General features: G+C 35.1%; 1 long non-coding RNA gene and 1 pseudogene across 1 annotated transcript; both read left to right on the forward strand.

Annotated features, from left to right (window-relative positions):
* The first annotated feature begins 4926 nt into the window (after window positions 1-4926).
* On the forward strand, window positions 4927-97847 carry LOC115512243. The gene is made up of 4 exons (XR_003968332.1): window positions 4927-5392; window positions 43065-43159; window positions 75482-75540; window positions 97541-97847. It is a non-coding gene; the product is annotated as an uncharacterized LOC115512243 (long non-coding RNA).
* Window positions 12130-13631, forward strand: LOC115512242 (annotated as a pseudogene).
* Window positions 97848-144179: the final 46332 nt, after the last annotated feature.

Consider the following 144179-nt stretch of genomic DNA (forward strand, 5'->3'; position numbering starts at 1 on the left):
AGGCTCTGAGCTGTCAGCACAGAGCCCAACTCAGGGCTCAAACCCACAAACTGTGAGATTATGACCTGAGGTGAAGCTGGACACTCAACCTAATGAGCTACTCAGGCATCCCTGAAATCAGGATTAAAAAAAAAAATGTTTATTTACTTATTGAGAGAGAGAGACAGAGAGAGAGAGAGAAAGAGAGCGAGCATATGCACATGAGCTGGCAGAGAGAGAAAGGGAGAGAAAGAATCCCAAACAGGCTCCATGAACTCCAATACGGGGCTCACCCCACAACTGTAAGATCATGACCTGAGCCAAAATCAAGAGTCGGCCATTCAACCAACTGAGCCACCCAGGTGCCCTGAAACCAGAATCTTGTGGAGATATCTACACACCCATGTTCCCTGCAGCTTTACTCATAGTAGTCAAGATATGGAAACAATCTAAGTGTCTGTCAATTGATGAATAGATAAAGAAAATGTGGTATATGTATTTATATTATGATATATAAAATACCATTAGCTATGAGAAAAAAGAAAATCCCACCAATGGGACAACTTGGATAGACTATGAGTGTATTAAGCTAAGTGACAAGTCAGACAGAAAAAGATAAATACTATATGATGGCACTTATATGTGGAATCTAAAGAAGACAAACTCAGAGAAAGAGAGCAGAGTTGTGGTTTCTGGGGTTGGAGGGTGAGAGAAATGGGGAGATATTAATCAAAGGTCAGGAACTTCCAGTTATAAGATTAATGAGGTTGGGGATCTAATGTATAGTAGGGCGTTTATACCTAATAATACTCTATCATATACTTGAATGTTGCTAAGAGAATAGATCTTAAAGATTCTCACCACCGAAAAAGAAATGATAACTATATGATGTGATGGAGGTGGTAGATAATACTACAGTACTCATTGTTTTGCAGTTTATAATTGTATGAAATCAACACGTTATACACTGTAACTTACACAAGGTTATGTGTCAATTATAATTATATTTCAATAAAGCTAAAAATAATAAAAAAATAAAACATGTGTAGAAAACAAACCAATGAAGAAAAATCACATGATCATTTCAATTTCAGAAAAAACCCTTCACTGATTCATTAATTTCAATATGTACTTTTCGGGTTGACTTTGTTTCGGTCGAAAAAGGTAATTCAGAAATTTTGAAAGGCATGTTGTGGAACATTGGTATAAATTGGAGAAAAAAATACTTGAGATGATTCAACAGTGAATGATTCATCAACAGATGGTTTCAATTAAACTTTTTCAAAACACATATTCAGCAAGGGTAAACCAGGTGTCTGGATTTTTACATATTCTTCTCTTTCTTTCTTTCTTTCTTTCTTTCTTCCTTTTTGTAACATAAATCAGTTCATTTGTTTCAGTATTTGTGCAGAATATTATAAAACATTGTTTTCCTTTCTGTGACATGTTTCAACCATACAGTAGGGAAGTAGGTGATTGTATTCAAGGGATTGGATATATAAAGCTGGTCACAGAGTAGGAATATTTAAGCCACATTTGCTTATAAAGAATTGAATATGTTTGTGAAAATCATGAGCTATCATAGAAACCCCTGGCTAAGATTCTGAATGCTTCGTTAAGGAGAGAAGAAAATGAATAAATAAGACAATGTAAATGTTTTTAAAGTTTATTTTTGAGAGAGAGAGAGAGAGAGAGCATGCTTGTGTATGCATGTGCATGCATGCAGGAGTGAGTGGGGAGGGGTAAAGAGGAAGACAGAGTTTTCTGAACTGGGCTCTTCACTGACAGCAGAGGGCCGGAGGTGGGGCCCAGGCTCACTCAGGAACCATGAGACCGTGATCTGAGCCGAAGTCTGATGTTTAACCAACTGAGACACCCAGGCATCGATAATACACATTTTTAGACAGCTAATCAGCAATATATTTAATTGTTTCTGTTTTCTTTTGATCACATATCCTTAAATAGTTTAAATTGTCTAATGTTAAGAATGACGGTAATATATTCTAACAAAACTGTTAACAGGAAGTGCCAAATATTTCCCAAGTTGATTTCATAACTCTTGTGTGTCACTCAGAGTTCACCAGAGCAACAGAACGGACAAGATATATGTATATTATGCGTAATTTAAGGACTAGGCTTGCATCACTGGGGGGACTGGCACTTTTGAAACCTTTAGGCAGGCTGGCAAACTAGACACTCAGGGTTTCCACGTCACAGCCTTACGGCGGAATTCCTATTTCTCTAAGAAACCTCAGTTTTTGCTTTTAAGGGCTTCAGCTGACTGGATGAGACCCACTCATACTATCCAGGGTAAGCTTGACTTAAAGCCAACTGGTTTTTGGTGGGAGCCGCATCTACCTAATGCCTGCACAACACCTAGAGTAGTTTGATTAAATAATTGGGTGCGATAACCTTGCTAAACTGGTGCGTAAACTAACCATCACGTCTGGTTATCTGGTTTTGTCGTTTGCTTATTAAAACAATTATTTATTTATTTTGAGAGAGAGAGAGAGGGAGAGAGAATGTGACGGGGAAAGCCAGAGAGAGGAGGAGAGAGAATCCTAAACAGACTCCGCCTCTGAGCTGAATGCACAGAGCCCAACACGGGGCTCGGTCACACAAACTGTGAGATCATGATCTGAGCCGAAATCAAGAGTCGGATGCCTGACTACCAGAGCCGCCCAGGTGTCCCTTGTTTTCTTTAAAGTGAAATATATTTTGTATATATTCGATGGATTTAATAGTCACTAATCCAACTATTAATATGAATGTTCAATATTAAAATTAATCACTATTCATTACTACAACCAATATATAAAATGTGTAATATTTTGTATTCACTGAGCTATTTTTCACTTAACGTTTACTAGATACTGGGCACTGTGCTTTGTTATGAGACACATACAATAAATATATTACTCCCAAACACTTAAGAAATTTAAATTTCAGTGAGATGAAATGTTAAGTCTTGACTTTGCAAACATACATATATCATCCCCAATTTTCAGCCTAAAAACAGCTCTAAAATATATTGTATTCATTAAATATTACCTAGTGACTATATGTGCAAGGCATTATAATATGTGCTCTGTAAATTTTAAAGGTTAAAAAAAAAGTGCCCTTCCCTCAAAGAGTTTATAATCTGCTGGGAATTAATCTGACTCTTAATTTTGTTACTATGTGATATGGGAAAATTACTGTAATTTGAGGTTCAGTTTCCTTATCTATGCAGTGGGAGTTATACCAGATAACATTTCAGTTAAACTTCTTTATGGTCTTAAAATGTTATCATTTTCAAGATTCTTTGTTTAGAAAATTATTCTCCAGTGGGTAAGAATAGGATACACTATTTATAATGATTTTTTTCCAAGTAGGAAATTAGTAATTGATGGCTTGCATACAAGTATTGAGATCTAGGCATATTTTCTCTTATTTATATCGACAGCTAAATTGCCTTCATAAAACAATGAAAGTTAACCTCAAAGACAGATGGAGAAAATTACCAATAAGTAGAAAATACAGTGGACGATAGCAAAATACGGGCTTTAACACGATGTCAACATTAAATAAAAATTACTATTTTGAGATAGCCAACTGGTTATGAACTATATCTAAAAAAGTGTTTAAAAAATTTAAAATTTGAGAATTTAAAAAGCTATATTTTGTGTTAAAGCTTATTATTTGGCAGTCATATTATATTTGGTCTGCAAGCTAAAACTTTTTTGCAAAATTTGTCTATTCAAGTTTAAAGGAGTTCCTGTATTATAAAGTACATGTTACAAGGATGTAAAGTTTTTAATTCTTGTAAGAAATGATCCACTTTAATTGTTGGTACTCCTTTCCATAAAAAACAATTGCATAGGGCAGTGATATTATCATGATGTTGTTAGTAATATGCGCACGTCTGATGCTTTATGAATCTGAAGGGAAAGGTGCACCATTTTACGTATCCTTTCTTCAGGAGGAAAAAGCAAACCTTCCACTCAGTAACGGAACTGCCTGCAATTCTCTGCACCCACCAAAACGTCATTCTTCATACTTGCTTTCTATTTTCATAGCAATGGGAATGGAATGTGCTCCTCAGTACTCAGCCATTATCCTGACCCCTGTGCCCATAGCCTTTGACTCAGGCCTGAGTTCACCATAACTTATTTTTACAACAATCCTGAGATGCAGCCAGACCACTTGGCGATAGTTTCACTCCTACTCAGCTTGTTTTCAAAATGGGGATTCTCACTGTTTCTCTTTTTAGAGCATTCCTAGTTTCAGCATGAAACCTTTTAAAATAAAAAACTGCTGTTATGCAAATGACTGAAGACAAAAGGCATTTTGTTCAACTCCCAGAGTCTGTCTTGATTATTAAGCTCCATAAAGCCCTCTACTTTCCAGGCTTATTCACGAAGCTATTACCCAATCTGGCAATATTTTCTCAAGAAATTTCTGGTTAGTGCACACTTTTTTCTGATGGCAAATTGGTTCCCTGTTTTCATAAGCTGCATCGTAGAGTAAATCCTCAACATGTGGATCCTGAATTCTTGCCTTGTTTGGTAGTAAATCACTGGAATTGTTTGTGATTAGCAGTGAGTCAAAGGGAACATTGCAAGGTTTGGGGTTGGGGTTCTTTCCTTTCTGACTTTTGCTATTCTCCCTTATAAGGTTTTGTTTTGCTGTTTATTATGTGCGGTTTAGCTCTTCTGTCCCCCCACACTGCTTGGTGGGTTTTTATAATAGTGTGAGTTGATGGGCTTTAAAATCGTAAGCTATCATTTTCTAGTTTTTTTCTTCTAAAAACAGTCCACCTCCCTTAAGCTTAGCTCTAGAGTTCTTTAAATAAAACTCGAATTGAAGAAATAGTCATATTTCTGACGAGCTGTGAGACTTACCAAGGTCACTTTTGTTTGCTGTATCACTTAAAATACAATTCCACTTACAATTGCCTGGCATGGATGAGTGCACTTTTTTAATGTACATAATACTTTTTGACATTTGGAAATGAGAAGCTATGAAAATAAGGCTGATAAACCAGTAAAGAAGTCTTTCCTTAAATGGTCACAATCTGCCAAGAGCTGATAAGGAAAAGGATCCTGTGGGGACAAGGACAAGAAACTTACAGCCATCAACCCCATGTCAGCACTGGGCGAGAAAACAAATAGAATTCCAGACAATTCAGAACAAATACTACAAATCAGAGATGACCCCCAAACCTCCTTTCAATCTGACCCTTTTGAAAGACAGCTAAGAAGCACAAAGGACATTGGACAACTCCACACGAATAGTTACACTGTGCCTTTTCTTTCGTCTTTCTTCTCTTGACCTCAAATTAAATTTGTTTTCAGTAAAAAGTTTTCTCTATGGAGTATATCATTTCATCTCCAACATAAAACACTCAAGAAGAGACTGAGGCAGAGCAAGGGTAAGTTAATTATTGCAATTATGTGTTAATTATGATGAATTATTTTAGAGCAATGAAGTAATGCTTAGTAGATTTCTGTTGTGTCTTCATATAATCTGTTCTAGAGGGTATTGAAGCTATACAGTATTATCGGAAATGATATTGTCAGATGAAGTTAACATGTGAATAATCATAGGTTTATAGATCACAGATATTGCAATATGGTTAATTATTCCTCACAAAAGTAAAGTATTTTTCACAAACTACTGTGTAAAGGTTATGTCTCAGATTTCTAATTTGTTTTATTTTGTACGGGTTGCATAACAGATTTTGATGCTACTTCTGACACAGGGTAGAAAAAATAAATGGCAGCAGGTAATGGATTAACCAGAGCTTGTGAAATATTGGATAATAGAGTTTAAAGTATTTTCAAAGTAGTTGTGCAGCAAAAGTAGATGAGGGATAAAAGCTGATAACACTAACATTCCGTAATCATTGGGAAGGTACGGGGTTCAAGACATTTTTGTAAATACATGAATTACATAATTTAGCCATCCATTTCCACCACAAAAAAGACACAATAATGAGGTATTACCAGTCACATTCAAGAGAATAACAGAAATGTTTCTTTGGCTCAGGTATATGACTTCCTGGGCTCTGAACTGCACAACAGATGGCATCCCATGAAGTCAGTGGGAACTTAGATTTAGGAAAGTCAAATAATTTGGGAAAACTCATGGAAGTACTAAATGCTGAAGCTAGAATTTGAACCCATTCTTATTCCCTGAATTTACATTAATGTAACTTTATACTAATGTTTTTAAGACCATTTATATGTCTAAACAAGTCCTCCCTTGTTGATAAAAATAACTCAGTTGGCATAAGTTTGCCAAGGTGACACTTACAAAGTCACAGAGAAGGTAAATTCTATTGAAACACTGGAGATATGAGGTAAACATATATCTTTATAGTACATTTGTACAATAGGGAAGAATTCCGCTTAATTTACATGCAAAATGGTAAAAAAAATGCAGCATTTTGTGTTATTGTATTTTTAAATGTTATATTTTTAAACTTTATTTTTGACAGAGAACGCATGCACATGTACACACACACACACACACACACACACACACAAACACACACACAAGTGGGGTAAGGGCAGATAGAGAGGGAGAAAGGGAATCTCAAGTAGGCCTTGCACTGTTAGCAGGGAACCCCACGCAAGGCCAATCCTATGAACTGTGAACTCACGACCTGAGCAGAAATCAAGAGTTGGACACTTAACTGACTGAGCCATCCAGGTGCCCCATTTTGTGGAATTTTAAATGAGTAGGAGATCCAGGGTAAAACAGTTCAGTGATAGTAATTTTTTTCTGAGTATCTGTGAAGAGGAAATAAAGACTCCCCAAAATAGAGTGATACTGATTTTTAATGTTTTTCTTTTTTTCTTATATTTTTTTCTTATTCCAAATTGTGAAGTAATATTTGCATTTATATTCTTCTAAACAATTGTCATCCTGAATTCACTCTTTAATGTGTCAACAGTAAAGTGAGTTTCTACAAAGACTTGGTCAAGGTAGTTGATGGTATGAGGATAAACCAATTTCTGGAGTGAAAAATGAGAGGCACGCTTCCTGAGGGGATGCTTCTCTCTTGGTGTTGCTATGGTGACTGAGCCCAGCTTTACTCACTGTTTTACAGAAACTTGGACCCAAATTGTCAGCCTCCAAATATCCTCTAGCCAAGATAGATTGAATTAAAGAAAGAATACTTAAAAGCATGTCTGCTTTTCTTTTAATTAATTGCAGTGACCCAGGGGAAGAAGAGAATACAGGTACAAATAATTTATTCAGAAAAGTAGTAGAAAAATAGAATGGCTTGAAAGTCCGAATGTTTGAATCAACTTAGAGCGTAGAACTAGCAGAAGGGGGAGATTGATTAAAATGACAATGACAATATAATAAAGATACATAATATCTTATTTTATATATATATAAAGATATATAATAAAATGTACTATGTTCCAGTAATGGCTAAGAAGTGGAAAAGTAAAATAAGTTGATGATAAAGCTAAACTTTCACAATAAAAATAATAGGGCAAAACAAACTGATACTAACTTAAAATCCTGTGAAAAAGAGAGTAGAGCTATAATTTCATTATCTTGACTATCACATAGTGTTGGTCAGAAGTTGGGGAAAATCTTCTAAGTCATGACGTTGCACAAAATATTTGATTCTAAGTGTAGCTGAATTAATAAATGCCTTATACTCTTTTATAATTGCAAAAAGTGGGATATTTTGTTAATACAGCAAATATTATAATCATCGCATAATTTTAAAAAGATATCTATATACAGCCAAATGAAAGCATGCAGGTGCAAATAGTTTCTTTTCAAATAAACAGTATTATTACTCACTATTTAATGTAATGCCCATAACTGATTACAACATTTCTTCCTTCCTTAACTGTCAGTTTGGTAGTAGTAATTTCCCTTTTAAAAAAGTAATGTTAGAATAAAAAACATTGACGTTGGTCTAAAGAGAGCTTTTATACATCTAAGAAGTAATAATAGTAATTTGGCTGCATCTCAGTTCAGGATTACTGACAGAAGCAAGGAAGAGTGAACAGACTATTTCATAACACAAAATTTATCTGCTGCATATACAAACCATTGAACAAATATGTAAGTAGTGTCTTAACATTATCTTAGAAATATAGGAAAGATAACATTTTTGATGTACTGAATAAAAATACAGATGCCAAATATGTAAGTAAAATATACTTTTTGATTCATTAATTCATCCAATTAATATATTTGTGGAATAGCTAATATGGTCTTTGTCTCATGGAGTTTATATTAATTGCATTTTCTTAGAGTATTTAGAGGTTTATTTATTTATTCATTCATTCATTCATTTCATTTTTTTTTTTTTTGAGAGAGAGAGAGAGCATGAGAGCAAGGGGGAGAGAATCTTAAGCAGGCTCTACACTGCACACAGAGCCTCATGTGGGGCCTGAACTCACGAACCTGGAGATCATGACCTGAGCTGAAATCAAGAGACAGACGCTTAACCGACATGAATATGTGCCCAAGAGGAAGTTTTTTACCTCCACTTTTAATACTGCAGAAAGCTTAAGGTATTTGTCAAACAGGGAAACTGTCATTAGAGCTGTTCCTGGAATTGCACAGGTGAAAATCAGGTAGTAGCGTACGTATTAGTGTGCATATTAATAGAATGTACATATTAATGGGAAATTGGGTGCAAAAATGAGGGGATGCCAGACAGTCTCTCAAAGGTCTTATTTCCACCTCTTGCTTAAGTGTGAACTTAAGCAAGGACTAAGTCAGGAGTGAATTCAGTGCATAAGTAGAAAGTAATTGTTTCTACCCTGTCAACATTGGTGGTGAGAAAAATCCCACTTTTTTTTTATTACGGTGAAATTCACATAACATAAAATTAACCTTCTGAGGTGCACAATTCAGTGGCATTGAGTACATTCACAATGTTGTGCGACAAAAAGCCTCACTTTTAATGATCATAGTTTTGAAACATTAAACCAAATAGCTTGAAGAAATCATATAGGAAAACTCTTCGACTCTAGAGAACATATGAGCAAAAGAAAGTAAATATGAAAATCTGAAATCAGCAAATCGGATGATTTCAATTTGCAGCAAACTGAATCATTCTAATCAGTATTGGAATGATTTCACTCTGCTGACTAATGGCTTTACATATGGTATAAGATGTATACCAAACTGCTATTCCAGCTAATCAAGGATTGTGGCGTAACCATGGTTTTCATGATAGTTTTATGTCTCCTTACAGTTTTGTGTGCATGATTTTCCAGTCCTTTCTTACCTTGGAGTTATAAATCTTATAGAGCATGTTAGGTCTTTTGTGGGCTTTTGTTGTTGTTGTTGCTTAATTTTTATGTTTATTTATTTCTGAGACAGAGACAGAGCATGAGTGGGGGAGGGGCAGAGAGAGAGGGAGACACAGCATCAGAAGCAGGTTCCAGGCTCTGAGCTGTCAACACAGAGCCCGACGCGGGGCTCGAACTCACAAACCATGAGATCATGACCTGAGCCGAGGTTGGTCACTCAACCGACTGAGCCACCCAGGCTCCCCATGGGCTTTTGTTTTTGTTTTTGTTTTCTCTAACAATGAGAGTGTCTTTTCTACAATATGCTATTGAAAAATCAACGTTTAAAAACTAATTTTTAAAAATAGAGTGGTAAATTGATTTTCCTAAGTCTATAATTAGAGAAATTATTCCTGGGAATTACATTTGATGAAACTGAAGTTCAGGAAAGAGTTTTGGTGTTTGGAGTGAAATGAGTGAGGAGATTAGGTCTCTGGTTGTTTGGGAAGTAACAACAGAGGCTAGTGAGAAATGTGCAAAAGAGAATAGGGGTCATGAGGATTAAGCACAGTAAAGGAGACACAGATGAGTCCAGCCGCCTACTGTCTTTAATAGGAAAAGTTAGTCGAGTGTTTATACTCCTTCCTTTTATTAAAAACACGATGTCCTAAGCTGACTCAGAGAATTTCCTATCTGCTACTAAGATGAGATTATATGTACAATAACACTCTAAAAAAATAATATCTAGTCAAACACAAAGGAATGAAAGGAAAGATTCAGGAGTACAGAGAATAATAAAAATTAACATGGTGTGTTGATGGCCCTATAGCCTATAGAGATTTTGACCGTATATTTAGGCTTTAGAGGCTGAAGCCTAACCTTCTAATCTACACAGGAAGACAAAAAAAATGGCCTCAGGCTGTGTAAAATACTGCTTGAGAATCTTTTCATAGATATTCTCCATCCATTAAAAGTGAACTAGAAAAACTCTATACACAAACAAAGATGTGGCCATAAAATTTCTGTTCTGTTTAGTCTTGAGTAAAAAGGAATAAAGGCAGCTAGGAAAAATCAAAGGCTTGGGGCCAAACAGGTCTAAACCCGGCTTTCAAATTGATAATATTCACCTACAATTTCCCCTAGAATACTGAAATCTATATAACCTTCTCAGAAACAAGGAAACTGAAAGAATATGATGAGATGTGAAAAAAAACGTTGATGAAAATTAACTCATAAAACTCACATTTTTTTAAAATTTTTTTTCAATGTTTATTTATTTTTGGGACAGAGAGAGACAGAGCATGAACGGGGGAGGGGCAGAGAGAGAGGGAGACACAGAATTGGAAACAGGCTCCAGGCTCTGAGCCATCAGCCCGGAGCCTGACGCGGGGCTCGAACTCACGGACCGCGAGATGGTGACCTGGCTAAAGTCGGACGCTTAACCGACTGCGCCACCCAGGCGCTCCCATAAAACTCAATTTTAAAACATGATAAGGGAGCCTCCATGAGGGTGTTAGTAGTTGCAAGAAACGGAAATTGAAGTTAAAAGCTAAAATAGGAGAATAATCAGGATACCATTAAATATACACTATCGAAGAGCTAATTGACTTAAAACAATCGAAGAGCTAATAAAGGAAGAAAAGAACAAATGTGAAAAAATAAAATAGGACTTGTGAATAGTACTTGTACAATAATGGAACTGAAAACTCAATGGAAAGACTAAAGAGATTAGTTGGAGCTAAACAGAGAATTTGTTAACTGGGAGATGAATCTAAGGAATTAGGTTAACATGCCACACAGAAAGCTAAGCAACTACAGATAGTGACTGGCAGGAAGCACCAAGGATTTTCTGGAATGTTTGGAATCTTTGACTTCTTAATCTGGAGGCTGGTTATAAGGACATGCTCACTTTGTGAAAATTCATTGAGTTGTACAATGAAGAGTGATCTATTTCTAGAAAGAGGTAAAAAGTGTCAGGTACACATACACAAAATTTGGAATACAAATAACAACCGAAATTGTAATGGGGAAAAGAAAATAGATAAATGTGTATCAGTTTTAAAGAAGTCAAAATAAAGTAAAAAGAACAAAGAAAACATGATGAGTAGATCTACAAAACAAAACAAATTGATTGAAATATGTCCAAATATAAATCTGCTTCTTTAAATACAGAGAATGTTAGGTCTGATAAAGTAACAAATTTTATTTAAAAGAATCATACCTGAAATATAATGACTAAGAAAGTTTAAAATTCAAGAAATGGGAAGGGATCAGCCAAGTATTACACATATAATAACGTTAATATACAATTAATATACTTTTATACTGATAAAGGGAGTCATTAATGGCAAAAAATAATTTATCAGGCAGACACTGTATACTTCTACCTGAATGTCTGTGATTCAGGACTGACTAGGAAATAAAAATATTTGCATACAAAAGCATAAGAGGCTTTAACACTGTTGAAGGAATTAGTAGAAGATGAATATCAACAAAAAAGACCGAAAGCTTAGAAGAAAAAAGGGGCATGCAAGAAACAAAACAAAACATAGAACTGAAAGCGTATGTAACATTCTCCATGTTATTAGTTAAAACTGAATTCAGAGAATAACTCACTGGAAATTATAAAATATTAATAACTGAATGGAGAGGATATCTATACTTGTGAGATGTAGCAAAAACCATAGAAATTTAAAATCTCAAGTGAATATTTTTAAAAATTGAGAAAAATCAGAATAAATGACATAAGTGTTTATTCTACATCAAACAGTGAAATAATATTCATAATAGTGCTCCCACAACGTCTAGAAATATGCAAATAAATACGATAAAATAAAAAAAAATAATAAATTATCACTTCTAGGAAACAAAGAAAAAACAAATAATATATATTTAAAAAAAAAAAGCCAGGTTTTTGCAAAGGCTAATAAAAGAGAAAAAAAATTCAGAAAGGACGGGCCAGCCAAGAAAGACAGGAGGCACAATTTTAAAATAATGGCAGGCCCAGAAGAAGAAATTTTGCTTGCGGAGGGCAGTTTCAGCCCATTCCAGAGAGTTCCAGGCTGTCTTTCCTGATAGCCTGACCTACAGATTCCATGCTTGCCCCCCCACCTTCCCCACCTCCAGAGTCACGTGAGCCTGTTTCTAACAGCTTGCAGATTGGTGAGGGGCTGTGGAGAGTGGAGGGACACCAGCAGCTACAGCAGGAAGGCCATAGAGAGCCCAGCTACTTCAGCAGACAGCAGAGCAGGATGGTCGTCTAACACGGGTCGTCATAAACAAGTCCAAGGAGGCATTGATATATATCATCCTTTGAAGGCACAGGAAGCTAAAGATCAGGAAAAATTCATTAATCTGGAAATGTTGGCCCCGAGCTAAGCTTTACCCTCTTGTCCTACCTGAATGCAACGGACTTCTGCCTAGGGTCATGCGTTTGGCAGGACCTTGCAAATGATGAACTTCTCTGGCGAGAGTTGTGTCAACCCACTTGGGGTCACTGTTCCATGTATAGTAAGAACCCTCCCCTAGGATTTGCTTTCAGAAAATTGTATATGCGGCTGGATGAAGGTAGCCTCACCTTTAAGGCCAACCCAGAGGAGGGAATAAACTACTTTATGTCCAAGGGTATCCTAGATGAGTCACCAAGGGAAATAGCAAAGTTTATCTTCTGTACAAGAATACTAAAAAAGGAGACTCTATCTTGATGAAAAAAAGAGATGTCTTGGATGACCTTGTAATGTTGCATAATTTTAGAAATCAATTCTTGCCCAATGCACAGAGAGAATTATTTCGTCATATCAACGCCTCTGAAGAGCATGAGGAGTATCTTGAAAGTCTCATAACAAAGTTCTCGCATAGATTCTGTGCTTGTAACCCCGATTTAATGCGAGAACTCGGCCTCAGTCCTGATGTTGTCTACATACTGTGCTGCTCATTGATTCTACTTTCCCTTGACCTCACTAGACCTCATGTAAAGAATAAAATGTCAAAAAGAATTTATTTGAAATATCTGTCGTGCTGCTCAACACATTAGTGAAGATTTTGTAGGGCACCTTTATGATAACATCTACCTTTTTGGCCATGTGGCTGCAGAAAAGCACAGTTTCTAGGACTTCAGCTATTAACTTCAAACTGAAACTACCCAAAGATTTATTTAGCAGGTATGAGGCTTACATCAGTGCTGGTCGTGCTAGCCTCTGTATACAAATCAAATACTAGAATGTACTCCTTTTTTTTTTTTTTCTTGTGCTATTTTCTTTTTAGGCAATTTCCTTGAGTAACTAAAGAATTTTGCAGAGTTTTTTCTTAATTTTGCTTATCATGTTTCGCACAAAGCAGAGCCATTGTCTCACACAGCTGTTTAAGAATGTTAAACTGGCATTTTACTCTAAAAGATGGCATGTTTGTGTATTAGATTTGCTTGGAAAACTATTCATTTCCATTCCATTTGTAATTATAATTATTTTATTGTAAAGATTTTGACTAAAGCCTTTCTTTTTTTCTCTAAATAGATAGATAGATAAATAAATAAATAAATAATAAAATAATGGACACAAAATTATAGGTGCAGTAAGATAAAAACAAAAAAAAAAAACAATGAAAGAGAGTTTTGCTTTTAATATTAAGAACTAGAAAAAACAGACATCTATTAACAGGGGAATTGATAAATAATCTGGCGTAACTTTCAATGGACTACTACACGGCAGAAATTGGTGAACATATATTTATATGGATAAATGTCAAATATAAGGCTACACACAAATTCAGTTTGAAGAATATATATTTTTACCAATTGAATGATGCTTCTAAACATACAAAATAATGTCAGCTTTAAATCTTATGTCATCAGAGGATTCTACCCATTTCCCTCTTTTTTGTTGTCATCTAAAACCCTAAAATCAGTTTCCAGTGTTAGTGTCATATTTGGACTTCCACATTTGCATCACTCTCTCTAATGTCACTATTGGCTTCATTTTTGATGATTTTAACATCCACAAAGATAATCCTTGCAATTCCCTGGCATCTCAGTTTCTTGAAGTTCTCTTATCCGATGATCTTCACATTCCATCTACCACTCTGCCATAGATAAGCACTCCATCCTGAGCGGTCCAGCCATCACTTCCTGTCTCCATGGCTAAATATCTCTGGTTCAGCTACAACTTTGATGTTGCTCTGACTTACTGTGTTAGTTCACCAGGGCTGCTATATAACAACATATCATGAACTGTGCGGTTTCAAACAACAGGCATTTATTCTGTCACAATTCTGGAGACCATAATCAAGAGTTAAGAAGTCCATAATCAAGGGTCAGCAGGGCCATGCAGAGGCATCCTTCCTTGCCTTTTTTTAGATTTGGTGGTTTCTAGGCTTCTTGGTGCTTTTTAGTTTGTGGCAGCATAATGCCATTCTCCACCTGTGTCTTCACATGGCTGTCTTACCTCTGTGCCTGTTTCAGATTTCTTTTTCTTATAAGGTCACCAGTTATTACATTAGGGACACCCTAATCTAGCATGACCGCATCTTAATTTGATTACATCTGCAGAGACTATTTCCAAATGTGGTCACATTCATGGATACCAGGGGTTAGGTCTTGAACGTATCTTTTGGGGGACACAGTTCAACCCAGAACACTTACAAAACATTGGTCCTAACATTTTCTCTGTACCTCACACCTAGCGTGACCTCATTCTCTTTTACTAGCTTATAATTCCAAACTTCTCAACCTTCTCTGATTTCATCATTATATTATGGAAAGACTTGCTAACCTTTTGTTATTCCACATATACACTTGTACACCACATGTGGCTAGAACACACACGCACCCATGCACCCCCCCACACCCCCACACCCATAGCCTGCTCTCAATTAAAATTCCTAATCATAAACCTTGATTATGTGCTTTCAAGTTGCTTGACAATGATATTACATTTCACTATTCCATTTATACTCAGAAGTTTCCCCACAAGTATTTCATCCCTTCTTTTCCCTCATATTTCCAGCCCACTCCCTACTACCTCAGTTAATGACCTTGCCACCTAGTTCACTGAGAAGATAGGGACAATCAGAAGAGACTTTCCACAAGCCCCCACCACTACTTCCAATAATCCACCTGCATCTGAACTTGTATATTGTCCTTCTCTGCCACACATCTTCACCCTCTCACCTTGTGAACTAGATCACATCATCTATCACAGACAATGTCTTTGCTCAGCAATTTTCCCTTTCTCTTGTCACCAAGTTTTCCCTCTCTACTGGAATCTTCCCTAAGTACATAGACATGAACTTCTTTCGTACAAACAAATAACAACAACGATAAAAACACCTTTCTTAACTTTACATCCCTTCCAGGACTGCTCCACTTATCTCCTTGTCTATACTCACTTTTTCCAATTTATCTTTTCCCATTCTCTACTGAACCTCCACCTACAGGCTTTTGTTGTCAACACTCAACCAAAATGGGCTCTTCTCAAGGTCACCAATGAATCCCAATAACAGATTTCCATGGTTATTTCTCTGTTTTATTTTATTTGATCTACTATCATCATTTGATGTATTTGTAGCTTTGAGGAAATTATACTCTCTGTTGTTTTTTTTTTTTTTTTCTTTCTAAAAATATAATTCTTTCATGCACCTTAACTGCTTCCTCTTTGACTCTCAGTCACACTGTTCGGGCTTACGGGGGATCAGTATCTGGATTTCTTTTCTTTTCTATTTATGCTAATTCCCTTGGTGACCTTTAAATGTCATTTATATGTTAATGCTTCCCAATTATATACCTGCAATCTTCTTTCCCCTGCAATCCAGCTTCATATAGACAGTTACCCCTTTGACATCTTCACCTAGAATGTCTTAACACACGTATCTAATTGACTATACTCAAAACCGAGCTTCTAATATGTTTATTCCACTGCCTCCACACATGGTCCATCTACAGATGTTTTAGAAAAATTCTAAAATTAGTGGGAACTCTTTTCTAACTGTTGAGGACTAAATCTTTGACCTGAGCCACCATTATTTTTCATCTGGATTATTGCAATAGTTTCCCAAGTGACTTTTCTGTTCTTCGTCCTTGTCTCTACCCGTATTGCAGTGTATTTTTAACATACCAGAATTTTCATGTCAAAAGTGTGATTCTGTTCATGCTTCATTTCTGTATAATAGACTACCAATAGGTTTCCATCTCACCAAGAGTTGAGAATCCCTACAATGGCTTGTGAAAGGACAAAGAACACCTCTCAGCTTCTCTCATAGTTTATGTATAAACTTGATTTTTTAGAAATCCTGACAATATCAAAGTATAAAAAATCAGTTCTGGGAGGATGAGTCAAGATGGTGAAGAAGTGGGGGGACTCTGGCCTTTCCTTGTCCCTCAACACAGCTGTATTGAGGTCAGATCACTTTGAAGACCCAAGAAATTTGTCTACAAATGGCAGAAAGTTCTCCACAGTTGGAAGGAGACAGCATGGCAGGTGTGAGGTGGGTGAATGTAAACTGGGGAGGGAGGGAACACCAGAGCCACTGAGAGGAGGGAACCCTTTCTGTGAAGAGAAAAAAAGGAGAGAAAGAGAAAGGGATTGAGGTAGTGTGGCATCAACTTAGCACAAGAGAGAAATCTTTCTGTACCATAGACTGGAGAGTAAAAAGTACTGAGTGTCCCAGTTCTTTTTTTGCAAACAGCTTTTTGAGCTGCAACTGAGGTTTTGGAAGCACGATACTTTCACCAGAGCAGAGCCATGGTGTGCACTCCTGGGGAGGTGGGAGTTGGCATTGGAGTGTGTACTGTGTGGTAGCGATCACCGGGGCACACTGGGAAAGAATAATCCCCTTCCTGGAGTACATTTGGAAGAAGGTTTATTGCCTCGTCAAGGACAAAAGACCCTGCAGGTGCCAGCCAAATGCCTTTCACCAGCAGGTTGGAGAAGGGGAGAAGATCCGTGCTGTGCTGTGTCTTTTAAGACTTCAGGTTTTGAATCCCTGCTGCGCACCAAAGAAAAAATGCAGAAGAGGTTTGGTGCAGTATGAGCTGACTCCCCCTGCTATTCTGTGAGGGCTGCCTGAACAGCAGGAGTTGTGATCCCTGGACCAGGGATGAGAGATTGGGGTGGTGCTATTTTCCCCACCACCACCACCATGGTGGGACTTCAGAGAGCAACATAGCAGCCCCTGGTGAAGGGGCTAACACTAAACCCTGCCCTCCCCCCTCTCACCCCCCTCCCCCATGCCTGCCACTGCTGGTTTACAGGGGCAAGACTGACTCTGAGCCCACACAGCCTGCCTCTATTCCAGAAGACCAGCACAACCAACACCCAGGAACCAATAGAAAACTCTCTTTTTCTTTTTTTCTCCTTTTTTTTTCTTTTGGAATTGAGCTCATTGTTCTCTTTTTTGTTTTATTTTGTTTTTCATTTCCTTTTCTCTCTCTCCTTTTTTTCTTGTTAAGACTTTTGTATTATTTTCTTTTTCCTTCTTTTTTCTTTTCCTGGCTTTTTTTTCCTATTTTTTTTTCCTTTCTTAATCGTTGAAATCAGCCTTATAGTTTTGGGTTTGTTTTTGTTTTTTTAATTCTCTTTTTATTTATTTTTCCCCTTTCCTTTTCCTCTTCTTTTGGGATCAGGCTTCACTCCCTCCTCTCTTCCCCCAGGGTTACCTCAAAAAACAAATCAAAGCACACCTAGTTAAAGGCTCAAACACTCCACCACTGCAACCAAGGAGGAGCTCTGCAGCAGACTGACCAGTGGGACAGAGCAAACAAAACACAACAGCAGATTGCGACAAAGCACACACAAGAAACACTCCCTGGAGTGCCAGGCCCTGGACAGTGTATGATCACTTTTTAATATAGCAGTACTCTCAGGTGCAGGAAACATAATAAGCTTTTAAAACATGCAAAAGACAGAAACTTAACCAAAATGATAAGATGGAGGAATTCTCCCCAAAAGGAAGGTCAAGAAGATTTCTTCTTGAAATCACAGGCAAGGACTTGTTCAAAGCAGATATAAGCAATATTATATATGAACAAGAATTTAGAACAATAGTCATAAGACTACCAGCTGGGCTTGAAAAAAGCACAGAAGACACCGGAGAAACCCTTGCTGCAGAGATCAAGCACTGAAGAACTAGTCAGGATGAATTAAAAAAATGCTATAGCTGAGATGCAAAATGGACTAGATACAATGACAGTGAAGACTGAATAATCAGCAGAAAGAATAGGTGAATTAGAAGATAAAATTATGGAAAATAATGAAACTGAAAAAAAAAGAGGGAAAGGGAATTGCTAAATCCTGAAGGGATGCTTAGAGAACTAAGTGCTTCTATGAAAAGAAACAATATCCATATCATAAGATTCCCAGAATAAGAAGAGCAAGAAAATGGGGCAGAAGTCTTATTTGAACAAATTATAGCTAAGAATTCCCTAATTTGGCAAAGAAAACAGTCATTCAAGTCCAAGAGTCACAGAGAATTCCTTGGGGAAAACAGCCACAACAACAACAACAACAACAACAACAACCAGACTGACACCATAATGTATCATAATGAAACTTGCAAAATAAAAGGATAAAGATAGAATTCTGAAAGCAGCTAGGGACAAAAGGTACTTAACCTACAAAGTAACAAGGTAGACACATAAGGTTAGTAGCAGATCTGTCCAGTGAATCCTGTCAGGCCAGAAGGGAGTGGCAGGGAATATTCAATGTGCTGAATAGGAAAAATATGCAGCCAAGAATCCTTAATCCAGCAAGGCTATATTCAGAATAGAAGGAGAGATAAAGGTTTTCCCAGAGGGGGAAAAACAACAACAGCAACAACAACAAAAACCTAATACAATTTGTGACCACTAAACCAGCCCTGTAAGAAATTTTAAGGGGGACTCTGTAGTGCAGGAAAAAAAAAAAAAAAAAAAGACTAAAGCAGCAGACCAGAGAACATCACCAGAATCACCAATGCACAGATAGCACAATGGCATCTTTCAATAATCACTCTCAATATAAATGGACTAAATGCAGGGCACCTGGGTGGCTCAGTCAGTTAAGCATCCGACTTCGGCTCAGGTCATGATCTCACGGTTCATGGGATGGAGTCCTGCATTGGGCTCTGTGCTGACAGCTCGGAGCCTGGAGCCTGCTTCAAATTCTGTGTCTCCCTTGCTCTCTGCCCCTCTCCTGCTCACGCTCTGTCTCTCTCTGTCTTTCAAAAATAAATAAATGTAAAAAAAAATTTTAATGGACTAAATGCCCCAATCAAAAGACATAAGGTATCAAAATGGATAACAAACAAATCTGTCTATATTCTGCCTACAAGAGACTCATTTTAAATGTCAGCACACCTGAAGATTGCAAGGGGATGGGGAACCATCTATCATGCTAATGGAGGTCAAAAGAAAGCCAGAGTAGCCATATTTATATCAGACAAACTAGATTTTAAAAGAAATACTGTAACAAGTGATGAAGAAGGGCATTATATCATAATTAAGGGATCTATCTCAAGAAAACCTAACAATTGTAATTATTTTTGCCCCCAACTTGGTACAAATAAATAAATCAATTAATTAATCACAAACATAAACTCATTGATAATAATACTACAATGATAGGAGACGTTATTACCCCAATTATAGTAATGGAAATATCATGTAAGCAGAAAATCAACAAGGAAACAACGACTTTGAATGACACAGTGGACCAGATGGACTTAACAGATATATTCAGAACACTTCATCATAAAGCAGCAGAATACACATTTTTCTATAGTGCACATGGAACATTCTCTAGAACAAATCATACACTGGGTCACAAATCAGCCCTCAACAGGTACAAAAAGATCAAGATTATACCATATATATTTTCAGAATATAATGTTATGAAACTTGAAGTCAACCACAAGAAAAAAAATTTGGAAAGCCCTCAAATTTATGGAGGTTAAAGAACATCCTATTAAAGAATGAATGGGTTATCCAGGAAATTAAGAAAAGTAATAAAACTATACATGGAAGCAAATGAAAATGAACATACGACAGTCCAAACCCTTTGGGATGCAACAATGGCGTCCTAAGAGGAAAGCACATTGAAATTCAGGCCTATCTTAAGAAGCAAGAATGATCCAAATACACAATCTAACCTTACTCCTAAAGGAGCTAGAAAAGCAGAAGCCCATAAAGTCTAAAGCCAGCAGAAAGGAAATAATAAAGATTAGAGCAGAAATAAGCAGTTTAGTAACAAACAAACGAACATACAAATAAGCAAAAAATAAACAGTAGAAGATCAATGAAACTAAATGCTAGTTTTTGAAAGAACAAAAAAATCGGTAAACCCTAGCCACATTTCTCATAAAAAAAGGAAAGAAGACCCAAATAGAAAAAAAAAAAAAAAAAAAAAAACAACAAAAAAAACAAAAAAAAACAAAAAAACTAAAAGAGGAGAAATTACAACCAACACCACAGAAATAGAAACAATTATAAGAATACTATAAAATATAATAAGCCAACAAACTGGAGAATCTGGAAGAAATGGGCAAATTCCTAGGCACTCACACACTACCAAAACTCAATGGGAAGAAACAGAAACTTTGAACAGGCCCAAAACCAGCAAAGAAATTGAATTACTAAAACAAAATCTCCCAGCAAATAAGAGTCCTGGGCCAGATGGCTTCCCAGGGAAATTCTACCAGACATTTAAAGAAGAGTTAATACCTATTCTTCTCAAATTATTCCAAAACAGAAATGGAAGAAAAGCTCCCAAACTCATTCAATAAAGCCAGCATTACCTGGATTCCAAAACCAGACAAATACCATACTAAAAAAGAGAATTACAGGCCAATAAACCTGATGAACATGGATGCAAAAATTCTCAACAAGATACTATCAAATTGAACTCAACAGTACATTAAAAGAATGTTTCACCATGATCAAGTGAGATTTATTCTGGGCTGCAGGGCTGGTTCAATATTTGCAAATCAACCATTGTGATATACCACATTAATAAAAGAAAGGCTAAGACCCATATGATCCTTTCAAAGACTCAGAAAAAGCATTTGACAAAATGCACCATCCTTTCTTGATAAAAACCCTCAAGAAAGTAGGGATAGAAGTAACATACCTCAACATCATAAAAAACATATATGAAAAGCTCAGATCTAGTATAATCCTCATTGGGGAAAAACAAAAGTTCATGTTCCTGACATTACCCCTAAGGTCAGGAACATGACAGGGATGTCCACTCTCACCAGTGTTGTTCATAGTACTGAAGTCCTGGCCTCAGCAATCAAATAACATTAAAAAATAAAAGGCATACGAATTGACAAAGAAGAATTCAAACTTTCACTCTTTGCAGATGACATGATACTCTATATGAAAAACCTGGAAAGATCCCTCTAAAAACCTGCTAGAACTGATACATGAATTCAACAAAGTCAAGGGATATAAAATCAACATAAAAAATAAGTTGTATTTCTATACATCAAAAATGAAGCAAAAGAGAGAGAAATCAAGAACTGATCCCATTTGCAATTGCACCAAAAACTATAAAATACCTAGGAATAAACCTATCCAAAGAGGTAAAAGATCTGTACCCTGAAAACTAGAGAAAGCTTATGAAAGAAATTGAAAAAGACATAATGAAATGGAAAAAACATCACATGCTCATGGATTGGAAGAACAAATATTGTCAAAATGTCTATATTACCGACAGCAATATACACATTCAATGCAATCCTTATCAAAATAACACAAGCATTCTTCACAGACCTAGAACAAACAATCCTAAAATTTGTATGGAACCAGAAAAGACCCTGAATAGCGAAAGTAATGTTGAAAAAGAAAAGCAAAGCTGGAGACATCACAATTCTGGACTTCAGGCTGAATTAAAAAGCTGTAATCAAGACACTATGGTACCGGCACAAAAACAGACATATAGATCAATGGAACAGGATAGAGGGCGCAGAAATAGACCCACCAGTGTATGGCCACTAATCTTCGACAAAGCAGGAAAAAGTATCCATTGGAAAAAGGATTGTCCATTCAGCAAATGGTGCTGGGAAACCTGGACAGTGACATGCAGAAGAATGAACCTGGACCACTTTCTTATACCACATACAAAAATAAATTTGTAATGGATGAAACAACTAAATGCAAGACAGGAGACCATCAAAATCCTAGAGGAGAAAACAAGCAGTAACCTCTTTGACATTGGTGAGAGCAACTTCTTACTAGATATGTCTCTGGAGGCTAGGGAAATAAAAGCAAAAGTGAGCTATTGGGACCTCATGAAAATAAAAAGCTTCTGCACAGTGTAGGACACAATCAACAAAACTAAAAGGCAACCAACGCAATGGGAGGAGATATTTGCAAATGACATATTGGATAAAGGGTTAGTATTCAAAATCTATAAAGAACTTATCAAACTCAACACCCAAAAAACAAATAATACAGTGAAGAAATGGGCAGAAAAAATGAATAGACACTATCCAAAGAAGACATCCAGTTGGCTAGAGACACATGAAAAGATATTCAGCATCATGTTGGTAAGATGTGGAGAAAGGGGAACTCTTTTGCACTGTTGGGGGAATGCAAACTGGTGCAGCCACTTTGGAAAACCACTTTTGAGGTTTCTCAAAAAGTTAAAAATAGAACTACCTTACAACCCAACAATGGTACCAATAGGTATTTACCCAAGGGATACAAAAATACAGATTCGAAGGGGCACATGCACCCCAATGTTTATAGCAGTGTTATCAACATTAACCAAATTATGGAAAGAGCCCAAATATCCACTGATTGATGAATGAATAAAGAAGAAGTGGTACACACACACACGCGCACACACACACACACACACACACACACATATACATACAATGGAATACTACTCAGTTATCAAAAAGAATGAAATTTTGCCATTTGCAACAACATGGTTGGAAATAAAGTGTATTATGCGAAGCAAAATAAGTCAGTCAGAGAAAGACAAATATATGATTGTGCTCATATGTGGAATTTAAGAAACAAAACAGATGAACATAGGGGAAGGCAAGAAAAAAATAAGATAAAAACAGAGAAGGAGACAAACTCTAAAAGACTCTTAAATACAGAGATCAAACTGAGGGTTGCTGGAGAGGAAATGAGTGGGGGATGGGATAAATGGGTGATGGGCATTACGGAGGGCACTTGTTGAAATGAGCACTGGGTGTTACATGTAAGTGATGAATCAATGGGTTCTTCTCCTGAAGCCAATACTACATTGTATGCTAACTAACTTGAATGTAAATAAATAAATAAAAATTTGGTTCTATTTAATGATGAACAAAAAATCAAGACCATAAGTGAAATATTAACACATTAAACTAATTGTATTCTTTCAAAATTTATTTCAGGATAAAAGAGAGTTAAACCTCAATACTAAACGATGATTTAGTATTCACTATATTAATAGATTAAAAAAGAGAGAACATATAGTACCCTTAAGTGAGATAAGAAAAAAATCATAATATTAAACCTTTATGATAAGAATGTAAAATTTGTAATTGAAAGATCTCCTTAATTTGCTAGAAGCTACTTGCGACCTCCAGCAAACCTTATAACTATTAATAAAATAATATCAGCATCTTAATTTTTTAATATAATTTATTGTCAAATAAATTTGCACAGTGTGTAAAATGTGCTTTTGTTTTTTGGGGTAGATTCCTGGGGTTCATCGTTTACATATAACACCCAGTGCTCATCCCAAGTGCCTTTCTCAATGCTCATCACCCATTTTCCCCTCTCCCCAACCCCCCCAACAACCCTCAGTTTGTTCTCCCTCCGTATTTAAGAGTCTCTTATGGTTTGCCTCCCTCCCTCTCTGTTTGTAACTTTTTTTTTTTCCGCCTTCCCTTCCCCCAAGGTTTTCTGTTAAGTTTCTCAAGATTATCAGTATCTTCTTTGAAAACAGGAGCAAAACAAGACTTTTTCTTCTTCTCTTTAAACTTCTGGGTGTTGAATGAGTGTAGAGACGATTACGTTGAATAGAAGTAGTAAAAGCAAATAAACATAGCCTTGGTTCTAATCTTAAGGTAAAAGCAAATATTCTTGCTTTGGTTCCATTCTTAAGGTGAAAGCATATTATCTTCAATATGAAGGTTAATGCCAACTATAGAATTTTTGTAGATAACTTTTATTTATTTATATTTCATTTTGCATACTGTCTAATTTTTGTCTTCAAATTGACATATCTTTTTGACTGCAACCTATGATATTCCATTAATCTCATTCAGTGTATATTTTTTTATTATTTATTTATTTATTTATTTATTGAGATTGTTTATTATATTTAGCGAGAGGGAGAAAGAGAGAGAGCACGCAAGCACATGCATGTGTGGAGGAGGGGCAGAGAGAGAGGGAGAGAGAGAGATCCCAAGCAGGCTCTGTACCATCAGCACAGAGCCCTACATGGGGCTCAAACTCATGAACTGCGAGATCATGACCTGAGCTGAAATCAAGAGTCGGGCGCTAAACAGACTGACCCACCCAGGCACCCCCTGTGTATATTTTCATCTCGGAAATTGTTTTTATCTCTAGAATTTGGGTTTATTTTCTTTTAACACATGTAATACAGTTATAATATAGCTTAATGTCCTTTTCCACAGATCATAACATTTGTGTCAAGCTCTGTCAGTTTGCGATAATTGTTTTTTCCCCTCATTAGAAGTCATATTTTCCTTTTTCTTATCATGCCTGGTTCTACGATTGGATGCCGAACATGTCAAATTTTATATTCAAATGGTACTATCTAGTTTTGATTTTCTGTAAACATTTTTGATCTTTGCTCCAGGAGGAAGTTTAGTTAGCTAGAATCAGTGAATCCATTTGGGTCTTGCTTTTGTGTGTGTGTGTGTGTGTTTTTTTTTTTTTTTAGGTGGTTCTAGAGCAGTGCTAAGTATTGGGCTAATTATTCCCCATTCCTGAGGCAAGACTCTCCGGAGTATTTTACTCATAATCACCTGAAGTTCACAGTTTCCATTTAGGTATCACTCCTCGTGTTGTACATTCTATGGATTTGGATGAATGTATAATGACATCTACCCATCATTATGTTTCCAGAGTACTTTCACTGCCTTAAAAAGATAGTTTTTCAGACACTGAACATTAAACAACAAAAGACAGTGAGTGAGACCTGAAAGAGGAGAAACAAACCAGAAGAGGTTGATCCCAGCTTATTGACTTGAGAAAACTTGTATTGTTTAGTGGAGGTATTGATAATGAGGGACACTATGTATGCGTCAGGGAGCAGGATGGATGAGAAATCTCTGTACTTTCTTTTCGGTTATGTTGTCAATCTAAAACTGCTCTAAAACATAAATTCTTAATTTAAAAAACAGAAGACACACTACCAGAAAAAATAAGTAAAAAAAGACAAAAGGAGGAAAATAAATGACAAAAATATGCATATTTTTCAACATTATTAATCAAGAAACATAAATTAAAGCAGTAAGTTCTTTCCATCAGATAAAACTTTATGAAAATGGCCAGAGGCTTTCTCACATATTTCTCACACATATTTTACTACTGGTAAAATATAATTTAATACACTGTTTCTAAAAAAAATGTAAAATACATTTTAAAATATGCTAAAACGTCTTTTTCTTTTCTTTCTTTCTTTCTTTCTTTCTTTCTTTCTTTCCTCCTCTCCCTCCCTCCCTCTTTTTCCTTTTTCTTTCTTTTTTTTCTTTCTTCCTTTTTTCTTTCTTTCTCTATGCTTTTTGGTTGTTTCAGATGGGATTATAACTCTGTCCCCTGTTATTACACCTTTACCACTGCTTGTAATTTTTTATCACCTATGATTTTTAAATATATTTACTCTTTATTTTCATTTACCTCTTAAAATGCTCTTTCCTCTCTCCCTTCTGTTTTTCTCATTTCTCAAATATTTTAATACAACCTCTTTTTCCATCTTCTGTTTGTTCCTTACTCTTTTTTTCTGTGACATCTCTTTGCCACCCCAGTATCTCTTTCCTAATACCTGACAGGTTTCGTTGTATACTATTGGTCACCCAGACATATATTTCTTCTTAAAAAAATATTTATTGTAGGTATGCACTCATTTTATTTCATCGTTTTTATTAATTTTTATTTTCCTAAGGTTTAATTTGCCTAATGATCCTTAGCCCTGATTACAATGAAGTACACTAAAATTTCTTTGAAATCAAAGAGGGCTAAATTTAATGCTATATTTCTAGTTTAGAAAGAGACACCCTTATTAAATAGCTTTTATAATAAATCTCCCAGTGGTCTTGACCAATATCTTCTTTGTTTATTTGTCTATTTATTCATTTTTGTCTTTGGACCCCTTTCACTCATTTCTTTCACCCCTTACCCCTGCCTCTGGCAACCAATAATCTGTTTTCTGTACCTATGAGGTTGGTGTTTTATTTGTCATTAGATTCCACATATAAGACAAATCTAAGAGAAAGACATCTGACTTATTGTAGTTAGTATAATGCCCTCGAGATCCATCCATGTTGTCACAAATGACAAGATCTCATCCTTTTTTTGGCTGAATAATAACCCTGTGTGTGTGTGTCTGTGTGTGTGTGTGTGTACCTACTTCAATAGTTTTCTTCTCATTTACCTGTTGTGTACTCATAACAGTCAGCATTTAAGAAAAAAAGTTATCTATGTATAGCCATTGACTAAGTAAGTCTGTTGGAAGAGGTGAGTTCAGGATCTTCCTGTGTCATAGTCTTGAACTAGAACTTCTTCTACACATACATTTCTGATATTTTACAAATTGCATTTTAGTCAATCTTTCAATGATTGCATAGTTTTAAAAACATTTTCTCCACCTGTATATATTAAATTACTGGTTCATCTTTGTCGTTGTGAATTCCTGGTGTTTTTCCATTATTCATTCAAACATAAGGTTTATTTTTATTTTTTTTTCTTATAATAGATGGGATGGAATTAGATTTTGTTCTATTTATCATTTTTAAGTATCTTATGTTTAAATCATGAGGCTCTTCCCGAAAAACAAATAGCTGGAACACGTTTTCAAATTTCATGGTTTTTTCAAGCATTTGCTCTCTGTGATACCTTCTTTGAACTGAAGGTCCACTGTTTTTGTCCTATTCATTTTCTACTTTTTTAAAATGTATTATTTATTTTTGAGAGAGAGAGGGAGACAAAATGTGAGCAGGGGAGGGACAGAGAGAGAAAGGGACACAGAATCTGAAGCAAGCTCCAGGCTCTGAGCTGTCAGCACAGAGACTGACGTGGGGCTCAAACCCATGAACCATGAAATCATGACCTGAGCCAAAGTCTAATGCTTAACTGACTGAGCCACCCAGGTGCCCCTATCTTATTAATTTTCAATGTTGTAATTAATATTTGTTCTCTGTGAGCCATTTTCCTTTGCAAGAGAGTATGAACTTGATATCTGAAATTCTCAGGAGGATATGCTGAAGTGGCAATATTCAATCTTGTATACCTGCTCAGAGGTTTTTGCATTGCCATTATCCTCTGTGAGTAATTTCCCCAGTTTTACTAGTTATTTCTCATTGCATCTATTCAGGTTTCCACTCAAGGTAAAACACATTATATTAAGTGGTAATAATTTTTTTCTGGGTTTTGGGGAAAGGAGAAGTATTTCCATGATTTACGGTTATTTTTATATTGTACTTTCACTCTCCCAGCTGCTATTATATCGTTGCTGTTTTGGTGGTTTGGTCAACCTCATGTTTACTCTGAGATTTGTAGGGACTCTTATTGCCTACTTTTTAAAAGATGTAATGAGTATTTTTTTTCCTGTCATGTAGCTTTGCTTGAGTTTAGAAGGAGTTTGGAGATAACTTAAAAATACTCAAGTTCACTATATGTATAATTTTGACAAAATAAAGCAAAAATGAAAAGAGAATAAAGAAATTTTATTTAAAAATATCAATAACTATTGTGGCACCTTGGGGGCTCAGTCAGTTAAGTGAATGACTCTTGGTTTTGGCTCAGGTCATGATCTCACAGTCCATGAGCTGAAGCCCTACATTGGGCTCTGTGTAGACAGTGAGGAGGCTGCTTGGGATTCTCTCTCTCTCTCCCTGTCTGTCTGCCCCTCCTTGCACTCTCTCTCTCTCTAAAAATAAATAAACTTAAAAAATATCAATAACCATAGTAAGAAATACTTTTACACAAGAATAAATTGAAAAAGGAGAATGTAATATATTTATGGGAAAAACATAAAACTACTTACAGAAATAAATAAAAGAATGCTAAATGAGGGAAGACACAGATTGTGTTTGTGGGTGGCTAACCTCAGCATTGTAAAGATGCCAGTTCTGGCCGAGAAAATCTATTCCATTCATTCTATTTCACAGAATTTGATTAAACTCTTCCTGAATGTATACAAAAGTGAAAAAGCCAAGATAAGCTAAAACATTGATAAAGAAGAAAAATAGAAGGAAGCTTTTGAATACTTACTATACTGATGGTTTTTGTATAATTATAAAAATATATATTATACATTTGTTAATAATACACAAAAGAAAATTTATGTATACTTACATGGTAAATTTATTCAAGCAAGGGTAGAATTATCGCAAAAATAAAATAATTTTTCTTTCAGTGAAGTAAAGGTGAGAAATAAAATTGTAAAGATATTCAAGAGCCTTCAACTTCTTTTGTAATATTTTAGTTCTTTAACAAATATTAGGTCTAAATATGGCAAAATATCTATTAATTAAATCCAAGTGATTATTCCTAATGTGTTAGTTATATTTTCTCCTTCTCCTTCCCTTTCTTTTCCTTCTCTTCTTCCCTCTTTCTCTGACCACCCCCCCTTTTTCTTGTGAAGCAGGAAATGTGATTTTTTTTTCTTTTTGGTCAAATATACCTTAATTATTTCCCCCCCTCCATCGGTCAATAGGGAATGGTCCTGATTTTAGAAAATAAATAAAATGTTTATATTGTTCTATTTCCCTCCTCTTATTTTTTTTTTCTTTTGGTTGGTAGTATAGATGGAACCTATGAAGAAAATTTATGAGGAGAAAATAGCTGTTAGCAAAGTGATAGAGTCCATTAAGTGTCCTTACCATATGCATTGTGTATAATTTTGCAGGGTTCAAGATTTAATTTAGTTTTAAAGTTTTTTTTAAAAAAAGTATCACTGTGAATTCTGCAGTCAAATGCTCAACCCCTGAGCTATACCCCCTACTGTGAATTCTGGACCACCAGGCACCAAAATCCATGATGAATAACCACTCTGGGATTACACTTTAACCACCATAAAGCTATTTATTCTTAAAAAGAGGCAGAATAAAAAAAAAGAGGCAGAATATGAAATATTGTCTAATCAGACGATGTAAACATTATTTATACAGAGAAAAACTTGCTGGGGATTTCTGTAACTATTGTTAGGAATTGTGTTTGAGGCAGAGTAATGGCAATACAAATAACATGGTGGGGAAGGAATAACTGATACGCAACTGGACTAACTGAAATGGTTATCACTGAAGCAGGACTTAGTATTCAGTTACCCTAGGATGAAATGGACATTTCCCAGTAGTGGGTGAGGTTAGTCTGTTGCCAATGAAATTTAATAAAATGGATTGGCTAGAAATAATGTCATTTTATACATTATCTTTTAGATCATCTGAAAGATGCTTAAAACTGAGATAACATAAACCATGGCAGTTGATCCAATTTCTCATACAGCACGTTAGAAAATCTATGGAGACAAAAATGAAAAAGAAGCATGTTAAGTGCTTTTAGTGACTCAGATTTTGGTCCTGTCACTGTAGGAGAATTCCACGTGGCACTTTGGCAAACTTGCACGTATCCATATGGGGTACACAGGCAGAAATTTGAGCCCCAGCTAATCTGAGTCCTGACAGGATGCTTTATGATGCTAGCAGAACACAAGAAGATAAGAAGGCATGTGGAGAGCATCCACGAGGCATCCCACTCAGGCCTTTCACCCATATTCCCTCGGAGGTTAACATGAGACAGTTTCTTATCACCTCCTGGGTTCTGATGAGATACTAGACTTCCAGAACTCCACACTCTGAATGAAACTTCAAAACATAAAGCTGCTTAGCCTCTGTTGAGAATGAGCCCTTCAGCAACAGGGTGTCTCACGCCCATTCAACTCCTTTGGTTTCAGTGCCATTCTTTCTGGTGCTGGTACAAAGATTGTGGGGAGCTGGTTCCTTTAGCTAATCATTTTTTTTTCTCTATGTAAGGAATAAAGTCTCTGAATCTGAACGTGACTCATTGTATCTTTATTGGTAAAATCAGTCAGGGATTGGTCTGGCCTTGTTTTGTGTGCCCTTGACAGAGTCAAATTAAGAAATTCATTTTGCATCATTGAAAGAAGACAACGGGTTATCTTCCCAGCATTGAATCAATCAAGTTGGTTAGTCTTGTTTCATAGATCCTTATTTTGTATCCCTTGTAACCAATCCCCTGCCTACCACACACACACACACACACACACACACACACAAACACATATGCACACATGCAGACTTGCACATTGTACCTGTAAGTCAGTCCCTGAAGTTTCCCTGACATCTGGGCTCTTATCCTCCCATTTAAGAGCATTATTTTGTCCAGAAATACGATGTCGCTATTCCTGGGAATTGAAATAGTGTCCTTCAAATACAATTCTTGCAACTACGTCTCAATATGTATGTTAAATAGCTCTGAATATGACTACTCAACTGTAAGAAGCACCTGAAGTCACCTGTTAGATTACATGATATCTAGCTGAATTAAATTAAATTAATTTAATTTCTATTGTTTTCACTGCTGTATTCTCATGCACAGAAGGGTATTAGGTACAGTATAGGTGCTCAATTATAATCTTTGATTGACTAAAAGAAACAGAATAGTATGACATAACATAGCACACAAGGAGAATTTAAGCCAGGGCATGATAAAAACTTGATAGAAAGCTGCTGTCCTGTTTTCAGTCTTATGAATTAAAGTGGAAAAGAATGATACTATCAAAAGGAGTTTATATAGCATCTTCAATGCCTTGGAGTACTGTACTGGATAAGGAACAGAATGTGTATCTGAAAGGAAGTTAAATGTTCAAAGTTTATCTAATACCTTTATAAAGAAAAAAAAAGAACTAGTATCAAAACTTGTCTATGGGTAGGGAAACTAAAAACGACAGATAGAGGGGCGCCTGGGTGGCTCAGTCGGTTGAGCGTCCGACTTCGCTCAGGTCACGATCTCACCGTCCGTGAGTTCGAGCCCCGCATCAGGCTCTGTGCTGACAGCTCAGAGCCTGGAGCCTGCTTCAGATTCTGTGTCTCCCTCTCTCTGGCCCTCCCCCCATTCATGCTCTGTCTCTCTCTGTCTCAAAAATAAATACATGTTAAAACATTTTTTTTAAATAAAAAAAATAAAAACGACAGATAGAAATGGTAGGAAAGCCAACTTCTATGTTATTTAACATTTTCTGTGAGTATATATTACCCGTTCAGTTTATAAAGTGTCAAGTATGTTTATAAATAATTTGATCATCAGATGACAGGGCTGAATGAAATAAATTTTAGCTGAGAAATGAGTATGACATTTATTGAAAAATAGAAGAGTTATAGGAGACAATAAGCAAAGTTTGTGCAGATCGTTAAAAAAGACCGCTAAAACCAGCAAATAAGATAATCGAACTCAGTGTTGGTTTGCATCCTGAGGAATTCCCCAGGTGAAATTTGAAACTAGCCTCCATCCATGGAGGCAGGGAGACGACCACACTCCAGACTGGGAAGTGGCAAGTTGAATACACACAGGAATTTACATACTAGGCTTGTCTTCAATGGATGTAAGACAAGAAGATCTTTGCATACACAGTCACAATTTTAAAAGTTTATATAGAGTCTTAGTGGGGTTCAGTCACCTGTACAGTCCAAATGGTCCTAACACCACCTTCTGCTCTCAAGACTACATTTTTGAAACAGATGCTAGGGGGGAAACAGTGGTGTGAATGTTTATTCCAAGAGCAGGGAAGTGGGTACAGAGTCTCTGATGGCCTGAGTCCAGCTTGTGGGTCAACCAGCAGTCACCTCCTGTCAATGACCTCTTCTAACACTCAGATCAAAAGATTGGAGCCAATTTTAACATACCTAGAGTGTTTTTATTAGCAAAAACTGCTATTTTCCACTTCTGGAAATGTTCATGTACTGGGTGACAGGTTTCAAAATTATATATTCAAAAGTTAATTGAAAGGATTCATAACCAGTGATAAAAACAAAAAAGTAGATAAATCTTAAAGAAAAATGATACATAAAAAGTTTATAAAACTTTGAAAACTCTTATATATGATTTCAAGAATTTTAAAAATGTGAATCCTCATTTATTAAGTTTGATAGCAGTTCATAATAGGACATAAGTGCGAGGGGAGCTTATTGAGTAAATTACTTTGCCTACAAAAAGTACTGGAGACATTTATAAAGGGAAGAAATTAAACATCAAGAATTAAATGTGTCTTTAAATTTCAGCTTACCAATGTTGTGTGTACATGCAACTGATTATAATTTCAATTTTAATCCTTGTGTTTTTTTCATGTTTTGACAAATCTGAATTTAGTTCATTCAGAGTATACTAAAGTTGCACAATGCTGTACACATTATTCACATTTGTTATAGATTTCCTTGATAGAACTATTTATTTCTTTACAGATGTGAATTAGAGCTTTTGTTTTGTTTTGTTTGTGCCATTACTTTTAACCATTCAGACTCACGACGTCTTGTATTTTTCTTCTTGAACCAGGCAGTTATTTCTCTAAAGATAAAAGAAACATTTTTTTTTCTTTTCCTTTGTTTGGAAATTAGGTCATCTTGACATTTGGCAGCCTGCTTAAATTACATTGATAGTACTTCAAGGAACAAGTGCCATTAAATTTTAGTATCCTCAACAAAGTTGCTTTGCATGTTGAGTTCCAACTCAAGGAGGAGAAAGGGACACATTGTCTTGATTGGATGAGTCTAAGAGAGACCTCTGCTGGCTACATTTGAATAGCTACTCTGGGAAATTTTTTTATCAGAAGCACTAGTACTTTTTAACTACAATTTGGACAGGAAAAAAAAAAAAAGATATGGCAAAAATATCTGATAGTATTTCTAGAATATAACTCATTCAAATAATTTTGATACTTCAATTATCAACAAGTTCACAAAAACACAAGTATGCACATGCATTATAGAAAAATGCTTTAGTGGTACTCATTGACAATGTCTGTCTTTCTTTTCAATAACAACAATTGGTGGGGAGGGGTTCCTGGCTGGCTCAGTTGGTTGGGCAACTGACTCTTGATTTTGGCTCAGGTCATGATCCCAGGATTGTTGGATCGAGCCGCACATCGAGCTCTACAGTGAGTGTAGAGCCTGCTTAAGATTCTCTCTCTCTTTCCCTCTGCTCCTCTAACTTGCTTGTGCTCTGTGTCTCTAAAATTAAAAATAAAAAAATAATAACAGACAGCAGTAATATACAATATAATCATAAAGTAATAGCAAGAAATGATTGCTTATATAGTATATTATTTAGCTGGACAAAAATTATTTTTTACAAGTAAAAAATGAAAAAAATAATGCTGAGTAACAAAAAAATTTTAGAAAAATATTATTTTATATACTATTTATATATTTACATTATATAATACATTAATAATAGTTATATTATTAATAATTATATATTTATAAAATATACATATATTATTGTTTTATATTAGATATTATAGTATATTTTATATATTATATAATTTATATTATATTTCATATTATAGTATTTTTATATAATGTATCATACAATTATATAATAATATATAATTTATATAATATAAATATATATAATTTACATATATAATTTATATTTTTTATAAACTACTATCTTTTGGATATTAGTTTTTAAAATTTTCAAACTGTCACATTTTTATATACACTGTCTTAAGTGTATTTTCGCCATTCAACTTTGTTCATATATTTATTCATATAAACATGCCAAAAATGCTGATAATTATTATTATGCCTTTTTTTGCTCTAACCATCATTTCCAAAGATACCAAGAAATGGGTATAATTTCATAATTACAACTTTGTGACACCTACTTCATTATACATACATTCTTATGAAAAATCCATATAGACAGAATACTTAATCTCAGAGAATCAAATAAAGAGTTAAAGTAATTGAATAAAAAAAGCAATGTCTCATATCTGGAATTGAAAGTCTGAAAAGGATTTAGCCACATGAAAAGTCTTTCTCTTTTAATATGAGTTCTGTAAAAACAGCCAGTGATTATAGTTTTAGAAGTTGCTTATTCCTTGACCAGCTGTGTAAAAGATAAAAGACAGACTGAATCTCTTCCAACAAATTTTTTTGTTTCATATGCGGCTTATCTGGGCATGCCATCTAAGTCTTTCTTCCACAGGCACTGTTGCTTCTTCGCTTTTTCTTTTTTGAAAAAAAAATTAACCTTTACTTGTTTTTTTGAGACAGAAAGAGACAGAGCATGAGCGGGGGAGGGTTAGAGAGACAGGGAGACACAGAATCTGAAGCAGGCTCCAGGCTCTGAGCTGTCAGCACAGAGCCCGACTGGGGGCTGGAACTCACAGACAGTGAGATCATGACCTGAGCCAAAGTCAGAGACTCAACTGACTGAGCCACCCAGGTGCCCCATCTTCATTGCTTTTTCTATCCTTTCCCTCTGGAGATGAGTTGCTCAACAGTGATTTATTTTGTTTTAAAGAATTGTGTCATTTTGGGGTGTGAGAGTAAAAGGGATTAAAGACATCTTCCTGTAACCTTAGCTACTTTCTTGAATGAACAGCAGCTTAAGTCATACTGATACTTCAGGGCTGATGCAGGAAACATCAGTTCTTGGCATCTCAAAGACTTTGATTCCTTTTATTCTCTTACTTTTTTGGCAACAAAAATAATTCTTTGCATTTGTATGGACTATAACATAGAACATAAGTTTGTGTTACAAAAAAAGTTATTCTAGTAATCCTACTCGAGTAGTAACCAATTATTTTCATTTCCCAATGAGAAAATTGAGATTTAGAGAAGGTAAATGATTTTCCCAGGGGCATGTGTTTACTTATTTTTTTGTTTATTTTTGTTTGTTTATGATATTGCCCAGGCAGGCCCTCTACATATATTTTTTTTAACATTTCTTTTGGAAGATGTTCTCTATTTATTAAAGAATAAATATGTCAGATTAAATTTAGGAACAGTGTTAAATTTCGGGGCACCTGGGTGGCTCAGTCAGTAAAGTGTCTGACTTGATTTTGGCTCAGGTCATAATCTCAAGGTTCATAAGATTGAGTCCCACGTTGGGCTCTCTGCTGATAGTAAAGAGCCTGCTTGGGATTCTCTCTCTCCACTTTCTGCCCTTCCCTACCTTCTCAAAATAAATAAATAAACATTAAAAAAAGATAGCAGTGTTAAATTTCAATGATCATTCCATATCTCCAACTCAGTTGTTCTCCAATATCCGTTACTGGCATCTGTTCTTTCAACCTCTTGGATACTAATCTCAAATCCATTGTTATTGTACAACCATGAAGATATCATGTTAGGTATTCTCAGTATATCTTTTTACATATTTATATGTGTGATAAAATAGCGTTATACAAATACATTTATACATTGTGAGACATATTCTCAAAATTTCAATTAATTAAATAAACATGCAAAATACACACCTAAATGATTATTGTGCTCATTCCAATTGTCTCTAAATGTATAATTTGACCTAGATAGAAATTATTTATTTAGTTATAGGTGAGACAGGGCAAAATAATTGATAATATATGAAGATGATAAAATGAACAAAATGCACCTAATCATTGCCATGTAGACAGACGAAGTATAGAACTACATGAGTATACCCTTTTCAGCAACCCAACATTCTATCCTTTCACTATCTTAGCCCTATATACTGACCCTTCCTGTACATCAATACTTTCCATGTTTCCATCTGTTTCTTTTAGCATCTACAGACTACCCCACCCCAATTCCACCCCCTTTTCTTGCAAATACACTATTTAATTAATACCCACAAGTCTTGTTCTTTCTATTCTCACTACTTTTGTACTGCTTGCCCTTATTGCTGGTTCAATTTGGCCACACCTTTCTCTGAGTTTAATCTTAGCTAACACTGGAGGGCATATTAGAGAGAAACATTCAATTTGTGATGTTGTGTTTGTGTGGTCTAACATTTAGCTGAAACTTCAGCACTTTTTAGCACTTATTCTTTTTGATGTATCTGATATTTTACATTTCGGTAGTTGTTATCTCAAAGATTCACCAGTTTCTTAAATCTTCTCTCTCCTTCACTCTCACTCATTCCTCTGTTGAAAATCTTACCTGCTACTTCACAGGAAAAATGGAGGTCATTATATATTACCTTTAATTTAACCCATCTATTTAGCAAATATTTATTGTGTTCCTTTCTGTTTTGGATAAACAACAATGGAAAAGTGTTGTTGTGAGCCCTTAAAATTAATGAGGAAAATTGGTATGGCAGACTCCTAGCTGTCCTCACTATCTCCCTTTTCCATTATAATTGAGTTTAACTGGTGCATGGCCATTTAATGGTGTTTAGGGACACAGGGTGCCATAACTGGTGTTTTAAATTTTATTTCATGTTTATTTTCAGACATTTTATATAACTGATCTGTATTTGTTGTATAATTCTTAAGTCTCTGAGAAACAGAAATTAGTGACTAATGTGTAAAGTTCAATATGCTAAGTGCTGCACGTGGTTTATGTTGTTTGATCCTGATTGCATACTTCAGAGAGTTTGGTGATCAATTAGGTAGACACATCTGAGTAAATACTAGTGAAAAACTGAGGTTTACAAGGGCTAAATATGTAGCTCAAGGTCAAACATCCAGTGATGATAAGGACCTATCTTATAAATATGGGAGAATCTGGCCAAGAGACACATATAATTAATCTTACAATAGTTAATAATTTCTAAGTATCATAGAATTTCTAAGAAATAAACTTATCCTTGACTACGTCTACTAAAAGCTTAATTCTAACACTTTCATGTCTTACAAAGGCACTTAGGGGAGCATAAATTTGATGTGTCCTAAAAGGCTCAACAAGATATGGTCACTATTTATTCCAACCAACCTCATATTGAATCCCCATCTCCTAGACTCTGAAACCCCAGCCACGTTGGTTCTTTGTTCTGTTTGTTCAGTGAATACAACATGATCTCTTCTATGACAAGTTTTTTTGCATGTGATGTCCTTTCTATCTATGAAGATTTTTACAACCTTGGGTCCTTATCCTACTTTTTCTATTGTATACCATTAAATATATTGACATGATTATAAGATAAAATATTTTAATGAGGGGCTCCTGGGTGACTCAATTGGTAAGAGTCCGACTCTTGATTTTGGCTCAGGTGATGATGTCACAGTCATGAGATCAAGGTCTACATGGGATCCGTGCTGAGCATGGAACTTGCTTGGGATTCTCTCTCTCTGCCCTGTCTCTTTGCCCATCCCCTGTTTGTGCTGTCTCTCTTTCTCAAAATAAATAAATAAGCATTTTTTAAAAATAAACTTTTTATTTTAAGATAATTATATATTCCCATGCAGTTCTCAGAGATAATAAATACAGAAATATTTTGTCAACTTTTCACCTATTGTTCCAATGATAACATTTTACATAATTACAGTATACTATCACAACCAGGAAATCAGCATTTATACAATCGACCAACATTGCTCAGTTTTCATTGGTTTTATATGTACTTATTTGTATGTGTATATTTATTTTCTTAATGTTTTGTTTATTTGTTTAGAGAGTGGGGAAGGGACAGAGAGAGAGGGAGAGAGAGAATCCCAAGCAGGCTCCATGCTGTCAATGCAGAGCCAGACCCGGAGCCCCATCCCACGAACTGGTAGATCATGACCTGAACTGAAATGCAGAGTCAGACCCTTAACCGACTGAGCCCCCCAAGTGCCCCATGTCTGTGTATATTTCTACACAATCTTATGTATAGAATCACATGACTATAGTCATAGACCATAGCCAACATACAGAACAATTCCATCACAAGGATCGCTAATTATACCCTTCTGTGGCCACAGTTACCTCTCTTCCTCCTTCCTTTATAATTTCTGACAACCACTAACTATTCTCCATTTTTAAAATATTATCATTTGAAGGCTATTACATAAGTTGAATGTATGCAAGCTTTAAATTTTTTTCTTTATTGTTTTTTGATAATAAACTTTTTAATTTTTTAGGATACTTGAGATTTACAGGGGAGTTATGAAGATGGTTCAGAGGGTCCTGATGTGCCTGCACCCAGTTTCCCCTATTATTAACACCTTACACCTTACATTAATATAGCACAATCATTACAATTAATGAAATCATATTGATACATTATCATTAAAGTAGAAGCTCTTTCATATTTCCTCAGTATTTACGTAAATATCATCCACCTTTTCTGTTCCAGGATTCTATCCAGAATACCACATTACAGTTAGTTGTCAATTCTCCTTAATATCCTCTTGGCTGTGACAGTTTCTCAGAAATTTTTTTTGATAACCTTGGCAGTTTTGAGGAGTACTGTTCAGGTATTTTGAAGAATGTCCCTCAGTTGGATTTGTCTGATTTTTTTTTTAATGTGTATTTATTTTTGAGAGAGAGAAAGAGACACAGAGCATGAGTGGGGTGGGGCAGAGAGAGAGGGAGACACAGAATCAGAGGCAGGCTCCAGGCTCTGAGCTGTCAGCACAGAGCCCAATGCGGGACTCAACCCCACGAGCTGTGAGATCATGACCTGAGCATAAGTCAGATGCTCAACTGACTGAGCCACCCAGGCGCCCCTGATGTTTTCTGGGTTTTGTTTTGTTTTGTTCTCATGATCAGACTGGATTTATGAGTTCTGGTGGGAAGATCACAAAGGTAAAGTACCATTTTCATCACATGTTATCAGGGGTTCATGCTATCAATATGACTTATCACTGCTGATATTAACCTTAATCATTTGAGATAGTATTTGTCAGGTTTCTTCACCGAAAAGCTGTTTTTTTTTTTTTTTTCACTTTCCAAACAGTATTCTTGGGAAGTCACTGTGTGTAGTCCACCCTTAAGAAGTGAGAAATACGCTCCACCTCTTTGATGAGAAAGTGTGTTATACATTATACAGGCTTTTTCTTTGGAGATTTGTCTCTTCTTCCCCCTTTAATTTTTCATTTTCTTATTTACTATAAACTCATGGGTACTTGTTTCATGCTTTATATTCCAACAATGTTTGATTTTGTTTAAATTGTTTCAGCTTGGGTCATTGGGACCTCCTTTGGTTGGCTCTTGTGTCTTTTTCATATACCGCCATTATTGTATGTGTGTATTTTCTTCCTTATTGTTGTTGATTCCTTATTTGCTGGCAATACAAGATATTCCAGGCTCATCTTTTATACTTACTTCATCAGTCGTAGAATTGGCCATTTATTTAAAGAGCCCTGCTTCCTCTTATTGGAGAATGGTATTAGAAACTAAAATCTAGATGCTAGGTTTACTCAGTATGTATGTAGATTTCAATAGTGTGTTCTGTCTTATTAGTGTGGAGTATCACATTGGTGTAGGCATATCATAGTTTGCTTAATTATTCACCTGTTAAAGGACATCTGGGCTATTTCCAGTTTGGGGCTGTTAATAAAGCTGCTAAGAGAATTCATATTCTATAAACTAAATTCCCAAGAGTGCAATTTCTGGATCATATGGTTAGTGAATAGTTTTATAAGAGTCTGGCTAAATGTTCTCTGGTATGGCTGTATCATTTTACAATCCGTTCCCACTAGCAATTTATGAGTGATCCAGTTTCTTACATCATTGCCAGAATTTGATATTATTTTCTACACCATTTTGATGTGTGGAGATATTTTATTTTGGTTTTACAATAATACTTTACTTACATACTACTGAGAAATAAGGACAGATGGAAGGAAGAGCACTACAGCGAGTCTGCAACGTTAAAACCTAACAAAAACGCACCACAAAATCAGTAATTGGTAGTTAAGATCTCTTCCTTATCCATATCTTAGGTAAGAGGCCATTTTCTTACAGAAGCTTTGCCTGATCCTGCAAGCTGGCTGAGGTCACCCGCTCTAAGAGTAGTAGTTACGTGTTTATTTTCTCCATACTACTAATAACGCCGTGTAACTTTATCCCAGAGTATTTAATTGTTGTTTCCTTTTTCCTGTCTAAACTGGAAGCTTCACAAAGGCAGAGACTATTTCCTTTACCACACTACCTCCAATACCCATGCCAGGTGCTGGTGTATAGGTGTTTAAAACTATGGTTAAATTAATACATAGACATGTTCTTCACTAAGTAGTGCACGTTCTCAACCAAGTAATTTAATGTCCTTCAAATTGCATTTACTTAGTTACACAACAGAAAATTGATTTAAATCAATTCTAAGACTCTAGACTTCCAGTTACAGAAAAAACGGGTGATAAACGACAAAGAGAAAAAGAGATGATTTTTATTTTCAAACTCAATACTACTAAAAAAAAGAAATACCATTTAAAGTTATCAATTGAGTATACTATCTTCATATATTTCCAAAAACAAGGCTAAACGATTTTTTCTTTTGCAAAAATTACCTCAATCCCCATCCTCAACCTGGTTGAATATGCTGAGACACCTTTGACTAAGTTGGTCCGTCTTCTCAGGAGCCTTCAGTCTCTAATTATCTTGTGGAAGAAGGCTGGAGTTCCTGCTGTTTTTATATCAGTCTTCAAGTTAAGATGATACTAGAACACACACAAAAAAAAAATCCTTATACCCAATAAATATTTGGTTTATAGAAATTTCCAATAAGGAAAAATTTGTCAAAACAGAGTGGCTTTGAATTTTGTTAGTTATGGATCTATAGTTATAAGATATTTCACAACTGCTCTTAAATACTGATGTCAATACAAAATAATTTCAGTATATTTATTGAAAACAGTTTCATGACACAAATATATTGCCAAACTTATGACTAGTGGAATAAAAATTAAATTATGTGCCATGGCTCAGGATAGCCAATGCATTAAAATCTGATGTGCTTGACATGTACCCAATAAAAGAGAATGTAATAAATCATACTCAATATAAAATATTAATAATAAATGACACATATGTGGTTTTTTTTATAGGAAAGTAAACTAAAATCATAGTAAAAGGGCATGGGTCATAATGAAAGCATTTCAAATTAAATATAGAATATTCTTCAGACAATTTGTAATGTGTTCCAGCAATTTTAAATCATTTTCCTTATATAATTGCATATTTTTCAATAAACATTAATAGAGTATAACTTAATCTTTATGTATAGAAATAACTTGAGGGATATGGCAATACTTACTAGTTTATATGATCAATGTAAATAGTTTAACTGGATAATTCAGGCCAAAGTGTTTCATATTTAAATACAAATTAATAAATAAATAAATATGAATTTAAACAATACAAAAAAATTCTACTTATCCACAATCCATATGCCTGGCTGATCTTTATATGGCTACATTATGTCCAGTTAGATACAGCTTCTATGTCACAGCCTTAAATAAAGTTGCCCTCAAATCTCTTCATTTCCACTGACTGGGAAAATAATGGTTTACACCTCAGAAGGAAAATGTGAGGATTAAATAAGATGTTGTATGTAAAAGAGTTAGAATAAAATCAATTATTATAAGTTATTGTACTATTATTATCCACATAATAGTTATTGTTTTTTCCCCCCTGTGAAACAGCACTAAATAAAGAATGTTATGTTGCAGCTTCAAGGAAAATGTAAATGAAATGAGGGCAAATTTCCTATGCATTACAAACTTTGTTCCCCAATTTGACTTTGAATCTCCTGATAGCCAAAACAAAATAAGAAAATGTGACTAGTTGCATAATTTTCTTTGTCCATGAGAAAATGATGTGGTAAGGAGAGACAAGGATTTTAAATACCTATATTTTAAAGTATTTGTGTCATGGACTTTTATTAAAGGCATAGTAAGTCTGCATCTGCTTTTATTCCTCTATCAGTATAATTTGAGCTAAAACTTCAAAGCTTAATGAACTGAAATCAGTTCTGTAGGAGTCTGTGACAATGTACAGGCAGTATAGTAGAGTAAGGAGAGTGACCTCGTTTTGAATCCAGGTTTTACCTCACTTGTGGATGGCCAAGCAAGTAACTTAACTCAAGCATATATAAAGCCTCGGATTACCTTGCAGACTGATAATTCAAATTCATTCAGTGTCCAAAAAAGTTCATAAAATGAAATGAAATTATTTGTATTCGTTACTTATACCAGTAGATAGCCAAGTTCTCCAGAAGAGTAACCAAGATAGATTTATTTTTATAATGGCAAGGCAAGTTTCTTATGGCTGGAAGAATCTTCCGCAGACCTATGTTCTCATAGGAAACTGAGGACTTAGAAAGATGTTTCATGGTTCCTTATTTTTATAGTTGTCTTGGTAATTTTTCAGTTACTTTTCCATTTAAGAAGATGTGTATCATTTATCTTTGTCAGTTGACATCTTTCCATCAATCTTGCCATCGACCTCAAAGGTTGGTGTCAGAATATAGATTAGCACAAAGGCTTAGAATCTGAATATTAGTTTGATTTGAAATAATTAGGAACAACAGCAGCAACAAAACTTGGGAAAGAAAATGATACTAGATGGCTAAGATTGCACCCAGATCATTCTAAACAAAGAGCTTATAAATATTTACCAGTGATGAAAGATTGTTTCAAAAGAGTATGATCATTACTTCCCGTGATTTGTGACAGAATTACATGCTGGATTAAAAATAAATTGTCGCCAAAATGATAAAGTTCTCATTTCTCCTTTTAGATTCTAGACTCTATTGACTTTAACCAAAGAAGTAGAGATGCCTGAAAGTTTCCAACAGATTGAAACTGAGAAGCACCACACCAGAAATCTAGCAGGTAAGCAAAACAACAACTGAAATTGTGGATTCTCATGTTTTTGTGCATAAATATTTGGGGTGTTAATGTTAAAAATGTTGGTAGGTCAGAGGACCTCCTCAACCCCATCCTCTCTAAAATAGAAGTTTGGCATAAGTAAAAATATGCTAGAGTGAGAGGTTGTTTGTTTTCAACTCAAAGCACCACGCAGAGAAGAAAAGGAAGAAAATTTAAAGTATGGAAATTAGTATTAACTGTGTTCTTAAAAATTCTTTTGTTTTGTTTCATTTTTTGTATCATAATAAGTGTTCCCTTTAATCCTCATCACCTATTTCACCCATCTCTCCCCACCATCCCTCTGGTAACAATCAGTTTATTGTTTTTCTCTCTCTCTATATATATATTTTTTCTCCTTTGCACATTTGTTTTATTTCTTAAATTCCACACATAAGTGAAATCATATGATATTTGTCTTTCTCTAACTAACTTCTTTCACTTAGAATTTTACTCTCTGACTCCATTCATGTTGCAAATGGCAAGATTTCATTCTTTTTTATGGCTGAATGATATTCCATTGTATTTATATCACCTCTTATTTATTTATTCATCTATCGATGGACACTTGGGCTTCTTCTATAGTATGGCTGTTGGAAATAATGTGCAATAAACATAGGGGAGCATATATTCCTTTGAATAAATGTTTTTGAATTTTGGGAGTAAATATCTACTGGTGCAATTATTGGATCATAGAGTAGTTCTATTTTTAATTTTTGAGGAACCTCCATACTATTTTCAAGAGTGGCTGCACCAGTTTTCATTCCCACCAACAGTGCACAAGGGTTCCTTTTTCTCCACATCCTTGCCACCATTTATTGTTTCTTATGTTTTTTGATTTAACTGTTCTGACAGGTATGACCTCATTGTAGTTTTGATTTGAATTTCCCTGATGATGAGTGATGTTGAGCACCTTTTCATGTGCCTCTTGGCCATCTAGATGTCTTCTTTGGAGAAATGTCTGTTAATGTTTTCTGTCCATTTTTAATTGGATTATTTGCTTTTTGGGTGTTGATTTGTATCTGTTTTTTATATATTTTGGGTACTAGACCTTTATCAGATATGCCATTTGCAAATATCATTTCTCATTTGGTAGGTTACCTTTTAGTTTTAGTGATTGTTTTCCTTCACTCTGTAGAAAATTTTTATTTTGATGTTTTCCCAATAGTTTGTTTTTGCTTTTATTTCCTTTTTCTCAGGAGACATATCTAGAAAAAAAGTTGCTATGGCCAGTGTCAAAGAAATAACTGCCTGTGCTCTCTTCAAGGATTTTTATGGTTTTAGGTTTTACATTTAGGTTGTTAACCCTTTTTGAGTTTTTTAAGTATGGTGAAAGAAAATGGTCCAGTTTCATTCTTTCTCTTGTTGCTGTCTAGTTTTCCCAACAACATTTGTTACAGAGACTTCTTCCTATTGTATATTCATTCCTCACTTTTCAAAGGCTAATTAGTTAACCACATAATTGTGGGTTCATTTCTGACTTTTTATTCAATTGATCTCTGTGTCTATTTTTATGCCAGTGACCTATTGTTTTAATTATACTGCTTTGTAAAAAACTTGAAATTTGTATTAACTGTGTTTTAATATGCATGAGTCTCTAATCTATGGTTATACTTTTTTTGAATGAAGCATGAACACTTAGTTTGATGACCTATGAAACTAATTACTATAATATAAATTATAATGATACAGGCATACTTTTTTTTTTACTTTTTAATAAAATAATCTTCAGAGTACAGGATCTCAGAAATTATTTCATATGTGGACCATATTCATTTGAGTGTAGAGTCAGAAATGCTTAAGTGACATAAAACTTTTTTTGCTAAAATCTATATACCAGTTTTACCCTCAAATTTCTATTTGAATGATGAGTAAATTCATGATACATGGCCAGTAAGGAAGATTCAGAGAATGAATGTTTGCCTAACATGTCAAAGCAGTTTCACTATTAGTGGAGCGATCCGTGATTTCAGTGTATTCTACATTGGTCTAAAGACATGATGATCGAAGGGTTAACTAACTTTCTCCTTCAGGCTAGTTGTGTTTGGGGGAAGATATTTTGTTACACTGGAGCCAAAAGAGATAAGTGGGGGAGGCTGGAACTATGCCCAGCTTCTCCAATACCAAGATCCTTGGGAAAATAACTTTTTCCTGTTCTCATCCCCTTGAGGTGTTTTGTCAACTATGATTTTTACTAAGGTTTCTTAGGAAGGGAAAGCATCTGGCAAGGAGCTGGAAGTCTGTCCCTCCTTTCTCCACCACTTTTACTTCTTTTTTTAAGTAAAAAGTATGTAAGAGGTGAAGTTACATTAAAAATATTCAATAAAAATTGGGGCGCCTGGGTGGCGCAGTCCGTTGAGCATCCGACTTCAGCCAGGTCACGATCTCGCGGTCCGTGAGTTCGAGCCCCGCGTCGGGCTCTGGGCTGATGGCTCAGAGCCTGGAGCCTGTTTCCGATTCTGTGTCTCCCTCTCTCTCTGCCCCTCCCCCGTTCATGCTCTGCCTCTCTCTGTCCCAAAAATAAATAAACGTTGAAAAAAAAAATTAAAAAAAAATATTCAATAAAAATAAAATTATTATATAGAAAAGACAAATTTTCAAGTCAGTTATCAAAATGTTAAACTGCAGGATATTTGACAGTAGTACTATTGACCAGGATCAGCAAGAGAAGCTGGTAATAAGACAGTGGAGTAAAGATCAAGGCAATTTCTGGTTCTACATGTAAGGAGCTTAGAAGTCACCACTCTGTCCTAACAAGTAAAGATATGAACAGGCTGAAAAATCAACAACTCTTCTTTGATCCATAAGACAGTAGAGATCACAAGACAAATCACTGTTCTCCAACTGGAGAGGAAGAGAGATAAATATAGGGAGGCATGGCTTACCAGAGCAGAGTTGCTCAAACAGAACCGCTACAAGAACCAGTGCTGGGGAACGTAAACCTGAACTGTAATTGACAAATTGCTGGAGGCTCCTGATTCCAAAGTTAATATGGAGTTGCAAGACCCAGAATAGCCAACACAGTATTGAAGGAGAAGAACAGAAGTTGGAAGACTGACTCTTCCTGACTTGAAGACTTACTATTCGGCTACAGTTATCGAGATAGTATGGTATTGTCAAAAGAATAGACAAATAGATCAATGAAACAGAATAGAGAGCCCAGAAATACATACTCATAAATATAGTCAGTTTATCTTGGACAAAGGAAAGAGGCAATACAATGGAGCAAAGACAATTCTTTCCAACAAATGGTACTTAAACAACTGAACATCTACATGCAAAACATGAATGTAGACACAGACCTTATAATACAAAATATTAAGTCAAAATGGGTCATAAGCCTAAATGTAAAATGTAACACTATAAAATTCCAAAAGATAACATAGATGGAAACCTGGATAATCTTTTATATGGTGATGACTTTTTAGATATAACACCAAAAGCATGACCCATGAAAGAAATAATTGATAAATTGGATTTCATTAAAATTAAAAGCCTTAACTCTGTAAAAGACAATGTCAAGATAATGAAAAGACAAGCCACATACTGGGAGATAATATTTGTAAGAAACACAATTAATAAAGAACTGCTATCCAAAATACTCTTAAATCCAAAGAACTCTTAAAATTTAACAATAAGGAAACAAACGACTCTATTTAAAAATGGGCCAAAGATTTTACCAGACATATCACCAAATAAGATGCACAGGTGATAAATAAACATATGAAAAATTATATGTCATCAGGGAATACATATTAAAACAACAATGGTACACCATTACATGCCTACTAGAATGACCAAAATCCAGAATACTAACAACACCAAATGGTAGTGAGAATGTAGAGCAACAAGAATTTTCATTCACTGATAATAGGAATGCAAGGTAGTATAGCTACCTTGGAAGATAGTTTGGTTGTTTCTTACAAAACTAAACATACCCGAGGTTCCTGGGTGTCTCAGTTGGTTAAGTGATTCTTGGTTTCGGCTCAGGTCATGATCTCACAGTTTCATGGGTTTGAGCCCCTCGTTGGGCTTTGCATGGAGAGTGCAGAGCCTGCTTGGGATTCTCTGTCTCCTTCCGTCTCTCTCCCACCCCACTCCCGCTGTCTCCTTCTCAAAGTAAATAAACTTAAAAAAACAAAAAACCTAAACATATTCTTGCCATATGATCCAGCTATTGTATTTATGTCCATACAAAAGCCTGCACACAGATGTTTACGAAAGCTTTATTCATAATTGTTAAAACTAGGAAACAAAAAAAAAATGTCCTTCAGTATATGAGTGGATAAATTGTTGTACATCCAAACGATGGAATACTATCTAGCACTGAAAAGAAATAAGCTGTTAAGCTGTGAAAAGACATGGAGGAAATTTAAGTGCATTTTACTAAGCGAAAGAAGCCAACGAGAGAGGCTTATATACTGTATGATTCCAACTGTATGACATTCTGGAAAAGATGAAACTATGAAGACAATAGAAACATCAATGGTTACAGGGATTAGGGAAAGGGAGGGTTGAATAGGTGGAGTACAGAGGATTTTTAGAGCAGGGAAAATACTTTGTATGATATTATAAGGATAGATGTATGTCATTATACATTTACACCATGTACATATACATCATAGACGAGTTAGGGGGATATTGCAGAAGAAGAATGATATGATTTCAGAACCCAGAGTATCTTTGAAAGTAGTAAAGAGTGAACAATTCAAGGGAAGTTTGCAGTAGACAGATTTGGAGGAAAATATAAGGAGTTTAGGTTAGGAAATGTTGATGGGATTTGTGTTAGATGTCCTATGTATGTGTTGAGTAGGCACCTGTGCTTTGGCAACGTGGTGTTTACAGATAGTCATTTATTATATGGGAACTAGCTATATAAAACATGAAAGCATTACTATGTTTTCTTCTTACCTCATATAATAGTACTATTAGATAATAAGAAAAGCTTATGTTTATCTTAAGGTAGTGCATTTAGTACTTTGAGGCCTAGAGTAAATATTTCTCTTTAATTTCTGATTCTTTGATAATGATTTTGCCAAACCTATACTATATTAGGAAATAAGAATTTTAAAACTTGGGGCACCTAGGTAGCTCAGTTGGTTGAGTATTAGACTCCTGGTTTCGGCTCAGGTCATGATCTCATGGTTCATGGGTTTGAGCCCCACATTAGGCTCTGTGCTGACAGCATGCAGCCTGCCTGGGATTCTCTCTCTCTCTCTTTCTCTGCACCTCCCCTGCTCTCTCTCTCTCTGTCTCTCTCTCTCTCTCTCTCTCTCAAAATAAATAAGTAAACATCTTTTTAAATAAAAAAAAATAAAACTTCATGGCCCATATTCTTTAGATCTGTGAAACATGCAGTATTTATTTTTCACTATGACAGTTTTAAGGTATACCTATCACATTAACTTTCTGGTAAAGTTTCAGGTATCCTGAAAATTAGCACAACAAATGAATCAGACACACAGAGATAATGCTTTTGCCAGCCCAGAAAATATATGCAGAGCTCCTATGCCTGAGTACCCCTTTATTCTTTTCATGATTTATCATGGAAATGTGAGTTGACAGTTTTATGTATGGAATGCAAATCTGGCTCACTTTATCAATCCCATGCATATTAATATGTATATATGGTAATTTTTGTTGCTTGCAGAATGGCCCTTAGATACTGCTTCCATTCTATGCAATTTAACAGGTGAAATGTTGGAAGGTACACATTTCATGGGCTGTTTTTATTAAACCAGTAAAATGTTTGTAGAAATCTGCTCGGTGATTGTAATTATTTTATTATATTCCTATACATGATCAAAAAAGAAGTCAGATGCGTTATCATATATATGCATGCATAATATATTTACCAATATAAATGTTTCTATTTATGGAACTAATAACTTTATTGAAGCAAGAGAGTCATTGGGGAAGAGTTGTTATGTAACGAAGGAGCACATTTTCATCAAGTTCCAGAAATGATCTGAATTAGAGTAATTATGAACTACCAACTAATTTTTTAGCTTTCTAGTATAATTATGAGAGAAAATAAAACTTCGTAATTCCTAATTATTCTTTCCACATGTCATATATCATTATCCACTAGACTTGGTTATGATGATGAAAACGTCCCTCTATCTTTCCTGCCTTTCCTTGCCACTATACTTCAAAGATTTAAAGAGTTTTTCTTTGCAGTCAAGAAGTTACATTTGAATCACAGATCCAAGCACTTACTAGTTGGGAGATCTTAGACAAATGTTTTAAACTTCTAAGAGTTGGGGCCTTTGGGTGGCTCAGGAAGTTAAGCATCTGGCTCTTGGTTTCAGCTCAGGTCATGATCTCACACTTCATGAGTTTGAATCCCACATTGGACTCTGTGCTGACAGTGTGGAGTCTGCTTGGGATTCTCCCAAGGGGAGTCTCTCCCTCTTTCTTCCCCTCCCCCATACTTTCTCTCTCTCTCTCTCTCTCACACACAAAATAAATAAATAAACTTAAAAAATTCTCTAAGAGTCAATTTCTCCAACTATAAATTATATAATAATACTAATAATAATTATTTTATGTAGATTTTAAGGATACGAGTAATTAAGATAAAAGAGGTAAAATGTTTTCCTACAGAGTTAGCACTCAATGTGATTTCTATTAGAACTATCATTATCATTATACATATATTACTTATACTAAAGATATATCCTGACTTGTTTACAGGCAATAGCTCTACCTAAGAAGTACATAGATTATATATTTGCTCAGAAAACCTACACTTAAAAGTATTCTCTCTCTTTTATGTTCTGTAATTACACTGATCCATTTCTGTGTGTGTGTGTGTATACTCATATATACACACACACACACACACACACACATATGCATGGCACATTTCTTCCATTAAAGACAACAACAAAATACTCCTCGGATCCCTTCTTCTAACCTGTACTCCCCTCCTCCAGTTATATTCTACCTCTCTGCACTAGCAGCATCCCAATTTCTTGAATTGCTATGCTTTTTTTTTTTTTTTTTGGATTCCCCACCTCACATTTGCTTCTCCATGATGGATTTGACCCTCATCCCTTCCTTCAAGTCCAGCTGAGTAGTCCTTACTAATCTATAAATCTATAAATATATATATAATATATATAATATATAATCTATAAATACAATGAATATTTTCTCAGTGTTTTTTTGTCCTACTTTAAGCAGCATTTCACTGAATTGGCTACTTCCTCTTTTTTAACATCACATCCAATGACATCAGTGTGGTTGGTTTCCTTCTAGCCTTTGGCCTATTCTCTTAGTCTTCTTGCCTCATCCTTCAAAGCTTTTCATTAATTGTTCTGGTTTCTCAGCAACTCTTGATCATTTACCAAAGTTTACACATGTTTTAAGCCTTTTAACTGCTCAGTAAATTATTAACAACAACAAAAAAATACAAACAACAGAAATATCTGATTGTTCTGGCTCAAAAAGTAGAGCACATAGTTGATGTATTTCTTTTCTTTGCCTCTCACATCCAGTACATCAATAAGTCCTGTCACTTCTACATTTGAAGTATTATTAAATCTGATGACTGTTCTCCATTTTCAGTATATCATTGTCTTCACTGGGGTATTGGAAAATAGCCATCTTATTTTTTTCTGTGTAGCTATAAAATAAACAAAATAATAGTACAACATACAGCAAAGTTAGGTTTGTATGTTATGTTGTAACAAGTGCTGTAGAGAAGATTAAGAAAGGAATGAACTAAGTATGATCTGGAAATAGATATGGTTTAAATTTAAATAAGAACTTGAACGTAGACCACGTTGAAAAGGTGATATATGAATGAATGTTCACAGTGTATTTATTCCAAATAAATGTACTTAAATAATTTAAGCAACCTAAAATTTTGTAAACTAAAATAAATACAGAGAGTTTACACTCTAGCACCTTACAAAAATATAATTCATTGTAAATCATAATGTGTGAAGAGGAAATATATGTAGCAAATGCTAAATGTGATTTAAACATTTTTTTTCCTAAGTGTTAGCAGAAACCCATGAAGGCAAATGGAATAGGAAGAAATCCTCAATGGAGTTTCTGTTTATGCAAACTCTAAGATATTGTGAAAGAATATCTGCCAACAGTAGCCCAAAAATTACCTGTGGTCTATATAAAAGTAAGGGAAAACATGTAGTATAAAGTTGAAGACATTGTATTGGAAGTTTTCTTTAGAGAAGTAGAGTTGCTGATATACTGTGGGTTTCCTCAAACCTATGATGAGGCAGTGCCTCCTCCTTATCTCAAGCAAAATAGGAATAGACTTCAAGTGAACCAAGTCTGTATTGAAGTCTGAAAAGTCTAAATACAAGAGGCCAGAGTGGTTTCCTGGGATTAACAAGGTCAAAAAGTACTACTTGGAGAGAGATCTGCACTTCTGTTAGCTGTCAAGCAGCCCTTTGTTTTTCATGCACTAGAGAAGAATACTGAACAAAAGAAGCAACAGTGAGTCATCTCTAAAGGATACTTTCCATGATCCCAGGAACCATTAGATCATGGTCTGAGCCAAAATCAAGAGCTGGACACTTAACTGACTGAGCCACCCAGGCACCCCAGACACCCTTTCCAGGAGGACTTCCAACCAGGGGTAGGGTATCTCCCAGAGGAAAGACTGGAAGTCTAGTATGGCCTAAAGGAGATGACACTTGAATGATAGGGATATAAATGATCACATATGAGAAGGAACACATCAACCACTTTAGGAATTCTAGGAAGCTATGCAACTGTGAAGAAAGTCTCACAAGAGAAAGAGGTAGCTTTTGGCATACGATTAACCCAAATGGTACTAACATTGGATTACAACCTTCCCAGGCAAGTGAGACCTTCTGACACTTCTCTCCCTGCTTCTGTTGGCTTTGAACTTGGGGGGTTCCCTAAAGATCCACAGTGTGGGGCAGGACAAAGCAACTATGCTTTTCCTTTTCTTTGATTGCTCATCAGCTGAGGAGAGACCGTTGTAGACTTGAAGAGAAGTTAAAGATTTGATGTTAAACTGGAAGGGATTTATTTTATCTGAAAAGAACCAGAAATCTATGAGATCTTCCTGAAATTTTCTTTAGACTTAAGGAAGAGAATCAGTATAAAGAGTGCTCTGAAAAAGGAAGTTAGTAGAAATAAAGTTTCTCCTTGACTACATCCTACCTACCACATCCACTTTTTCATTAAACTTAATATGTGCAATTTCACAAATTTCATTAATTTTTCATTGAGCTATAATTGGTTGTGTTGGGAACTTCATTGATTAAATTCATTTCTTCTTTATCTGAAATTAGACAGAAGTTCACTTAATATGAGCAATTTTGCAAATTATTCTCAATAATATAGTCAGGAATAATTGTGAATGACTTTGAAATTTGCAAAAAAAGATTACTGGGTGCCCTGTCTAGTTCATCCTTCAGTATCTTTGAGCTATGTTAACATTCTAAATTGTAAATAACTGACAGCAATGGATATAATTTTTTCTCATAGGCATGCAAAATAATTTTCTCTAGTGGAGGTACTATTGATCTTCTTTTCCTCCCTCCCAAAGAAGTCAGTTTTCAATCTATCTATTGACCAAGTTTATTACAACAATCCTGATTACTTAATATGTGCCTCTCAATTCTCCCTCAAGCTGTTTTGCAGTATCTTACTGGTTCCCTCATTAATGTATGACTGTCATGATTTCATCCTTTAAGAAAAAGTATTCTTTAAAATTGTGGAGTCTCCCTGGAGAACTCAGTTGGGTAGCCTGACAGAGTAGGCTCCAGGGGAATACATTTCATGCTGCTGGTCTGCTGATTTTTTGCTTGGCCCCAGAGCGAAATCCAAGTGGCAATAGAACTTTAATTGTGTTGATTTCATATTTCCTTCATTTTGTTCTCTTCTCTTGATTTTATGATTTATTTTGTTTTTTTTGTTTCACTTGTGTATTTTACCTTCCAATGTAACAATGATAAGTGGGAATTTGGTTTTATGATCTGACTTTGGTGATCTTTGTAGATGGATTATAGAGATCTATTCCGTTAGGTGAGAGATAACATAGAATAAAGTTTGTTATTCTTTTTTTTATTGTTTTTCTTTTGAAAAATCTGAATTCAAGTAAATTAAGAAGTATGTACCCACAGGAAGAAAAATGGTTCTTTAATATCTGTGTTTTGATATTTACTTTTGACTGGTGGCTGAAATTATACATCTGAAGCCATATGTGTCTTTTTGTCCGTAATTCTGAAAGGATTTTACTTTGCATTGTGTGAGTGTGAAATGTTTTACTCCCTCTAGAGGATTCCTCTAGAGGAACGAATTAAATAATAAAATATCTTAAGTTATAAGAACTCTGCTCTGATTTGCTTATAGAGATAATATATAAGCATTTATGTGAGTTAAATATTCTTAAAATTTCCAGAAAGTAAGAATATTAAAATGTTAATAGTTTATATGTCCTAAACTTAAAAAAAAAAACATTTCTTCTTAAAGAAAATAACTCAGAAATGTTCTAAGACACTAGATAATTAGGATAACCTTTGACAAGACTAGTTGAATAATTTTTGTTTTAAACAAATATAGCCATGTCTTATCTCTGATTTATTACTGTTAAGTACAATAAAATTATATATTTCATTCTACTTGGGTTTGTTTTCCTAAACTCTTACAAATATACTGATCAAATAAGGTAATAGTTTGTCTCAAATAGTTTAAGATTAAAAAAAAACTTTAAATTTGTTCAACTAAATTGAGTAATTATTTTGTCTAACTTTTTATTTCCATGGTAATTGTGTTTTGTAGTATGTCAGCTCAAAGGAAATTTTCTGAGATCTTTATATAATTTAAAACCTCAGTCTTATGCTTATTAATTAATGGATACTCATCGCATACCTAAATAATTTTTAAGAAAGATAGATTATCTAAGCATGGTTACTAAGCATCATTTTTATTTTATATGCCTTTTACCTCAATACTTTATACAGAAGCTGCATATAGCCTTGAGCCATAACTGTGTAAATAAGATGTGTTTGACCTTAAAAAGTTTTATTATGTGTCTATATGTAATTGCTAATCTGAAAAATTCTTGTGTAAAACAGACAGTTCTCATTAATCCCATACCTTGCTTTTACTGTGAAATAGTAGTTACTTTGGTTGAAAGTTATAAACCTATATATAGTAGGAGCAATGGTGGCAAAGGAATACAGTTGTGTGTGTGCTTTTGTTGATCAAAGAAAAAGTGTAGATTTTTCCTACCATGGCAGTTCTCAGGCTTCTTAGTCTCTGATCAGACCTTATATATTTTTGTGGGTGCCAAAGAGCTTTTGCTTATGTGTGTTGATTATCTGCATTTACTGTATTGGAACTAGAAACTGGCATTTTCAACACGTCAGTTTGTTTGAAGATAGCAATAATGAACACAGCATAAACATGAATGAAATATCAGTATTGTTATGAAATTATTTTGACCTTGAAGATTCCCTGAGAAAACCGCTGTCCTAAAGTCTCCATTGGTTCTAGAAAACGAAGGAACATAATGAAGGATAACATTTGGAAAGTGGATTTTATTTGCCTTGGCTTATAATACCTGTGTTTGGAAAGAAAAAAAAAAAGCTATAAAATATATTAAGATTTTAGCAAAGTCCACTCAATTTGGATGGGCTTGCTTTCATAGTTTCTAATTAGTGCCTTTAGCTACAGTAGGAGAGGTTATTTTTCAATTCGATGCAGTCTGCCTAGATGGAGATTCTGTGTTGTATCAGATTAATTTTCTGTGCCTTATGCTGAATTTATGATCTTCTAAAGAAGATTACTTAAAAGGAGGAATCTACTTTAAAATAAAAAGGAGGGGGAAAAAAGACCAAAGTTTCTGCATTTATGGAAGAGCTATAGTTTTTTACAATTATTTTATCTTCTATCTGTCCTTAAAATGTTTTGTCATTAATTAAATATAGAACCAGCTGTTGCTTCTCATGCACCCAACACCCTATCCTAATTGAATGCCTTAATATCTGACAACTCTTGGTTTTGCCTTGCCAAAATCTACACTACACTTGTAAAAAATCCGCTTAATTTTTTTTAAAACATTTTCCAGACAGTTTCTGAAAAATCATGCATATGTCCTTTCTCTCTATATATAAAGGGAGATGCTAGAAATCATTAGGATGTTTATGTGTTACTGTTATAGGGGTCACACAGAAAATTGTCAGATCAGAAGATATGCTTAGCCTTCCCTAAGTTTGTATAGGTAAGATGTTATTAATACAAATATTTTTTAAACTGTTACACTTTATGGGAAGACTGGGGATTTGTTAATATGCTTCTTTCCATAATACTAATTTATCCTCAGGGAAAGCACTAATCAAAACTCTTATGGTATAGTTACATACTATAATGCAATAGAGAATTTTTCTCTCTTCTGTACTGTTGGTTATAGAAATAAACTAACCACAGACAGGAATAAATCCTTACCTACAGATAGTTTTTATCTTACTATTAGGTTTTCCTGAAAGTTCTAATACAAGCTATAGTCCAAGGAATGTGTTTTTAAGAAAGAAAGACCATTTCAGAGTTTTGTGGAAAAATAACTGTATCAGGCATTTCAGGCTATTGATGCTAAGACACATACAGAGTAAACTTGTGAGTATAGGCTCTGTGCAGACATCACTTAGATGACTTTTAGACCTTATCAGTGAACTGAGTTAGGATTTCCAGTACTCATTTTGATCCAGACATCAGTCATCTGCAAATGGATGGGTAACCCAGGATCCAGCAAAACAAAAATTAATTACCTAGGACTGAATGAACTGATGAGAAAAATTACCTTGTGTTTATTTATTTCCAACATTGTTGATGTTGTTTTAGTGTTCCATTTTCCAGGTATAAACGGAAGTCCTTTTTCTTTATTCTTAAGCGATGCACAACTCACAACAATTCAATAACTCTGCTTTTATACATTGAAATAAGACATTTTAAAATGATATCTGATTCTCATTGATCCCTTAGAATTCATAAAATCTTACCGAGTCTCCTTACTTTTCATGACAAAAAAGGATAGATTTGTAAGAATCTGTTCTCCATTTCACCAGTACGTAATTGACAAATTGTAAAATCACAGCCATAACTGCAGTGTCATATTTGAAAACTGATGTTCATTAACTCAGGCCTGACAAGATAGTTTTGAACAACAGTGTTGGTTTTATTGACAGGCTCAGTGCCTACACAATTCTTTTAGGAAAACTTCCCTTACACCTGCTTTACAGGATTGGGCCTTTTAGATGGTAAGGGAGATAAATACCTGACAGGCCAGGACCCCTAGGAAATTTTGAAGATCTCTGGAAGAGAAGTCACTCAAATTTACAGGAACTGTGGTTGAAATCTGTGGAGAGAGTTTCATGGGTTTGTTTTCCTATCCTCCATATAGCAAATAAACAGAGACACTTAAAAGCATGATCTGAGATTCTTTATGATTTTAGATTCTTTTGGACAAAAATGAATTTTGTCCTTGTAGGTTGTTCAATACTCTACAGCATTTAATTTGCAAAAGAACCCTAAAGAAATTCTACAGGGTTAGTTAAAACACTTACTGAACTTAGGTAAATGACCAGACCAAACCTAATGAAACCAGTGTATTTTGTCTTGAGCAATAATGGCTTTCTTTGATATTATGATGATCATAAGAGGGGGGAAAGTGTCAGAAAAATAAATACAAATGGAAAACGGAAGTGGGCAAAAATTATTATTGGGTGCCTTGGTTAGTGCAAACATCCCACTTATCTCTGTCTTCTGTTATTTTTGAGCTATGTTACAATTTTGTAAGTAGTAGATACATGATACTGATGCATATAATTCTTGTCCATATATATATACAGATGCATTTTGACTAGGGAAGGTATGAATGATTTCCATAAACTGTGAAATAATCAAATTCTTTTATCTATTAAACATAATAATTTCAGCAGCCTATTTCCTTATATATGTCTCTGGTTTTAGGATAATCCATTGACCAGATACAACATTTTTCATGCTTTCTTATTATTAAGGAGTTAAACTACATATGTGAAATGGTGATCATATTATATTTAGATGACAGTCACAATTTACCTTTTAAAAATATACTTTAATATATATCATTTCAATTTGCTTTTCGAGCTTTTTCACCATCCTTTTTTCTACTTCTACTATGTAACCCGTGCTATTCAAGTAGATTTACAAGTCCTTTCAAGTCTAAGAGCCACTCTACACTGTAGGTATTATTATGTTTATTTTAAATCTACTGAACTGAACTTTCAAGATAGTAAGTGGTGAAATTATGGTTTAAACTGTTTTCAAAGCCTGTGTGCTAAGTAAAGTTTTCTTAACTTTCAAAGTGTTTATCAAAGCTCCAAAATGCAAACAATTGCTTTACCACTCATTGTCTACTTCGATATAATTGAATTTGGTTTGTTTTGATTATCAATCAGGATGTGAGCTATGAAAAAAATTATTCTGGATAAGTTCTCAGTGAGATAAAGGAAGTTGGCATCTGTTGCACACATTCTGTTGGCAAAACACACACACACACACACACACACACACACACAAAACCCTGGAGAAATAACCTTGGAGAAAAAGCTGGTATATCATTAACAATATACCTCTATAAAATTGGCCAACTTCCTAACTTCCAGCCTTCCAGCAAGCCCATTAACCTTAGCTGGTACTGTTTTGAACAATTTTCAGACTCATCTACTTTATCACCAAAAGCCAAGAATTGCTTGTTCATTTTTATGTTGTTTTCTTTCTTTCTTTCTTTTTTTTTTTTTGTTTTGTTTTGTTTTGTTTTGTTTAAGGATAAAATCCTTGATGGAGGTGGCTTTCTCACATACCTCAGCAATATAGTTTGCCCATGCTTAGATATGAGGTAGCATTTTGAATGTCTTGCTATAAAAGTTTTTTGTCTGTCTAAATTGCAATGTCTTTGCATTTTGCTGTCTTTTCAAAGTTTTCCCTATTCTATAACTATAGGTTTTCAGGAACTATTTTTGTGAGAACAATACAACGTTACTTCTTTTGTCCAGAATTCTGTTACCAAATGTCTATTTGTCTTCATATATTCACAAGTTTTGGTTTTCTCCAAAATTAAAAAGTCCAGAACAAAAACTTTGTTTAGGCTTGTGATAGTTCTCAATAGCTTATATGTTAATTTCTGTTAATTTCATGATTAGATTTTGATAAGCCACAGAGAACCTGACTTCTGCCATCCATTTCTACATGTGCAGCAATATAAGACAACCCAGTTGTAATTGTGTAGCCATCAGTCTTTTACTTAACCTATGCTCACTTCACAAAATTGTGAGAACCAAATACGTATACTAGCTAAGCCCCTTTTGAGCACATAGCGAATTCCAATTTCCACTCTTCCTTCGTTTTCCTTAGTGTTTAATTTTGTCTTTACCATTATAGCACTAATTACCTCTGACGGGCTAGACATACCCACTACACTCAGTCTCTTCTCATCAGGATTAGTTCCTCTGCACATTTGAAACTTGTCTGGCTCATCTACCTGGATATTTCTTTGGAAAAGTATGTTCATGCTTTCGTGATTTATTGATCTTCTTCTTTCTCTGCCGGTTATGGGGTTTTCTGTTTGTTGTCTTACTCCGTGACCCCATAATTAATTCTTGAGGCAATGTGTTTTCCATTCTATTCTCTCCTTTATAGTCTTCCCATATTCAAATACTTCAAATATCCTCATCCTGTCTGTATCCTGGGGCTTTCAGTTGTATCGGGATATCTCCGATTTTGTATGTCAGTTCTCCCTCAAAATTAGCAAGCCAGAAATATGTCATTTGAAAATTCTTGATTCAGGATCATACTGTCTTAATAACAATCTCTATTCAAATGTGGAATGGGAGGCGTCTGGGTGGCTCAGTTGGTTAAGTGTCCAACTCTTTATTCCAACTCATGTCATGGTCTCACAGTTCATGGGACAGAGCCTGCGTTGGTCTCCTTGCTGACAGCGAGAGGGCTGCTTGGGATTCTCTCTCTCTCTCTCTCTCTCTCTCTCTCTCTCTCTCTGTCTGCCTCTCCCCTGTTCACGCTCTCTCTCTCAAATAAATAAATAAATAAATAAACACTAAAAAATAAGTGGCACTGGAAGAAAGCAGCCCTGGAGTTACTGTGACTTATCCTCTCATGTACTTCCCATGTGTTCATGCCCTCATTGACCGCTGCTTATTCTTTATCAAATAAAGATGTTAATTTATTCTTTTTTTCTACTTAAACAGGTAATATTTTCATCAAAGCCCTCATAATTTATGTCTGGCTAATTGAGAATAGCTAATATTTGTGTTCCCTATTGTCACCTTGCTGTAACACAACTACACCTTAAGAATTTCTTAAACAAATTTTACTTTCCATATATTCGTCCATTCTATCATGTTTCTTCCAAACTCTTAGCTCTTTCATTTAGAAGCTCTTCATTTTTCAATACTCATATACAGATTCATCTATTAAATTCTTTCCTTTTTTTTTTATCACTGTCTACTTAATTTGGCTTATCAGTTATACTTTATATGCTTCACAACCATTAGAATTATGTTGCTCAGACAAGTCCAGCATTTTGTTTGTTTGTTTGTTTGTTTGCCATGTAGGTAAGTGCTATAATTTACAGTTCAAGTAATACAATAAAATGGGAAATAATTTTTTTTACAGAGATATAGTCTAATATTAAAATAAGGTCTGGGAGGAATTTCTTGAGAAGTTGCCATCCATGTTTGAATTCAGAACCAGGGGAATTCTTTTTATCCATTCTGACACTGGCACTGAAGACAGAGTTTTCATTCTGTTCAGTATTATAAAGATGGTGTTGATCATATTTTTCTTCTTTCAATCATTCTTTCATTCATTAAACACTTTTGAGGATGAACTCTATATCAAAACCTGTTGAATGTATATAAAAAACAAAATGTCACTGTATTCAAAATGCTTAAGTGTAATGGGGCAAGAAAATAAATACAAAATTAACATGCAGTGTGATAAGTATCATGACTAAGGTATGGGGGAAATGCTATGGGAGAAAAACCTCCAGAAGTCTTGTAATGTTATAAGGGAAAATGAGAGGATTGGGTTCTGTCTGGGAGGAGAGATGGCACAAGTCTTCCAGGCAAAAAGATCACTTGTAAAATGGTAGATAAATGTGGGAAAGGAATGTTCAGGAATGAGGAGGAGTTTGGTTTGACTTTGTATGAAATAATTGTTCTCTCCTCCTTACTGTTCTTTTCTTCCAGTATTTCATTAGAACTTTCCTTTATCACCCTTAAAGCTTGCAAAGGTCTTTAGGACCAATGCTAATCTGATGCTTTGTTTTCATTAAATGATAATAATGTTAAAACTAAATTCATAAACTCTATTGTAGCCATGCAGTTGGATATATTTTATTATTCTTTACAGACATAGCATTTGAGCTGGACTGTCAAAGTAACCTCTATTTAATAGATGGAATAGTCATGAAGTAAATTAATGAACATCTCAATATGTACATTTCTGCACCTTTATCTAGACTTTCACATGGACAGCTCTAACTGGTTTGGCTCAGATTCACTTCAGTTCATACACTCAAGAACACATTTATCAGACACCAGACAGCAAGCCTCCTTTAGACAGTCAATATACTGCAGGAGAGACACTGAAAAGTGAAATTCTAATTATTCTTGACATAGGGCATTCTAAGGGTGTTTCATGCCAAAATAATGAAAGTTATTTTTCTTCAGAAAACTGAAAGACGATGCATGAGGCATCTTCAGGTTTCCATAGAAATGGAATTAAATAAGAAACATGTGGCACCTTCTGATGGATACAGATCATCCTGAAATCACTTCACATCTGTTGGCTAAACAGAGAAATAGCTATAAATCTTTTTGAAAACAAAGGAGAGAAAAATGTAGCAAATATATCAAGTAATACCTTTATGGCATAATTTAGCATGACTCCATAAAGAAGGTTATTTATAATGGCAGAATTATTTGTCACACACCACTTTTTAAAAAGGAAATTAAAATTATAGATGGGTTATGATGTTTAATATAGTCTTGTAAACTCTAGATATTTCACTTTGCTATTTACAAACCTTATTTTTAATCATCAGCAACATTGTGAAAATTTAGAAATGTTTGCATTATAACTTGGTGTAAGCATATATCATTAGGATATATTTTTTTTAACAGTCCTCTGTCAAAATTTAAATGAGTCTTTCTTGCTCTTACACGTGCATACATATGAAAGGAGTTATTTTGAAGGAGTGTTAATAGTGGATCAACGTATGTTTCAGAATAAATTGTTTATAACTATATAAATACTTAGTGGGAAATGTGTATAAAGCTCACAGGAATTCAGAAATTTCCACCTTCTAAAAATGTTTCTGGAAAATACTTTCCTCACCATGTTCCATTTCCAGTAACATACAATTTAATTATTCAACATACTATGTAAGAATTTTTATTTTTTAAAGCCAACATGGGATTAATTTTTTTAAGTTTTTTTTTTAATTTTTTTTAACATTTATTTATTTATTTATTTTTATATATGAAATTTATTGACAAATTGGTTTCCATACAACACCCAGTGCTCATCCCAAAAGGTGCCTCATCAGTACCCATCACCCACCCTCCCCTCCCTCCCACCCCCCATCAACCCTCAGTTTGTTCTCAGTTTTTAACAGTCTCTTATGCTTTGGCTCTCTCCCACTCTAACCTCTTTTTTTTTTTTTTTTCCTTCCCCTCCCCCATGGGTTCCTGTTAAGTTTCTCAGGATCCACATAAGAGTGAAACCATATGGTATCTGTCTTTCTCTGTATGGCTTATTTCACTTAGCATCACACTCTCCAGTTCCATCCACGTTGCTACAAAAGGCCATATTTCATTTTTTCTCATTGCCACATAGTATTCCATTGTGTAGATATACCACAATTTCTTTATCCATTCATCAGTTGATGGACATTTAGGCTCTTTCCATAATTTGGCTATTGTTGAGAGTGCTGCTATGAACATTGGGGTACAAGTGCCCCTATGCATCAGTACTCCTGTATCCCTTGGATAAATTCCTAGCATTTATTTATTTTTGAGACAGAGAGAGAGAGCATGAACAGGGGAGGGTCAGAGAAAGAGAGAGACACAGACTCTGAAACAGGCTCCAGGCTCTGAGCTGTCAGCACAGAGCCCAATGCGGGGTTCGAACCCACGGACTGTGAGATCATGACTTGAGCCGAAGTCGCACGCTTAACCAACTGAGCCACCCAGGCGCCCCTTTTAAAGTTTTTTTTTTTTTTAATGTTTATTTATTTTTTAGAGAGAGACAGAGCGTGAGTAGGGGAGGGGCAAAAAGAGAGGGAGACACAGAATCCAAAGCAGGTTCCAGGCTCTGAGCTGTCAGCATGGAACCCAGAGCCTGACGTGGGGCCTGAATCCACAGACTGCCAGATCTTGACCTGAGCCAAAATCTGACGCTTAGCGGACTGAGCCATCCAGGTGCCCATGGGATTAATTTTTACTACGTTCATATCACTTATATCATAATATATGTATCCATGAATGTTAAAATATACACATTACTGAACAATTTATCATCATATAACTAGTCTTATACTTCAATTGTATAAGGAACATATATTATCCCTAGATAAGTGTTCTCATATGACAGATACAAAAATGAAAGATTTTCATAGATATTCACATAGCATAAGATAAGATTATGACCTTCAAAAAGCCCTGTTATAAATATTTTTATCATAATCCACAGTCCTGTTTCCGGTAACTTTTAGAAAAGAACTATTGATTTTTTTCATAAGAATCAAGTAAGAAACAAAGGAATGAAAGTGATCTTCTGTTCCATTCAAACTCAATCACATAAACCTGGGTATTGGTGGTGTTGCTGGAGGCAGGGATGCTGTGGAAGCTCTCGTCTAGCACACGGTCTTGTATACTAATAAATACCCAATTTGGTCCTTTGTGCTCTCCTTTACTTTTTCAAATAATTTTCCAGTGGCCTCAGCTACAAAAGTGAAAGCTTCAAATTCGACTGAGAAAAATGAGAAAGGACCGCACCCTGGGTGAAGCAACTGTCTGATTTGAACATTAAATTGTAGTTTTGTATGCCATGCTTTTTTTTCTCATACTCGAGGTTGACCCCTATTAAATACCAGGATCTGTGATAAAATTCTGGCCTAGTATGAATTTTCAGCCAAAGAAAAGAAAACCATTTCAGGAAACTGCTATATAAGATACTGAAATTTAATGATATAATTTAAGTGGTATAACATTTTGAAGGGATATTGGAGGTCAGAGTTAAACTTATTCATTTTCCGATGTAGGGAGACTTAACGATGAGTTTTAATGATTTGTTCAAGGTCATTGTTAGCTTTCATTAGACGTAAATTAAGTATTTTATTTAGTTTCTTTGCTCTTATATGCCTAGTGGTACTTCTTAACATTTTTTCCACTCCAATGTAAGATTATTCATGGGGATGGGGACTGCATAACAGGGACATAATCCTACCCCTCAAGAAAGAACCAAGTGGCCATTAAGAGGTGCTGTGGGAGGATGGCTTCAGTTTGGAAATTTCCTTTTTTTCTTCTCGACATTCAGGGTAAAAGGACATCACTTAATAATTGTTCTAGACTAGGGTTTTTATTAATTCCTAGAATTCTGAGTGAATTTACAGGAGTGACGTGTTATACTGCAACAAGGTCATTGGCCCTAAAACATCCTGCACCCTACACTCTTTAAGGTATTGTCTTAAAAGAGGGAGAGGGAAAGGATGAAGGAGATGGAGATATCAAGTCCCTCCTGAACATCTCTTCGGCATTACATAGAACGAGTGTCCGTCTACTTCATAGTAAGAAGAGATGTGGAGGACATACAGCTCTTTTGTTAAACCCCGATGACCTTTTTAAGAATCACTTTAATCGTTTTGATGGGAAAAGTAAAATATTTGAAAACAAAAAAAAGCAACAGAGGGGCATCTGGGTGGTTCAGTCGGTTAGGTGTCCTCGTAACCCCTCTCCCTCAAAAATAGACGAAAAAAGCACAAAAAGATGTGTCAAAGAATCTCAAGAGTAGTGTGGTATGTAAAGAAGAATTTCTTACCAGTTTCTCATAAATATATCTGGTCTCTTATTTTATACTTATAAAATGCCTAGTCACAATAGCAGTGGTGTGAGATAGAAACTCTGTCCCATCACCACATCCCACAAGGAGGTGAGCTGATTACTTTTGAATGGAACAGAGAGGTAAATGGGACAGAGAAAGCAAACTATTACAGTAGCTCTAATTTGCTGAGTGTCAAATCTTTACCATCTGGTTAAAAGTGACAACCTCATTGTCTACTTTTCTGTACTTGTCTGGTTTCGTTATGTCTGTGACAATTCAAATTGTGTTGCCAAAGTTACTCTATGATCTGTGGTCAAGTCAGTATCTTTTCTTGTACTTTTTGAGAATTGCCTGAGTATGGAGTATAATAATAATAGGAACCACATTTATGAAACTTTGGATGATTTGTCTGAAAATCACAGATTTTTGGCAGTGTACGGAGATTAGGTTTCAACTTTCCATTTCCATAGCCTTTCAACAGGATTTTGTCTTAAAACTCCCAGGGAAGATAAGTTGAAATATTTTACTACAGGACTTAATATATAAAATGCTCACTATAGCAAAGCTACTCCTTAGGTAAACATTGAGACTGTAAGAGAAAAAAGTATCAATTTTGTATGTGCTTAAAACAAAAAAACTAGATATATTCAGCATGATAAATTAGACTTGGACACTTCTAAAAAAAAAATATATATATATATACATATATATGTATATATATACACACACACACATATATATACACACACACACATATATACACACACACACACACACACACACATATATATATATATATGCACATATATATATATTTTTTAGTGTTTATTTTGAAGACAGAGACAAAGCGCGAGTGGCGGAGGGGCATAGAGTGAGGGAGACACAGAATCTGAAACAGGCTCCAGGCTCTGAGCTGTCAGAACAGAGCCTGATGCAGGGCTTGAATTTACGAATTTGCCAGATCAAGACCTGAGCTGAAGTTGGATGCTTAACCGACTGAGCCACTCAGGCGCCCCAAGACTTGGACTCTTCTAAGGCAATCTGAGAAGTTATAGTTCTTTAGAGCCTCTAATCTTTGTCATTAATAAAATGTTTGTGGATTACCAATATATATTTTTATATAATTGCCCCATGACACCTCTCACCTTCTGGCTGTTATCTAAGAAAGAGTCAGGATGGAAAAAAAGGAATTGGCACTTACTGAGCATAAAAGCTAAGCCAGGATTTCGTGTTTCACATTTAAAAAAAATTTTAAACAGTGATTTTATGAGGAATGCATTCTTCTTCATTCTTTAGATGAAAAGAAAAACTCTGAAATTTAAGGAAATTGAACATGTATCACTTTCTAGGATGTGAAATAATCTTTGAGATGTTAAGGCTCTTTATCTTTGCCACTTGTAAGCTGTGATCACTAGATCCTACCTGATTAAAGTTCTAATGGAAGAGGCATAAGTTTCTGACTCTATCTTTGACCATTATCAACAGATTGCTAACATTGGTGGCAGAGGAAAAGGGAATCATTTCACAGCCAGTCCTTCTGTGATGCTGAAGGGTGTAGGTTGAGAAGGTGGTCTTTGATTTAACCAAATGCATCAATCACTGATATCTTTGCAATCAGAGAACACAGGATGAAGAGAGGGGGCACAACTGAATTGTTCTCAATTCTGTTCACATCTTTCCAGCTCTGGGGCAACCACCTTGCTTCAGGCAGCCATCTTTTCTTTCCTGGAGTACCGTGGTAACTTCTTCACTGAGCTTCCTACAACAATATACATGCCCTTTTGGTGCAGCCTTCATATAGCTATCCCCAATGATGTTCCCTGAACTCAATTCAGTCATGTCACTCTTCTACTTTTTAATCTTTTCCTGGCTTCTCATTTTTTGCATAGATGAAATTCAACATTCTTAAACTGTTCTAATAGCTCTTATATCATCTGGTCACTATGATCTGGAAATATGAATATAATTTTCAGGAGAAAAGTAAATGGGTAATAGATATCACCAGATGCAAAACAAATAATTCTATATAAATATATTGAATTTTATTTGCAATAAATATTCATAAGTTTTTACCTTATAAGAAAGTTCTCCTGTTCTTCACAGATTTTGAAGAATTTTAGGAGATGATGGAATTTTTTTCTTTCTAATCTTTTAAAAAGTATCTGTGTTGAGTACAAAGCTCAGGAAACAGTATGTGTTAGTAGACCTCAGACTATTATTTTGACACCATTTTATAAAACTCTTTCTGACTAAAAATTTTTCAATTATAAAATATAAAGGATAAATAAAAGAGTAAAAAATATATTCTGTTCTTGTGAGAAAGCTAGGTATCAGAGAGATAAAATTGTCCAGGGTCAGGCAACAGTTAGAAATGAGCTAGTCTTCAAAGTCAGTGGCACAATTCGGGTATATGATTCGTTGCTTTTTCAACCACTCCATAACCACCTACTTTCTATTTAAAGATAGATTTCAGAAAACATTTAGAATCATTCCTTCTACTAATGCAATCCTTTCTCTCTAATGCAATATATTGCATTAGAGGTTATTTAAACAGTTTCTATTCAAATGAGCCTTGTTTTTCTGCCAGGTACTTTGGAGAAATGATGAATAGGAAAAAACTTTACAATGTGCATGGTGCCCTACATTGCCATATTGTTATTTAACAATTACATATATATGTTTGTTTTAAAATAATGAATAAAAGTGGCTGAACATTGAGTGGGGTACAAGTAAGTGAAACCACTGTAAATGCACTGGAAAAAAATTGTAATAGCTCATATGTTTCCTACTTAACCTGATAAAATTTCATGAACTGTAGTAATACCAGTTCTTTTTGTATGTTTTTAAAATGCAATTTTATAGCTTCTCATCATAGAAAAATCACGAGTTCCTGTTGTTAGAATGGAAACAGGACAAACAATAATATTCACAGGCTTTTCATGCTTGTGTTACATGTAGGAACGGAAATTCAAAATCAAGGATATATAGGTAAATAACGGTACTGTGTAGGCCTAACCACTTTGATTTTTTTCAACCATTTTTCAGTTCACGGTCTGCTTGTATCTCTGCTAATACACTTTGAAGAGGCAGAATTCTTCTCAGTGATTGGCATGACTTTGATTCAGCACAGCAAGGACAAGTTCGTTGGGACAGATGGATATTTAATTTTTTTGTATGCTAAAGATCATAGAGTTGTACTTGTGTGGTTCCAATTGAAATACACTTTGTTGTTTTAACATTTCTTTTCTATTTTAAGCTTATTTATTTATTGATTTTTGAGAGAGAGAAAGAGTGAGGGGAGAGGGGCAGAGAGACATAGAGAGAAAGAGAGAGAGAGAATCTCAAGCAGTATGTACACTGTCAACGTGGAACCCAACGCGGGGCTCAAACTCCCAAACTGTGAGATCCTGACCAGAGCCTAAGGCAGATGCTTAAGCAACTGAGCCACCCAGGTGCCCCTGCTTTGTTGTTTTAAATAGCATCTTGGGTAGTCTATGCGTCTGCCATCAAACACCATCAGAAAAATGTTTAACATAATCTTACCTTAAATGAGAAATTATAGAATGAGAAATTATAAATTATAAAATTATATAATTATAAAATGAGAAATTTTTTCTTGAGTCACTGTATCCCCCAAACCCAAGTCACTCTTCTGTATAATTGATACAAGCATTAGGTTACCTATTTAACTGATGATGTTTTAGAAAGACTAGTCTGGAAACATTTAATGGAATCTTTGCTCTACTGCTTAACAACTGAATCGCAGATGCTAAGTTGGTAAGTTATTTGAGCTTCAATTTCTCCAACTAATGCCTATCATTAGTTTTTGATAGTTCCCAAAGCATTAAAGTACATAATTTGTTTGAAAATATTTTATATGAGGTGAAGAGCTTTTTATGAGAAATTTAGGGAATAATTTATGCATTTTTTTTTATAATGAAGTGTTTTGGTCAAAAGATCCTAAGTTGTAAGTGCATTAAAATAGTTACAGAAGAACGATGTCATTTTAATTACAATAAACAACTTACATCACAAGATCATTACATACAGAAAGATTCACCATATCTTTGCATTTCACAGTGCACTGTACATAAATGTGAAGTATCCACTGTAGCACTAAATCATCAAGGATTATTTTTATTACTGATGTATAATCTAAACTGTTTCTAACACATTCTGTGAGAAATTTATTAAATTTTAAAATGTTAAAAATAAAATGAAGTTATTAGTAAATATGACTATATTAAGACAAGACAGCATTGGATATAAATTCAAATGACTACTAAAAGACAATATGTGCTAAACAAATATAAGGCAAAGAAGAATTTAAGCTTCAAGTATATTAGATCATATAAACTAATAAGAAAAAAAACTAGTAGAAGAATTGGTAAAAACATATCAACAAATGCAGAAATGAAGAAACTATGGAAACCAATACATTTATAAAAAAAATAAATGGAGTACTAAATTGTACTCCATTCAAAGTAAATATCAGATATTTAGTTGTCAAATTGGAAATCAAATACTAACATTCTGAAAACACCAAGTGATTTCAAGGATGTAGAGCAGAGAATTCAGATTTTGTGCTGCTGAAAATTTAAACAATCATTTTGGAAAGTAATTGAACAAAATTTAGTAAGTTTGAAGATGTACATATCCCAACACTCATCATTTCTATTCATAGTTAAATCACTGAGAAAGTTTTTACATGTTTTTACATTTATTAGAGCATTGGGTATAAAGGTAAGTATCTAATATGACCTAAATGTCCATTGAAAGCAGAAGCTTACTATATTTTCAGTATATGTTTACAAATAATACTATTTAGCATTTAAAATATTGAAGTGAACTATATGTATCAACAAAGATAAATTTCACAAATATTTTTAAGTAAGAAAATTTTGGAATGGAACTTTCAGTATTGTGTCATATGTAAAAATATAAAAACATGCAAAATAATGGTATGTATTTTGTAGTGCCTCACATACATTAACTAAAATTATAAAATGTAAGGGGAATAAAAAGCACTAAAATTCAGGATAGTGGTTTTCTGTTAAAGCAGAAAGAAGGAAAATGAGATCAGGGAGGAGAACACAAGGAATTTTAATGTATTTATAATATTTAGTTATTACAAAGTAATGATGAGACCTGAGCTTCCAGAATTGGTACACTGGTTATTTTGATCAACAGTCTTGCTAAAAACAATTGGAAAAGCTGGACAAAGCATGAATAAGCATATGTTTGAAAGAATTGACAAGTTAGCAAGACTGTGAAGAATTGGTAGACCAAGCATTGGAAAAGATGCAATTCAAGCAATTTAAATTTGGAATTTGAGATTGCTTTAGCCCTGGGATATTTGTTAATTCTGGAAGAAGTGACTGAGAGATTTATGTTCCAAGAACTACTGGACAATCTTGTGGGACTAAGGATACAAAAATTGGAATCCAGGAATTTCCATGAGGAAGATGCCCCAGATAACTCCACCATATTTAGGTTGGTATCTGAAATGTCTGGAATAAAAGAGAAAGTTTAAGCTAGAGGTGGACTGACTTTCTGAGAGCATCAGTTAAATATAATTACAATTACTTTATTTAGTTGATTTGGCTTTACTACCGTCTCTAGATCCCTAATAGGCATTGTCAAGATTGTGATTATTTTGGAGGGAAAAAGGAGGTGGTTAGTAATGGGAGAGAACAAGAAAAGGGCATGCTGTTGTTGGCTAATGTTTTGTTTCTTTGCTAGGGTAATGGTTACAAAGATAATATTGTGATAAATATAGGCTGTATATTTTTGTTTTATGCACTTATAGACTTGTTGAAATATTTTAACCTAAGTAAAGCCAAATATGACTTTAAAAAAACTAGCAGGAGTTCAATAAATGTTAATTGATATTCGGCAAAAAAAAAGTCAAGCAAATAAGACAAAAGTATTAATATTTAATAAAGCTGATCCATAAGATCATGGATGTTTGCTTTATTGCCTTTTTGTAAGCATTATAAAAATGATACTCTCCACAAATAAATTTTTGTCAATGACACCTCAATAAAGCTGTAAATAATTAGTAAAAGAGTTAAAAAAAAAACCTGTCAACAAAATGTACATTCCAAGAAAAGACTGAGGAAAAGAAATCATTGTCACATTCATTCCAAGGAAACAAAATACTATAACTGGCGTATAAACGACTCAGAGGTGATACTTACAATAGTCTCAAGCCATTTCTGCACATTGTTTACAGGGTTCAGATATCTCACTTCATATAGTATAACTTTTTCTTGAGGTCTTTTTGTTTTTCAGAGGGGGAAAAAATACCACAAAGTCATTTCACAGCTTTTAGAAACAACAGTAGTTCATGCAACTGTAGCTCATTAAGCTAATTCAAGAATCCTGCAAAAAGACAGCTAGAAACCAGGATTATAGATTCTGTCCCTTGAATTATCTGGAATAGTTGCCCAGTAGAGTAAGTTTGGTAAAAGTAATATGAATGAAAATCACATTTTGGAATCATGCAACTTGATACCTTTTTCATTCCACTGCCAGAACATCTCATTTAGCATGCTATATATATTTTTCTTCAGTAAGAGGTCAACAAGGTTGAAACTTCCTTTCCTGTATCATTGATTTTGAAAAGCCTCCAGTTGAGTTGCTAGGGCATTTTTTTTTTCCATTCAAGAGGAAAATTTTTATTTTTAATGGTCAAGTATAGCTCACTCGGTCTAGTTGTCTGGGAAGGAACTGTGTCATATATTAGGAAATGTATCAACTCATTTTTAAAATAAACAAAACAGGTTATTGAGAATAACTAATTAAAAAAACACCTTAACAAAAATCACATAGATGCAAATTATACATCAACCTAAGCACACACTCTACATACAGAGCCTTAAAGATGTAACAAATATTAAGCTTTATGTATGAACTTCTAGTTTCTTCACTAGGGCATTAAGATGTTTATTTTGAGAAAGACAGAGCAAGCAGGAGAGAGGCAGAGAGAGAGGGAGAGAGAGAATCTCAAGCAGGCTCCACACTGCCAGCACAGGGCATGATGCAGGGCTCAAACTCACTCACCCTGAGATCATGATCTGACCCCAAGTCAAGGGTGGTGCTTATACACATGAATCAACCAGGTGCCCCCGCTTGGGAATTTTTAAGACAGGTGTCCTCTTGGTTTCTTCTCAGTGTTTCTAATGTTTAAAACATGTATACGTTTTATCCTCCCCTCACCCCATATTTATCTAATGTCCTGAAATACTGAGGCAACATTTACAGCCTCAATTGCTGAGCTCCTATTTCACTTGGCATCTTCTGCTGTTGCTATTTATTCCTCTATGCAAATTTTGATGTAAAAATCTGTTTCTTTAGGGCGTCTGGGTGGCTCAGTTGGTTAAGCATCCAGCTCTTGGTTTCGGCTCAGGTCATGATCTCACAGTTTCATGAGTTTGAGCCCTGTACCCAGGCTCTATGCTGACAATACAGAGCCTGCTTGGGATTGTCTCTCTTTCTCTCTCTCTGCCCCTCTCCCACTCACTCTGTCTCTGTCTCTCTCAAAATAAATAAACTTAAAAAAAAATTTAATCTTTGTATCTTCTCTCACTAGTAAGGATTCAATAAACACCAGATGATTTAGTCAATGAAGACAAAATCTCATATATATATTTTATGTTATCTGCGACACAATCACTGCTTCCTGGAGATTGAGTGCGCTTATTGGCTCTACTTGTATTTAGTCCTAGAAATGGAGGCAACTTTCCAGAAACAAATGAACCCCCAAAAGGAAAATCAGGGTTGTCAGTAGAAGAAGTGATGCCAGGGGTGGAGGGGGTTAGAGAAATAAAGTGAAGGAAAAATGGGGATTAATTAGCAAGAAGAAAAAATTGTGAATGTAATTTCCTTTGGAAAACAATGTTGTCTTTTGTTGCTTTTAATCACTGTTGACCAGTATGGAATTCACAGTATTAACTCATAAATTATGATTTCAACAAAAATTTCATAATAAATAAAACAAGTAAACATTTCATTATTTCCAAACTTTATTGTCATAAATATGGAAAACCTAACAGACCCTATAGACAAATTATGAAAATTAATAAATTAATACTGATTGGGTGCAATGAATGGACACTGTACCAATTCTGATGCAAAATCAATGTATAAAAATAAATTGCACTTAAATATTAGCAACACATGAATTGTACTTTTCAAAAAATGCTAAATATACAATTGTGGGAAAATCTGAGCTTTACCGTAAATGTTGTTTATTTTGATTAGAAAATTAAAAAATAAAATTGTGTCCCTATTTTATACAGTATTTAAACAATCTCTAGGTAGATGAAAGTCTTAAATTAAAATCACAATTTAGCAAATTTTATCAATAAATTTGACTATTATTGGGTGTAATGAAAGGTTTCTTTTAAGAAAAAGTATAAACCATGAACAACAAAGGTAATTTTTAGGATAATATCATGTATTTAATTATTTACTTTCGTAGGAGGATAGTTGACACACAGTGTTAACACTAGTTTCAGGTGTACAACATATTTATTCAACAAATTTATATCTTATGCTAAGCTCACCAAAGTGTAGCTATAATCTGACACTGTACTACATATAACAACATTGACTATATTCCCTACAAAGGTAGTTATTAATATATGTCATTATGACAAAGTCTACAATATCTATTCTGTACAGGACACCTCAAATACAAAAGCTGAGTCACAGAAAGAAAATCTTTGCATTGTAGTCTTGACCTGATTAGTATTTACATGATGGGAAACTTTGACAAATCAATCAGGGAAGACAACAGTACCAAAATAGACAAACGAAAAGGACGTTCAAAGAGAGATCATAAATAAACACTAGCCTGTGAAAAATTATGCAATCATAAGAGTAATCACGAAAATACAAATTAAAAGCACGGTGAGGAGTGCCTGAGTGGCTCAGTCAAACGTCCAACTTCAGCTCAGGTCATGATCTCACCCTTGGTGGGTTTGAGCTTCATGTCAGACTCTGTGCTTCAACTCAGAGCCTGGAGCCTGCTTAGGATTCTATGTCTCCCTGTCACTCTGCCCTTCCCCTACTCATGCTTTCTCTCTCCCTCTTTCTCTCTCTCTCTCAAAAATAAATAAACATTAAAAAAATTTTAAAAATCACAGTGAGATATTACTTACTACTAATCAGATTGGGAAACCGTTAAAGTCTAACAACACTAAATGTTTTAGATGTGGTGCAACAGGGAATCCTGAGGACATGTTGAGCATATCTGATATAATCACATTACAGAACAATATGGATATAGGGTAAATATTGAAGAGCAAGTTTTAAGGTACAAGTCCGCCTCTTGGTTGTTGATCCAGAGACAGTTCTGTGTATGTATACACAATAACAAGTAAAAGCAAGATAATTTTACTGTTGTTCTTAGTGGTGAAACTTAGAACATATCTGATACCAATGTCCGGTAACATGAAAACAGAAAAATAGTGACTGTATTAGTCACCTAATATTATGACCTCACGTGACTTTATTTCTTTGAAAGTTCTATCCTCGAATAAAGTCACATTAAGGCCTCGGCATATGAATTTTAGGGAACATAATTCAGTCCACAACAGTGACGTTTTCATATGATGGATCGTTGTAGACCAGTAAAATAAATGATCAATAAAGATGAATTTAACAAACAAAATAAATGATAAGTATACAAAGCAGTATCTTATTTACTGCTTAGGAATAATAATAATGTGTAGTAAGATTGTAAACAGCTGTATAGGAATAAATAACTCAAGAAAGTCATTTCTTCCGCAGGGAGAGGATAGATGATTTGATAGCTTATGGGTATCACATTAGCTCAGTTGGTGCATATGTTTGTTCAGTGGCCTTTTTTTTTTTTCATTTATATTAACACTTGCATTCAAAAGTATGTGTTACGCAACATTTTTGTAGAATCCTGCGATACATTGCTGAGCACACTAAGGTTACCTACTCTTGTGGAGCTTACATTCTATTGCAGTACACAAAGAGTAAACATAAGAAAAAAGCAAAACAGAGGTGCCTGGGTTGCTAGGTCAGTTAAGCAGCTGACTCTGAGTTTCAGCTTGGGCCATGACCTCATGATTTCCTGGATTTGAGCCCCGCATCGAGCTCTGCACTGACAGTGCGAGCCTGCTTGGGATTCTTGATCTCTCTCTCTCTCTCTCTCTCTCTTTCTCTGCTCTTCCCCCACTGGCACTGTCTTTGTCTCTCTCAAAATAAATAAATAACCTTTTTTTAAAAAAAAAACAGAATGTATAGTCTTTAAGTAAAACAAGAAGAAAAATAGAGCATATGTTTTTTCAAAAGAATATTTGTTTTCTAATATTTGTGTTCATCCACAAGAACTGTATTCTTTTTACTTTATACAGTTTGCAAGTTTCCTACTTGATCAGACCTTTTTTTTCCCCCCAATTTTACTGTCAGAGTTTAGATCCAACCTGAGTAAATATGGAAGCATTTGCTATGCTATGTGTTACACATGTTAGACTCAGTCCTAACTTCTAATTAGATCTCTAATTTTAATGCTAATATTCTAGTAAGCTGCCTTACTTCTATATATAGAAACCTCTGTAATATAAGCAAACATAAACAAATGAATAAGGAAAGAACAGAAATCAGGTAATCTTCACATTGTCAACAGATTAAGTACAAAAGAGCAGCTGTTAGTTATTTGTTTAGTGCATAATATATATTTTCTTTTTCAGTAATGTTAAAAATGCTGATCAAATACCAACCCCAACTTAGAAAAAAACAAAAACAGAGAACAGCCAATTCAAAAAACAAGTAATCTAGTGCCAATAAGTGATAAAATGTTTTATCACATTAGTTATTCAACAAATACAAACTAAAATATAATTTAATTTATAATACAGGAATATATGTATATCTATAGATATACATATATTATAAAATTGGAGAAGTAAGTTAGCTTTTACTATGTAACATTAAATAAAGTATATCCATATAACATCAAAATTATAGTTTGGAAAAATGTTAAAGCACATAGAAAAGACACAGAATGTTTAGTGAAAAATAGAGGAATCAAAATTCTATTCTGTGACAAATTCTTTGTTCCCAATTGTACAATATACATGTGTGCAAAGAAAGATATAAATAATGATTGACATTTAATGAGTGTTTACTTTGTTTCAGACATGAGCTGAGGATTTTACCAGGATTATTTCACTAAATCCACATAAGAGCCCTATCATGTAAGTACCAATATTATCTGCATTTGACAGGTGAGATGAGTTTTAGAGAGATTAAGTTCATAAGGCTAGATATTGTGGAATCCAGGATATGAACCAAAGCAGTGAGATTCCAGCACCTTAATTACTATGCCAACTTGGAGGTAAACTGAGGTTACTCTTTATGATAAAAATATAATTAGTTAGAGATTAAAATTATAATCCTGCTTCTAATGGTAAGGACAATGCTGCCCCCAGTATTATGCAAATTTCCAGGGGCTTATATTATTTTCTTTCGATTCATAGAAGTGATATTCATCATAGCAACAGAAGCTGTGAATATGAGAAACCTCCTCTTTAAGAGTCTAGGTCATCCTGACACTGGAAAAATTGTTTCCTGCCTTTTCTTCAAGCTAGAGCCTCCTAATCCTGCTTTTCTTCCCTCTCTCCCTACTCCTCTTTCCTCTTTTCTTTGCCTTACTTTATCCTGAGTCACTGTTCATTTCTTAGGCATAGTAATTTTAACAATCGTTTTGTTGATTCCTTCCAAGTCATGTTGCCTGAATAACAAGACATTTTGCTAAGTGAAAACAGTGCCCAAAAACAGTGATGCTAAACTTTAATGGTTAATTGTCTGCTACATTACATAAATATGGCAATCTAAACAGAAAAAAAAAATATATATATATAGCAGGCCATATCAAAATGAAATACAAATGACCAATATGCATTAGAAAAATCTTTCAAGCATATCAGAAATTTAAAAAAATGCTAATATAGTCAGAATACAATAGTCACCTCAAAAATTGACTTTGAAACTTTAAAAAATAACTTTAGCTTTAAAAATATATTACCCAAAATATATATTACTCAGTAGTATAAAAGGTGTTTTGGCAGTATTCAATGGTGTGAACTTTGCATTGCTACTTCTGGCCAAGTTCTTTGGCACTATATTAAAAGGAATCTTCATACTAAATTTATACATTTTGACCCTTTAATTATATGACTATCTTCTAAATGGAAGAATCTCCTTCTATTTTCTATATATATGGACAGTGATTCCTATTGTCTCTTGTCACCTTTATTTTTAATAGTACTTATATTAAGACAATGGAGTTAATATTCACCAGTCTCTATAGAGCATCTTTATAACGTAAAATTACATTAAAAATCATTATAAAATTCTAGTAATCTATATGTGTTTCTATAAATAAGTACATAAGTATATACTAATTTTAATTCTAATTTTGTTCAAAGGAATTTGCCCCTACAGATATACACATTATTTCTTCTATATTTCATATATAGTTATACTTTCTAACTTCACCCCTGAAACCAATTATCTTCATGGGTTTGCCTACCAATTCTGTTCAGAGCCCCTTCTTTTTTTTTTTTTTTTTTTTTTAATTTACTTTGAGTGAGAGAAAAAGTACGAACAGGGCATGGGCAGAGAGACAGGACAGAGTGAGAATCCCAAGCAGGCTCAGCACGGCCAGCATGGAGCCCAAAGTGGGGCTCGAACTCATAAACTGTGAGATTAATAAGACCTGAGCTGAAGTCCAACACTTAACCAATTGAGCCACCCAGATGCCCCGTTTTCAACACTAGAATCTTAGTATTTAGTGAAATTTTATTTCTCTCTCCCAGTTCTCTTACCTGCAGTGTTGGGCACTGTGCTGTGTCTTGTTCGAGCTCCTCTTGCCCACATCATCTCATTTCTGCTTCTTCATGTCCATTTCCATCCCTAATACTTTCTGTTAGTGGCATTTTTTCCCTGAGGTATTTCTTCATTTATTATCATTGTTACAATTCTTTTTTTTTTCTTTAAGGAGCAACATAATATTTTATAATTCTATTTTTGAAAAATTTCTAGAATGTGCACATGAATCTATATTGACAGAAATTAAATCAGTGATTGGGGCTGTTGTAGGAGAAACAAAAATGGGAATCACAAAAGAACATCAGATATATGGGGGGTAATAGGTTCATTATCTTTTTTTTCCTTCTTTTTTATTTCATATTTTTTAATTTCATTTTTTGTATTTACATCCAAATTAGTTAGCATATAGTGCAACAATGATTTCAGGAGTAGGTTCCTTAATGCCCCTCACCCATTTAGCCCATCCTCACTCCCACAACTCCTCCAGTAACCCTCAGTTTGTTCTCCATATTTATGAGTCTTTTCTGTTTTGTCGCCCCCCCCGTTTTATATTATTTTTGCTTCCCTTCCCTTATCTTATGTTCATCTCTTCTGTGTCTTAAAGTCCTCATATGAGTTAAGTCATATGATATTTCTTTCCCTGACTGACTAATTTTGCTTAGCATAATATCATCTATTTCCATCCACGTAATTGCAAATTGTAAGATTTCATTATTTTTGATTGCCCAGTAATACACCATTGTATATGTATATGTATATGTATATGTATATGTGTATATATATATATATATATAAATATCATATCTTCACTATCCATTCATCCATCGATAGATATTTGAGCTCTTTCCATACTTTGGCTATTGTTGATAGTGCTGCTAAAAACATTGGGGTGCATGTGTCCCTTTGAAAGAGCATACCTGTATACCTTGGATAAATACCTAGTAGTGCAATTGCCGGGTGGTAGGGTAGTTATATTTTTAATTTTTTGAGGAACCTCCATACTGTTTTCCAGAGTGGCTACACCAGCTTGCATTCCCACCAGCAATGCAAAAGAGACCCTCTTTCTCCGCATCCTCGCCAACATCTGTTGTTGCCTGGGTTGTTAATGTTAGCCATTCTGAAAGGTGTGAGGTGGTATCTCATTGTGGTTTTGATTTGTATTTCCCTGATGATGAGTGATGTTGAGTTTTTTTCATGTGTCGGTTGGCCATCTGGATGCCTTCTTTGGAGAAGTGTCTATTCATGTCTTTTACCCATTTCTTCACTGGATTATTTGTGTTTTAGGTGTTGAGTTTGATAAGTTCTTTATAGATTTTGGATACTAACCCTTTATCTGATATGTCATTTGCAAATATCTTCTCCCATTCTGTTAGTTGCGTTTTAGTTTTGCTGATTGTTTTCTTTGCTGTGCAGAAGCTTTTTATTTTGATGAGGTCCCAGAGGTTCATTTTTGCTTCTGTTTCCCTTGCCTCCAGAGATGTGTTGAGTAAGAAGTTGCTGCGGCCGAGGTCAAAGAGGTTTTTTCCTGCTTTTTCTCTTGAGGATTTTGATGGCTTCCTGTCTTCCATTTAGGTCTTTCTTCCATTTTGAGTTTACTTTTGTGTCTGGTGTAAGAAAGTGGGCCAGGTTCATTCTTCTGCATGTCACTGTCCAGTATTCCCAGCACCACTTGCTGAAGAGACTGTCTTTATTCCATTGGATAGTCTTTCCTGCTTTGTCAAAGATTAGTTGGCCACACATTTGTGGGTCCATTTCTGGGTTCTCTATTCTGTTCCATTGACCTGAGTGTCTGTTCTTGTGCCAGTACCATACTGTCTTGATGATTACAGCTTTGTAGTACAGCTTGAAGTCTGGGAATGTGATGCCTCCTGCTTTGGTTTTCTTTTTCAAGACTGCTTTGGCTATCTTTGTCTTTTCCAGAAATGGACCCACAAATGTGTGGCCAACTAATCACCCACGATTCCACAATGAGAGAGAAAGAGAGAAAGAAAAAGAAGAACCATTGGCTCAACTGTGATAACATTTGGCATCATGGACTACTCATATTGCAAGACATGACTCATTTGTTGTATTAAAATTTATTAGAAATGTTTGCTCCTCTTAGGGAACATCCCAGAAAAAGTTACTAGCAATCCCAGGTTTTACTGTACAGTTCTACTTGGGCTGTAGAAAGAAAAATTCCCCACTTGAATATTTTAATAATTATTTGTTTTTATGAATAACTTCTGCACCTCAAGTTTAATGTTCATGGATGTAAAAGAAGCTACATCTACAAAAATAATCCAAATTTATCTTTATGCTGCTATCTTCCAAGTGACTCACTGTAGGGATGCCAGCCTTAACCAGGGTCTTCTGCCTTCAAATTTCTGAAAATCTCCAACATTGCTGCCAGTGAGACAAAGCAGTTCACCAGCTTTGAATATGGTTGGTAAGTGAGATCCTCCACAGAAACTTAAAGGCCAGTGAGTCCAAGATGCTCTCACTCTAAATGAGTACTAACTGTCCCTTGTATGTCGGCTTCCCCTGTAATGTACAACTGGGTGCCATTGGCCCTCCTCACTGGCAAACTCCTTACCAAGCCAGAAAACAACAAACGTTGTAGGTGCCTCAGTTAACACACACCATTGCTAGCTTTACTGTAAGAGGATGAAAAGCCATAGGTCTGTGTTTTACACAGTCAGGAAGCTTTCCACAGCAAAATTGCATAGGGACAAAATTATAGCTATTAATGATGAATTCCTTTGAATTCATAGACTGACACAAACAAAAAGACACAGATATTCACGTCAAAGCTCCACCAGCACCATCACCAAAATGATGATCCAGTGACTAGATAGCATTTAGTTCTGATACTAGATACATCACTGTTTCTCTTTGACTTCCTTATTCTTGATAGAATTTCAGTCATCACAGCAGGACTCTATATCGTAGTTTATTTAACCAAGGTCAGTTTAGTTCACATCAAAAATATTTTATATGATATAGCTTTATTGTGGGTTGAATCCAAATCTCTTTTATTTTCGAAAGACTCTACAGCTGATGATGTAAATTAGCAGGTATAAATCGATATGTAGACACAAGGGAAGGAGAAATTCTGACTTGTTAACATCTTCTTAATCGTCAAATTCATGTAGATATTGGAGGTTGAATATAACCAAATCCATATATGAATAATGACAGGTCTTAGTCCCAAACAACATGTCTTCTTATATATAGGTTGTTTACAGTTTGGATGCCTCTCAATCCAGAGTTCTCTATGTTTAGGATCAAAGGTGAAAAATCCCCATGGTTACTAAACTTCCATCACCATCTGATGGTGACTGTTTTGAATTGCATCCAAAGATCCTAGAGGGCTAGTCCTGCCCTTTTTCTGGGCTGTTACAGTAAAGTTCATGAGGAATTTTTGAAATGGGAAAAGTTAGTATCATAAACTTGTTCAGTAGCATTCTCATAAAATGTAGAATTTATATGTAAATCAATAATTAAGGAAGACATGAAGGAAAGTTTACACATAAACCCTTATGGTATAATTCTTCTGAATCCTATGAGGTTCTATGATCTTGTACACTAGAAAAATTAATTACAACACATTAGTTTCTAATAGATAGTTTTTCCTCAGCATATATTTATATACCAGTACACTAAATGCAAGGAGAAGTTTGTAAGTAGCTTATGGTTTATTTTTAAGATTGCAGGTGTTCAGTTCATCTGCATATAAATATGACACCCACACATGAATGTGAGTTTATTCACCAGAGTAAATGAGGCCCCTCTAGCTACATTCCTTGTACTTTCTTCAGAGATCAATTCAGCACAAACCACATTATTTATTCAGGATGGCATTAAGATGTTCGCTCTTCACAAGAATAAACACATTGATGATGTTAATGCCAACACTTCATTTTCTGTGGAACAGTTACACTTAAATACAGCAGAGGAGTGCATGACATTTTCTTTGCATTTTTTATTTCAACATGTGATTATAGCTTTCTGTTTGTGCTAAGTCACTTCTGCAAGATTCTCCAAGTTTAATTTAAACTTTAAGATATTATACATATTTCTAGGCTCTCAAATAAGTAACCTCAGCATAATTTTATCATTGCAACTCTTTGGTGGAAAGATAGAGTAAAAATTTAAAGATATGCGAGGACACCAAATTCTATTTTTTCAAAAAGGCTCAAAAGGAAAAACAGAAATGGAAAGCACTGAACAAGGGGAAAGTCACAATAGTCATATAAAACTCCAGGTAAAACAAACCTCCTAAAGAAGGAGATGGGTCTTTTTACAACGAGCTGAGCATTTTTATGGCCCACTGGAGCACATACTATAAAGTGTCAACGAAGAAGTGTAGATAAGTCTATAAACTAAGATTCTGTCTTCGTAGGGGCTAGTAAACGACTCCAGGATGTGTCCGCAAAGGCTTTTTAAGCTCCAGCTACACAAACAATAGATGTAGAAGGCAACATGTGGTGCAACAACATCCATTTTTTCCCCTAGTTTATATGAAGACTGTGTTCCTGGGCTTCCGGCTCTAGAGGTTTGCTGTTGCCTGTTTAGGGTTAATCTCCTTTACACAATTAACTCTTGAGAATCTTTGCCCTGAGTTATTGCTGATCATTCAATTCTGTGTATTTCACTTTCTGAAAGACAAGAAGCAATTTCCATTTCTACTGCATAGCTTTCTTGTAAGATATACAGCCGCAATTTGAAAACCACTGGACAATTTCCAAATATCAAATTTAAGTAAATTTTTAAAACAAGAGGAAAAAAATGAAATAGATGTTCCTCAGAAATCTGAAAGAAAGTCAATAAAAGTCAAAGATCTAAAACATATCCCGGATAATTTAAGGGATAACTGATACCACATTGGTCAATGTTGAAATAAAAACAAGTATGTCTCCAAAGTACATAGTCATAAAAGAGAAATTTAACAAAGTATTTTGTTCTTCTAAGTAGAAATTATGTTAAACAATATAATCATACTTAACTGACTGAACAAATAAAACCCAATTCAATATTTAATAAAATATTCCAAATAATTATGGGACAAATATTATATATAACATATAGTTAAGTCAACTTTAGGAAAACCTGCAAAAAAAAAGAAGATAAATAATGATTTTTTTTTAAGAGAAAGAATTCCTACTTCTTCAGGAGCCATGTAACAGTAATCCAGTAAGAATTGCACCTTTCTAATTTCGAGCTGTATTACTGTTACGTGGCTCCTGAAGAAGTAGGAATTCTTCTTAAAATTAGAATTGCTTAAATTAGAAGCATGTTGTTATGGATATAATAGTTTCAAATAATGTATTTTTTACATTTTTTAATTTTTATTTACTTTTGAGAGAGAGCGCGCGCGCGCGCGCGCGCACATGAGTGGGGGAGGGGCAGAGAGCGAGGGAAACACAGAATCCAAAGTAGGGTCCAGGCTCTGAGTTGTCAGCAAGAGCCTGACGAGGGGCTCAAACTCACCACAAATGAGATCATGACCTGAGCTGAAGTTGGACACTTAATTGACTGAGACACTCAGGCACCCCAATAGTTTTAAATAATATTTTAAAATACGTATTTGGGTACCTGAAAGGTAAAACTTGCAGCTAGAGGAAAATCCCAAGCAGGCTCTGTGCTGTCAGTGCAGAGCCCAATGTGGAGCTCGATCTCACCAACTGTGAGATCACAGTCTGAGCCTAAATCAAGAGTCAGATGCCTAACTGACTGAGCCACCCAGGTGCCCCAATCATGGTATTATTTTTATACAGTGTTTTTTGATATGCTTTTGTACATATTATTAAATTTTGCATGAAATTTTAACTACTTATTGTAATATATGCCATTATTTTGGGTATCATGAAGAAAGAGAAAAACACCACCATATAAATAATATACACCATCAATTATAAGATACACTTCAATTGTAGAGATCTTAAAATATATCTTATAATCAACAAAATATGGTAAGAGTATGTGCATCTTACAATCAATGAAATATTGTACTAAAAGTAACATTGCTAAGCCAAATTGCCAAATTGTTACCTATTGCAGTCTAAATAATTTAGACTCCATTGGCAATGCAGGACAATAACTGCTTCTTTTTTCTGAAACAGTGCATATGAATCCTGGCCAATCTCATATATTAAAAAATAGTATCTTTTAATATGTAGAAAAGACATTGGTATTCCTATTCTGAAGGATGCTCTAGATTTTTTTTTCATTTTTTTTTATTAAAAAAAAATTTTAACGTTTATTTTTGAGACAGAGAGAGACAGAGCATGAATGGGGAAGGGTCAGAGAGAGGGAGACACAGAATCTGAAACAGGCTCCAGGCTCTGAGCTGTTAGCACAGAGCCTGACACGGGGATCGAACTCACAGACCGCGAGATCGTGACCTGAGCCAAAGTCGGCTGCTTAACCGACTGAGCCACCCAGGCGCCCCTAGATTTTTTTTTAAAGTTTGCAACAAAAAATAAATGTGCTGAAACCCTGACAACCTTTGAGTTTATTTAGGGACCTTTCTAAAACTGAACTTTAGGTATTCAAAATCCTGTGTGATCTGGGGCCATTGATTTCATTATTTTAACCCTCAGTTTCTCTTTTTGTAAGCTGAGGATAGTAATATATTATTCATGGATTTTTACAAGGATTAAATAAAATAATGAATGTAAAATATCTCTGGAACATAGTGGGTAATATTCATATAGTAGATATTATTATCGTTAATACTACAACTGCTACTACAACTGCTTATGGACACAGAATAATTTTAATGTATCACAACAATTTTTTATTCAAAGAGCTAGTTTTAAGGCAATGAATGCATATATAATGACTAAGGAAAAAAAGACTCAATTTTGGGGAATGCCTTTCAATAATAGTAAGTATTATATTTAGATATCCAAAGTGATATCAGAGGTAGTTTTAATAAAACAATAATTATCACCCTGCAGTCTTATGGCTAAGATATATTTGTTCCATTAAGTTCTGATGAGTCAAATCTAATATTAGTTTTACAGATTTGTTAAATTTTAGAAAAATAATATACATTTAGTTGCCTGAAACAAAATATCTTATTTATGCTGGTGTGTATTTCATAAACCAGAATAGGAATTAAAAGCTTACCTGCTAGGAGCTTGAAACACAATTTTAGAATGGCCATGTATTGATACATATTTTTATGGCATTGTCACTTTTTTCAAAGAAGGAGAGGTTATAAGGATATATATCTATTTATAATTTGCAAGCTCTTACATTTGGTTGGACATTTTCCTATAAAAATAGCAATAATTGTTACAATGATAACAAAGGTCATAATTTCTGTGATTTATAGATTTGGTTAATGTGCTTTTGCTCTGTACTTCTGTATGTTGTTAACATCGATAAAAAAAATCCTAGCCTCTTGAGAAGTATAGGTCCTGATATCGTTACATTTGTATTGTGGCTATATAACAGACACTCTAATAAATGATTTAAAGACATTATTTTGTTTAATTCTTATGATAAGACTTTGAGGTAAAAAATATTATACATACTTCATACAGAAAGAAATGACTCTTAGATATTTTTTTTCCCTCAGTAGTGGACCTTATCTCACTATATATATGTCTTTTGACATACTATATATACTTTATATAAGAATATATAAATAATTACATATTCTTTACCTGTTTTATATAGTACTACTAATCATTTCATTTATCCATTCACTCACTCATATATTCATGCCACTAAATAAGAAACTTTCATTTTCCAAAACTGTGTAAAGGGTTAAGGACACACTTGTGAGTAAGGGGGGGGGGTGCAGTTTATTTTTTTAAAAAGGGAATTAAATTTAAAACTGATAAGAAATTATAATTAATGTTATAAAGTAGAAAGGACATGGAGTTTTATGAGCTTATCTCTTTTATAAGTCAAGTTTTTAGTCATCAATTAGAAAATCCATGTTAAAGGGTTTTACCAGAAGATTTTAGAAGTTTACAGTATTATAGAAGAAAATGAAACCAAGCTTGGATGCTACACATTTGAAAAAAAAAAATGTTCTTGAGGCAAATTACCTTTAGCCTACTAATCTAGGATGTAGAATGGTGGGATTTAACACAGCTTTATCAGAAGAATACAATACTTCACCACACAATCTCATCTCCCTAATGTCATATTCCTTTCCATGATCATTTTCCGTAAGTGGTCATATGAGAACCCCAGATTAAAGGGAATCTAGAAAACTTTGTGTCCAGGAAGTTCTTTGTGATTAGGTGACTTTTGATGAATAGATATCTGAATTGAAGTAGGGGAGAAGGCATGTGGAAATTTAAGAATAGACATTGCAGACAGAGAGAACCACAAGTGCAAATGAAGGGGGGGGAATCTTAACAGTATTACAATGACATTGATACTTTGGAGGCTTATGGAAATGAATAGTCAATATTTATAGTAACATTAAATAGTCAATATTTATATAGTAACAATATCAATATTTATTTAGTAACATTAAATAGTCAATATTTATAGTAACATTGAACACACTAGGCAGGAAGGCAAATATGACCATCAACAGAATGTTGGAGTAACAATGGTTTTCTAAAATGATGGATGTAAGAATTATCTCCTTGTTTAAAATTTTAAACATTTTGAAACAAAATATGTTGGTTAAAAAAATGAAAGTGTCTAGGGGTGCCTGGGTGGCTCAGTCAGTTAAGTGTGGGGCTCTTGGTTTCAGCTCAGGTCATGGTCTCACAGCTTCGTGGGTTCAAGCCCTGCATCATTAGGCTCTGCACTGGCAGCGTGGAGCCTGCTTCAGATTCTCTCTCTGTGCCCCTCCCCAACTCGTGCTGTCTCTGTCTCTCTAAAAATAAATAAATAACCACATTTTTAAAAAAATAAGAGTGTCTATGTTTTCTGGAGTCTTATTCCCTTTGTTTAGCTTGAGAGAGAGTAGTAATTACCGTAACAGTTTCTTACGTATGTCTTTTGAAATAGGAAAATAGCATATATTTCTTGCATAAATTTAAAAAATTCAAGCACATTAAATATTTTGTAATAAAAATGAGTTTTTGAGTTCCATACCTCCAAGTATCTGAGCACATGTAAGCTGGGATTCAGAAATTGCATTTTAAACAAGCACCGTAGGTAATAATGTTGCAGGTGGTTCAGGAATTGGATTTTGAGCAACACTGGCAAAAGCAGTGGAAAGCCAACAGCTATTTGAGGTAGAAATTAGCACAGAGAGTAGGATTGATCACACTAGTAAACAATGGGCAATTGTGGTGAGAAAGGAAGTAGAGTGAACTAAAAACCAAACAGCTTTCATGGCCTTGGTAAGAAACCAGAGGAAAAAAAGTGAGTGGAGAGTCCTTCTAACCTCAAAATCCATATTCCTCCAGTTTTTTTTTTTTTTTTTTCAAGATTGCTTTGGCTTTTGGGTGTCTTTAGTGATTACATACAAATTTTAGGATTATTTGTGCTAGTTCTCTGAAAAATACTATTGGTATTTTGATAAGGATTACATTGAATGTTAGATTGCTTTGGGAAGTATAGATATTTTAATATTTGTTCTTCCAACCTATGAGTATGAAATATCTTTCCATTTCTTTGTGTCATCTTCAATTTCTTTTGTGTTTTATAATTTCCAGAGTACAGGTCTTTCACGTCTTTGGTTAGGTTTATTCCTAGGTATCTTATTATTTTTGATGCATTTGTAGGTGGGATTTTTTTTTTCACTTTCTGCTGCTTCACTATTGGTGCATAGAGATGCAGCAGATTTCTGTACATTGGTTTTGTATCCTGTGACTTTACTGAATTCATTTCTGGTAGTTTTTTGCTGGAGTCTCTCCGATTTTCTACATATACTGTAATGTCTCCTGCAAATAGTGAAAGTTTGACTTCTTTACTGATTTGAATGCTTTTTATTTCTTTTTGTTACCTGATTGCTATAGCTAGGGCTCCCAGGACTATGTTGAATAAAGATGGTGAGACTGGGCATCTTTTCCTTGTTCCTAACCTTAGGGAAAAAGCTCTTACATTTTCACCATTAAAGATGATTTTTTTCCATATTATGTGTGGGTATGTTTTCTCTAAACTTACTTTGTTGAGGGTTTTTATCATGAATGGATATTGTATTGTCAAATGCTTTTTCTGCATCTATTGAAATGATCATATGGTTCTTATTGTCTGATTGATGTGATGTATCATGCTTGTGAATATTGAACCACTCTTGCAACCCAGGAAAAATTCCACTAGGTCATGGTGAATTTTTTTTTAATGTATTTTTGGATTTGGTTTGCTAGTTATTGTTGAGGATTTTTGCATCTATGTTCACCAGAGTTCTCTTTTTTTGTGGCATCTATTCGGATTTGATGTCAGAGTGATGCTGGCTTTATAGAATGAATTTGAAAGTTTTCCTACAATATATATTATTTGGAATAGTTTGGGAATAATAGGTATTAACTCTTTTTTAAATGTTTTGTAGAATTTGCCTATGAAGCCATCTGGTCATGGACTTTGGTTTATTGGGAGGTTTTGATTAGTGATTCAATATCTTGGCTGGTAATAGATCTGTTCAAGTTTTCTATCTCTTCCTATTTCACTTTTGGTAGATTATATGTTTCTAGAAAAGTATCCATCCAATTTATTGGCATATAGTTTTTCATAATATTCTCTTGTAATTGTGTTTATTTTTGTGGTTTTTGTTGGTTGTTATTTCTCTTCTCTCACTTGTGATTTTATTTGTTTGAGTCCTTTCTCTCTCTCTCTCTCTCTCTCTCTTTTTAAGTTTGTTTATTCATTTTAGGGAAAGAGCATGAGTGAATGTGTGCACGAAGAGGGAAAGGGCAGGGAGAAAGGGAGAAAGAATCCCTGTGTAAAGGGTCTCATCGATGTCGTCCACTCTTTTCTCAAGCCCAGTGAGTATCCTTATGATCATTACTTTAAATTCTCTATCAGGCGTATTAATTATATCTGTTTCACTTAGGTCTTTGGCCATGGCTTTTTTTCTGTTCTTTCATTTGGACAAATTCTTCTGTCTTCCCATGTGGCCTCGTCTCTGTGCCTGTTTCTGTGTTAGGAAAGTCAGCGTGTCTAGTGTTCTTGAGGGTAATGGCCTTATGAAAAGATATCCTTTAGTGCCTTTGAAGTACAGTATCTCCTATTCCCCAGGTCCTTGTGCTTCAGGGAATGTTTCCAACGTGTATCGCGTGTGCTTGGCTTTTGTGTTCTGGCTGCTTTATCCTTCAGGCCACTCATCTGCAGAGGCCTGTTGTAGCAGTGTTTGGTCCTTAATCTGAATGTGGCATTTTAACTACGTATGCTCTGTCTACTTGTGAAATGACACCTGTCACCAGCACCACTGGGAGCAAGGCCCTGCAAAACTTCCTGGTCAGAAGATGCAGTGTGCGTGGAGATTTGGACTGGTCTTCTCAGGAAGGGAACACACTGTGCTGGGACTGAGGTGAGCGTGACTGAGAAGGTCAGTTTCAGCAGAGAGTAGGGTGCAGAGCTTAGTGTAAACAAGTTAGGTAGCAAGTGTCAGCTCTGCACTGGTTCCCACAGGTGTCCCCAAGGGGAGTGGGAGGGAAATGGCACTTGCTAGTTCTTTGTAACTGGAGGGGTCTTTCTGTGAATGCTTCTTCTCTGGGACATGATCTGAGATGAGCAAATAACCTCCCCACCGTGTGCTCCAGTTGCTCTTTAGATCACTTTTTCCAACTGTATGCCTGTAAGATGTTTGCTCTGTCTTTCCCCCAAGAGTAACCCTAATGCCTTAGCTAAGCCCTCTGATCTTTAGAACATCAAGGTTTAAGCCCTGCTGGTTGTAAGAACAGGAAATTCAGCCCCACTCAGTTTCTAAGCCAATTGCTATGGGGATTCATTTCCCCGGTGCACTCCCCTGTGTGCTAACCTGTCTCTTGCTCTTCTCTAGGATGGTCGCTCCCTTCCCACTACCGTGGCCGTGATCCATTTCTCTCCCAAACCATGTCTCTGCATTTCCTACCTTCTTTGATGTGGCCTCTTCCTTACCTTTAGTTGTGGAGGTTGTTCTTCCAGTCTTCAGGTCAATTTCTGTGGTACTTGGAATGATATGATAGTTATCTATCTGTATTTGTGGGACAAGGTGAGCCTAAGGAGCTCGTACTCCTCCACCATCTTCCCCTCTCTCTTTTAAGACTACATTTTAGAGAAGTTTTACATTTACAATGAAACTTGAGAGGAAATATAGAGGTTTTCCGTATGCTCCCTGTACCTGCATAGCCTCCCCATTATCAATATCACTTACAAGTATAGTACATTTATTATCAAAGATGAGCCTACACTGACACATCATACTCACCAGAAGTCCATAGTTTGTCTTAGGGTTCACTCTTGGAGTTATACTTTCTGTGGATTTGGACAAATATACAATGATAATATCATACAGAGTAGTTTCAATGCTCTACAATCGTCTGTACTCTGCCTATTCATCTCTCCCCTCCCCCTACAACAACCATTGGTATTTTTATTGTCTCTATAATTTTGCCTTTTCTAAAATGCCTTTTCTAGACTCTAGTTAGAGTCACATAGTGTTGTAGCCTTTTTTAATTTCCTTCTTTCACTTCTTAATATTCCCTTAAAGTTTCCTCATGTCTTTTCATGGCTTGATAGCACATTTCTTTTCACTGCTGAATAATGTTCCATCATCTGGGAGTGTCACACTGTGTTTACCCATCCAGCTCCTGAAGGGCGTATTGTTTGATTACAAATTTTAACAGTTATGAATCAATCTGCTATAAATATCCATGTACAGGTCTTTGTGAGGACATAAGTTTTCAACTTCTTTTGGTAAGTGCCAAGGATTGCAATTACTGGATCTTGTGGTAAGAGTATGTTAAATTTTGTTAGAGCCTGCCAAACTGCCTTCTAAAGTGGCTGCATCTTTTCGTATCCCCACCAGCAATGTGTGATATTTCCTCTTGCTTCACATCCTCACCACTGTTTGGCATTGTCAGTGTTTCAGAGTTTGGCAGCCCTAACAGGTGTATCTCACTGTTGTTTTATTTGCATTTCCCTAATGACGTACGATGTAGAGCATTTTATATGTTTATTTGGCATCTGTATATCTTCTTCGGTGAGGTATCTCTTAAGGTTTTTGGCCTATATTTTAAATAGGGTGGCTTTTCTTCTTATTGTTGAGTTTTAACTGCTCTTTGAATATTTTGGGTAATAGTCCCTTATCAGATGTGTTGTGCAATCGTTTCCTTCCAGTTTGTGTCTTGTGTTCTCGTTCTCTTGATGTCATTACAGAACAGTTTTTAATTTTAAGGCAGTTCATTCAGATTATCAATTCTTTGTTCCATTGGTAATGTCTTCAGTGTTTCCTGAAAAAGGCATCACTCTACCCAAAGTCACAAAGTCATCTGAGTTTTCTCCCTCGTGATCTTGTAGGTGTTTTATAGTTAGGTGTTTCACATTTGGCCTATGATACATTTTGAATTCATTTTTATGAAGTGTGTAAGGTCTGTGTCCAAATTCATTGTTTTTGCATATAAATGTTCAGTGCTAACACCTTTTGTTGAGAAGACTGTCTTTGATCCATTGTGTTGTTTTTGCTCCTTTGTCCAAGATCAGTTGACTCTATTTATGGTGGCCTATTTCTGAGCTCTCTAATCTTTTTTCGTTAATATATTTGATTATTCTTTTGCCTGTACCATGCTATCTTGATTACTGTAGCTTTATGGTAAGTCTAAGGCCTTAATTTTCTGCTATAAAAATAAGAAACAGTATAAGTACGTTAATGTGATTTTTATTATTGTAGACGAAACTCAGAAGAGTTTTTGAAAAGAGATAAGATATTTTATTACATACAATATTTAAAAAATTGTTTTATTTGAAGACAATGTAGGATCACCTAAGATCTTTCTAACATGTCCTGGATAACTTTTTCAGGATTTGCTCAAAGTATTTAACCCGGGGGGGTCGGGGAGTGTTACATTCAGTGGTCCAGGTCACATATAATTACTCCTGGATGCATGCTAGAAGTTTGTGATTTATCATTCCATAGATACAAAATGTAAATATGAAATATTCCTCCATCCATCTGTTACTCCTCTAGAAATGATGAAAAGACAATTAGAAGCTCTAGTCTGAGGGCCAGTGTTTGAAATCATGGCAGAGCAACTGGCATTCCATTGGAAGACTCCAAAATCTGAATTTAAAAAGATAATTCTCAAGGTGATTTAGTTTTTATTCTGAAAAATATGATCAAGTTTCCTTCCTACATGGTATAGGTTCTCAGCCCAGATACGTTTGACACTTAGGAGTCACTGTATTGTTAAGGTGATTTCTCCTTCTTCTGCTTCTGGTAAGGAGGTTCTCCTTTGTTTCATCTCTGCCCAATGTTCCTGGAGCTAGAGACTTTCTAACGTGGTTTCCGCAGAACATACTTTCTGGAGTGGGAGAAAAGATATTACCTAGAGAAATGCAATGGAGAACATGGCTTATAAATGATCCTTATAACAATTTTCTTTTCAGTTCTGCCATATGAACTATCTTGCTTCGTACCATCTTCCTCCTCTGTAATCAGTTGGCATTCAGCTTTCTCTGTTCCTTTCCTTATTATTCTTCATTTAATCTCAAAAACCGTTGAAATCTCATCTACTGTAGTTGTGTTCAAAATTCCATGTTTAATCTAAAATTATATTATAAATAAAATACATATTGCCTCTGTACAGTCTCTTATTTTTGTGTGAATATTACTAGTATCATTTCAGATTAGTTTATCAAAACTGCCTAGTGAAATTAGTTTACCAGTTATTTATTTCATTAAATTGTGTTACATTAAAATAGTTCAGAATCCTAAATAAGGCGATGTGTATTTAGCAAATAAATTTTGTAAAAAGTCTCCTGTAATCTGACTTTCGTAAAGATACTAAGCAAATTTTTACTTTTCCAGTTTACCTATTCTTTTAGGTTTCTCATTTATAAAAATAATCTTATTGTGTGTAAACCAGTGCCACAAGTTAATTAAATTCTTTCACTATGTGTTTCTCTTTTATGTATCAAGAACTCTACATTTCCCCAATTTATCTATGAAATTTCTGACTATCTTTAAGACAAATCTAAAACACAGTTCTCTCCTTTTATGTGTTTTCTTGCTTTAAAGCGCCAAGACAAGTCTTCACTTCATTAAGTATTTTCAAATACCACTATCAATAACCTATTTTGTATCCTCATTGTCTATTTTCTGAATTATAATAGATTTCTAGCTGGTTTTCTGCCACTAATCTCTCCCTTTAAGTCATTCTCTGTATTTGCATGAGAATTATTTTCTCCAAAATTTTCTTAAGTAATTTCTTTCCTGAAAAACTTCGCTGTTTGTTCATAACCTCAGATAAAACCAAGCAGTATAATATAGATGCTTTTCCAGTCTTGCTGTCACCTGCCCCTCTGACCTCTTTTGCTCTTCTGGCTTCCATTTCTGTTTCTACAATAGGACCTACATTATGAAATATGCATGTTTAACATCAAAATAGGTAAGCTCTTATTAATAGAAGATTTAATTTTTCTTCTGGCAGTACAAAACAAATATTGAACCAATATTTAAATTAGGGGAACACCGGATTATCATTCTTCTGGTGGACTCAATAGGATTAGTTAATCAAATAAATAATGCTGACAAGGAAAGAAAAAGTTAAACATGACTTTGTATTTGAGCCTGGGTGATTGGGAAGATAGTGTTGCTGGTAGCAAAATTCAGGGAATATGCTAGAATTAAGTTTAGAGAAAGCTAGTGAGTTCAGTTTGGAAATACACACACACACACACATATGTCTATATATATAATTTTTAAAACATATTTATAGTTTATTTTTTAAAAGAGGAGAGAGAGTGCATGCGAGTGGGGGAGGGGCAAAGACAGAGGGAGAGAGAATCCAAAGCAGGCTCTGCATTGTCTGCACAGAGCCTGATGCGGGGCTCAAACCCACAAACCCTGAGATCATGACTTGAGCCAAAATCAAGAATCAGACGCTTAACTGACTGAGCCACCCAGGGCCCTCCAGTTTGGAAGTACATTGATGTACTTATGAGGATACTCCAGTGGACAGAACAAAGCACATTCGGAAATGTTCTCATGAAGATTTGCAGAGGGGTTATATTTAGACATGTGCACTGAGAGAAATTTACATTAGGGAAGATATCGCAAAACTGTTTCATTCACTGAATATTATATTCATTTACATCTTTATTGTATACAAAGGAAAATCTCCTACTGTGGCATATTTATGCAAATCATAAATTTTAGAAAAATCATGGAATTCCTTAGAACATTTCATTTGTTGTATATCTGTATGCTTTTTCTTAAACCAACGTTTTGTGCTAAAATGATAATAAATACATCTATTTAAAAACAAAACAAAGGACTAACTTATTAATATATAATGTAGTAGATTCTTTCTGATATTCAAATCCCATTTGAATAGTGGTATGCAGTGTTGTGCTTCTTGGTTGTCATGGCAACTGCATCTCAAGTTTACAGCATCAAATCTTTATTTTCTATGCATTTTTAAAAGACAAGGATGTATAAAATAACAAGTTATATAATGGCTCCTTTATGTTTTATATTGATATAACAGATGGAAATGCACCTCTGGTGATATAAAATATACTTCAGTTATAGAGAGAACGCACTTTAATGGTGAAAATGTAGAATTGGGCTAAGAGGCTATTATTGATAAATATACCAACATTTAACAACAGAGGCTTGAAAAAAAATGTTAGCTACCAGAAAGTCATTTCCATCTTCTGCTCAATATTAAATTGGTTGAGATTTATGAAGATGCAGTAATTATGATTTCGTCTAGTTCTGTTTTAGCTACAATAATGTTATATATTAAGTGAAAACTTAATAGTCTCTTATTTTCCAGCTTTCTCTTTGACACACAGAGAGTAGAGACTATAACTAGTCTTTACGGTTAGGGTTCTCTACATAAAATAATAATCTCTGTAATAGATAAATAAAAATGGCTTATGCCAATATTTTATTTATTAGGTCAAAAATATGGTAATTTTCCAACTCCAATAAAGTGCCCTTATTTTTAACTTATAGCAAATCAAGTGTATTTTTGCATTTAAATGAAGACACAGACCTCTTTAATGGTAAATACAGGTGAAAGAATTGAAGTATGAGAAAATAATTAAAAATTTCAAAAAGTTAGTCAAAGGGTCTGTTTGTTATATAGATAGAAATTACCTTCTTACTTGGAGCATCCATATAGAAGTTGAATTAATATATAATGGAGATAATTTCCAAGATAATTCTTTGTTTAATGCACTCATGTGGATGTTGCCCCTGGTGAACTTTAATACCCTCCTTTAACCTGAAAGCTTCAATAATTTCATGCAATCATTTGCCTTGATACAGAATTGTGAAAAGAAAAGCACGGCACAAAGCTTGATGTATTATAAACACCAACAGTGGCTAAAATAATATTTTTATTTTTAAGGATTATTTTATTCAGAAAACACAAATAATTTATAGGTAAGCAATTAGAATATTAAAATTTATGCCTCAAAATTGACCTTCTCCAAAATAAATTTCTATGAATATTTAAAGCAATGCTGGGCAAAAAGTGGCAGCATTGATTTCCCTCTCGGGAAGGAAATAGGTAATGCGTACAGGAAGTGACAATGTGCTGCCTTATGTTGATGGAGATAGCTCTCTCTTCTATTTGTGACTGCATGCAGCTAGGGAATGAACCATCTGGGCTGAAATGACTGGTTTTGTTGCCCTTCTGATTTTGCTGAACTCACTATTTAAAAAAAAAAATCTGAATCAATAAGCTATTCAGACAATTGTGCAGATAGGACTTTTTATTCTTAAGTTGATTTGGCATGTGGTGGAGTTTAGCATGAATCTCATCAGAGGAGAGGCCCGTTTCCAAGCAGGGAGCTTCAGGCTAAGATTTCTGTTGCAAGTAAGTCCAGAAACCCACGTATTAAAATATGACTCTGCCTTAATAAAGGAAAAAGTCATGTTGCTGGCGCCCCCAAAAGTCAAGACTTTTAAAATAAAATTTGCTTAAATTGTCCGAGTACTATAGTCCATCCTATTTTTAAACTCTGGGCCTCAAAACTTTCTAATTTCTGGGGTTTTTTTAAGTTTATTTATTTATTTTGAGAAAGAGGGAGCATGTGCAGGGGAGAGGCAGAGAGAGAGAGAGGAGAGAGGAAGAGAAACCAAGAAGGCTCCTCATGGTTAGTGCAGAGCCCTACACAGGGCTCCACCTCATGAACCATGAGATCATGACCTGAACTGAAATCATGAGTCGTATGCTTAATAGACTGAGCCACCCAGGGGCCCCTGTAATTTCTGTTTTTCTTTTTAACAAATATTTTGTCTTGAAGCCACTGATGCTTTAATTATTATTCTCTTATATATTGGATAAAGCAGGAAGTTCGAATCCAACTATTCAAATGTGATTCCACCACTTTGTAGTTGTGTGATCTTATACAATGAGAAACTATACTAAGCTACTTTTATCTGAAATATCAGAATAATTGTTGTAACTCAAAAAGCTGTTGTGAGGGGAAAAAAAACAGTAAACCATCTGCCACCTGGCGTGAAACGGGCATCTGATAATTAGTAATTCCCTCCCTTTTCCCACTCTCAATTCTGGTCTTTTCAAATGGTCATTTACCTTGAACTCTGTCTGTCATTAATGTACAGGTTCCACTGGACAATAAGAAACAAATCAGTCTAAAGGATACTTTGAATAGAGAAGTAAAATTTCTTGGAGCAAGCATTCAATTAGGTTATAAATATCACAAAGAAACACATGTAATGATAGTTTTTGGAACATCTGCACAAACAAAATAACCATCTAAGTAAACAGAAGAGTAGGAAATGGTGATTTTTTTTTCGGCAGATATTTGGCTCCAACAGCCACTCTGATTTATGTAATTTTATCATTATGCTGCAACTGCTTTCATTCTGAATTATTCATTCAACATAAGCTAGCAATAAAGGCAATGTCTTTCTTCAGCTAAAAATTCTGTGACATTAAGAAGGCTGTTTAAATGAACCATGGAGCTTTCCTTCCCCCCCCCCCCTCCATTTTATGGTCTAAATAGATGTTGCTCTTGGACAAACCACATTCGGGGGGGAATTTATCACAGCTTTAAGAAAAGCTACACATACACTAATAGAATAGAATTGTCTTTGAGCCACGTCCTTGAATGGCCACTAATTTCTTTTCTTGGCTTCTTGCTTGTCTGGAGAGAGTTTCGTTGAAAGGCCTATAATGAAAATAACAGCACAAATATTGGCTTCTGCTGCTAAAGATACTCCAGATGGTTACATGTTTTTGAAAACGCATGTGCTCCTATGATTAGTTTTCTCAGCTTACACTTTCAAATATGAAATCAAGAAATAATGAATCATTAGTGTAATATTTTGCATCTTTATCAATAGAGCGCATATTAATACACGTAGCACACTGAAACTCAACCAATTGTTTTTTGATTATATATGTTATACCCAAATGTTTACAGAATATGCAATACATATTCTTTGCACAAGGCAGCCCTTGGCTGTACCACATTGAAATTACGTTTAAGTTCTATTATTTAGTACTACTCTTTTACATTACTAAACATTTAAATACACTCTGTAAACTGGAATTTTTTGTATGTGTGAAAGATATAGCAATTTTCTATTAGTATTCTGTATTTTGATCTTTCATCTATATTTTAAAGGTGGCCCTATCAATTTCATTTTTATTAACAGTAACTGACACAGGATTTGGAACAAAGACATGCTTACCTATCGAATCAATTAACTGTATGAGTCTCTGAGACATAAATCAAATATGTACAAAATGATGTAATGTGTTAAATAAATTAACTACTACTTGAGACAACACATACCAAGCTTCATGCTGAGTACCTAATACAATATAAGCACTCAAGTAAAAGCTCATGATTACTATTGTTTATATAAAGTTTCTAATTATCCAAACAAAACATATGCTACAATAACAAACATATTTATTTATTATCTACTATGTTCTATGCATTAGGTTATATGCTTTATATTTAATCATAATCTCATCACATGCTGAAAAAAGAAGAGTTATCTCTAGTTTTCAGGTAAGGTAGCTCAGAGAGTGTAAGTAATTTGAGCAGGACACAGAGAATCAGAATTCAAATCTGATTTCACCTAACATCCACTGATATCTACTGACCAACCAATCTCTATTGACCAATTGAGTTACTATTAGCAAAGTTTCAGTTTAACATACACATTGAATGAAATTTCTTTCTAAGATTTGAATGAATGCATTTAATTCGTTTATAAAATTTCAAATGTTAATGGTATAAAACATCCATTTATTTTATTCACAGATTCTGTGGGTCAAGAATTCAGTCAAGGCACACTCCAAGGGACTGGACACCGAAATGTTTCAATCAGACTATAAGAAGGCTGAGCTGAAGACTAGAATTAGCTGAAGGCTGGCTCACTCACTTTTCTGGCAATTGATGTTCGCTGTTGTCCAAGGTCCACCTGGGGCCTCTCCAGTAGCCTGAACTTTCTTACAGTAAGTGGTTGAGTTCCCAGAGTAAGAAAGAGAGAGGGTCAAACAGATGTCATGTCCTTTTACTGACCTGGTTTCGGATGTTACAGAGCAGGGGCACCTGGGTGTCTCAGTCGGTTAAGCATCTGACTTCGGCTCAGGTCAGGATCTCACAGTTTGTGAGTTTGAGTCGCATTGGGCTCTGTGCTGACAGCTTGAAGCCCAGAGCCTGCTTCGAATTCTGTGTCTTCCTCTCTCTTCCCCTCCCTTGCTCACACTCTGTGTCTCTCTCAAAAATAAGTAACCATTAAAATTTTTTTTAAAAAAGTTACAGAGCATCATTTCCTCCATAGTCTATTGGTTGGAGCAGTCACAAGCACACTTAGGTTCAAAGGAAGAGGAAATAAACCGCGCCTCTTGAAAGAAAGTGGCAATGTTCTGAAATAACGTTTGGAACCAGAAATAATCCTGTAGCAAATTTTGGAAAAATACCGTCTGCCACTCTTTTATAAGTAGCCATTATTTTAACCAAAGGAATGAGATATGCGTATAAACACTAAGTGAAAATGCAATGGCCTAGTATGCTGAAAATGTATGAAGTTTTCCTGAATAAAATCTATGTTTGAAGCTTTGCCTTGTACAGTATAGTAGACCAGTGCTGTCTAGTAGAATTTATATTATACATATCTAATGAATACACATCTAATAGAAATGTATATCTAATGAAAAATGCTGTTTAGTTGTGTACAGTAAAAGTAAAGGGTAAGCCTTAGCTTTTTTTCATAAACTGAGCTTTCCCCAAATGATTTTTGTAGGAAGTTATATGTGGCAATAATTAAATTATTATGATTTATGGAGATCACTAAAAACTTTAAAAAGCATGATCCAAATTGGGCTACTGTTTTGCTCTTTTTCCAAATTGATAGAATGGAATACAGAAAACTAATAAATTTAATCTTTAAACAGCAGAAAAATCCACATAGGAAAATCCAAGTTGAATTTCTGTTTCAATCTTAATTCAAGTAACTCTTCTGATTTAGAGCCTGCCATTCCTTTGGAAAGACCTCATTATCTGTAATTTACTACCACAAATCCACAAAAGTGATCCCATCCGTGGATTTAGTAGGTGCAGATTTAAAGACAAATAATGTGGTTAATCTAACTATTGACTCAAATGATTAGTTTAAGTTACTATATCTGTTCATATAAGTAACAGAGACCAAATGAGAGTAGGTCATCAAGAAAGGGGTTATCATCTCTTTAACAAGCATACTGGAAGCAGAGGGTTTCCTGGGCTGGATAAAAGAAATCTAGGTGTTACAGACTATAGCTCAACTTCTCTGCTCTTCCTTTGTCCTCTCCTAATGGTCTCAAGAGGGTTGTGGTCATTGCAGATGTTATTTGTGGAATGAAAATATCCAGAATCTATGAGGAGACATGTTCTTGTTTTGCACACCTTTTTGAGAGTGATGACATTTTTTTCTATAAGCCCCCCAAATGTTTTCTACAGTGCTTTTTTTAAGGTTGCATTACATGCCTGTACTTAAACAGTCAGAGAAAAAGGAAGTTAAATGATCATGTGTGGCTTAGTCTAATCAACCTTTGTTTGCCCAGGGCTAGGAAGGGATCATGGTTAACATGACCACTCAAAATGTGAACAAAATACAGGTCCTGATACCACTGAGGAAACAGAAGGAAAGTTATCACATAGACGAGACAGTCCTCTCAAATTATAATGGTCATACAGTCATTTGGGGATCTTTGAAAATGTAAATTCTGATTTTAATACACTCCCAGGTGATGTTGGTCATGCTAATTTGTGGATAACACTTTAAATAAAAAGGATACAAATTGCAAACTATATCACCTATTAATCATATAGTATTTCCCTTTTTTCTTTTATTAGTGATGTTTTCAAGTGATGCAGAATGTTGATGCTGATATAGAAAAGTAAGAATCAAAACATAATATGCTAAGTCCTTGTTAAAATAGACCCACAAATCAGACAAAATGGATATACTTCAATACGTGTAATATCATCTCATAATTAAATAGCACTTGTGTTTTGTTATCCACACAGGTATATAAACTTACCCTTTACCAGCAAGCAATGGAATGGAATGTATAAGCAATAGCATAACATATGAATGAAAAATATTTATGAACTTTTCACTCATAGAAGATTTTTCTATTGTGTGTATCAAGTATAAGCCAAGACATAGTCAGAAGTGTTTTACACTTAACTTATCATGAGCTTTAGGGGAATTCTATTATCTTTCAAACTATGTCTTTCAATCACTAAAATATATTCACTCTTTATGTTACCAACTTTTTAAACATTTATGTATTTATTTATTTTAAGGTTTATTCATTTTTCAGAGACAGAGAGAGACAAAGCGTGAATGGGGGAGGGGCAGAGAGAGAGGGAGACACAGAATCTGAAATAGGCGCCAGGCTCTGAGCTGTCAGCACAGAGCCCGATGCGGGGCTTAAACTCACAAACCGCGAGATCATGACCCGAGCTGAAGTCGGAGACTTAACCGACTGAGCCACCCAGGTGCCCCTTATGTTACCAACTTTAAAAACTGACTCCTGTCCCCAGAATAGGTTTGTTAAGGGATTTTTCACTTTTAAATTGCCTAATAATTGTTAATTATGACCAAAATGTGTATAAGTCATGAATCAAAAAGCCATGGTTACTTTCCAAAAATGTAACACGTCTTGACTAAATTCTTATCAGAAACCTGGCATCAACTTCATTAACCTCTAAATATATTACCCATCATATGCCAGAAGGTAATTTCTTCAAAGAAAAATAATTTTAGGATTATATATTTGACCACTGGTACATTTTCATAACCAAAAGACTTACAGTGGCTTATTCTTTTAAATTTTTTTAATGCTTACATATTTTCAAGGGAGAGAGAACGCACAAGTGGGAGAGGGGCAGAAAGAGAAGGAGACACAGAATCTGAAGCAGGCTCTAGGCTCTGAGCTGTCAGCACAGAACGCCATGTGGGACTTGAACTCAGAAACCATGAGATCATGACCTGAGCTGCAGTCAGCCGCTTAAACGACTGAGCCACCCAGGCACTCGGTGGCTTATTTTTTTTAAAGTCTGTAAGTATTTCTCAAAGTCCTAGTGCTTGGAAACACGGTATGTTCAGGGGCATTTTCTTACAAATGTGCTTCTTCTTCTTTTGCTGGCTCTTCCTCTGTATGGTAGAGTTGGTCCTCACCATTTAGTACAATCCCTCTGTTGGAATTGCTGGCTATTGTAATTAATCTTGTCCACTTGTATTTTTACTCCACACCTAGTGAAAGTGGTGATGTTCAAAAGGCAACCCAAGCAAATTCATTCTTCACAGGCAGCTTCCTGATTGTGTATAGTATTTCTCAATTTGTTGCTTAAAGGAAGTGTTCCAAGGGTGCCTGGGTGGCTCAGTCGGTTAAGCATCCAACTCTTGATTTTGGCTCATGTCATGATCTCAGAATCCGTGGGATCAAGCCCCACATTGGGCTCTGTGCTGACAGTGTGTAGCTAGCTTAGGATTCTTTCTCTGCCTCTCCCTCTGCCCTTCCCCTGCTTGCTGGTGCACTTTTTCAAAAAAAAAAAAAAAAAAAAAAAAAAAAAAAAGAAAGAAAAGAAAAGAAGGAAGGGAAAGAAAAAAAGAAAGAAATAGAAAAAAGAAAGAAAGAAAAGAAAGAGTTCCAGGTTTATAAAATAAAGGAAAAGTGGGCAACTGGGGAAGTCATGTGTTTTGTCCCATGCTGTATCCATAGTATTCAGAACATCCATAACAGTGCCTGGCACCTAGTAGGTGTTCAGTTGGTGGTCGGCTGAATAAATATCTCTGTTTATATAATACAATATTCCTTCATTTATTCAATCAGGATTTTAAAACAATTTCATCTTCTTGGTAAAAACCCCACTAGATACAGTGATGAAATTTCAATAATTGACACATCCGAATGAGGGATATTTTTCCTATAGTACAGCATCTTCTTTGAGTAGCTTCATGGAGTATTTTTTGAATAACTTTGTAATACTTTATATGCAAAGAATGTAATTTTCCTGCTGCCTCAATAATTGAGTGTAGATGCAAAGGCCTTCAAATGTATACTTAGAAAAATATTTGTGCTGATTAATGAAGAACTTTGGAATAAGTTTTGCAAATACAGCTTTGAGAATTTTTAGCATCCTCCATTTCAATTGTATTCTGCACAGTTAAACACTGGTTCATGTAGCACAGGCAGTTCCCATTTTTCTACTGTTTATTCTGCAGGCAGCATAAAACAGAATAATGCTTTTTCATTATCATGATGTATGCAACCAAGGTGCCAAATTCCTAAATGAAGACTCAGCACCGAAATCATTGATCTTCTTAACAATGTCATATTTTATAATAAATCTTTAATACTAAATAATGATTTTAAAAGGAAAAATGAAGTGCTATATCCTGTAATTAAATGTAAATATATTGACCAACATTATTGTGTGCCTCATACAATAATCTAACATTTTCTCCTTTCACACTGTTCACAGTTTAATGAAGTCCTACCTATTGAATTACTAAATACCATTAGAACAAAGAGACACCATGAGAAAACAATAGCCATCTCAGTTGAATTCACAATTGCTGGGTATTAAGTTTCCTCATTTGTGAATGACAATATTGGATTAATGTGACTGAATTTGCTAGCTATTGACCAAAATTTATGGTCCTCTTTCCAGAACGCAGAATTTTCATTGAAAGGCAGCTAGCTTTACACATGCACGTGTAGTCATGTGAAATGTGAACAGAAATAATAAGTACCCCTTTCTGACAAGAGCATTTAAGGAGTAGATGAGGCTTTTCCACAGTTGCTACTGTCTGGTTGCAGAGGACTCTGAGGCCTGTAGGACTCAGATCACCGGATGTTAGGGACCTGAGTCTGAGTCACTCTAGGGGGAAGTAAGCCAGCCACCCACTAACCAGGAAGATTGGGCTGCACTGGACTAGGTTAATAAGTGAAAAATAACACTGTTGGTGAGGCTACTGATATTGGAGTTTGCTTGTTCCAGCCTCAAGGATTATACCAATGAAATGATTAATCACTGTATTCTACTTTATATAACTCAAACTATTAAATGAATAATTGAATATGTAAACAAAAATAAAACCTCACCCAGTATAACACATACATAGTTAAGAGGCATCAATAACATAGCATTTGGTTTTCAAACTGTGGATAATTAGCACATAATGATAAAATACATTGTAACATTTCAACGTTACAAGGATTTTGTGAATTACTTATTATTATTCTCCAATGTATGAATGTACTAACTGAAGCTCAAGAAAGGTGATTATCCCACACTTGTAGACTTAGTAAGCATTGGAATTTGGAATTAAACAGACATCTTTTTACCACCAAAACAGATCTAGTTCCATTATTATTTGCTCCCTTCTAAAATAGCTCTTCAAGCAATTGCCTCATTTTGCCTCTCTCTTTTACCACCACTACTTAATGGTAGTCTACCTAAGATGCCTCCACTTTCTGGTCAAACATTCAATTCCACAGATCCTTGCAGTCAAACTATAACTCATTATTTGGCTAACACCAGTCAACTCAACTTTCATTTTATATAGATTTAAGAAGAATGTAAGTCAAGAACAATCTCAGAGAGAGATGTTTAAAATCACAAAGGTTAATTATATGTCTTATGCTACTATTAAAGTTAAAACAGGAATTAATGATGTATATACTTATGTACACAGAATATATTTGGAAAACTATATAAGAACCTTGTGACTGGATTCTTTGACTTATAATATAAGGGAAAAAGTCTTACATTTCTCAGTAGGCTTTTTGTTACTTTTAATTTTTTTTAAATTTAATTCAGGAAATAAGATAAAGGCACATTTTTCGCAGAAATATATCCACATTTGTTTTTTAGTTTGCACTATAATAGATATCCATGACCAAATTTCTTTCTAGACAATATCTTCTGTTCATGTTCATGCTGATTCTTCAACCTGGAATGCTTTTTCTCTGCCAAAGCATTTCAAGGTCATTTGAAGTCTTGTCTAAATTTTTTTCCCAATTTCCCCCACAGGAACAGAAAAAGAAAATCATACTCTAATGTGTAGTTCTTTCCTTGCATATCTCTTTTGATACTGAGCTATTTTGTTATAAGATTTGGATACATGAATTATCAGATCATGAACCCCTTGAAATTAAGAATTATCTTATATTCATCTTTGTTCCACAAAGTCTGGTTCTATCTGGGATAGAGTAACACAATCAATTATTGACCTTTGGTTGAGTCATTCCTTGGTGACATGTGAAATGATATATTCCAATTTACGCAACTACATTCAGATCTCAAAGGCTTCCATACACTTACTTTTCCCTCTCAAATTAAAAAGACACACAAATAAGAAAATTGGCATGCTTTCAAACCATAATACAATCCCTAATACATGTCTTTTTCAGTGGGATTGGCAGTGGCCTTACTACATACCAGCTACATACCAGTTCCTAGATTGATCTTAAGTCAATCTCTTTCAGCATTTAGTTTTATTAGTAGTGATGTGATCAAAGGAATCAGATAGTAAGATGCACATTAAATATTTCTATCATTTCTGGGTATAGAAATTCTTTGGAAAATGAGAAAAATACATACAGTGTAAAAAATATTACCAGACTTATTTTTAATAGTAACCAATAGTAATATTGTGCTTGAACCATTTATAGAAGGTAAAATCTTTAAGGCAAGGTAAAGAGGTAAAGTTCTATTTTATTAAGAATATTTATTAAGTGTAACATTTTTATAAACTTACCTGCTAATTCTGAAACCAGGAAAACACTACAAACAATAATATACCGAGTACTGAGCAGATTAATGAATGAATATAAATAAAACACTTGGAGCTTAAAGCCGTTATATAAATTTTATCATGATAGACTTCAAAGCAGGAAGAAAAAAAACTTGTCCACAACTTGAGTGAATGATGTAATAAATGGCTAAAGCAGATGACTTAGGTCATAGCTTAAAAATTTGCTAATGATAATGGATGAGAAACTATGGTTAAAACAACTTCCCAGACAAAACTACTGAGATGTGAAAAACACTGAGAGAACTACATACAATAGCGGCACCGGAGCCATAAATCTCCTGCATCCTCCCAGATGGCTGTGTTGTCCAGTATAAAATATGTATGAGAGATTTATATGCATTCCTTTTATGCAGTGTTTATGTAGCTTTAGCTGGGAACCTATGCCACATCATTAATCTTCAGGGAGGCCTTTCTGTTAATTATTCTCCAAAGCACTTCTGGAGAAGTCAGTGTGAGTATTCACCTCATATTAAAGATAAACAATATAGCATAGGTGTGTGTATGGCTTGACTACAATCACAGAGATGAGGTAAGGAAGACAAAGTCTGCACATTAAGTGTTGCCTTTTCACCATTCGCTCAAAATAATTGTGATTTTTACCTTTCACCCTAAAAGTCCATCAAAATGTAGTGTAAATCTAGCAATACTCTCTGGACTATTTGTGTGTCCACTGCCTTCAGTGTTTTTTTCTCTTGTTTAATTCTTGAGATTAAAGGAGGAAAAACTAAAGTGTAACCAGCATGGTAGAATACTGAGGCATTATCTTGCATTGTGGATGGAGGAGGAAACTACTTTAAAAGCTTTTCCTGAGTTTAAAATATACCTTCTGAAAACGTTTCTGAAAAGTTCTCAATTTTTGGAGAATTCCTCTGGGTTTGGGCGTATAAATTAAACCAATATGAATAACTCTACTAATCTTGCTAGATATGGTTTGGATAATTTGTAGGGTGATTTTTGTTTTGTGTTTTCTTTTTTCTTTTTTTTCCTCATCATGTTGAGGTGATATGATATGTATGTATCCTCATCATGTTGAGGTGATATGAGGTGATATGTTGAGGTTGAAATAAGTAGAAATGTGTGATATTAAATTCTGGCTGTTATATAGTAAACTTACTTCACAGTATATGTAGTTAGCAGCTTTTAAAATTCCCTTTACCTTTTCTCTACTATGGTGTTTTCATCAGGCAAAAAAATAAGTTGAGAGTAGAATGGGTCTCAGGGGAATCTGTGGCAAGATCCATGGCATTGTTCTGGACCCAATGACTGTTGCTATTGTTCGTGTTGCTGACATGCACCTCCGTACGCACCCTGCCCTCCTAGAACCAGGGCTATAGCAATTCAGGTCAACAGAAATTCAGGTCAAAGGAAATTCAGCCCTAGAATCAGGGCTATAGCAATTCAGGTCAAAGGAAAAGTATCATCCTCCTCCTTTCCCTCTGTGCAGCAAGTCATTGACTGGTGGTCTCAGTTCCTGAGAGAGGCCAATAACCTGCCCACACCTATGACATTCCTGAAGAGACTTAGGCAAGATCCAGGAGTGTTGACAAGTTCAGCCAGTTTGGGATATGTCATGAGTTTACATCACCCAAAATGTCATATAAAAATATATCCTCTAGGGCACTGGAGAGTATAGCGTGCTTGCTAGTGACCAGAACACAATGGCCAAAATCTTTGCAAATGGTGTCATGAACTGCTTTGTGTTGTCAAGAGCAGAGGTGCATAATTTCAGCAGTGATATCTTTACTGAATATTACCTAAAGATTATTTCGTTTATGTTGCTGGGTGGGGGGTCAGCAGCTGCATTGGGAACTAAGTTGTTGGAAATTGATGGAGTAAACAAGGGGGTGAAATCTTGGAGGAAGATTGAAAATAGCCTATATAAAGATAGAAAAGCAGCTCCTTAAAGCCTTGCCTATTGAAATGTTTTGCATATTGAGAACTCCAGAATTTAAGTGTCTCTGGAGTATGAGTTTGTTAAAAATGAAATCATAAAGAGTAGCCATACTAGGCTGCATTGGCATGGGTAGCAGTGTCAACTCAACCTTAAAAGTAAAATAGCCAGTTATTTTACCACCAAAATGGGTTTATTCAAGAATAGCAGAATAGTTGCAATTCAGGACATCTAAAGTATGGAAAAGCATAGGCAGGTCGGGAGATCAAAAAAGAGGAATGCTACTTTATAGAGAAAAGGAGGAGATTGGAAGGAGCTGCTTTGAACAAAGTCCATTGGAGGAAAATGAGAGGTTAGGTTGGTGATAGTTTCTCATTGGCTCAGTTGCAGTGTTTTCTTATTGGTTGAGCCTGTTGGGCAAGGAGAAATTTTACCCTCTTCCTGCTGAAGTAATAAAATAGGTTTCTTCCTTTTGGAGTTGGCAGTTGACAGTGGTAGGATGGGAGAGCTCCTCCTTCTGGCCTCCTGTCCAGATTTTATTAAAAAAAAAATTAATGTTTATTTTCTTGAGAGAGAGAGAGACAGAGACAGAGAGAGAACAAGTGAGGAAGGGGCAGAGAGAGATGGAGACATACAATCTGAAGCAGGTTCCAGGCTGTGAGCTGTCGGCACAGGGCCTGATGTGGATCTCAAACTGCGAGATCATGACCTGAGCCGAAGTCCGAGGCTTAACCGACTGAACCACCCAGGTGCCCCATCCTGTCTGCATTTTAAATGAGATTTATTCAGTCTTGGAACAGATAGGTTCTGTTATAGCTGGAAAAGATTAAGGTAATATTCAAAATAATAACTTATATAACACTTAGTACCTAAGATAAATGCTAGTGCTCGTGAATAGAGTCTGAATATCATCTCTGGGAAGCATGAACAATTTCCCCCCAAATAAGTGTTTGTTGTTGTTGTTGTCTTTAATATACAATACCATTTTACAGCCTATATAAAATGTTCTGCTTGTACAATGAACATATTATAAATACCTGGCAAAGATCTATGATTTTTAGGAGACATTTGTTTCCTTGATCTTGTGTTTCCTTATAAGAATATTTTGCCTTTTACATTTGGAAAATCTAATTCATAAAATAACAGTTAAGGGGAAAAATAGTACAAATTTACAACCAAGTTTTTATTTTATTTTATTTGTATTGAGGCATAATTGACATACAACATTATATGAGTTTCACATGTACAAGATAATGACTTAATATTCGTCTATATTGTGAAATAATCATCACGATGAGTCTGGTTAACATCTGTCACCATACACACAGGATTTTTTTCTTATGGGAACTTTTCTGCTCTCTTAGCAACTTTCAAATATGCAATACAGTATTATTAACTACAGTCATCATGCTGTACATTACATATACAAGGCATATTATCTTACACCTGAAAGTTTGCACCTTTTGACCCCCTTAGTCATTTTACCCATCTCCACCTCCCCCCCAGGCAACCACCAATCTGTTCTCTACATCTATGAACTTGGGTTTGTTTTTGTTTTTGTTCAAGTTACACATATAAGTGAAATCATACAGTATTCTCTCACTGTTGGACTTTTTTCACTTAGCATAATTCCCTCAAGGTTTATCCAGGTTGTCATAATACAATCAACTGTTATATCTACTAGGAATCAATGGAGGGAGAAACAAGTAATTAGGGACTGCTTGGGAAATGAGTAAACATAAGACCTTGGGAAAGAAAAAAGGACACTAATAAGTTATAACAAAAATCTTGCTGCGTAGCCTTATTCAGTATATTACACCTAGAAAATAACAATAATATGCCATATAAATAATACATTCTTTGCTTTGATAAAAATATTTTTATTGTGAATATGGCACTGTTTCAATGGGCATCTATTGAATATTGCAGTTCTTTATAGATACCAGTTACTAATAGTTACAATATTTTATTATTTTTTGAAAATTAGAATTCAATAGGTAATATTTCCTTTCTTTGCTTAATTGCAAAGCTTGGTACAGTATCTCTGTAAGAAATTGGTTTTAGCAAGGGCTGTATAAATTTCATAAGAATATTATCTGTTTCACTTCGGATTTAGTTGCACACACCAGAAATTGCAATTAGTAGTTTAAGCTTACAGGTACTTATTGTCACATATTAGGTCTCTCATGAAATTGTTGGAAGGCCAGAATAGTAGACTACAGCCTGTGCTTCTAGAAATAGCTTTCAGGCGCCAGTGTCTCTCTGCCCCTGTAAGGTGGTTAAAGCTTTCACAACCCCTGCAGGAAGGTGTGAAATCTCCTGACATGTGTTGAGAGCAAACCATGCCACTTCTACCACTATCCTTGCCAGCAAAGCAATGCTTCACATCCTGCTCTCATGCTTCACCGTGTTTCATAGCCAAATGCCCTACGAGAGTACCTGATTTGTGGAATCTGAATTATATACAGGATCCTGGCTGCATGTGAATCGGGGAAAAATAGTGACGAGCATTCCAGAATTTGCAATGCTGGAAGGCATATTTACTGGGAGTTGGAGTTGTCTTTGAAGGAACCATTCCCGAGGTTCTGCCCCAATTTACCCATTAGTGAGCTCCACAAACAGACTTCAGAGGCAGCAGAAATGGCAATAATAACTAACATACTCCTACCTAACATAGTGCAACCATCTCTCCTACAAAAGATGCATTTATCATGTGGTGATGATCATTCTTCCTCTGGTTCAGGTACAATTTCAACCTGATATCTTGTAGCTTATAAATTTAAATTTTATTGCCACCGCCATGGCATATTGAACAAAGGAAATAAGTGTGTTGTTATCATAGTCCTTTTTAAAAATGTTTAATGTTTACTTATTTTTGAGAGAGAGACAGAACATGAGTGGGGGAGGAGCAGACAGAGGGAGACACAGAATCCGAAGCAGCCTCCAGACTCTGATCTGTCAGCACAGAGCTTGACATGGGGCTCGAACACATGAACTGTGAGGTCATGACCTGAGCTGAAGTCGAACACTCAACCGACTGAGCCACCCAAGTTCCCCATCACAGTCTTTTTAAGTTGTGAAATCATGGGGTGCCTGGGTGGCTCAGTCGGTTAAGCGTCCGACTTCAGCCCGGGTCATGATCCCACGGTCTGTGAGTTCGAGCCCCGCATCGGGCTCTGGGCTGATGGCTCAGAGCCTGGAGCCTGCTTCCGATTCTGTGTCCCCCTCTCTCTATGCCCCTCCCCCGTTCATGCTCTGTCTCTCTCTGTCTCAAAAATAAATAAACGTTAAAAAAAAAAAAACTTGTGAAATCATAGTTTAGGAGTTTCCTTTGACACTGTGTTCTATGACTAGTTTTGTGCTCCAAGTATGTGCCTTTTATATGAGTTCAGTGTGAGTGGTGCCTGAATAGGGCCCTGGGGCTTGTACATTGCAGAGGCTCTTCTAATCTTACCATGATTATGTCTTCCTCCTTTCACTGACCATTACAGTTTCCTTTATTTTCATCTAAAAGGTCAACTCAGGTATCTGTGCTTGACAGGGTAAGTCAAAAACATTATCCCTGAAAAGGTTGGGCTTCAGCACTCCTGCCTGTATTAAGTTGATGTAGCTTTCCACCAACTTTAACTTTGGATATAAGATCCCAAAAGATACCCTAAAGAATTCTCTAGAATTCACACATGTCTTTCCCCCCATTATGTAGCAGAAACGCTAACTCCTCTTGATAGTAAGGATCGATCACCCAAGCCAGTAGAGCAAACTCTTCTCTGACCCTTGGCTCAGAGACTCAAAGGGCCCAAATGACTAGATGGCACTCTTAACTTGCAGCTAAATGGAACAACTATTGTATACCTGGACAGAAACACCACTCCCTTAGACTAGCTCTCTAAACTAAAAGACTTTTAATTAAAAACAAGGGAAAAATGAATGTGAAGGGTCTTTGAGTACAGGTTGGGAGAACTATTTTGTCTACCTCTTGGTTCCCAGACCTATGTATTCCAACTAAAGGTTAATTGATATCATGTATTGTTCTCAACTCAGAGAAATATGTGCATCCTTTAAGAAAGGTTTCAGACCCTATTAGATCTTATTATCTAACTGGTGCTATGACCAATGCTTCACTAATAAATAGTCTTGAAAGCAGTAAGTAGCCACGTGGTAAAAATAAAATAGTATACATTACTCACCAAATCTGTTGAGATAAATTTCAAATGGGTCAGGGTTTTAAAAACAAATATATAAGTATTAAAATAATAATAACAAAGTGAAAGTTTTTACAACTTTTATTAAGAGCAGGGAGAATTTTTCTACCCATAATTTTATCCCCCCTAAAGGAATTAAAGAAAAGATGGATAAATTTGACAATATAGAACCTAAGAAAGGCATTACTACAGGAAATGACATTCTAAGAAAAGTACACAAAAGCAAAAGTAAAAATTGACAAACTGAAAAATATATTTCCATATTGTACAAAAAGATTGAATATTCCTAATGTGTAAAGAGAGTCTACAAAAAAGAAAACAAAATGTGACACAAAAATTTGCAAAGAAAACCCCAATTACCAAGGAAAGATAAAGAAATGCCAAATTTTATGTTATTCCTGCCAGCCTAAAATGGGATAATTATAGCAAAATAAAAATGAATAATTACTGAAATGGATTTTACCCAATCATATATACAAAGTCCATGAGGGTTTTTTTTTTTTTTAAGAGAGAAAGTGAGAGAGTGCGAGAGAGGGAGAGGATGAGGGAGAGAGAGACTTTTAAGCAGGTTCCACGTTCAAAACACAGGTTGACGCAGAGCTCTAACTCATGATCTCCCGATGAGATCATGACCTGAGCAGACATCAAGAGTTGGACGTTTGTGCTCACTTTGGCAGCAAGTATACTAAAAAAAAAAAAAAAAAAAAAAAAGTTGGATGCTTAACTGACTGAGCCACCCAGGCACCACCGAAGTCCATGAGTTTTTAATGACACAAAAGATAAAACTTTATTGGCTATCAGTGAACATTTTTGGGAAACCAAATGTGTACTTTTAACCACTATACTATATAGCCACTAATTAATAGAATATACTCTTTTCTATGGACTTCCAGGAAATCAGAAATAAATTTGCAACTTGACCTTAGCAATTTATCTTCCCTGTGATCCAACTGACTACTTCTGTTTTGTTTGCATCTGTGGTTTATAAAACACTTACATTTTTTTTTGCAAGCCACTTCCATTCCTTTATAGAAGAAGATAAGGCCCTATAAAATAATATTTTTCTCAATAAATGTGACTATATAGCCTCACTGATATAAAGAAAGAAATGCGAGGCTGAACGACAGAGATTCTGAGGAGAAACCAGAATAAAATTCTTCCTGAATGTAGGATATGATTATTTGTGCCGCAGACCAAGAGATGGGCCGAAGACTGAGGAAAGACAAAATGGAAGGTCAGCTTTGGGAATTGAAGACAAAGCTCATGTTAGCAACCAATGATGTGTTGTAGTAAGTGGCCAGGGAAAGCCAATCTTCCAAGACGAATGTAATGGAGCCATGACAGATTATATTTAGCCTGAATGTTATTAGATGCAAGCAAAGTAGGAAAGAGGAAATAAATGAATTAGTATCACATTTAGTAGAGACGTAATTCACCACATCACTCTCTGTGTAGGACAAAACTGATTAATCAGATTTATTTAGTAGTTCTGCTCTTTCTTTATCTCTCTCACTCAGTACAGTGGCAATTTATCTACAATTTTCAAAACTGTATTTAATGGAATATACATCAGAAAGGTGATAAAATACATGTTATCTTCAGAAAAGTATATGAAAAACTACTAAAAAGTATTGAAGTTAATGTTGCTAGAAGCCGATAGATATAAATAGGTGACCTATTAATAGGTATAAGTGTTAATGAACCACAAATATTGTAGCAAGCAAAAGGTAATAAAAAAGAAAGTGTTATGTAAGGCTTTTATGAAGAAGACTGAAATTAATTTTCAGTGCAATCTAGGAAAGGAGGTGTAATTTGAATACAGAAGATCAAAGGAGAAGGTAAACATACACCCTGGACCTTAGAATAAAGAAAAGAAGAAAATGGGGATGTTAATGCAAGGAGCTCATCAATCACGGAGCTATGATGATTTCTTGAGATTATTGTAGATCTGGAGACATAAAATAGACTCTTGAAAAGATGTAGAGGAGATGTGAATAAGCAGAATGGAAGGGAGAGGATAAAGTAAATGGATTCTATCATGGGATATAATCAACTGTTTAATTTAAATCCCATATGCCCCATTTGATTATGTTGACAAGTGAAAAGCACATTCATCTAAATTTTTAAAGTATTTAGACATTAACCAATATAATATGAGTCATCTAAATGGTACATTGCAAATAAAAATTAGATCAACCATTTAAATTGAAGCAATAAGAAATGACATTAAATTATTCAATGACAAATAACTCTATCCAGTTAAATGTCATACACATTTTTAAGGAATTCACTTGTCAGAAAGATAGCTAACTGCTGAAATGATAAAGAGTATGGTAAATGCAGAAAAGGTCAATTAGTAATCTACTGTTTTTGAAAGCAACATCTTCTGGCATTTATTCTATTATAGTTGTGCTATTCTGTTTTATTTATAGAATGAAGATGGATAACTTTCATGACATATGCATCTCTCAAGCAGACTGAAAAGAAATTATGTTTAATATTTACATTTAATGAAATCATAATACACTGCTAATCAAATTGTTACCTTTTAAATAGTTGGATGGAAAATCAGGGCTAAAACACTTGGAAGGAAAAGAAAATAACTTCTATAATATTTGTGACACAGACCTTAAATTAGCAAATTAAAGAACTCATTGCAATAATATATAGCCAAGTCTGTTTTGAATATTTTTAGCAATTGCCAAACTATTTTTGAATTCACTTATATAAGTTCAGGTTGTAATCACAACTAATTCAAAAGAATCATCCAAAGATAACAAGAATAGTATGCTATGTTATTATCCAGAAGGGACTGAAATAATCCTTTTTTTTAAATGTTTATTTTTGAGGCAGAGAGTGAGTAAGGGAGGGGGACACAGAATCTGAAGTCGGCTCCAGGCTCAGAGCTGTCAGCACAGAGCCCGACGAGGGGCTCGAACTCAAGAATCGTGAGATCATTACCTGAGCCAAAGTCAGATGCTTAACCAACTGAGCCACCCAGGTGCCCCAAGAGAGGACTGAAGTAATTCTAAATGATGGCTTTTTATTTTCAGTGTGAAAAAACCTCCCTGTTCCCACTTTATGACTTTTAGATTGTTAATGAAATTGTTTCTGTTTGACTGAATAATACCCCTTATGGACAGAACATGCATTCCAAGACCCCCAGTGGATGCCTGAAACCACTGATAGTACCTGTCAGAAAACACTATGTATATACCACTGAACAATATATATACTATGTTTTTTCCTATACATACACACATGTGATAAAGTTTGCTTTATAAATTGGGCATAGTAAGAGATTAACAATAATAATAATAAAATAGAATAATCATAAAAATAGCACTAATAAAAGTTAAGTGAATATGGTCTCTTTCAAAGTGTCTTATGGTACTTCACTCCCCCTTCTTATTCTTGTCATGATATGTGATGATAAAATGTCTCCATGATGAGATGAAGCAGGGTAAATGATGTTGGCATTGTGTGGTAACATTAAGCTACTATTGACCTTCTGACAACACATCACAAATATCATCTCCTTCCTGACCAGGTTGATGGGGTAACTGAAATTGTGGAAAGGGGAGGACTACTGCATGTAATATGTCAAAAAAGGACTTCACGGATGTGATTAAGACAATGGGATTTGAGATGGGTTGACTTATCTTAGCTATTTGCTGGCCCCAGTCTAATCACAGGAGCCCTTGAAAGTGACACACTTTCCCTGCTGAGATTAGAGAGAGATGCCTCAGAGGAACTGGAGGCAGAAGAGATATAACATTGTGAGAAGTATTCCACCTGCTCTTGCTGGCTTTGAGATATATCATTACCAGGAAGGAGGCCTCTGGGAGTTAAGGTGGGGCTGGGGTGACGGCCAGCAAGTAAACAGGACCTATGCTGCATGCCAACAACTTGAATGAGCCTGGAAACAGATTTTCCCCTTGGATCTCCAGAGAGGAATACAGCTCTGGCGAAACCTTGATTTTGGCCTTGTCAGACATGAGCAGAGAGACCAGCTGAGGACATGGGACTTCTGATCTACAAAACTGTGAAAAATAAATTCATGTTGTTTTAAGTGATGAAATGCTTAGTAATTTGGTACAGCAACAGAAAACGAATACAATGTTTTCTCAGCTTTTCTTATGTGAATTTTTATATGAATTTTTTTTCCTACTAGCTGGAATTTTAAGAGGGTATTGGTACATATGATCTTGAGTTACTTGCTCTAAAATGCCCTCTATTTAATTGTCTATATAACATGATTTTAAAGGAGTTAAAGGATAGCATGACAAAATAGAAATAAAAGCTTAAAAACTTTTCAACAACTGATACAACTTGTTAGCTCTGTTAATTGTGTTACACAAACTTCTAATCTGCTTACCCTTTTATTATTTGGTGACAATGTCTATACAGAATTGAGAGAATCTATATAAAAGTAGCATAACATAGGATTTGAAACATATGTATTTAATAAAGTCAGTTTCCTTATCATCTGCCTTTCTTGGACAAAATCGTCTGCCCTACTTTTCTACGCATAACTCCTGATGACTTATTTGGGTTAAGAGACCTTATTTATATATTTATTTATTTTGTGTATGACTTATTTGCTTCTAATAATAGGAATGTCTTTGTTTAAATTAATACATAAACAACTCCACAGCCATCACATTGTCATTGTTTGCATTCTTACGGATTTATGTGATGAATATTTTTTTTATTTTATGAATTTTTTCTTAGCATATTTTGGTGGAAGTAATGAAGGGTAACAGTGGGAGTGCCTGGGGGGCTCTGTCCATTAAGTGAACGTTTCTTGGTTTCCGCTCAGGTCATAATCTCAGGGTCCAAGAGTTCGAGCCCTGCATTGGGTTCCGAGCATCCAGCACAGAGCCTGCTTCAGATCCTCAGTCTCCCTCTTTCTCCGCTCCCCCCCCCACTTTCACACTCTCTCTTTCTCTCTCAAAAATAAATAAAATTTAAAAAAGAAAGAAAGAAAGTTAACAACATGTTTACTACAGGGAAGTAATACCTAACATTATATCTGGGACAAGCAGTCATAGTTCTGGGAAATCTAGACAGATGGGGCAGAAAGAGAGAAGAGTATTCAGCAAAGGAAAATGAGAAAAGATGATTCAAGGATAACCTTTATTTTCTTAGTGATTTCTTCCTTAAGTTTAACCATACCTGAAATTACAGATTAATTACATACTTTCTATAGGTACTCCATTTTCTTAAGAAACCAAGCAGAACTTGTAATAATTTAAGGTCTTTAGAAATTTGAGAATATTATATATATATTTCTCTTTTTATTCCTCTTATGAAGTCATGTTGTAATACTCCTCTATTTCCTTCATATATGTATAATTCCTGTGGGCATCTATATAGTATGTAATATCAGGAAATAACAGATGATCAATGTGTGGTTTTATTATCCGCTGATGACAAACTTTTTAAATATATTTATTTAGTCTAAACAAAGCAGAAAAATAGGAACAGTAAAGTTTCTACTCTCTCTTGGAAAAATGTAGGCAATTATTTTCATCTAATACTATATAAGCAACTTAAGTATAGATTTCATTTTGGGAGGGAGTGATTTCAACGTTTATCTTTTATTTTATTTTTATTTTCTTATTGCTAAATCAAGCAGTGATTCTCTCCAGTATTTACTTCGTGCTGTGGGAAATAGAAAACAAATGCCGAATATGATTTATGTTTGCTCTAGGATCTAACGGTGACTTTAAAAACTGTCCTGAGTAGATCTAGTGTCCCAGATGTTACAGGTACAGAATGGCCTCTATTAGCCACAGCCCGTGAGTGTTGGAAGCTGAGACCCTTAACTCAACCACATTTTGTATACAGTAGGTGTGAGACTAAACTTTTTGTTGTTATTGTTAAGCCACCAAGATTTGGGAGTTGTATTATCACAGCAGAATTTAGCTTATGCTGATTGCTATGAATGAACATTGGTAGGTAGAGTTATGGTCCTATTCCAACAAATTTCTAAATATGTGCTATCTCCGTAGTAGATGGAGAATGGTGCTGGCAAAATGGTGAGTGTGGTACATAGCGACAAAACATCCGGTAAAACTGTCCAGCAGTAACTCAGGGAGTAGATCACGTAACAAGTGAACATTAGTGATGTGTGTTAGATGCTTTTGACTGCTTTTGTCAAGATTTTACATGAAAAAGATGAGCTCAGGGAAGAATTTCCTGGAATAAGAGAGAACAGAGCAAGAAAGAAAAGGCCTTGAGGGCTGGAAAGGTCAACTGCTTCAGGACTTTAAATAATAGGACATATATTTGAGAAGATAGTTGAGATATGAGAGCCAATTAATTCTGGCCTGGCAGCAAGGATCAAATCAAGTTTATGGCTGTCACACATTGTTAAAATCTCCTTGGGGATTAATGTGGTGCTGAGTAAATTCTTTCAGTTTAATAAACGGTTGCTTAGTCTTCCAATATTCTACATAGTCCTGTTCAACTCAATTGTGCCTATTAGACCTGCCATGGACAGAATATTTGGATTCCACCAAAATTCATATGTTGAAGTCCTAACCACAATGTAAGGGTATATGGTGATGGGGTCTCTGGGAGATAATCAGGTTTAGATGGAGATCATGAGGTTGGGACCCTCATGTTGAGATCAGTGTCCTGATGAAAAGATATATCAATGCACTCTGTGCCGCTCTCTCTCGGTCTCTCTGCCACATGAAGACACATCAAAAAGGTGATCATCTGAGAGCCAGGAAGAGCTTTCACCAAAACCTGAGCATGTTGTCACTTATTTCAGATTTCCTGCTACTGAAACTGTGAGAAAATGCATTTCTGTTGGGTAAGCCACCCAGTCTATGGTATTTTGATACAGTAGCCCAAACAAAGACAGATCATTAAAAGATTTTCTGTTTTACCATAACCAGAAAATACATGTATAGGTTGTTTTTGTTTTTTGTTTTTTGTTTTTTGTTTTTTGCATGGAATATATGGTATATACTCTAAAATTCTAAACGTCTCCTTCAGTCTATATTAGTTTGCTATGGCTGCCTTAACAAATTACCACAAACTGGGTGGCTTGAACAATGAAAACTTACCGTCTCCCAGTTCTGGAGACTAGAAGTCCAAGGCCAAGGTGTCAGCAGAATTGTTTCTTTCTGAGGGGTGTGAAAGAGAATCTTTTCCATGCCTCTCACCTATTTTCTGGTAGTTTGCTGACAGTCTTTGGGATTCATAATCTTTGGCTTCTAGAAGCATCGTCCCAGTATCTGCCTTCATCTTCATATAGTATTTTGTGTGTGGGTCTTTGCATCCACACATATGGGTGGTGTTTGTGTGTGTGTGTGTGTGTGTGTGTGTGCGTGTGTGTGTTGAATCATTTTTATTTTGAAAAGTTGAAAAAAACAGTTCGGAGAGTTCCTGTGTATTTTTTACTCACCTTCTCCAATGATAAAGATCCTACATAACCTTAGCACAATTACCAGAACCAGGAATTGACATTAGATCAATACAGTCAATTAAACTTTAGACTTTGTTCAGATTTCAGTAACGTTGACGTGCGCCTCTTTTTGGTGTAGGAATTCTACGAACTTTTAAAATATGTTTAGATTTATATGTTAATGTTTGTATAATAAACTTCACACCTAATATGTAGAACGGTTCTACCTCACCAAAGACACTCTGCCCCACCTATCCTCCCCCTTTATAATCATACCCCTAACCCTAGGTAGGAATCACTGCTCTGTTCTCTGTAATTTAATTTTGTTATTTTAAGAATGCTGTATAAAAATGTTAACAATATGTAACATGTTGAGACTGGCTTGTTCATTCAGTGCAAGGCCATTGAGCTCCATCATAAGTGTACCATTTATTAGTAGTTGTTTCTTTTTTCACTGAGGAATATTTTATTGTATGGATGAACTGCATTTTACCCATTTGCCAATTTTTTCCATTTGGACTTATGATCCATTTGAGTTGATTAATTTTTACTCTTATTTTTCTGTTTTCAATTTTGTTGATATATCTTATTTCCTTTCTTCTGCTTGCTATGGGTTTGCCTTGCTCTTCTTTTCCTAGCTTTTAGAGGTAGAAGCTTATATTCTCGATGTGATATCATTGTTACTTTCTAATTTAAACATTCAGTGCTATACATTTCTCAGCACTGCAGTAACTACATATCACTAATTTTGACAGGTTGTACTTTTTAAAATTTTTATTGAGTTAAATTTTTCTTTCATTTCTACTGAGACTTTTTCTTTGATCCAAAGATTCTTTAGAAGTCTATTGTTAAATTTCCAGGTGTTTGGAGATTTTTCCATTACCCTTCTATTATTGATGGCTCAGTTGATTTCATTATATTCAGATTTATAGTCTGTATGTTTTCAACTCTTTTAAGTTTTTTTGTGGTGTTTTGGAATTCATGATGCGATCTATCTTATTAGTTGTTTCAGTGGAACTTCTAGACTGAATTCTGCTATTGGTGGGCTAAGTGTTCTACAAATGTAAGTTAGATCCTCTTGGCTAGCAGTGTTGTCCAATTCTTTTATATCCTTGTTGATATTCTATTAAGTAATTCCTGAGTGAGATGATTTGATATTCTTAACCATAATTGTGGATTTTAAAAATTTCTTCTTTCAGTTCTTTCGGTTTTTGCTTTAAGTGCTTTGAAACTTTCTGGTTGATGTTTACATGTTTAGGATAACTATGTCTTCTTAGTTAGTTGACTTATTTTTACCAGTATGTAATGCCACTTTCTGTTCCTGGTAATTCTCTATGCTCTGCAGTTTATCTGGTAATATTATGGCCGCTCATGTTTTCTTTTGGTAGTATACGTGTAATATATCTCTTTATACCTGTTTATTTTCAATTTGCCTCTACTGTTATATCTGAAATGAGTTTCTTACAAATAGTATGAAATTGGTTAATCGTTGTTTTTTACCCACTCTGACAATCAGTCTCTTTTAGATGGTGTATTTAGACCATTTGCATTTAATTAGTGACATATTAGGGCTGAAGTGTGCTTTTATGTTTTTTGTTTCCTATTTTCCTTAGTTCTCTCTGTGTTCATTTCTTATTATTTTTTTTTTGCCTTAGAGTGGATTGCTTAAATGTTTTTTTTTTAGAATTATATTTATCTATAGCGTGTTTGAGTGTATCACTCATTTAGTATTGCTCTAGATTTTTTATTTTATATATACAAAACTTATTAGCATCTACCAATAATGACATTTTAGTGGTTGCCATGTCTGAAGAAAGGGATGGGTTTCTGTGGTTATAAATAGTAGCATATGGGATATTTGAGGTGATGGAACAATCCTTGTCTTGATTTTCATAATAGTTACATGAGCCATGTCGTCGTGATTGACTTTAAGTCGGGAGAAAATCTTATAAAATTTCAAGTAATATAAAATGTACTAATTTAAAAAAAATGGTATCTGCCATACAATGGTCTTAACTGGACTTATTTGCAAACATGATTATCTCTTGGCAATTCTTAAGCTGTTTAATAATGTAAATATCCTATGTGTAATTAGTATTATACCTTCTCTTTTTGGCCTCTGATCTAACAAGTCATTTTTGTCCATAAGCCATGATTAATATCCTTTAATTATTCAATAGACATTATCTTCATTGATAATCAAACATGCATTCTAGTTCAGTGATCATGGGCAACAGTAAAACAAACTTTTTAGAAACTGAGTAACTTTTAACTTTCATTTCTGTAGAAATTGACAATATAGAAACAAGGAAAAAAAAACACCTGGTGCTTAAAATAACCATGTTATACTGTTTAAAGATTATTATGTTTCATATTGGATGAAATGTTTCACAGAAAAACACTTGATACTACACTTAACTTATATGGTAAATTTTGTATCAATAAATGTATTTCCAAGGAGGGAGAATAAAGCAATATATGAGTGATATATATCTCTTTTCATTCAAAGGTTCATTTAGTATAATTTTTTTGTTTTCTTTGCAAAAATAATTATTATTCGAAATTTAAGATAGGAAAATACTTTCAACACTTGAATGGTATTATCAAATAATGTCATCAGAGGGTAATTCAGCAGTCATACATTTCAAATTGGAAATAGCATTACTCTCCATTCTGAATTTATGTAAATATATGATTATCATAAAAAGTTCAACTAATAAAAAATTTATAGAGAATGAAATGAATATTATGCTACTTTCTAGACTTAAGAGTTTTTTTTTTTTTTTTTAATTTTTTTTTTTCAACATTTATTTATTTTTGGGACAGAGAGAGACAGAGCATGAACGGGCGAGGGGCAGAGAGAGAGGGAGACACAGAACCGGAAACAGGCTCCAGGCTCCGAGCCATCCGCCCAGAGCCTGACGCGGGGCTCGAACTCACGGACCGCGAGATCGTGACCTGGCTGAAGTCGGACGCTTAACCGACTGCGCCACCCAGGCGCCCCTAGACTTAAGAGTTTTTAATATTTTAGTAGTTATGCTTTCAGAAACCTTTCTTTTATAGTTTTCTTTTTTCCTTCTTCCCTTCCTTACTTCATCTTTATCTTTCTATCTGAATACAGACATTTATATACACACATAATTGTACACACTTATATTTATCTGTGTGGGACAGATAAATGGGACTCTCCCTACATCATTTTTGTGTCAATGCTATAGACATTACATCCCGAAGTGAGTATAAAACATTCACTGATTTTGTCTAGTGGTTCTATCAGTTCCTGAAGGGATGTTGAAGTCCCCAACTATAATTGTGAATATGTTTACTTTCAGTTATTTCAGTTTAGTGCTTCATGTGTTTTGAAACCTTGTTAGGTGCATCCAAATTTAAGATTGTCATGTTACCTTGTCTAATAGATTTATATATAAGTGTGTAATTTTCCTCTTATTCTCTGGCATTGTATAGTTTTGCTTTTAAGTCTACTTTGTCTGATATGAATAGAGCGATTCCAGCTTTTTTGATTAGTGTTTACATAGTATATATTTTTTATACTTTAATTTTAATACATGTGTATTGTTATATTCGAAGTAACTTTCTTTTGGACCACATATATTTGAATTTTAACATTTCATCCAATTTGACAATCTTGGTCTTTAAGTTGATATATTAAGACCATTTTCATTCAATGTAGTTATTGATATGTTGGATTAAATTCTTCATTTTAATATTTTTTCACATTTTTTTCTCCCATATTTTGATCTTTTCCCTTTTCTTGACTTCTTAAAGGTAAGATAAAATTCTTTTAGTATTCAATTTTAATATATACATAGTATTTTTTGTATATAGCTGTTTACATAGTTTTATTTTTATGCAGTTGATCTAGAAATTATTATATACATGTTTAACTTAATATAATAAAATTATAGTTTATAATTTATAGTTTATAAATTGAGACCTCTGGGGATATTGGGATGGGATGGATATATCTTGCACATGGAATGGAGCCCCAGGAAATAGGATAACGGGTTGAATGATGGTCCTTAACAGGTTATCTACTAATGCCTTGAAACTGTGATTTTACATTATTTTGGAATTAATTTTGATAGATATAATTAAATTAAGTATCTTGAGAAGATCATCCTGAATTATCCAAGTAGGCCCTAAATCCAATGATCTATGTCTGTGTAGGAGTGAGGTAGAGGGATATTTCACTATCCTTGGGAGCCATTTTGAATAGCAAAACAATCAAGAGAAAGCACAAAATATAAGGAAAAAAGGTGGCACCAAATTGACCATGAAAAAGACAATTGTTTACAATATAAGAGTTCAAACAAGAAGGGAGAGCTTCGCTTCATTTGATCTCAACTGGGAACATACATAGCGGGAGAGACCAAGGTTCTGCTGCACTGTGAATGGCCAAAAATGACCACAAATACCGTAAGTATTCATTTAGGGGTTATAAATGCTAGTGATAGGTGATTTTCCAAATACAGAATCCATGGAAAATAAGATCAGCTGTATATTCCTTGAGAGTAAGACAAGGCAGCAATGACGTTTCTTGGCACTGGCATGGCACCCATTTAGCTGTCAGTTTTGTTTAGCACCATCCTATTACAAAGTTGGCGGGGCCATCGAGGTCCTGCATTTGAATCACCAATACCAAGAAAGATTCTGTATATAATTTATCTGACACACTTCACATAATCTTCAGTTTTGGCATCCCACCGATCCAGAGCCTAGTAATTCATGAGGAAGTATAGTCTATTTGTCAAATAGATTATTGAAATGAAATTTAATCAATAATTCATATCCATTTAAAAAGGAAAAGCAACAAATCAAACAGTCTTGTGCCAGCAGCTTTAACATTTATAATATCACTTCATCTCAACACAGCTCTGTGACATATTTCCGCTTTGCCAAACATGAAGTCAAGACTCAGAATGGTTTGTCAACTTGCCCATGATTTCATATATAAATATGATGGTGAATGAGTAGTAAAACTCATATATGTCAGGCTGAAAAGTTCATGACTGTGCCTTGTATCATCGTCTGCCTTTTGCCACTTTACTTGCATCAATTTATTTGATTCAACAACAAAATACTTTACCTCCCTACAATTGCAAGGTATTGTGCTACCTCCTGATATCACAGCTTACTCTGTCAGCTCTGAAAAGTATAAGACAAACCACCTGTTCATTCTCAAAAGTCTGGTTTCCTGAACAAACTTCTGGGAGATACTTCAATGGAATAGGTCTTTTGCTTGAAGTGTGAAATATGAAATCACATGTGCGACATAAAACAATAGAACAGTTTTGAAATAATTAAGTATAGTCTTTTTTTTTATCTCTGCACTGAGATCCAGCTAAGTGACATTTTTTTTTAATTAGGAAAAATATAAAGAAATACTCTTAACACATCCTTAGCTTTTTTCTCTTTTCATATATATTATATCCCAAACCAGAAAGAGAAAGAACAAAGTCAATGGTCATGGCTCTGTGTTTGCTAGTGTGAAATCAGCAAGTGATTTTGTTTCAATTAAAGAGAAATTCTTCCTTTCAACGTTTTTTATTTATTTTTGGGACAGAGAGAGACAGAGCATGAACGGGGGAAGGGCAGAGAGAGAGGGAGACACAGAATCGGAAACAGGCTCCAGGCTCTGAGCCATCAGCCCAGAGCCCGACGCGGGGCTCGAACTCACGGACCGCGAGATCGTGACCTGGCTGAAGTCGGACGCTTAACCGACTGCACCACCCAGGCGCCCCGAAATTCTTCCTTTCTATAAAGATATATGTGTGTTATTTTAATCTAAGAATTATTTTTTTTGCTTGCAATATATATGTAATATATTTTTAAATTATTTGAAATGATTTTGAACTTACAGAAAATTTTCAAGCACAACAGAAATGAGTATATTTCCCTGTACCATTTGAAGGTAAGTTACCAATCTGATACTTTACAAACAATAACATTTTTGTGTCAAACTTCAGTATAAGCATCAAAATCAAGAAGTCATTATTTTTATTTAATTATCATTTTTTCTCAAATTCTTCAAATTTCACCAGTTGTCCCAACAGTGTCCTTTACAGCAAAATGGTTCAGTTTAAAATCACCTGTTGGATTTAGTTTCCATATCTTTTCAGTCTCCTTAAATTTAAAGCTGGATCTTAATTTTCCCTTGACTTTTAAGACCTTGACAATTTCAAGGATTGTTGTCTAGAAATTTTGTAATTTAGAGTTTTCTAGTGTTCTCTTTTGATTAGATTCCACAGGAATATCATAAGGAACATTTGTTCTACATGCTGCATTTGTTAAATGGTGTTCTATATCAATCTGCACCATTATGGTGATATTAATTTTGATGATCCTATGACAGTGGTATCTGTGGTTTTTATCCAATTAGTCTCCCTTGTACTCAAAAAAGTTTTTGGGTTCTGGGACCTAATCATCTAATATGCTGCTTCATATTGAGCTTTAAAATAGTTAATTTCAAAATTGATACCCATATGGACTAAACCTTCCCTATTTTGTTCAGTATGATATAATGCTACTCTCGTTACTTGTTTGGGTACTGAAATATCTTTAGATTTAGACAGTGAAACCCTTCAATCTGGCTTCTGAGTCCTGTGTTACATACAATCATTCTTTGAACACTCCCTCTTTTTCTGATCAAGTCATTTCAGTTTAGCGTGGAAAATTTTCCTGCAACAGCCTTGGAATCAGCCATTCCTCCAAGACCGCTAATTCCTTTTAGTGGAAAATGGCATTTAAAATTGAGACCTGAGCAGTAGAGGTAGGGCGGTGTTACTGGTTCCAGGTCTTTTCAATGGAAAGAGGTAGAGAATATTTCTTAGACAGTTATAGTGAAGATTAAGTAATGCAATAACATATGCTAAGTCTCTTGTTTGGGGTATGGGACATTTTCTTGATGTTTGTTGTTTTTCTTCTTCAATGTATAAGCACGTGCTCTTTGCTTATTTCATGCTTTCTCTGTTTCTTCCTTATATGCACTGTTTTCAATTTCTTTCTGCATCCGTTCAGTTGGGTGGGATAGCCAGTGTACTTATATATTTAAACATTGATTCTAAACGCAAGTCCTGAAATCTTATTCTTTATTAGTAAAGCATATAGGTCAAGGATATAAGAGAAAAGGTTCCAATTAAATATTTATACCAACTGACATCTCTCCCCAACCAAAGAGAGAGAGAGAGAGAAAGAGAGAGAGAGAGAGAGAGAGAGAGAGAGAGATGTAATTAAGGTAAATAGGTCATTTGGAAGTCTGGAAAACTGAAACACAGCAGCCTCTGCTAAATAGGTCAGTTGCCACTCATCTCCAGCAAATTTCAGCTATACATGAATATTTGCTCCGTACTGCCAGATATGTTTCCTACTTTTAAAAAGACTTTGGAAATTAAAGTCTACCAATTTTAAATGTTGGCAATGAATTACTTTATTTGACTTAACGTTTTATGTTCCAAAGTATACATATCTGCATGACAATAATTTAAAGCCTTTTATTTAAATAAAGATCAGGAAATATTTATAACTGAGTGGGTTTATGTTAGAAGAATAGCTGCTGTTTTCAGGGGCTCCTTTGTGGTTCAGTCGGTTAAGTGTCTAAGTCTTGATCTCCGCTCAGGGTATGATCTCATAGTTTGTGAGATCAAGACCGACCTTGGACTCTGCCTTCTTGGTGTTCTCTCTCTCTCTCTCTCTCTCTCTCTCTTTCTCTCTCTCTCTCAAAATAAATAAATTTAAAAAAATATAAAAAGAAATAGCTGCTGTTTTAATTCCTTTAAAAAAATAATGTTTATTTATTTTTGAGAGAGAGAGACAGAATGTGATTAGGGGAGGGGTAGAAAGAGAGTGAGAGGGAGACACAGAATCTGAAACAGGCTCCAGGCTCAGAGCTGTCAGTACACAGCCCGACATGGTGCTGGAACTTGGGAATGGTGAGATCATGAACTGAACCAAAGTCCAACTCTGAACTGACTGAGCCACCCAGGTGCCCCTTCATTCCTTTCTTCTTACAAAGGACTATATGTCAGATCTGAGGTAACTATTCTCATGTATCTATTTGAGCAACATTATTCAGACCTTACTATGTGCAACGAACAATGCTGGACAAGGCAATAGGCAGACAGACAAAAATCCTGGATTTCCTTTCCTTATGACATTAGAACATTGTAAGGGGAAGTATAAGTATGAAAAAAAAATAGGAAAAAAATAAAGCCCTTAAACTAAAGCAAAATATATTGCAATAATGATACAACAGAGAACTATAGAATTCTAAATTAAAGAGAGAGATTAAATTGAAAAGATTAAGCTGGGAAAGAAAAGATAATTTTCATGCGCTTAGTAATGAAGCTGATTTTTAAACATTTAATAAAATGGATGTGGAGGAGAATAGGTCAGCAAATGCAAACACATTGAGTGGGAGGTGGGGAATATGGGGAGGGTCTGTAAAATAAAGCTATTTGTGATAAGCCTGGGAGTATATAAACTAACATGAAGATCACAACTCTCAAATCTATTTCAACCTGACATAGTGGGGATTAGATGGTGTAGCACTACAGAAGTGTAAATAGATATAAGAAGAATAAGATAATGAGAGAAATCGTTTAGAAATATAATTGTCTTTTTGTTTGAATGGAAGTTGAGAGATAAAAATCAGCTACAAATGACTCCAAAATTTCCATTCGAAGTGATAAGGAGAATGCCCTTAATATAGCAAGAGTGGAAAAAAGCTGATTTGTGAGGGGTGAGATGGTTAATTTGTATTTGAAGCACATTTGAAATATAGGTGTAAGTAATTCATCTATTTTTCAGAAAGTGATTGAGTAACTGTGGGGAATAAGTTTAGAAATTCCCTGGACTTACACCGATGGGTTACCAAGGTATAAAGAATTACAAAGCCTTAGGATGTTCTCACCCAAACTTGGGTAAACAAGATAAGGCCCCCAGAATAAAGTAGGGAGGGGCAAGGACCCCAGATAAAGTAGGAAGGGGCCAGGGCCCCCAGAACCGAGAGGGAGGGGCAAAGTCCCCAGAATAGAGAGGGGGGAAGGCCCCCAATACAAAGGTGTATGAGGTAAGGAAGATTAGGCATTCAGGGCAAAAACTTGCCCCAATTAAATAACAATAGCAGAAATCTGCTTTTATAGGAGGGAAGGACCAAGTTGGTCCAAGCTATAGACTGTTGTGCTGCTGGTGAAGCTGCCCAGAGAGGAGCTAATTAGCAAAAGAAAAGGTGCCTTGTTAACCCTGAGGTTGCTTGCTCTCTCTGTCTCATTCCCTAGACTAAGATAAACAGACACATGCCTCATGTCTGCTGTAAACAACCTTCTGCCTGGCCGCCAGGTGCCAGGATTTTGTTTTGTATTAACCCAAACCCCTAATCCAGAATATCTCCAAGACCCCCTTTCCCTCACATCCATGACTTAATGTTCACAGATTTATTGTCTCTTTGTGCACATCCATTTCCATGTTTGTAAGCCTTCTGATCCTAATAAGAACGGGCAAGGACCCTTATTCTGGGCTCTTGTCTTTTCCCGGCCATTAGCCATCTCTCCCTTTTAATCCTGTGTCCCGTCTCTTGCTAGACAAGAAAGAACTTTAGCCTCAGAGTCCATGACAAGTAACTATTATATGAGAAGTGTCAGATCTTGGCAACAAGAGACAAATAAGCACGGGTGTTTTCCAAGAAAATTCCAGTGTAGTAAAAGCTATCTTAGAGGTATGCATAGGGTGCAGTTGGAGCACAGAAAATAAACAGGTAGGTTACAGGAAAAAGAGGTCTAGTGCTCTCTGGGGGAGCCAACCTTTAATATTTTTATTGTTTTTAATTTTTTAAATTATTTATTTAATTTTGAGAGAGAGAGAGAGAGAGAGAGAGAGAGAGAATGAGCAGAGGAGGTGCAGAGAGAGAGGGAGACAGAAAACCTGAAGCTGGCTCCTGGCTCTGCGCTATCAGCACAAAGCCCGCTCGCCATGGGGCTCAAACCCATAAACAGGGAGATCTTGACCCAGCGAAAGTCAGATGCTCAATGGACTGAGCCACCCAGGTGCCCTGGCGGGCTCAACTTTTAGAGTTGTAACATCTGACTATGAATTGTAAGTGTTGTATCCTAAGGCAAGGACTTTTCCTTTATTCTAAAGCCTAGTCAAAATGTCTGAAATAGTTTTCACTGACACTGAAAAAATCAGATGTATATCTTTGGAAGATATCTCAGGTTATGTTGTAAATAATTGATTGCAAGTGCAGATATCATTTGCTAACCCCAGATGCAGATGCTCATAAAATAGAATATTTTCTTATTACTCAATATGTACTAATTATCATCACATTCAATTGATAAGTAAACAAGAATATAAACAAATGGTTATTAATTGTGAAACTATCATGAATTAAACATATATGTGATACAAAATAATAAGAGAGTTGGACCAATGGGTCAAGCCCCTACTTGGTCTATGAGAGATCTCTGAGAAGGTAAATATATGCTTAGACCTGAAAGATAAAAAGGATCTAGTCATACAAAGAGAGAAGTATATTCTAGGAAGTAAAGATAGCATGTGCAAAGATCCTGAGGTTCATGATATTTATACTGTATTTTGAAAATTTCATTATTCTTCAGATAAGGCCACTTTCCAGAAATTGGCCTTATTTGAGGACCTTGGAAGTTGACACTGCTCACTTGTAGGCCGTGAAGGGTTGTTACTTTCCCAGCAGCAGCTACCCTCTCTTTCCTTTATTCTTCTTCCTCTCCAACCCCAAATTTAACTACAATAAGCAATTTTTTCCCAAAATTTTCAGCTTCCTGATAACCCTCAAATAAAAGAAACAAGCTATCTTCACATTTAGGTAGGAGCATTTAATCCTTCTTCCCAAATCTTTTTGCTAATGGGATAAATTCTAGAGACTCACCAAAAAGAAGAAAAAACAAACACACATATACAAACCCTAATTTTGCAGATAATTTCCATGCATTGATTTAAACCTGTACATGGGAATCTCAAATGACATCTTAAAATCTACCATTAAGAGTTCTATCGCTTATTATCATTATTAAAGAGTTCTATAATTATTAAAATGACAAGTTTTCATTATTCCAAAACTTGAGGTATTTTCCACACCTTACACATTTTTCTCTTAACATGTTTCTAATTTCAAATCTAAGACTTAAAATCTTGGAAGGAATATGTAAATAATTACATACAAATGTTTCATATAAGTATTCAAGCTATAAAATCAAACAATCAAAATTCTTTCAGCTAACTAACAAAAAACTTATTTATTTATGTATTTATTTATATGTTTATTTATTTTTGAAAGGCGGAGAGAAAGTGTGTGAGCAGGGGAGGGGTAGAGAGAGAGGGAAACACAGAATCCGAAGCAGGCTCCAGGCTCTGAGCTGTCAGCACAGAGCTTGACACGAGGATCGAACTCACAAACCACGAAATCATGACCTGAGCTGAAGTTGGAGGCTTAACTGACTGAGCCACTAGGCTCCCCAAAATTCCTCTAACTAATTTTACAGTGAAGGTGAAACAACCTCGAGGAATTCTAGAATATAAAGTTATACGAGATTCCCAGTACGGTGTAACTGAAATAAGCTACCTTTAACATTCTTGGTTTTTAGTTCACTCATATAAGAATTAAATAGTATAAAATATACAACTTACATATAAAACACTTTTGAAATGTCATTAAATATTTTGTTAGGTGTGGGGTCAAATAGCATGTTATAAAATGAGAATAGTTATGGAATAATCAAATAGATCCATATAACAATAGTTACAAGATCTATAATTACAACTAGTGCCAAGTAGTTTTTATAATATTCTATTATTCTTCTGAAGTACATAAGAAATATTAAAATCATGTAACTAATCATAAAGTTAGTATTATGGACTGAATTGTGTCTCTGCAAAATTTATATTTGAAACTCCAACCTCCAATGCATCAGAATGTAGACTGTGACTAGCTTTGGAGATAGGGCCTTTAAAGTCATAATTAAGTTAAAACGAGATGACTAGGATGAGTCCTAATCCAATCTGATTGATGTATTTATAATAAGAGATTAGGACACAGAGAGAAACACAAAAATTGTGTGTACACTGAGGAAAGAACATGTGAGTATTCAGAGAAAACATGGCCATCTGACAGCCAAGTAAAGAGACCTCGGGAGACACCAAACCTGCTGAAACCTTGATCTTGAACGTAGCCTCCAGAACGATGAGAAAATAAATTTCTGTTCTTTAAGTTACCTTGTCAGTGGTATTTTATTAGAGTAGACCTAACAAGTCCTTTTTATAAAGGATTTGTTTCTATAAATAACAGAAACAACGTGTTTCCTACAAAATACATAAATTTTCCACTAAATAATTAAAAATAATTTGAGATATTAGAATTTTATGTTTCAGCTTATTTCCCCTATTATTTTGACCCTAATACAATTAAATAAAGAAGTTATTTTTCATAATAATTTCAAACAAAATAATATTAAAGTACAATGATAAAAGACACGAAAGGAAGACTACTTTTCTATAAGTTAATAAACTTTATGAATAATATATATTTGTATAATATATATTATTTTGCAGGTGTCAGACTTTGACTAAATATGTAGCTCACTTAACATATTATGCAAATGAGCAAAATCCAATAGATAACTTGACGCTTATAATTGGTAATGTATACAACATTGTCAACAATCTAGAATATGCATGAGATAAGTCTGTGAAATACGTAATGTGAACAATAAAATATGTAAAATCAAGGGCTAAAGTATATAGCTTAGTCAGTAAAATTTGGCAAGCATAATAATTAAACAATTTACTGAAACAGCAAAATATGCAAAAAGGAGCAAGGAACCTTATTTATTAAACTGTAATACTGGATCATCAATAGATAGTTTCAGATGATTTAGTTGAAAAAACAAGCTGCTATAATGATCTATGCTGCTCTATCAGCAAATTATGTACCTCAGTCATTGAGCTATATGAAAAATTAATTGGCTAACGATGGAATTTTATGATTGCAATGAAGGAAATTCATTGAGATACTAAAGAGTTTATGTGCATAATTTTTAAATCTTAAATGGCATCTTAGAGGTTTTTGTAGCATGCTTCTATTAAATTCCTTTCAGACATTCCAACACACGCTTTTTCAGCAAATGTTGACTGACAGATTATTATGGGCTACAAAATTAAATGATTAAATAAAAATAAGTAATGATGAGCTTCTTTGAGGGCTTCACATGATTATGACCTAGTAATGAGTACCAGACTATCTCTTCCACCATATAACCATAAAACTGGAGAAAAAAACATGAAGCAACTGTTTTCAGAAACTGGACTATAGGGAATCTAAGACTTATTCCTGAGAGATAGAAACTTATGCAGTGAGTTCCATGGTATCCCTGCCTCTAGGGATAAGGACTGTTTTTCAACAACAGAGTATTAAACCAGGAATTAAGAAAAACACAGTGGCTTTACTGAGCTAAGGAAGTAGAAATCAGAGTTCAAATCAGCTGGATCTTTGCACGGGAGAAAAAGTACTCATGCAGAGAGGAGACCCTAAATGCTGTGTATGGCTTTCTATGAGAAATTGAGTGAGAACTGTGTTACATATTTTCAGAGTGAGACTATAGGAACCTTACAACAGAATAAGTGCTACAGTTTTAAAAAGTAAACAGAAATACTAGGGATCGAGTAGTCCTGGGGGCATTAGTCCTGATAGGCAAGAGTAGAGAGACCATCTTAACTCCTCATTAACATTCCTGCATGTATCTGATATACAAGAAAGGTCACGAGTCATAGGAGCAAAATCCAAGCCCCAGAAAAGACCTACTATATGCCACCCTTAAAAAAAAAAGCCTAAAACCAACGCTAAAACAACCTGAAGGTATTTGAAATTAAGTTCTGACAATTTTCAGGACTTTGGGGGAACATATTGGACTTTCCACAAAGTTATCCAACAAACATAAAACCAAGATTATATAAGATTATTTGAAAAAAAACCCTGCATATTTTCAGGAGGAAGCAACATAATATAGATTCCTTATAATGTATCATTAATAATGTCCACTACAATTAACACATTATTAGGCATGCAGAAAACTGAAAAATGAGAGCCATAAGTTTTGTTTGTTTTGTTTGTTTTATTTCGTTTTTAAAAACAGAAAGCGGGGTGGGGTGGGGCAGTCGGTTGAGCGTTTGATTTCGGATTTTGGTTCAGGTCGTGATCTCCCAGTTTGTGAATTCAAGCTCCACATGGGGCTCACTGCTGTCAGTCAGCTTGTCAGCACAAGAGTCCGCTTCAGATCCTCTGAAAATCAATTGAGGAGCTTGATAAAACTATAGATTTTTCTATTTCACTCAAAATAAATGAATAGCATTTCTGGAGGTGGATCTCAAAAATCTATACTTTTGATTAGCAATTAATTATGCCTTGGATACACCTCATCAGCTATGATACTGCCACCTTGCAAAGCTTGAAAACCTATACTTTTAATTTTTTTTTTAATTTATTTTTTGAGAGAGTGAGAGAGCAAGCCTGGAAGAGTCAGAGACAGAGGGAGAGAAGGTTCTAATCAGGCTCCGCTCTGTCAGCTCAGAGCGTGACATGGGGCTCGAACTCACAAACCATGAGATTATGACCTGAGCTGAAACCAAGAGTCAGACCCTTAACCAAGTGAGCCATCCAGGCACCCTGAAAACCTATATTTTTAAAGCAGTCTCCCAAATGATTTTTATGCAGGAGAAGCCATTGATACATACCATAAAATGCTGTGTGGGCCTCAAAAAGTTTGTGGCAGAATAATAAACCACATATAAAACACCTAAAATATAATACACTGTTAAGCAAAAGAGCATATCAAAGAGTATGTGTACCATAATATAGTTTTGCATACATACAACACACACAAATGCACAGAAACACACACACAAAGTTTCACAGAGTAGTTTTGTAACACTAAGCAAAACCTTTGAGCAACGCCTTTAAATAGTAATTATTATTATGATCGTAAATTATAACATGACTAATATTTAACAGCTTACACTTAGAAACCTACATCAAAATATGTAGATACTTCTGTTTTTCTTGTTTTAACTTGAAAAAAAAACTTGAGAGAAAGGTCTTTGATTTTCTTTCTAAGAAATCCATATTTTGGAATTATAAACAACTGCAGGAGCACACATCCTAAAAATAGAAGACTGAACCACAATTATAATACTTTGAAAGGTCAGACTTTTCGAGTAATACGCTGGTAATTCGAGCTACTTTGTGTGGTCTAGTACCATAGCTAAATGAATGACTCTAAAGATGATTCAAATCCCTGCCCTTAGTAAACAAGCAGAATGACTACACATTTCTTTATTGTTTCTCTCAACCTTATAGCCATTAACTTATTCAGAAAGTCCTCACAGTATCAAAATCATTAAGTTCAGATTGGAAACAAGAAAATTTTAAAGAAGGTAGAAGAAAGAATTCAGATAGAGGATGCCAGCAGAGAGCTAGAGAATAACCCTCAAACCTCCTGACCAGCAATAAGTTAATTGAAAAGCATTTTTACTTATGCTTGAAAAATGACTTTACCATTATGGAGGAAGTATTTTGTAACCTGTATAAACCGATTGATGACGATTATATGGCAAGTATAGTATTCCTGTTTAATATTTTGGTCAACATAGTTTGGCCTACAAAAGTATGTGTAAATATAATTTCAAATATTATCATACAACAAAACCTCCATAGAGAGAAAATAATGATGAATATAATTATACTTGGGATGAGTAAAACTTAGTTGGGGGTGCTGCAGTGCCTCACATCATTGTTATGAGTCTTTGCTCTCCCCGCATAAATATTGCTCCTAGAATGAAATAGAGTGTGAATGAGGACGATTAAGCACCTATTACGTATTCAGAGAAGGAATTAATAGGTTTTATTGTTGTTTACTTTTGCTCATGTATGTTTTGTTTATAGATTTATAATAATTGGGATATGATATGAATGGAATTTTCTTATATAGAGAAAAATATGTTCATTGTCTACCCAAAGATATGGTTGTTGATGGTTTCCCATTATAAGTTGACCAAAATATTGACCAGTTTATTTTGTGGAGTGGAAAGACAAAACAAAACACCCAATAGGACTCATTTTCTCTGAAAAATTATTAAGGCTATGTGAAAATTCCCCAATCCACTTCTCTCTGAGCTCCTGTAAAGAGTCAACAAAGGTGAATCACTGCCGTGTGCTTTGCGACTCTAAATGTTAAGGTTTTGTTAATTGATATTTGAGCATATTACCAGTATTTCCTCAATAGTGAATGCTAAATACATGATGTTGTCCTATTTGCTGAAGTAGGCATCGAGTGAGTTGAGAAGTGTATAGAATAGGGATTGAAGACAAATCTGAAGTTTTGGTTGTTTGACCTTAGGTAAAGTAATTTAACTTTTCTAGATATCACAGTCCGTCTTTGAAAAGAAAAAAAAAAAGCAAATGAAACAAAATACAGGATAAAGGACATTTAGTTCACAGAGTTTTGTGATGAGCAGTAATGATTCAGAATTGGCTGTCAATAAATAAAAGTCTTACCTTCTTATTTCTTGTAAGCAGGGTGGTGTGGTAGGATGGAGACTTCTAATTTCAGTTCTAAACCTGTATGACCTTTTGGGGAAGTCACTTTACTTCTCTGAGCCTTTATTCTCTCACATTAAAGGCAGAAGCAATACTCATACTTCAGGATCTCAGCTGTATAATTTTGCCATTCTCAACTGCAATTTTTTATGACTAAGATGAAAAGGTTTTACTAAGTTCAGTACATATTTCTGAGAATCAAATTTGAAATTATGCATATATATTATAATTTAAATTGTGCATATATAATTTATATTTGAACATTTAAATATATACAATATTTAATGCAATATTAAGAATATACAGGTACTTAATAAATGGGATTTTTTTCTATTTTTTTTTTCTTTTTAATTTTGACTTTCACAGTGATATAAATACCTTTTGGAGTACAAAAGCTAGAAAATGTGATGACATATACAATTTTCAAGTTGGGTTTCAGAAAAAAAAATATGTTGAATTTCAAGAACTATCCAAAAGTTTTGCAATCTCCTAGAATTTTAGTAATATGGCATAAAATATAAAAATTCTACACTCATTTATATGCCTAAAAACATAGCCTTCGATAATATTGATATGGATGGATTTTGATGTGAAAAAACATTGGTAAGAATGAAGGATTTGAGGAATAAAGCTGGTGTAAAGTAATCTTTCTACACTGTTTGATTAGAGTTCTGACTGCAATGCTGAGATGTTTCTGTTTAGAACTCTGCTTTATATGGGACGGTCCAAATCAAAATGAGACATTCTTCTTCAAACCATCGTTACCGATTAAATGAGTAATCATTTCAGAAAAAATTAGAACCACCAAACTTTGTTACATACTAGACATCCCAAAGGAAATAATTTCACACTGGCTTGCAGAATAAACATAGCTAACCATCACTCTGGTTAAAGTGTCTCCTGTTACTCTTAATATTCTTATTCCAAACTCAGGGCAACTCAATTGCAATAATATCATATTTTTCTGTTATAGCAAATTGATACATTATGCTGAATCTTCTGAGTGAAATAAAACTGGATTATTCATTCTATATGATATCATAACATTGAGTGGAAAATTCCTAGGTTGTTGAAGAATTTTATAACACCAAAAATAAAGTTTTCTAGTTCTCACTCTTAAGTGAAGGGAATAATTTGCTGTATGTGTGCTATTTTAATTTGTAATCGCCTGTCATTAATTGTGTCTGCTTACTATATCCTTCCAAAACCTTCAACAAAGAAGCAAACTGAAAAGAGTGAAGTTTTTGGTTTTTTTTTTTTTTAATGTTTTTTGAGAGAGAGACAGACAGGGCACAAATGGGGAAGGGGCAGAGAGAGAGGGAGACACAGAATCTGAAGCAGGCTTCAGGCTCTGAGCTGTCTGCACGGAGCCTGATGCGGGGCTCGAGCCCACGAACCATGAGATTATAACCTGAGCCAAAGCTGGAGGCTTAATCAACTTAGCCACCCAGGCACCCCAAGAGTGAAGATGTTTTGAAAAGTATTCTATCCCGAAGTTAAACAAGAATGGTGGACTAAAGTTACAAAAGTCTGATAGTGTTGCTTAATGATGATGAAATTATCCCAAATACTGTAAAAAGGCCTATATAAATGCAAAGTAGTGGCTGCAGTAGTGATGGGAGAACAAAACTGAATACACCTTTTACTTCAAATTTTTTTACTTGACTTCTGAGTTATTTTTTTAAGTGTTTATTCATTTTTGAGAGAGAGAGAGAGAGAGAGAGAGAGAGAGAGAGAGAGAGCATGAGCAGGGGAGGGACAGAGAAAGAAGGAGACACAGAATCCAAAGCAGGCTCCAGACTCTGAGCTGTCAGCACAGAGCCTGATGTGGGGCTCAAACACACATATTGTACATTCATGACCTGAGCCCAAGCCAGATGCTTAACTGACTGAGCCACCCAGGCACCCCTTGACTTCTCAGTTTTGCAGTACCTGGCTCTCTTTAGCCCAGTTGACATCAACACCCCTGAGTATTGATGCTTACATGGCTCTCAGTTCATAAATGGCATGCCACTCTGCTCTGCTGTTAACATGGAGTTCTTCAGAGATTGCATGGCCACCTTTTAACCTTCAGCTATTTTTTTTAACAATGAAAATAGTTGGAAGGAAATATGGGATTGATGTCACTATTGCTCCAGACTCTTCAATGCAAGGCTGTAATGACTTCGTCCTGCAAGCTGATGAAAATGTGGTTGAGACTGAGAGGTGTAGCTTTGCCACGGATTGATGGATAAAGACCATTTAGAAAGACCTCAAAAAACCCAAGACAATTTGGAGAATGCTTAAACTCTTGGATATTAAAAATATGTCTCGGTTTTCTGTAAGACAACAGCAGTAACAAATTTTATGAGTATATTCATAACCAAACTTCAATGATATTTATTTTCTTTGCACTTATGAAAATACAACACTTAAATGAAAATTGTCCAGTTATCAATGTTTATGTTCCAAAATTATGTTAAAATCCATCTAATCAAGGGGCACCTGCGTGGCCCAGTCGGTTAAGTGTCCAACTTAGGTTCAGGCCATGATCTCGCAGTTTGTGAGTTCAAACCCTGCATCGGGCTTGTGGCTGTCACTGCGGAGCTTGCTTCAGATCTTCTGTGTCCCTCTTTCTCTGCCCCTCCCCTGATTGCTGTCTCTCTAAAATAAAATAAAAATATAAATAAACCCATCTAGTTGACATAGTTTGGTGCTACCAGTCCTTTAATTACCTGGCAATGATTGGCCTCCTTTTCATCCAGCCCCTCCCTAGTTCTGCATAAATCTATTGTCTTTCTAATGGAGAAATAAGCTTCGATTCTTGAAATAACTGAAAAAGTCACTTTAAAAAAATCTTGGGGTTATAAATAACGTTTAAAAATGTCAACTTATAATACTGGATGTGAAGGACAAAACTGTTTCCCTTTGGCTATGCAAGTATCACTGTCTCCCCTAAATTTGAAAACTGCAAATCACAGAGCAATCCACATCCTTATTATTTCCTAAAATAAATCTGATTTTGCATAGAAGGTAGAGATTAAAATCATACCAAAGAGAGGAATATACTTCTCAAACGATTAGATCTGCATCTCTGGTTCCACCTGGGAATATTTTGCTTATTACTAGCTTCAGTAATCACAAGAGATGTGCTGCATCCTGAGCAAAGCTGGGACCCCAGATATGTCAGGACAACACCATTAAAAAGGGTCATTTAGGACCTTGCAAAAATGAGGTCAGCAGACATTTTCACATGTCAGTCACAATTGCATGTTGCATAACCTCTGACTTTATTTCACTGGATAGCAAGTAAATTCTCCCAAGATGAGCTACAAGCAAATGTGTATATAATGAGTGGCCCTATGGGCTTTCAGATTAGTTCTTACTTCTTGACTGAGAAGGGGCCTTTCAATTCACTCCAAGATTCTCAATTGTTAACTTTTAATTTTTAACAACTGCTCACCCAAAACTGACTCAAAGAAAGGAAAAAAAAAACCACTATGCTCTTCCTTATTATGATCCCTGCAGGATCCATGCAGGAAGGAGTTTTTCAGGGTACTCAATGACTTTTTCCCCCCAGTGTGGCTTAAAATTGCTTAGCTGATTACAGTATGTGTCAACAAAACCCTTACAAGACTAGCCCCACCAAAGCCATTGTTTGAAGCTTACTATTTTGAAGTGGTCCTGAAACATGCAGCAAGTAGCCCGGAGAAAGGGCAGGGAAAGCTGGTAGCATGTGAATCAGGCCAAGGTATCCACCGAAGAAGAAAAGAATAATAATAAAATGAGAGGGAGTAAGGCTGTCAAAGGAGTCCATCTATACCAATACTTTTTACCTGCCATTCCTCTTTCAGTGTCTTCTAACTTCATGTCCCAAATGCTGAAATTCACCTCCCAGTGGTCCTGCTACACATGGCTTTGTGATGGAAATGCCTCCTGCAGTTCTCCTCATATTCAGAAACTTGGTTCACATTTCAATTTTTCTTTTCCTTTCTGTTATCTATTTGTCAGGAACCCAGGCAGGGATCTTTCTTTAAAATCAGCCCACCCTGATGGTCCAAGTTTCTCAGGTTAGGTTTATCATCTAAAACATATTTGTCTTCTACCTTCTGCAGTCACCAGAGATGGTTATGCTATTTTATCTTTTCCAAACAAATGTTGAATTCCACTTCTTTAGATACCTTATCCACCACCATGCTCTATTCACGTTATCTTTGCTGTGATTGATCCTATAAATATAATTTTGTCCATAAATATGAAAATAAAAATGAATTTCAAAGAATACTGTTCATTATGTTGATATCACACAGTTACTAATATATACATATTAACATATTTAATATATACATATTAACATATATAACATATCCGTCTAACATATTTGGACTTCTTAACCTGTAGAAAATGGTCCAAATTTGTGTGAAAGTATGTTTTACCATGTTCTTTGATATGGTCGGGGTTTTTAGACAACCTAGGAAAACGGTTAATGATACTACAGTACATTTTTAAATTTATCAGATTTAAATTTAAATTTGCCAGTACATTTTTAAATTTACCAGATTGATGTTATCCATCAGAGATTCTCCACATTTTCAACACAGAGAAAGATTCTTACCTTCAAAATTATGTGTTCTTATCCCTCATAGTCATTAAACTTTTAGTGTCTACTTGAAATTCTGATTTCAGCATTAAAACTTACATTTTATTATATAGACTTGAAAATATAAAAGATCCAAAGACATTGTTTGTTCTATGGGTAGTTGGTGCACATATATGTAGGTTCATGGACTCTTACAATAGTTTTCACCCTACTCTATAATTCTGTGCCTCAGCAATAAAGAAAATAGCTCACTTTTGAAAACTTGCAGCTCAGGTCAACTCTTTCTCTGTCACACAACTCAAACACACTCACACACACACACACACACACACACACACACACACACGTCTTTGCTTGGCCATTTTCACCAGTACTGCAGGTCTCAGCATCAGAAAACTTTCTGCTGGTCTTTCAGTTTCTACAGGAATTTGTCTCTCCATGACTGGATGTTGCACTTCCCCTAGGCAATGTTGTGGAAAACTGTGTTTTTATCTGTTTCCTACAAAAACAGATGAGCAGCTCAATGTCAAAACCTTATCAACACAATTGTGCTGTTTGTCATATATATTCAATGAAACAATGAATGAATCAACCGTTCTCCCAGGTGCCACTATCCATAGGATCTGAGTCACTGCTATAACAAAACTCTAGGTTAAAATTCATAAAAATGAACTTTTTTTCCCATTACCCAAATTTCCATACGATACATAAAATTCATTTCATTTCATTTCTTTAATTTACATCCAAATTAGTTAGCTTATAGTGCAACAATGATTTCAGGAGTAGATTCCTTACTGCTCCTTACCCATTTTAGCCCATTCTTCCTCCCACAACCCCTCCAATAACCCTCTTTTTGTTCTCCATATTTAAGAGTCTCTTATGTTTTGTCCCCATCCCTGTTTTTATATTATTTTTGCTTCCCCACCCTTATGTTCATCTGTTCTGTGTCTTAAAGTCCTCATATGAATGAAGTCATATGATACTTGTCTTTCTCTGACTAATTTCGCTTAGCATAATACCATCTAGTTCCATCCATGTAGTTGCAAATGGCAAGATTTTATTATTTTTGATTGCCAAGTAATACTCCATTGTATATATACGCCACATCTTCTTCATCCATTCATCCATCGATGGACATTTGGGCTCTTTCCATACTTTGGCTATTGTTGATAGTGCTGCTATAAACATGAAGTGCCCCTTCGAAACAGCATACCTGTATTCCATGGATAAATGCCTAGTAGTGCAATTGCTGAGTTGTAGAGTAGTTCTATTTTTAGTTTTTTGAGGAACCTCTGTACTGTTTTCTTTTTTTTTTTAATTTTTTTTCAACGTTTATTTATTTTTGGGACAGAGAGAGACAGAGCATGAACGGGGGAGGGTCAGAGAGAGAGGGAGACACAGAATCGGAAACAGGCTCCAGGCTCTGAGCCATCAGCCCAGAGCCAGACGCGGGGCTCGAACTTACGGATCGCGAGATCGTGACCTGGCTGAAGTCGGATGCTTAACCGACTGCGCCACCCAGGCGCCCCCTCTGTACTGTTTTCTAGAGTGGCTGCACCAGCTTGCAATCCCAGCAGCAATGCAAAAGAGATCCTCTTTCTCCGCATCCTTGCCAACATCTGTTGTTCATGTTAGCCATTCTGAGAGATGTGAGGTGGTATCTCATTTTGGTTTGCATTGATTTGTATTTCCTTGATGATGAGTGATGTTGAGCATTTTTTCATGTGTCTGTTGGCCATCTGGATGTCTTCTTTGGAGAAGTGTCTATTCATGTCTTTTACCCATTTCTTCACTGGATTATTTGTTTTTTGGATGTTGAGCTTGCTAAGTTCTTTATAGATTTTGGATACTAACCCTTTATCTGATATGTCATTTGCAAATATCTTCCCCCATTCTGTCAGTTGCCTTTTAGTTTTGCTGATTGTTTCCTTCACTGTGCAGAAGCTGTTTATTTTGATGAGGTCCCAGTAGTTCATTTTTGCTTTTGTTTCCCTTGCCTACGGAGATGTGTTGAGTAAGAAATAGCTGCGGCCAAGATCAAAGAGGTTTTTGCCTACTTTCTCTTCTAGGATTTTGATGACTTCCTGTCTTCCATTTAGGTCTTTCATCCATTTTGAGTTTATTTTTGTGCATGGTATAAGAAAGTGGTCCAGGATCATTTTTCTGCATGTCTCTGTCTAGTTTTCCCAGCACCACTTGATGAAGAGACTGTCTTTATTCCATTGGATACTCCTTCCTGCTTTGTCAAGGATTAGTTGGCGACACATTTGTGGGTCCATTTCTGGGTTCTCTATTCTATTTCATTGATATGTCTGTTTTTAGGCCAGTACCATACTGTCTTGATGATTACAGCTTTGTAGTATAGCTTGAAGTCCAGGATTGTAATGCTCTTGCTTTGGTTTTCTTTTTTGAGATTTCTGTGGTTATTCAGGGTCTTTTCTGGTTCCATACAAATTTTAGGATTATTTTTTCTAGCTCTGTGAAGAATGCTGGTTTTCTATTGATAGGGATTGCATTGAATATGTAGATTACTTTGGGTAGTATTGACATTTTAACAATATTTGCTCTTCCTATCCAGGAGCATTAAATGTTTTTACATCTTTTTGTGTCTTCTTCAATTTCTTTCATTAGCTTTCTATAGTTTTCAGTGTATAGATTTTTCACCTCTTTGGTTAGATTTATTCCTAGGTATTTATCATTTTTGGTGCAACTGTAAATGGGATTGATTCCTTGATTTCACTTTTTGTTGCTTCATTGTTGATGTATAGGAATGCAACCGATTTCTGTGCATTGATTTTATATCCTGCAGCTTTGCTGAATTCATGAATCAATTCTAGCAGTTTTTTGGTGGAATCTTTTGGGTTTTCCATATAGAGTATCATGTCATCTGTGAAGAGTGAAAGTTTGACCTCCTCCTGGCTCATTTGGAAGGCTTTTATTTCTTTGTGTTGTCTGATGGCAGAGGCTAAGACTTCCAATACTCTGTTGAATAACAGTGGCAAGAGTGGACATCCCTGTCTTGTTCCTGACCTTAGGGTGAAAGCTCTCAGTTTTTCCCCATTGAGGATGATATTAGCGTTGGGTTGCACATATATGGCTTTATTGATCTCAAGATATGCTCCTTCTATCCCTACTTTTTTTTTAATTTTTTTAACGTTTATTTATTTTTGAGACAGAGAGAGACAGAGCATGAACAGGGGAGGGGCAGAGAGAGAGGGAGACACAGAATCTGAAACAGGCTCCAGGGTCTGAGCTGTCAGCACACAGCCTGACGCGGGGCTCGAACCCATGGACTGAGTTCATGACCTGAGCCGAAGTCAGACGCTTAACCGACCAAGCTACCCAGGCGCCCCATTCTATCCCTACTTTTTGAGGGTTTTTATCAAAAAAGGATGCTGTATTTTGTCAAAAGCTTTCTCTGCATCTGTTGAGAGGATCATATGGTTCTTGTCCTTTCTTTTATTGATGTGATGAATCACGTTGATTGTTTTGGGGATATTGAACCAGCCCTGCATCCCAGGTATAAATCCCACTTGGTCGTGGTGAATAATTTCTTTAATGTATTGTTGGAGCCGGTTGGCTAATATCTTGTTGAGGATTTTTGCATCCATGCTCATCAGGGAAATCGGTCTATAGTTCTCCTTTTTAGTGGGGTCTCTGTCTGGTTTTGGAATCAAGGTAATGCTGGCTTCATAGAGTTTGGAAGTTTTCCTTCCATTTCTATTTTTTGGAACAGCTTCAAGAGAATAGGTGTTAACTCTTCTTTAAATGTTTGGTAGTATTGCCCTGGAAAGTCATCTGGTCCTGGACTCTTGTTTTTTGGGCTAGATTTTTGATTACTAATTCAATTTCTTTACTGGTTATAGGTCTGTTCAAATTTTCTATGTCCTCCTGTTTCAGTTTGGTAGTGTATGTGTTTCTTGGAATTTGTCCATTTCTTCCAGATTGCCCATTTTATTGGCGTATAATTGTCCATAATATTCTCTTATTACTGTTTTTATTTATGCTGTATTGGTTGTGATTTCTCCTCTTTCATTCTTGATTTTATTTATTTGGGTTCTTTCCTTTTTATTTTTGATCAAACTGGCTACGGGCTTATCAATTTTGTTAATTCTTTCAAAGAACCAGCTTCTGGTTTCATTGATTTGTTCTACTGTTTTTATTTCATTTCCATAGCATTAATTTCTGCTCTAATCTTTATTATTGTCTTCTTCTAGTTTTGGGATTTATTTGCTGGTTTTTTTTTTCCCAACTCTTTAAGGCATAAGGTTAGATTGTGTATCTGAAACCTTTCTTCCTTCTTGAGGAAGACCTGGATTGCTATGTACTTTCCTCTTATGACCACCTTTCCTGAATCCCAGAGGTTTTGGGTTGTGGTGTTATCATTTTTATTGGCCTCCATGAACTTTTTAATTTCCTTTTTAACCAGTTGGTTAGCCCATTCATTCTTTAGTCTCCAAGTATTTGTTACCTTTCCAATTTTTTTTAACGTTTATTTATTTTTGAGACAGAGAGAGACAGAGCATGAATGGGGGAGGGTCAGAGAGAGAGGGAGACACAGAATCTGAAACAGGCTCCAGGCTCTGAGCAGTCAGCACAGAGCCCGACACGGGGCTTGAACTCACAGACCGCAAGATCATGACCTGAGCTGAAGTCGGACGCTTAACTGACTAAGCCACCCAGGAACCCCTCAAATTTTTTCTTGTAGTTGATTTTGAGTTTCATAGAGTTCTGATTTGAAAATATGCATGGTATGATCTTTTTGTACTTGTTGAGGGCTGATTTTTTTCCCAGTATGTGGTGTATTCTGGAGAACGTTCCCCATGTGCACTGGAGAAGAATGGGTAT

The sequence above is a fragment of the Lynx canadensis genome, chromosome B1 (assembly GCF_007474595.2).
Source record: "Lynx canadensis isolate LIC74 chromosome B1, mLynCan4.pri.v2, whole genome shotgun sequence".
Taxonomy (NCBI): Eukaryota; Metazoa; Chordata; class Mammalia; order Carnivora; family Felidae; genus Lynx; species Lynx canadensis.